This window comes from Aquila chrysaetos, chromosome 9 (assembly GCF_900496995.4).
Source record: "Aquila chrysaetos chrysaetos chromosome 9, bAquChr1.4, whole genome shotgun sequence".
Taxonomy (NCBI): domain Eukaryota; kingdom Metazoa; phylum Chordata; class Aves; order Accipitriformes; family Accipitridae; genus Aquila; species Aquila chrysaetos.
In genome coordinates this window covers 16421016-16537500 of record NC_044012.1, presented here as the reverse complement: position 1 = coordinate 16537500, position 116485 = coordinate 16421016, and the positions used below count along the sequence as shown (strand labels likewise).

Here is a 116485-nt window from a genome sequence, read left to right as displayed (position 1 = left end):
GTAAAAATGCCAAATGTAAAATCCTCACCTTGATGCTATTTTCTCTACAACCCCTGTGACAGCTCTGAAAACTATGCTACAAGAAAGTAGATTGCTCTTACATAGCACCTTGCAGCAAAACATTTACAATTGTTTCAACAACACTAATCAGCTGAGGCTTAAAATCCCACCCAATTTCTACCCAATTTGAGGTGCCCAGTTTAAGACAAAAAGAGATCTCAAGAGCTATGTAGGCTAAGTACTACATGGTTGTGGCAGTATGATCCAGAGCCACCAAAGCACTGATGTGTGTAAGAATAAGGGAAGAGTTGTACTAATTCAAGCCAAAGTCCATGCAGTCTGTGAGAGTGGTCAATAGCAGATGCCTAGGGAACAGCGTAAGGACAGAAAAATCATACAGTGATTCTTCAGTCTACTAATCTCCCAGCCTCCAGCAATCTGTAATTCAGGGACCTTATGAACGAGGTATGGGTGTCCTTCTGTTTAATTTTTATACTTTGTCATGACTCGCACAGCTAAAGTACAGTTTATTCTTACCTATTTTGTGAGGACAAGCTTAGCTCTTGTCAGGATTGAGCCACAAATATGTCACCAATGATCATATGGTCACATCAAAGCATGTGTCTCTCATCTGACAGGCCTGAAATAACATTTTCACAAGAACTGCACTGATTTGAGTCAAATGGCAGGCATGCACAGTAAAGATGACAGCAGAATTAGACTGGCTCTTGCTAGAGTTAATCTAATGGGCCAAATTAAAAACATTACTAAAGTCACCTGGCATTAACTATATTGTGGACTACAAAATGAGATATAATCCATTTAATGGGCACTTAATTTGGCTGCTGCTCTATGCTGGAGCCCTATACATGACATCTTTGCTACTACTGTTACTGAAGATTAAAGCTAACTCGATTATACATATCTGGGCTACAAAGGCACCACAATTTTGATGTGTTGATGTGGGCTAAATCTCACGTTCCTAAGCAATATAGGCATTCACAGGTGTAAATGTTTCATTGAGCAGTTCACAAAATTTTGGTTCATACAACCAGTCCACATTTTCCAGTCTCTTTAGACACTACATACTGTTTTACTGAACCTGTCCTACTTACTTGTTAAAGTAAGCAGAAACAGTGGTTGTATATACTTAGAAGTTTGAAAAATAGCTAAATATTCCCTCTATTAATGTCACCCTTGGTAGAGTCACTTTTAAGTCAAAATACATGGAACTTCAGAAAGCAGAAATGTATTTAGCATGTTAATGCACCAGATTTTTCAAATTCTCTCCCTCAATTAATAAAGCTGATACTGAAAATCTTTATACAATGCATGTTATTCTAACTTGTACTGCATACAATATATGTCACAAACAATAATGCAATTAAGTTTTACTTCTTTGTAGTGGCACTTAGGGACTATTTGGATTAAATATAAATTTCCTAATCACCACTTCAGTGAAAAGATTTAGCCACTGTTTTGACATGGTAGAGCATATCACAAAGTATCTTGATCCTCACTTACTAGATTTACAGAGCAATGTCTTGGGTAAGCAATCACAGATACACAGACATCTGTTATCTTTCTTATTCAGACAGCTCCAGAGGGAAATATTATTATACAGCAAGCTTTTCAAATGTAGAAAGAGAGTGAAGTATTCAGTTAATACTGATTTTCAGTCAGATGTCTAACTGCCCTTTGTAGCTTCAGAAATTCTCTCATACATATGGTATTTTACAAAACAATGAACCATCATCATCTGTGACACTGACCCATTCTGGCCAGTATCAAGAAAGATTACAGATACATGAGGGGGTTCAACAGTGTAATAAGGACACAGGTAAAAAAAGAAATAAGGGGATGACTGGGAATTTGCACTCAAAAGGAAAGAAATACAGGCCAAACTGACAAAGATTTTAAAGTAACGTGGAACGTAACTCAGATACAGCTTTTCACCCTTTTCTTTAAACAAAAACATTGTCTCACCCAATGAAATGGAAAGGCAACATACCTAGATCTCCCAAAGGCCGTATTTTTTCCAGGCGTGTTTTCCACAATAGTGAATTGATCAATACTTACCCCTGACAGTGAGAAATTGAAACTTGGAACCAAAGACAGTAACATTATTTCATGGAAGTAAATACGTCATTATTTATTTTTAGTACCACTATAGCAACCACACATTAGGATTTCAATAATCAAGGAGCTTCAATTTTCTGTACCTTTTTGTAACCTTTCCCCAAAACCTTACACCCTACAGACACATCTTTAATACCATCTCTGTAAACATACCCAACATTGCTTTAAACTGGTTAACTGAAAGCAGATAACCTACCAGTGCAAAGCACAGTACAAGTCAATCATGAAAATACTTAGCCTGAACCTCAGCAGGTGCTACAGCTTCCCCTAAGACCTGTGATGGAATTAATGCCCCAGGGCCAGCCAATTTGGACATAACCACACCACACTGAAGTCTCTACATATTAGTCATTATAATAACCAATGACAACTATATAACACTACTTTATGCCTTATCCTATTTCTGTAGTTTTTACAAGAGAGCTTTTAGCAGAATTCTAAAAACTGAAGGAGGAAAATTTCTAGATGCTTACAGGGCATACGTATATCCTAATCACAAAGAGCTTGGAAGAAATCATAAAGCTTACATCAGATTTACTTAGTCTCTTTTCTTTATGAAATAACAAGTTTGGTTGATGAAGGTGGGAGGTACAGACATAAAGCGCTTCAATTGCTGTAAGATCTTTGATTAATAACTGCTCTTAATTTCAATTAATAATTAGTAAGAAAAAAACAGGCAAACAGAAATGAATTAAAAACTGAATCATTATTAAGACAAGATGAATCTGTGGTCAGTGGCGTTTCATGTTTTTGAAGTGGCAAAGAATAAAATATATCAATACTGATAAAGTTTGCAGGTAATGATTGATGGAGAGCTGAATCATAGCAAGAACAGGTAATTTATATCCAATTAAAGAACAGATATAAAGAAAGCCAAATGTGAGATCATATATCTGTGAACAAATATAGGTGGTCATATTTATAGGATGAAGTATTCTAAAAAGCAGTAACTCTGAAAAGAACCTTAGGGTCGTAACAGGTAGCAGATAAATAACCTAGTAAGCATGGGCTCCCTGTGCCATGCTGTGGCTATAAGAGCTACTGAGACAGCTCTTCTGGTACATAAGCAAGGAATAATGGGGTAGGCTCATTTATTTTTTAGATCACTACTGGAATACAGATCTTGAAGACCACCTTTTTGAAATGATTAAATACTGACACACTTGCCTCTTTTTTTTTCCTCCAGAGCTTAGTGTCCTTCTTTTGAAGCAAGCAAATGAAAACTCCATATAAAAGAACAACAGTACTTACAAGAGAAATACATGTGATTACCTGCTTAAAAGCATTGTGGAATTCTGTCTTTTTGGCTATTTCTTAGAAACAAAGAAACAAACATGCTTTTACAAGTAAAATTAGTAAAGTGGATGTAGGATATGCTTCCTGTCAATAGGAGCAAAACAATTGAACCAACTTATTTTTCACATCTTCAGTGCAGAACAAAGAAGTGTAACAGTTTGCTGGGAGGTCACAGAACACCTGATATACTCATCTATATAGAATACTGTTGGCCAGAGTGATTACTACTATATACAGATCTAGAGGGTTCCCTGTTGTCAGGCAGATTGTTGTTGAGAATTTCAGGATGCTTAGAGTAGTTAATTAAAGAGAAGCGCTGGGAGCATTGCGAGGCTATAAATTCCTCCCTCATAGCTTATGGAGCTCAGTGCTGGAACTTTCCATATGTCTGTTTTTAACTGGCATAAACTTGTTTTGACCTTAATCAGCATTTTAGACCAACATCACACAGGGAGGAGAGAGAGAGAAAAGGGAGGGAGAAGTTATTAGTCAAAGAAGCTTGCTTTAAGACATATATAATGGGAAGATCAGCACTCTTGATTTATCCACTAGTATGGTAAAAGATTCAAAGAGAAGAAAACATGGCATTTTATAATCTAACTGTTCTACAAGAACATAAATTAATACACATTTTGAAATCAAACCAGCAAGCACTTGAAGAACAGGTTTGTTGTATCGGTAGGTATCAAATATCTTAAAACACATAAATTAACAAGTCTGTAGATTATTAAATGACAGTTGAGATGCCAGCTTTCCTTTTTTTATCATGGAAGATATTCCCAGGATCTGTGACATCTGTGGTGGCTAATCCCCCATAGAGAAACTGACATTAAAAGGAATTCACACTGTGGTAAAGCCATACACTATTACAATGTTAGCTATGGGTTTCCAAAGCTCTCCTGGATTCTATGCTGCAGAGCAGAACATGAGTGAAAAATGACAAGGTTGGTTTCCACATTTGCATTGCAAACAATAGCTTTATAAACTGTGACTTTGGAATACTTCACTGTGGTGAAATTTTTCAAGATCTTTCACAGGAAAAAAAAAGATTTCTATATGTCACTATTTTCATCTGGTGTCTGAATACCTTGCATCTTTCAAGAAATATTTCTTTTCAGTTGCTATCCACATCATTTTCAGCATATGAATTAAACTTGATTTTTTAAATTTGATAAAAATTGGAAGATATTACTGTGAAATATCACTAATGTCTCCAAACAAATTGTGTAGTTGATAAATTTATACATTATTCACAACAACTTTTGTTGAAAAGAGAAAAAATTACTAAGAACAAGGAATGACCAAGTCTACTTCCTGCACCACTTCATCCCAGGTAGTATGGTCTTGCTTCCATTCCAAAGTCATACTCTGCTGGTCTTCCATTCCTGACCTCATTCCCGTTCTTGCTTTCTCTCATAAAACCCTCCAATTTAACTACTTCTTTCATTACGTTTCTGATAATGACAGTATCATGATTTTTCTTTTTCTCTCTTGTGCTTTTGGGTTGCAAATCTTATATCGCTGCATTGCCTCATTCTGATTTCATCAGATCCTTGCTGCACTATAAGCCTTCCAGTACAAACTAGCTCGAAGGGTGATGCTTCCTTTTGGATAGAAGGTTCATGTCATTCAATGATTTCATCGTCATTCTCTCAGAAATACAACCTATATAATCAATGTAGTTCAAACTATTTTCCACTACCACAGCACCAAAGAGAAGAAACCCAGAAACTAGCAGATCACTTGATAAAAGACCACTGTTTCAAACTGCAACTTCATTTGTCGTTTCTTCACATCACCTGTAAACAGCTGCCTGCTTGTAAGTAGCTGAGGCAGCAGTTGTAAACAAGCAACTATATGGGATAGACACTATGAAGAAAACAGGCAAGTACTCCAGAACAAACTGTATCAGTAAAAACAGAACTGCTAAAGATCCCAACTGAATTTGCATTCAACATTTGCCTCCGCTAGAAAGATTTCAAGTAGGAAGCTATTTCTGCTCCATTACTTTTAGAATTAAAACTCATAAAAGGGACATGACCTTTAAACATCTGATACAACAAACTGTAGGGCTCAAGCTCATTTACAACCCAGGACTAAGTCTTTATAGTGGTATGGCAGTAACTCCAGACATAAAAACATCCAAAATACTTCATTTCTAAATCATTAATCATACTTTCCATTAGCCTTGAAACACAGCATTCTTTCATCCAAAATAGCATCCCCAAAGTAATACTACATACTTTTACTTTGCTGCTATTATGAGAATAGCAATTACTGACTATGCACATAGTTTCCACGTATTTAATCAAAATTACTCACTCTTTTAAAAAAGAGCATTTTATGCTTCTATTTAGCTTATATGATAGTAAAGATACAAATGAGAACTTTCTATAGCATAATATTTACCTCTTACATAATTTAAATCACCCATTATGTTTATCTGAATTGCAACACCATCCTATCATTATATACTCATATCTCACTAGACCTTCATTCTTTCCTTCAGTATGTCAAATAATCTTTCAATGACTGCTTCACCATGCACTGTATAATATCTAGGATAAAAGCATTATTAATTAGCACTGGGGAGAGAGAAAAAACTTCAACAAAAAGCCCAAAATAATTAAATAATTAAAATAGAGGTTCAAGTTACATCAGAAGAATCACATTTAAAAGAAGGCTGACATATGTCATTCTAAAAGAATATTAACAATGTAAATAAAACACTGACACAATGTTTTTTCCCCACAGAATCATCTAAGAAAGGAGACACTTAGTCATTGCATGGTAAACACTCTAACACCATCAGAATTATGGCTCAATCCTAGCAATCTCTTTTTTTCTGTATTCCCAGATACTATCTACTTCAACAATATTCTGTCCCATCACTCTGAACTCTTTAATCTGCATAAACACAAAATGAACATATTCAATGCTTCTCAGAAATACTACACCTGTTGAGCACCGTGACAGTCACAGTAGACCAGTGGTCCCTGAAAGCACCAGTCTTACTGCACATGAACACAACAGCAACCCGTGCAGCACTACAGGTTCTATCTACTCTTTATGTTTCATTTATTTTTAATCCAGGCACATGATAGATCACACAACTACAAATCTATGAATAAATGAAACTGTGAGATGGAAAATTTTCCTAAGTTTAAAAGCTTTAGCTTTCTATGGGGAGCTGATGTAAATCACATTTTCAGTCATTTAAAATATGATTAGGTAAAGGTACAGGAAAATATTCTGAGCTATAACATCACCAAAATGTAAAAATGTGTAGCTCCATTCTAGTTTGCACTTAGATAGCAAGATATTTTGGATAACGATCATCTTTCTGTAGGTAGCTATAACACCTAGCACAACGAAGCCTTGACATCTATAGCAACAAAGCAGCCGCCACAGTACACATCAGACAGATAACCTTTTAATGCATTATATTCTAATGTTAATAATTAAAAAAAAATTAGGTCTAAGGCTTTCAAAAACCATAAAAAAGCAGTAACAGTTATCACATGAGCATGAAATCCAATAAGCTGCTAATAATCAGTCTGATAATCACAAAGTATAAGAAACTGTTTCTTCTAGATGACGGTGGCAATGTCTTCTCTGTGTGATTAATATGGATATAGATCCACAAAGTAGATTCTACTGTTAGGCAAGTGTGTATCTGATTGTGGAACCAAGACAATGAAATATGGAACTTCAGTTCCACATAGAAGCAGTAGTTCCTATATTATCAAATCTGAAATCATGTCAGATATTCTTGCATTTATATCCAAATCCTAGTTCTATGCAGTATTGCTGGAGAATCAATGCTGACCTAATTGCTGAATAATATGCTCAAATGAGTCAAAAAGGAGGTACCACAACACTGACCTTCCAAGTGGTATAAGCCGTACACACAAAAGCCTTCTAGTTGTCTTCCCAAGGTCTTTAGGTGCATGAAATAGGCATGTATTCAAGCTCTTCAATGGTTTAATGGCTAAAATGTTATACTGAAGATCAGGCAGCTCCCTAGGAATGGGGTTTGACCTACTGGTAGTCTTCTAAACTGCCTTCAGACTAGCAGGTACAGTAGCCATGTGTCATTATGAGAGCAGCTTAATGACCATTTCTTCATTGCAACAGCTGAACAAGGCAGCCACCATTCCCAACACAGTGTCCGCAGTCCTAAAGTACTAGAAGTTGGGCCACGTGGACTGAGCTTTTCCTTCACATTTGAATGCTAAAATCAGCCTGAAGATTTTTGGCAGAGTCACATGCAACTATATAAAGGCAACTTGAAGCAGCCAGAGGCAAAAAAAAAAGTAGGCGGCAGGGAAGTCAAGGACACAGGAAGACAGGCATGGTAATACATCCCTGAGAGAAAGCCGGGAGAGAAAGCAAGAGAGCAAGTGCGCTTTCTAAAACAAAGGCCTAGGAACTACAAGCCAAGAAATTATTTGCTGTCATTTGATTCCAACCATGTTTAGATAAGCAGTACTATATGTATTGTCTGTGAATAAGGAACTGCTTTTATGTGTCTTTCCACATAAAAATTTCTTAAGAGAAACAACCTGTAAAACTAACCAACAAGTAATAAAGCTCTTATGCTATTAATATCCTGCATTTATGAAGTACCAGTTGTCATCAAGAATACTCTGTACCAGTCACTCCCAGAGAAACAGTCCCATCGTAAAACGTTCAGCAAGTGGTTGCGTGATTAGTAAAGGACAGTGAAACATAAATCTACATTTGGCTAAAAATAAATAGGGAAGAAATAATACGACCAAATTTGCTATGGACACCAGAAATTCCTACATCTGTGTTTTGGAAGATGTTCTTCCTAAGCACCCATGTAAATGGCCAACAAGCTACGTGTTCTAATATATTTAGATAATTTATTAAAGAGCAGTGTGATTCGTCATTGCACCTGCAGTAGGTGTAACACAATTCACACTGAGAGGTCATGTTAGCATTTTCCTTCAGGAAAATTGTTTTATCCAAAAGATATAATATGCTTACTCTAATAATTCAGATATTTTAGGGGCTACTCGCTAGCAGTGGAACTCTCTAGAAACGTCCCTTTCCATGCAAACACTGCCCAACCTTCCCTCCTGTGCCTTTACGTTACATTGAGCCCTAAACAATGGCCTCATCAGAAAAATCCTTGTTTGGTGGACATCCTTATATCCTCTGCACCATGCAGTGCTTGGAGTGTCTAGAACTGTTCTTGTAAACTGCAGTGTTATCTTGCATTTAGTTAAAGTGTGCGAGTCTTCTGTATTCTTAGGGAACCATATTCCCCTGGTCAAACAAACAAGATCCATCACTTCTAGTTACACTGACCAGCAGAGTTCTACATAACCAGTCCCCATGAATAAACATCCTTCTGACCAAAAGACAATTAGTGGGACTAACCTGAGAAGGAAGGCTGACCGTTATTCAAAAGTATTAACTAGAATCTGTGCTAAAATGAAAAAGGAACACAACAACCCAGAGATCCAATACAGTTGCCAACATTTTTCCCTTTCGTGTGTCCTCTAGAGGAGGAATCAAAACTGAACTGTAACCAGGAAACCAACACAATAGCATGAACTGAAGTTTCTTTCATCTAAAATGACCCAAAATGCCCTCCTGGAAAAAAAAAGGCAAAAAAAAAGCTTGCCTTCCCACACTACTGCTAAATCTCTGGGTTAAAAATCCATGCAAATCTAATGCAATGAAGAAATGTGATGAAAATGAAATTAATGTACTTTTGTACATTTGAGGATTTGGAAGAATCCCCCTTTCTTTTGAACATATAAAATTAAAAGATCCACAACACCCAGAAGGCTGTGAATAATTATTTTTACTAACAGGGCTGCCAGAAATTTTTAAATACTTACTAAGCACAAGATTCCAAGATTAAAAAAAATTAACTTTTAAGTTTTTTTCCCCAGATTCCTTTTCTCAACAGACTTCTCATAAAGAACTTATTTCAATTTTCCTCTCTATTAAAAATAAATTACATTAATAAAGCCAAAGAGGAGGCATTTCTACTCATCTAAATTCTGCAAGGAAGCATATTTATGCAGATGGATGTGGTACGAACAGTATGAACAGTAAGAATCATTCAGAAGTGTGGCTGCAGCGCTTCAGTTTTGGCCTTCCTTGTGAAGTAAACAATAAGCTTGATTGTGCTCCTCTGTTGACTTACTGATTGCATAGGTGTCACTCAATGGCATATTTTCACAACTGATACAAAATACATGTTCATCTTATTTCTTGTGAACTTTCAGTAGCTGAAGCTCTGCATCAGTCAGTGGCAAATGAAGGCTATGGAAAAGAACTCAGAATTATTTATAATGAAAGCCAACAGAGAGCTCAAATTCTTCTGTTGTTTGCACTGAAGCAATCCTAAAGTAACTTGATTTCTAGAACAAAATGGAGTTTTGGCTAAAATACTCCAGGAGTTGTGCTAACAAATAACTGTAAAGTAGTCTTTTTCCCCTTGTGGGATAAGCTAAATTCTTCCATGGAGGCAGCATTTAACTGTTTATGAACTATAGCATTCCTGAGAAGAAATAGTGGTCCTGTCTATTTTCTCTTCTCCCTTGCTGGTCAGCAAACATTACTACCAACTTCTGATCTCTAGAACATGTCAGTGTGGGCTGTGAAATCCCCAACTACCAAGCTTGACATGAGAATTCAAGTATTTTTAACCTTTGTAAAACCTGATCTCAGTTCTCTTACATGGTAGCCAAGATGGTGGTATTACAAAAACAGAAGCTCATCCTGGCTACAAAGTACCTTGAAACTTACATTCACAGAATAACCTTTCTTGGTATAAGGAAAATAACATAAAGCCCATGGTCAATGCACATTACAATCTGTTTCAAATACAAAGAGGCTTGAAATCTATTAACAGAGCCTGACCTTATTTCAAGGTGTGAAGACTCATGCATTTAACTGAAAAGGTTATTACTTAATTAGCTGCCTGTTGGCTAAGAGAAGTCATCACATTTACACCCTTGTTCCCCAATTTAGCTGAATTAGACAGGAGCACACCCAAGCCTGGTTAAGCCCTATGCTTTTTTGATTTGGTTATAAACATAAAGGCTCTGGATATCTTGCTGGTTTATACAGCAAAACATACAGAGCTTTGTCAGTGAATAGAATTAAAGCAAAAAATGTTGTCTGTAGTCAAGAATAGCCCATGCAACTCCTTCACTATAAAATGAAATGTACTTGAAGAACAATCAAGTCAACATTCACCTGTATAAACCAGGTGAAAATATTGGCACTGTCATCTGGATTTCAATTCCAAATTTACCTCAGAAAAACAACCACTCTGTTTTTTTAAATCGGTTTGTGAAGGTGTATAAATAAGCATCCTTGATAGAATGATACAGTTCTAATAAAAGTCTGAAATAGCCTGGGGAGACTGCTAAATATGTCGTTGTGCTAAAGAAGTGCTGTATTTTTGTGAAACGCTTTAACACTACAGTGATACTGACAGGACCACGAGAGCCTAAGGTAAATAAATATTGTCTCCCTTTTGAGAAAGCTGTTTGCTTCATGTTATCTTCATCCTTAATGAATGCTCAGACTGACTTAATGCAGCATGCTTTTTTTCACAAAATAATGCTTATTTCAATCACTTCAGTGGAATACACCATGACACCTCCAGGCAGGTACAAAGGTGTTCAGGCACCGTTGACTCAGGCATCAACAAGCAGCTGTAGAACATCTGCATGTTTGTTTTAAAGACCAGAGACATACTTAATCTTTACATATCCAAAGAACAGGATAAACCAAGAAATGGTGATTTATCTATCTAGCATTTTTTTCTGGAGCTCTCCTGAATACCGTATTTGCCTAAGTGGGAAACGGTGGTAAAAGCAGAAAATCATTTAAAACCAACTAGAACAAAGCTATTCTACTTCACATCTTTCAGTTTTTAGCAGACATTATCATTTCACAGAACAGGCTGTTACTTTTTGTTTATATTTAGTGTTATAAGTCTTTCAAGATCATGTACTGAACAACAATCTAGAATAAATTAATATACTCAGCAAGAGATGACAGAAAACAAAAATAGTGAAGAGGAAACATTGTGTAATACTAGTTATAAAATAATAAAGAGTTCATGGGATTTGAGGGAGAAAAATATCAGTGTAACTAAAGGTTTATGTGAGATTTGGGGTGAGACTGTACCTCTCCTTGAATTGTCTTTTCTTGACAGACCTGTAGCCCCACTATATAATGTGTGCTTAAGACAACCAATCTCTGTAATTAGAGATGCTCTATGCCACCCTGGCTCCCTATCCATGCTTGGCCTCTGTGCCTTAGCTCTGACCGTAAGTCCTCATTCCACCACTCCTTGACACAGTTGATTAAATATGGAGCATCTTAATGGACTACTGCATAAACACTAACTTCATTTTTATTGTATAGCATACAAAAATATGAATTAAAATACCTAAACAGTATTTACTTATGTAGGAAACATCATTAAATATTCCAGTACATGAAAACCATTAAGAATTCCACATAAGGAATCTCCAAAATTGCACAACAAAACTGTATACCCTCCTTTTTCCTCCTGCCCCAAGAAAATAACAGCAAATACCATAGCCAATGTTGCACGTACAATTCTACTTTTGAATTCTGAACCCTGACCCTTAAAGTCATGCTCAACTGCTATCTTGAGCTGGGGGTAGAGGACCTAAATTAAATATTATTAGTTTTGTCTGCACTCCTTCACTGTTTATCCCCAAAGCAGCATGCCAGTTTGTAGTTGACCATCAAGGGATGAGGTAGGAAGCTGTTAAAATAGAAGCTGTTGTAAATCTTAGGTGGAGTGGCTCCTACTGTTACTATGGTGATACAGCAAAATAAAGATGAGACTGCAACACAGACGAACAAAAAATTCTGCAGAGACTACAGGTTAATAGTGCCCAAATCATTTCTGTCTTCACTGCTGCCTTAGCTAGATGTACCAATACAGGACACATACACACAACTTCATTTTGGTACAGCTATTTATAGATACTTAATATCCCTTCAACTTTTGTCATCTATGTGTACTCACGCCAAGTACAAAGTTACTGGTTTCTGTTCCTTTTTGGCCATGAGGTTGGCTTAGCAATACACCTCTGGAAAATGTAGTTTCGGTTTTTACCATATTGCCTATTGCTGTACTAGCATTATTCCCTTCCCATGTTTTACATCATGAATTATGTCAGAATAATAATTAATCAAATCAAAACACAGAATTACAGTGTTTACCTGATGTGAACATGCTCTGAGAGTGAAATTAGACTTGCTAAAATACACATGCATAAAACTCTCATCATTTACATACATCATTTAGTATTCTTAAAAATATGCAAGTACATATTATGAATGAAGTGCAGTTCACCACAAAATAAAACAATGTTGGACCTGCTAAAAATTCACTATCCGACAAAAATTAGTTTTTACATGCTGTGGGAATACCACTTGTATCATTATTTAAGCCATAATGGATTTTTTGCTACTTTGTCTTATCCTTTCTCATCAAGCGTTGCTTGCTGATTTTCTCACAACTGTAACAGAACTTCACAATTTCCAATTATCTGGGAGTTTTTTCCCCTGTTTGCTCCATATACAAGCAGCTGCTTAGCTATGGTCCTTCTTCCTAAGCAATTTCTACTTAAAACCTTGCTATTTTCCTCCATTTCTTCCCTGGATAAAGTAAGTCTGTGAAACCAAATCATTTTAAGCATATTACATGTCAGGTTTCAGTCGTTGGTATGTAAACATGTATGTGTATTCTTAGGGTTGCTCAAATGAGTGGTAAATGTAGTCAGGTAGAAATGAGATCCTAGCACTTCCTAACAGCCACAATTAGACTGATAAGAATTTGATGATCTTGCAGCCTACTGACGAAAACACTCATTTAAATTATAGTCTCATTGATTTTTGTTCCTTCACCCTATTAAAAGCCAAGCATATAAATGGGGGGAAGGAACTGAAGTAATACAAATGATACAGAAACATCTTAAAATGGTATTAATCAGTACTTCAGTTAAATATCCCCCAAATGATCTTCTCATTCACAGTGGTTTTGATGTTAACATCTTTAATCATTATGCACATCCAGAATAGATTCTATGACATTTTGACTTCTGTGTGTTGTTAAAAACAGCAACAAGACAAAAAAAATAAAAAGTATTTTAGTAAGTATTATCATAAAATATTGATTTTAATTTAAACAGAAAAATAAGCAACCTGATTAGTAATCAAAACATTAAGGCTAATAAAAACACTGTAAACTTTCTTATTTTATCCTGCACTTCTTCCAAATAAAGTTTGTTTATAGCAATAAAAATAAGTATTAGAATGTGCTAGATAAGAACCTTTTAGGCTGATTAAATAAACCCGGTGCTATTTTACCTTAAAAAAAGCCATCAGACTTGCAAAGAAAATACTCATTAGTAATTTGAAAACCATGTTATGCTACACTTGCATTTAATAAGGTAACAATTTACATTTATGCAGTACCTTTTATCCCAAAGCAATTTACAACTTACAGCCAGAGATTATCACTTCATCTCCAGTGAAACTTGGCAACTGTGAAGTGTTGCTCTGTACTATAAAGCAAGAATTCTGGTAGGTAACAATAAATATAAGGTTTCAGTTGAATAAGTATGACTCTCATATTTATGCTTCCAATTAAATCAAACAAAAATATTAAATTATTTTTCTGCCCTTTTTATATAGCATCCACTTGCAAAATGAGAAACAGGTTCTATAAAAAACAGAAAAATATTTGCAACACCCCCTTATAGATTATCTGAAACAAACATTTCCAGCAATATTGCTGGTCCAGCAAGGACTCTGAAAGTGTCATCTAACGTATGGTTAAAACTTCTTCCTGAACTCTTTCTACGTGTATCTTTGGCAACAGTACTTAGGCGTAGCCTGAGATCAGGAGCTACATTTAGAATACCCCTAACATTCAGATATTTCAATAAAGACAAGGTTTAAGTGCTAAAAATAGCTACACCAAGCATTCAGAATATCACAAGTTAGGCTCTTTCCACTAAAATAATCATATTACCTTAAAACAAATATAAGTTGTATACTTCCATTTTCTGTTAATTTACTCTCTGGAATACACATTTTCAACTTACACTCTGCATCAACAAACATGAAAAATTGCTTTTTTTAAAAAAATGAAAAAACCCAAAAACCACTGAAGGCAAGAAGTTATATGACTCAATGTGCTATGGTTTTAGGGCAAAAATATTGGCTGGCTTGCTATAAGGTTAAACACAATCAGTTTTGGTTTTCCAAGAAAATTTGTCATGAGGGGTAACTATGACTGAAATTCATGCTTTTCTATATGGAAAAACAAAGGCATGTGAATGAAATGAAGGACAGAAAACTTAAAACACTGATGAAAAAGAAAACATCTTCTTGCCCAATCAGCCTGTGGAACCACCTGCCATAAGACGTGGTAAAAAACAAAACATGAGCTGAAAACTTCAGATAATATTGGATCATTCCTTCCTCAGCATGCAAGACAAAGTCCTTCAGAGAAATAAATGTTCAACATCAGTATGTAACATCAGGACATAACCATGCCACCACACATTTAAGTTGCCTAATGCAACTCTATGTAAACTTTCATAACCTGTTAAGATAATAAATTTTTAGAATTCGTTGTCTCCTTTGGAGACAAGAAGACCGCAAAAGGGAAAGAAGAGTTTACAAAAACCTACACAAAAAGTCCACTCCAATTCCACGATTAGAATCTGATTCTTTCCCTGGGGCCTACAGAGAGCTGTAATTCAGTTAACCTTCTACTAGAGGGGGAAACAAGGACATGACTGCAATAAGAGGCAGATCTCCTAAGAACCTGTTGGCAACAGAACCAGACCAGATCACTGATTTGATTGATTTCATTTCATAGGATACATAAAATTCCTATGACAAGTGGCCATATTGTTGTTTTCATGTTTTAAATTAATAGAAAGAATAAGTAAAGCACTAATTGATCATCTACTGTGAAAAGATTTGGAGAAATACTTAAAGCAGCAATGTGAATACCCTGTCAGAATAAATCATAAAGCATGCATTTCCATATATATCTCAGAGTGAATTCTTCATGCAGCCTGACAAGGCCATTTTGAATTGATCACATCCAGTTCTTCTCGGACACTCATGCATAAACACTTGGTACAACAACATTAATGAGCAATGACATAAGGAATTTAGGTCTAACCAAACAGACTCCATGTGAACAGTTACATGCTTAAATCCTTCAACTCCTTCCCCCACTCCCTTAAGCAAATGAGTTATTTTTTCCTTTAAAGGTGATAAAAAAAAATTGATCATATAGTTGTCACTTAGCACATTTTTTCAGCAAACTCTCTCAATAGAAGAGCAGCATAATAAAGAGAAGCATAATAAGAGTACAGCAGAGCCACTTTCCTCCCGAAGGATTGCATCCATCTCCCCTCTCATTGTACATCAGGCTAGTTATTCACGAAGACTTTGGAAGAACTAAAATCAGTGCAGAGTTCTAGAAAATCAGCCTAGCCAGACAAATCTCCGTTTTCATTTTATTTCATTTCCTTTCTGCAACTGTCAACTTTCTGATCGCAGCCAATCTCTTCTAAAGACTCTGTATTCTACTGAATGGGTTCAGAACAAAAAAAAAAATGCAGAAGCTTAAACAAAAAGCTCTTAGTAATTTTTAGGTAGTAGTAATTTCTAAGTAGTAATTTCTAAGAGATTCATAGCCTGCAACAGGTCCTAATATTTGGATATTGAATTTGTATTATTTTGGTTACATCTAATCAGCAATCTAAAGGGTCAAGTGACCTTACAGTACACTCTGTTTATGCTGTCCTCTTCCAAGCTTTCACTCAGAGAACAAAATTGTGGAGGATATCACAGGAGCTATAGAAGTATGCTACAAATTGTGCATTCCCCATCCACACTACATCTTTGGTCACCAGTACCACTTGGAAGTTTCAGGAGATCATATGTACAACATAAGGAGATCAATTATCTGCCACCTGGCTTGTTATGGGAAAGTTAAAAATATTTCAGGTCTAATTTATGTAAAAATCTGTGGAGTGCTGAAGGTATTCTGGGAGAACATGATCCAGGATGTCATCACCCACACCAACAAGCATGATAAGCAACACATCAGCCATCACTGATGTTGTCTGTCTTCTGAAGCCCAGGAGTATGCTCCATACTGATTTAAAGAGTAAGACCCTCCTTACAGCATTTCCAGTCAACATGTGAACTTCTCACTTCAACTATACATTCTGGCTTGACAGAGGAACATAATAATATGATTCAGATAAATTCACCTAAGCCAAGGTCCCAGAAGGTTAGTATCCACTTGGACACTACCCTGGTCACTCGCTCTTAAAATTAGCAAGTACGTACTACTTCTTTTAGTACCTAGATTTGGTACAATCATCAAGGTCTAGGCTAAATCATATCTATATAAATCATATAAGTTGTTCTTAAATTTTACTTCATTTGTAGGCTGTAGGCTAAAAAGCCAAACCAAACTCAAGCCAAATAAGAGTCAAAACATTTTTTTCCTTTATTTTAGAATTTAGAAGTTTTATTTTAAAACTTTATTTTTTCCTTCCTCAATCTGAAAATGAAACTTAACTGTTATTTTTATGTTTCTCTCAAACAGGAATGGAAACCTTTTCCCTTCGTTTTTTCTTTCCCCCAGAAAAGAAAATTCTGATTACCATTTCAGAATAATAGTTTAAAACCAACAATCCTTGGCAGGCCCCACTTAGCATGGAAAATGTTTACTTCTGCTAGAATTTGCAGAGCAGCATTATACTGATTCTTTTATCCTCACTTTTCTCCCTTGACATAAACACCAGTGCATACAGTATAAATTCTTGTCTCTGCACACACTGTTCTGCAGACCCTGTGGCATCCTGCTGAGCTCAAACATTTTGTACCTGCCTAGAAGAAGTTTGAACTAAAAGGCAATGGAAGACTGGACCTTTCATTCTTCTTATTGCATGGAGAAAACTAAATGGGCCCTACCAACCTGGTCTTCCACACATTACCCTTTCTTTTGGTATTCACTGCACAAGTGTGTTCCAGTATCACCACGCAAACTCACATGTATCTTTGGCAGGTGTATGCATTTGCAGGAGAGCATACTGGACTGTTGGCACCCATTACCCCTGCTTTCTTGCCATGGCTTGTGCAGTTCAAGCTATCTCCCAAAGCACTGCAATGCCACAGCTTCTTCCAAGCTTCTCAGTCATGTGTATAAAATACAAAGAGTTGAGAAGAAGCTGCTGCACCTGTTGTGAATGTGAGGGATGCCAGATTCTAGCAGATGAAAACCAAAGGTGTTACTAAAGTCACAGACGGGGGGGGCTGCAGATTTCATGTGACCCTCTCCATTTCTGAATTACAGATTTTTTACTGTGAACTGGTTCAAGATTTCTGAACCAACTAACATACCATTAATAGCTTGAACACAAACACCTCCAGTAAGAGCTGAGCTAAAACCAGAATTTATCCTACAAAATGTACTTGACTACTTGCTTGAAATTAAAGGTCTGTAATAAGTATCTCTTCACGGTAATGTCTTGTACTGTGTTTAATCAGATAATAAGCAAATAAAAATGGTCTATTATGTACATTTCCCTCACTTGAATGTGACAGATCCATTTTCCTTTGCATATTACACCACCAAGTGGCCTAATACTCTTATTTTTTTCTGTTCACAATGTTTCATCTACAGACACCACTACACAAAACAAAATAAAATTAAAAGCAGAATTGCTGGAGCATAATCTGAGAGATTCAGCTAGACACTTGTATTAAACTTTCTCCTATTATAGCTTACAAGTGCAAATTTAATAAAAAGTGTAAATTTTATTATTTGTTTCTCCTCTTACAGCAACTGAAAACTTACTAGGAAAACATTCATCACCTTTATTTGGGTGATACATGTGTCTAATGGAGCAGTCTGATGCATCTGCTATGAACACAGGCATTTTCAGATACTTCATTAAATTTAAAATATGACATAAGTAATTAAAATATATATTGCAGAAGAAAAATGTTTTAGGACTTCAAATAAAGTCTGCCCAATCAAGTGAATCAAGGAAATTCAGAACAGGCTTGCAATGTGTTAATGCAGGTATTTGAAATGAGCAGGACTACACACATGAGTGAGGGCAACAGGATCAGACTCAGAATCAATACTAAATATAATTTGGTTACACCTCCAAAAAAATACTAGGTTGCACCCAGCAGTTAAAACTAGAGCTCGAACTTTCCATCTTCATTTTCAATGCTCAATCTTACACTGCTACAAGATGGCATGGCTTTATCTGGAAATCTGATCCATATTAGGCAACATTTAGTTCACCATTTAGACAACGAGCTAGAATTTTTATGTTAAAATAAAGTATTCCTTAAGCTCTTTTACTGAGAGAATCTTATTAAGAGTTAAATACTTCTCCAAGCCTGAGGGAGACGCTTCTTTCAATACCATTATAGAAAATGCCAAGCAAAACTTTGTTGTTTCAAGCACTGTAGAAAGACAGTAGCCAGGTTGCATGCAGCAGTCACATAGATTTGAGCTAGACATGCACAGAAGTAGAGCTACTTCCCTGCCATGTGGCTACAAGCATACAGCAATCACAGAGGGAAGCTTCTGTCCCTTACTTGTTCCAGGAACTCCACTCAATGATAGCTGCTGCCCTAAACAGCTTAGAGTAAGCTTGAAGTGGAGGAATGTAGCTATTAAGCAAAGTAAACAACACAATGGGATGCAGATTTCAACTATACCCACTCATGTATAAAAGTGTGATTAGCGTTCAGAAAGGACTAGGTAAATGGAAAGAAGAGGGAGAGGGATTGAAGATAAAACAGGCAGGGCTGGAACAAGTCACCACAGAAGACAATACTCTGCATTGAAAAATGGCCTCTGCCAGTAACATCTCTGCTCCCTAAGGAAATTACCTGCTGCAACTGCTAAGGCAGGCTTCAGTTCCAACTTGTTCGCTGTTCATGCTTCTCCCCTTTTTTTGCTTCAAATCCTCCACTTGACTAGGGAGAAGCAGGGATGATGACAATAAATCCCATTTGTCCATCCATCTCCACTCGTGAAGGAAGCTATGTGGACCCAGCTGAATCCTGTTTAATTTTCCCAACCTGTGCAGCAATAGCAGCCAAGAACCAAGGTCATAAATGTTTAAATTTCATGCAATTTCATGCACATCTAGCAAAAATTTTGCTATTTTAGTTCAGAGGTGTGCAACAAGGTATTTCTTCAGGTGCATAAAATCACCTCAAAAGACAGTTACTAAAAAGAGGTGCCCACGGGATTTGGACAAGGTCACAGGAAAAATATTTACAAAACACAGACTTAAACAAATATATACACTTTATATCTATATATTAATATTGAGTATATATATTTATATATATAGTATTAATATGACTGCTTTATGGACAATAAGTTAATCATCCATAATCATGATGGAATTACAATCTTATTATAAAGTTTATTACAGTCTTAAGGATCTTGGGGTAGAAACAGATATTTGCCTATTACCATGAGTAAATGAATTAGGATTACTTTTCTTAGACAAAGTCCATTTCTTCACCACTAATAGTTTACGATGTGTTTCCAGATGGGACTTACCACCCCCACAATATGCAGCAATTCAGTGCTAAAGTAAAAAAGAAAAAATGCAGCATAATGATGAGACAGTCTATTCAAACTTAGGGAAAAACTTCATCTGCCACACTAGATTTTGTCAGGACATATGCACATGGAAAATGACAGTGTCCCTTTAATACTCACAGAATCAAGAAAATACTCATATTGAATCTTTCAGCTAATGAGTAACTGATTTAAAAGTCATATTGATAATAATACATGAACCAATAAAATGTTGACTACATTCTTTACTTCAGCCATGTGTGTTCAGATACTTTTAGAAAGGTGTGCTACTGTAAAATACTGTTTTTAAATAAATGTCTGTCACAAAAACTGTTTATCCCAATATTTCTGTGTGTCACAGACTACAAACCAAACCTGCTTATGAAAAAGTCCCAGTGATTTTAGCATCCCAAGCTTCTACATGCTTGTACGCTCATGGAAACCTTCTTCCAAAGATTTTAGCGCACTTGCCTCCTGTGCTTTGCAGTGGTCTCTGCATCTTTCTACTGTTACCAGAATCTACCTTTTCCTCCTGGACTACACTCGTGATTAAAGCAACAGGGTTTCACCAAGTTTTTTATATCTCTGTTAACACATTAAATTATATTGGTTATGCTATATACACACTGATCAAAGACAAACCCACAAATGACTGTGCTTCTTGCATCCTTCTTTGCTCAATGACCAATTTAAATAATTACATTATTTGATGTCTACTTAAATGAATATACACTAATATGATCTTACGCTAACCACAGGTCTCAATCCAAGTTCTTTAAGAGATGGAAGAAGGTACATGTGAAAATACTTGGACATCTATTTTCAAACATTTTCTCCATTACTCTTAGTGGCTAACAGTGATAGCAATGCGCATTATTGTCTCTCACTCTTAAAATGCTAGTTGCTATAGAAACTTGACACTGATTAAGATGAGGAACATGATCCTCAGAAAACATGCAGTGAACTGAAATTATTAATCGTGCACATTCAACCAACAAGAATGAGACCTTGCATTTCTAATACCAGACAGTGATAGAATTCTTCATAGGCTTACAAATGGCATTTTAGAAATTATGCCCAAACGGACTTTTTCTGAATAATATCATACATGGAAACTATGTGACCTCAAGGAGGTCTTTTACATGTCTTTACATGACAGTTACTGCCAGCTATTTGATTGCTAACAAAAAGTGTTTCAAAGAGCATAAGTAAGAGCTTTCAAAGTGACTATTCAGAAGCAACTGTTGACACAGAGGTTCTTATCCTAGCCCTGCTTTGGTTTTTTGTGTACATAAGCTGCAACAAATTTCCTTCTTACCCTGTGATGCAATTCTGAAATCCACCCAGCTGACATCTAAAATATCTCTGTTCACATTAGCAAAACACAAGCACACTTTACGCACCTCAACTTGCAGTCACAGTAAGAATTCTACCATTTTATTGCATTAGCAAAAATCATACAGCTTCAGCTGGCATGGAGATGTTACAAAGCTACATGTAGACCAAGTAACAATAAAAGCTGTTAACTTTCCTAGGTGACAACTTAATATTTTGAGGTCCAAAGTAATATTGTCTTTTTCATTGGAATTAATAGAAGCTTCTCTATTCGCATTCCCTCAGAGAGTGTATTTTGTTCAAAAAGCAAATCATGCAGGAAGGATAAATTTACTTCAAAAAGTTGCATATAAGAAGTGATAATCTTTATCATCAACTCCCAAAACGCAAGTTCTTCAAACCAAAAAAAAGTTTCTGTAAACTTTAGAAGAAATAGAAGACCTCTCATCTATTTAGTCCTGCTATAAGGCCACATTGCATATTGATTTGATAATATAAAAGAAACCTGTTGGTATGGAGTATTAACATCTAATAGCTTTCTTTTTAAAAATCTGATTTTGTTATCTGGAAAGCTGTGTATTAGAAACTGTATTATGTTGTTTCCATGATAATTCTTATACAGTTCCTTATATAGAAGCTTACTGTATAATACTTCTTACACAGAAATTTTCTATATAATACTTCTTACATAGTTTCCAGATAATTCTGCATACAGATGAAGAACATTATAATTAAATGATGATTCAGTAGACTCAGTATTAGCATATAGCATACATCATGCAAAAAATCTTAAAATAACTAGCAGTTATTTTACTCCACGTTAAAGCCTATTTATGCAATACTCCACAATTTCTACACAAACAGCAAATAATGAGATGACATGCAGAAAAGTTATACAAATTTTAACAGCAATAAAGAAACCTCAGGTACATTTTTATTTTCCAGCTTGAGTTCAAGACAGTTGAAAGAAAAGAAATTTGTACCCTCCAGTTATCTGACATATTGTAGAGGGTCTTGCTGTGTTTGTAATCAAAACACATGCTTCATGAAACAGATTTTAAAAACCCTATACAATAAACCTACCAATAACTGCCCTCAACCTTGTTCAAATTTGTCTATTTCAGTGCAAATACACACCAAGAAAGAAGGGGGAAAGAAAGAAAATGTTTGACATGAAATACCTTGTCTGTTAAAGATAGTTTGTTAGGAATAAAGTCCAGTCAGCAAAAATCCAATGGAAATCAAATCCCAATGTGTGATTTTAATTACAAGGCTAGGAGAACAAAAGTTTCTGTCACAGTCATCTACAGACTGTACAGCGGAGATAGTTACAAGTTTTCCTCTCGATTGTGATTTAAGTTAAAGAAAAAGGAAGAGGAGGAGAAAGAGTAAAAAGGAGAAAAGTATAGTACGATAAGATGAAATGCTCCACCCCTCAAGTGATGATGCAAAATTTCACACCTCAAAGTGAGGTTTATACTACAGTTACTTCAAATCCAAGTGAATATAAGAATGCTATAGAAGATACTACAATATATATACAATGTATTCTTGGTGTGTAGGGATTAAATGTTGGGATTGTCATATATAGAAGAAAATGATCCATGTTTTAAGCTTGTAAAAGCTTTGAAATTATTTTCCTAGCCACAGCAATTTAAAGCAGCAGAACAGCACATTCAGGAAGCATTAAAAAACCAGAATTTTTGAACGTGTAATGCATGCCAAGTTGGGTCCAAATCATAAAGTCTAGAATATGACTAACAGACGTCATAGAAGTATCAAACAGAAGTCAATAGAAGAATCCAAAGGTCTGAGAGTCACATTTCCAAGGAAATCACCAGACTGACTTAAACAGTGTAAAATGTTGATTATTTGAACGTGGGGGGTTTTTTTGACTTCCAAGTTTCTAGGGTTTGCCTACACCATATTTCCAAGTATTTTTCTATAATAATAGTATGCAAGAGATTTCATTTTAATTAAAGTTTAAAATTACAGGTAAGTAATGATTCCAGTAGAGGGGAATTTGGCAAAACATTAAACAGTGTGAGACTTGCCATAAATCTGAAAGAAACATTCAGCCTTCTGAAGTCTGTAGCTCTGTCTACACTGACAGTTCTTCTGCTATGGCACCAGGCACACACCATACCAGCAAAGTCTTAGCGATCTCAAGTCAGCTCCGAAAACCACCAGCTTTCACTTTTACTGGGCAAAAGTATACTTTGTAAATAATGTGATTTGTTGTTGAAAAATAACATCTTATTTGAAAATATGAAAAACCATTGCTAGGAAATAGGATGTCATAGTAAGACCTTTTTTTTATGGTGATATAACAAATTACTTTCTGAACATGTAAATGACAGTTGTTCCAAGTTGCATCCATCCTCTGTGTTAATTTGTAGGACGTTCAGGACTTCCATCTTTCCTCTTTGCAGAACTGAATTCCACTGAAATTGGAAGGACTGTCCCTGATCAGGGCTGAGAAGACATAATGTACTGGAAGAGGCAGGGATAAGATGCCTTTAGTTTTCCTCTGGCACTACAGGTACCAGCAGAGCCAGCTGAGTATGAAGGAACGCAGGCTTGTTTCTCAGGGAAGTGACAAGACCCAACAGCAATGCTTTTGAACATCGCTGAGAAATGCAGCATCTTCTCTTTCCAAGCTTGCCCAAGCAGAACAGTGCTTTTAAAGGCAGCACAAGTGTTTTTGAGGGGAAAGAAATACTGATCTTTTAATTGGAAAGGAGAGCTAGAGACAAGGACAGCAAACCTGATGTGTATTCTAGGCACGTGTGCATGCACCAACAGTTAAGAAGAAGTATCTTTCTCTGATCCAGGGGATGTTATTGAATGAGACACCTAGACAGGGTAGCTCTCAATATTGGCAATATCTCACATTACTTGTTTGTGTATAATTCTCTCAAATTTCCTTAAATTCAGGACAAGATTAGTCAGGAAATTTCAGAATAACAGTTGAACAAATGGTCTTGCCATATAACATTTAAAAGAAAAAAACTTAGAAAGTCTGCCAGTCCTCTTGTGGGAATAGAGGATGTAGCAACTTTTTTTTTTCATTCTATAAAACATGTCCTTTAAATATTTACTAGTCTTGTATTTTCTACATGTGGCCACATCCCAAGCAAAAGCCCTCTACCTCTCACTAAAGTATGCTTAACAACATTCACTGCGTATGTAATAAGAGTATTAAAGGATCCAGATGTGAATTAGAAAAACAACTGTGTCTATTATAGCTGAATTTCAAACTACTGGAGTAAGATCAAGGAGGAAAGTTGTGGTTTATTCCAGAGCACCACCCACACAATTCTCTGAGTAGGTTACCAAATGACAGTAAATCTAACCAGTAAAATGCAAAACAAAGCTGTCACATCTGATTAAATTCCCAGTGACTGAATGGACAACAAAGAAGAGATTTTCTCTAACTTCTCAAGCTTTCAAAATAAACCTTTTATCATAACTTTCTAATTAACAACTGTTATTTTCTTTGGCTATAAAATATCACATATGATTCAACAAACTAGAGGAATACTTACAGGACTATTGTATGGCAATAAAATTAAAGCTTCTCTTTTGAAATAGACACAGTTTGGTTTTGCACTCCAAACTTCAGAGAAGCGAAATTTCAAGACGCATTACAGAATAGGTGTTAGCAGAAAACAATACCTACACAGTGTTGTTGAAACGGCAATGACTGCGGTTTAAGCGATATCAGCAAATACACTATTAACTTTGAAAGACTATATAATGAGTGTTGTATTTAATTTTGAAAACCATTTGCTTGCTTTGGGAAGTACTGCCAGGCAAGGCAAATGTGTTAACTTCCACCATGTCTAGGAGGACCTAGTTTCTATCCAAGTTATTTTTAACCTGTAAGGGACAACACACATGTATTTTCCTTAAATTTATAACCTGATTATAAAGGATTTGCTTTCAAAACTGGCAAGCAAGTTTAGGCACTCAGTCTGCAAGGCTGAGCCTGTCCCTGCCCGTGCAGGACAGGCACAACTATCACTGCTTTTTGTCAGGGCACAGGACAGACCTGTCCCTTTGATGAGTAGAGACCTCAGCATACCTCTGCAAACTCTCTACTTTTCCTCAGGCGTATACAGCCTCTGCTCTTCTCACTGGTACAAATTTGGGCACAGGTTTGCAAACTTCGGGACTAGCAAGCCACTGCTAGTGGCCTTTATCCCGGACTGAGGGTCTGCGGCAAGCCGGAGTTCCGCCTGGCGCGGCAAGCAGCGGCCAGGTCACAGCCGGGAAGCGCGCAACCCTCGCAAGACCCTTTGTGTCTAGTCAGGTGCAAGGTAAACTACGCTTTCAGGAAAGCAGGCTTCCCCAGCACCCCTTTTGCTAGTGTCACGCTTGCCCCCTGGCTCTTACAGCCGTGGCAGGGGAGACTGCAGCACAGGCTACTGCGTACTTAGGCTGAATCCTGCCAAAGCCACCGAAACGCTGCGCTGCCCCAGAGACCCAAGGGTGGGGGACAAGAAGGGCAAGGCTGCAGGCACAGCCCGCCTCAGGCAGGGAGCAAGGGGCATCTCCAAGGGAGCAGGAGGGAGCTCACCGGCGGCTGCGGGAGGAGAGAGGGCCGCGGCGGGCTGTGAGGGGAGAGGGCGCGGGAGGCTGTGAGGGCTCTGGAGAGGCAACGGTGCCCGAAAAACGGGGCGGGGCGGGGCAGGGCCGGGCCGGGCCGGCCTGCCTGCCTGCCTGCACACCCCACCTCACATCCCCCCCCCCCGGGCTGAGCAGGGCCGGACGCGGCCGAGGGGGCTGCTCACAACAGAAAACCGCCTGACCTCCCTGCTCACCGCCGCAGCGCGGAGCGGAGCGGAGCAAAGCGCAGCTCCCACCACCGGGACGCAGCTGCCCCGGCCAAACCAACCGGCGGCCGCCTCTGCGCCTGCGCCGGCTGCAGCGCCGCTCGCCGTACCGGCGGCCGCCTCTGCGCCTGCGCCGGCTGCAGCGCCGCTCGCCGTACCTCCGGCCCGCCAGGGGGCGCCGCGCGGCCGCGCCCGTCCTCCCCCTCCTCCCGGGTGCGCGCGGCGCCGCTCGTCGTCGGGGCTGGTCTCCGCGACAACAGCGCGGCCTACTCGGGCGGGCCGCCGCCGCCGCCGCCGCCATGGGGAAGAAGCACAAGAAGCACAAGTCGGACAAGCACCCCTACGAGGGTGGGTGGGTGAGCGGGTGGGCAGGAAGGCCGCAAAGCGGGCTCGGGCTCGGGCTCTCGGCCCTCGCTGCCGCCCGCCCCGCCGCGGCCCGGCCGGGCCCACCCTCCGGGGCGGTTTGAAAACTTGCGGGTGAAGCTGAGGGCGTGTGGGGAAGGGGGGCGGGGAGAGCGGCCTTCGTGCCGCCGGAGGGCCGGGGCGGGGAGGCTGGGGCTCGGCGTCGGGGCTCGGCCCGGCCGCTCCGCTGCCGGCGGGGGGGAGAAGCAGAAGCGGCAGCAGCGGCAGCGGCCGGGTCCGGGCAGGAGGGGAGATCTGGCTCAGCCGGAGTCTGCGGAAGCAGGCCGGGGCGGCGGAGAGCTGCTGCGGCGTTGCTCGGGGCGACCATGAGAGCTTGTTTTCTGCGGTGCTCACGCGGCTTGCTTCTCTGCTCTTTTAAGAGTACGTAGAAAAGCCGCTGAAGCTGGTGCTGAAAGTTGGAGGAAGTGAAGTTGCTGAACTCTCCACGGGAAATGCAGGGCTCGATTCCAGCCTATACGAAGACAAATCTGAGCATGAAAAACACAAGGATAGGAAGAGGAAAAAGAGAAAGAAAGGGGAAAAACAAGTTCCTGGAGAAGAAAAGGAGAAAAGAAAGAGAAAAGTTAAGGTATGTATTCATGCTAGTGCACTTCAGCAAAAAAAAAAAGTGCTTCTGCTTTCTCTAGTGTTCACCTCAAAAGGTGAGCAGGTATGACTGTAACTTGTATCCTTAAACTGGAATACATTCAAACTCAGTATATTAGTTTTGCCGATTCCTTTTCTGCAGGTACTTTTATTAGAAAAAGGTGAGTGAAGTCATCTGAAATTTCTCATCTTTCAAAAAATATTGGCGAGTATAAGAGCACAGAAAACTTAAAGGGGGGGGGGGAATTCTGTCTCTAAATGAATCCATCTATGTAAAACAGAATGAAGACTTTACTTTAAAAAGAAAAAAAAGTATTTCCCTCTCAGGGTCCTTAACGTGGTAAGTAATTGTAATACATTTATTTGAAGCATTATGGGTACCTCTAATTTTAAATTTCCTATTTCTTACTAGTTTTTCCAAAACCTTCAAAAATCATCTTAGGGGCTTTGCTGGAGACAATGCTCTGTGCAGAAAATAGTGCAGAGTCATTCCTGTCATGCTGTAAGTGGCTGTCTGTCACATTTTTTAAAAAAATAATTCTGTGATACATTGCATTGTATAGCTGAATTACTTTATTGTCCAGCAGATGGAGACAATATACAAAGAATACAAGGTTTTAAAAGACTTACAATTTCTTTTTTTTTTTTTTTTAAACTGTGTGAGGTGGTTTTGAAAAATCCAGAGAGCATTATGTACAGTAATAATGCTGGTTTTGCAGGTTCTCTAAGTTTCTGTAACAATCTTTCTCTTTCTAGGAGGATAAAAAGAAACGAGATCGAGACCATGCAGATAGTGACGGAGAACAGGAAATGAAATGTCAGACCCCCGTCAGATTGGAATTGCCACCAGAGAAACCATTGACAAGTACTTTATCAAAACAGGAAGGTAGGGGAAGGAAAAAAAAAAAAAAAAAGAGAGAAATTTCTTTTGCTAGTTGCAGTTTTTTCTTTAATTGACTCACATTTTATTGTTCTTTGTTTCTATAGCAAGTGACTTGACATTTTTTTCCATCTCAGCGTTTTTCCCCCATCTCATATAAAAATTTGAAATTATGTACTGTATACTTCCTTTGCAGAGTGGTATCTGGTACTTATGTCAGAGTGAGCAGAATGTCAAGTAAGGCCAATGAGAAAAGTAGATCCCCTATATGTGTTGTGGGTTTTGCCACTGTATTCATTTATGATGAATTCTCAAGTTGCATCAGTTTTGTTTAGTTGGTTTCTAATATCTTGGAAGTTTAGTACCTCTTGCAGTCGGTTCTGTCTCACACCCTTTCTTCCCCCACTTCTTTTTGGTCTAGAGGTGGAGCAGACACCACTTCAGGAAGCTCTGAATCAACTCATGAGACAGCTGCAGAGGTAAATGTCTGTGCTACAGGCTTTCAGAGTTATGAAATGAAAATAACATACATTAAGGGAAGAGGCGTATAAAAAGCTGAGTGAAAATATTATTGCTAAATATATTGCTAACAGGACTGTTTTAGGAATTCAAGTACTAGTTTAAGAATGCATACTTATAACTTCTCCTCAGCTTAGGCTTCTTGTAAACACCTCCAGTTTCAAATTTAAAGTACTTTTAAAAAATTTTCAAAACCAGGACAATTTTCCAATAATGTGATGCTTTCTTTATAAGAACCTTTTTTCAGAGAGGCACAAGAGTTTGGAATAAACTTGCCAGAACTTCTTTTACCTTGAGTTCTCCTATTTTTAGCATTATTTACTATAAAAAGGAAGTATGCACTTGAAAACTTAAACCATGTTCTCTTACTGTCTTATTAACCAAATTTTTTATCTTTTGATGATAACAATCAGATTTGCAGAATTTGCAGTTCTTTCAAGTAGTCTGTGGTTTAAGATACTCTTTCTTGACCTTAAGAATATCTTTGTCTTGTACAAGAGTGGTTGAAACATCTTTTTCTTTACCTGCCTCACCAGATTAAGTTGAAACTTTGTTTGTGAGTTCTCTCTTAACCTTAAATTTTGGAGACCTTGGTGTCAGTTTCAAGAAATGTAACAGTCAACTATCAAAAAGTGTGTGTGTTTGTTTTGGCTACCTTTCCATGCACACAGAAAACAGCAGTCACTTTTGGTTTTGAATCCTGTCTCAGTTGGAAGCTATTGTGCAAGTGTTCCACGGGTTTTGCAGAATATCTGCACTCTGTGCTTCTGCAGTATGTGTAGCAAAATGCTTTTCACTGTTCTGTGGTAACTTGGCAACTGGGAGTAGAAATCCTTAAGTCATCAGTAAGCCTCAGGAAAAAGGCCTGAAATGCCAAGGGTTTCACCAGTGTGTGTAGTATCAGCACTGGTGTAGGAGGCCAGTCACTTGCTACAGAGTTTAGTGAAAAGCAAAAAAACAGTGGTTCTAGAGGAGAGATTCTTGCCAGCTTATCAAGTAAGACTGATCCTAAGGAGAAGATACCAACCAACTGTATTTGATTTTAATGCTATTAGAAGCACCCAGGAACATCAGTGTATGTCAGAGATCACTGAAAGTCTTAGGAAATTTTAACATTAAAAAAACTATTAAGATTATATAATCTGAAAATTAACATAATCATACATATACACATTCTATCACAAGTTTTAGCAACAAGCTTTCCCTTCTGTTAATTTCAGAGTAAGCAATGAATGACAAGTATACATTCTTATGACATTTGTTCCCTTTATTTTTCAATGACTCAATTATAATATAAAACCACTTTTCAAAAGGCCAAAACCTAAAAAAAAGAAGCTGCTTTTTTTTTTTTTTAATCTTCTTGGGAGCATAGGTAGTTATCAAAATGTAGAATTAAATTCTAAATTATGTTTGTAGCACTTTTTTGGTATGTGGGTTTGCATAGGGGATCTTTTCAACCTTCAAAAGTGAAAGATTATGCTGACACATGCCATTTCCAGCTTTATGTTTTTGATTCCTTTTCAGCTTAGTCCTTTCCTTTCTATTTAATTCCAAGCTCAATATGTTCTTTGTTATAAGTCAAAACATAAAAAACTGTCTTTTCGTTTCTTAACAGAAAGGATCCAAGTTCTTTCTTTTCATTTCCTGTGACTGACTTTATTGCCCCTGGCTATTCCATGATCATTAAAAACCCAATGGATTTTAGTACCATGAAAGAGAAGATCAAGAACAATGGGTACCAGTCCATAGAAGAATTAAAGGTAATTCTGTAAATTTAATTTTGACTAGAGCAATGTATTATGCTCAATTGACTTGAACTCTAGTATTTTATGAGAATATGAAGATGCCAAAAGAACCACGACTTCTGCCTGAAGAAATGTTTCTTGTTGAATTTTTGTGAGCGAGTAAGTTCTGGAAGTGAAAGAAAAAACACTTCTGGTTTGTAAATAATGCATCTCAAAGATGTGGATGGTTTCGGGTTTTATGCACGATTAAATAGAACCTGTCAGTTTGTCCTTTAGCATGTCATTTTAGATCTTTACTGAAGAATAAAAATGTTAGCATTTCTGTCAGACTGCTCTCTCTCCTTTTTTTTTTTTTTTTTTTTTTTTTTTTTTTTTTTTTAAGGTATTGCCTCTCAAGGAGTCTGGTGAATTTATTGGCTTTGCCTGTCTGTTACTACTTCGTCACTTGCCTCCTGTCACCTTTGTGCTAGCCAGGCTTATCTAGTCATGTAGATCCACAACTAGTGAAGGCAAGATGAGCTCAGTCCTGTTGGCAGCAACTGCTTAACCCTGTGCTGTAGTGTGTCTAGTGGATTCGAAGGCCTGTTTTGAAGGCCCCTAAAGCTTTCAAAAGGTGCAGGGGCTTGTTTTGTCTTGTTTTCTTCAGCAGAAATATTCTCTAGTTCTTTACTGGGCTAGATGAGGACCTGACAAGTGTAATTTGTGTGTAATTAACAGTTGAACTTAGGCAGATGTTAGTAAATAGTGTTGGTTGTATTTTCTTGCACATTCTTCTTTAGAGCTCCAAAACTTAAGAATATTCCCTGTTGTTTCAGCTGTTTCTGGTTAGTTTTTAATGTTAACTTTTTTGTCTTTGTAAATAGCTGAGAATGTGATAAAACATATCTACCTGTAGAGGTTCTGCAGTGAGTATAGAAGTGAAGTTTCTAGCTCAGTCATTCAAGAAATGAACTTCAAACAAGCATACATTTCTTTTCTTCATTGTAACAGAAATTTTGGCATATTCCTTATAATGATTTGACTTTGAATAGCAGCTTTTCTGTTTTTAAAGTTAGCTTCATTGTCTTTTTTAAGTTGCTTCCCTTTGTTTTAATGACTGCTGATTGGTCAGGGAAGTGGTAATTTTGGCTAAGAGGGCTTCCATTAAAACTTTAAAAACTACAAAGAATACTGAACACTTAAGAATACTTTCAGGATGTTTATTGGGGTGCTAGTTTTGAGACTTGAACCTAATTTACATACTTATTTCTGTTTAAATTTTTAATTAAATAGATTTCTTAAATTCATTAACTAAAAATGTTCTTTGAAGTTTTTTTTCCCTAAAGCTCAAGACACTGCATTTGCAACAAGGATTTTAATACAGTAAACTATAAAATTCTTTCATTCCAAAATTATTAATGTCTGTACAGGATAACTTCAAACTGATGTGTACTAACGCAATGATTTACAACAAACCAGACACCATTTACTACAAAGCTGCGAAAAAACTGCTGCACTCAGGGATGAAGATACTTAGCCAGGTAATAGAAAATACAAACCAAAATACTAAAAAATATGCTTCTTCCTTTTTGATTCCTCTTTCATTCCACTTTTCTTACAGGAATCTCATGAAAATTAATAAAAACTTGCTTAACGTTTGTCAAATGGTTGCATATTGCAATTTAAATAGTACATTGTTTTAAGGCTTATGCTTTAGTACTGCTACCAGATCAGTTATTGAAGAAGTATTTGCATTTAATATTTAATTTTCTAAGCTGCCATTATACTTGCTAGTTTACGAAAGAACTGAAATGAAATCATCCTCTGTGGGTAGGTTACAAAAAGATTAATTCAGTTAGCGAATAAAAGGATTCTGGTGTTTTTTAGGAGAGAATTCAGAGCCTGAAACAAAGTATAGAATTCATGGCTGACCTGCAGAAGACAAGGAAGCAGAAGGACAAGATGGAACTGCAGCAAACTGTGGAAGATGAAAATGGTCCTGGCAAAGACAAAGGAGAACCTGCGGATGGTGACACCAAAGCGTTCAAAACACCTAGCAAAGAACACAAAAAGTGAAGTATTGTCTCAGTAAGAGTTATAGGGTACACCCTTTAAATGCAACTGAAACAAGATTATTTTTAGGGACCAAAGAGTGGTTGTGGGTTTCTCTCTTCTGGTACTGCATATAGACTAAGAGTTCATCTCAAGGGAGCAACATTTATATAAAGAGTCCTCATATACCAAAAATAACTTAAGTTTAGAATATTTTATGATACCACCATTTTTTTTATGTAGGTAACCCTGTGCTGCTCATCAACTCCATTCCTTCAATTATTTTCTATTTTAGTGTCTATTTCACATAAGTAGTATTGTTTTGGAGAAAGCTTGCAAATGTGATCTTTTAAACATTTTGGTACAAATAACTATATAGCCTATGTCAAGTACTTTTTTTTTTTTTTTTTTTTTTTTGGCATAGTAGTTGTATTTGAAACATGTAAATGCATAGCTACAGAATGTATGCTTCCTGAAATATCTTTTAATATCTAGAAATACCCCTTTCAATGTTCTGAAATACTGGTGACTTTATTTTCACAGATTTGAAAATACAGATAGTAAAATTCAGAGTATCTAATATTTTATTTTACCAAAAATACCTTTGTTAGTTTTGTCGAAGTGATGACGTAAAATCTGGGAAAATGCTAAAGTAGGACATTAGTATGGCTGAAGTAAGCTAAACACAGAGACCTTTACAGTTGCTAACATAAAGAGCATTTGCTGATACAAATCTTTGTCACCTATTTTCGCCAGCTATATTAAATACAGTCATATTAAATGGCGCTTTTGTGTTAGTTGTTTTGTCTACTAAAACAGTTTGCATAGTTGGCAAAAACAGTTTCATCACTGTATCCTTTTGTGATGTTTAACCAATTGGTGTGTGTTAAAGCTAGTAACTAAGTTGTGTGGGTTTTATTCACAGGAAGGACAAAGATCTACTTGAAGACAAATTACGAAACAATAGCTTGGAAAGGGAACAAGAGCAGATTGATCGTATTGTTAGAGAGTCTGGTGGAAAGTTAACAAGACGACTTGCAAACAGCCAGGTAAATCCTTGTGGATTTGGTAACTCCTTTCACTTTTTCATAAACCAGGCTTACTTAGCATCTTAAGTCAGTTGAAACCCAAGGTATGCTTTTACTACAGTTTTCATAATTTTACACATGACTGATCATCTGTGCAACAGTGTATGGTTAAAAAAAAAAAGGTGTATCAGTTGAATGCCTGCTGAATTTCATCAGCAGAGCAAGTTCAGCTTAAATTTTCAGGAATTTTAGATAAAGTAGTAGAAAAGGATGAATATCAGGAACCTCAAGAAAATACGCCAACTCTGACCTGCAAAAAACCCTGTAGTTCTGAAACAGCCACACATCTGATCAAAGGTTATTAATGTCACTGGAGAAGGAACCTGGTTTGGTAATACTGGGTCCATTTAATTTTCTGCATGAATTACATATTTTATCTCTTAGCCTCTGCAGAAACATTAATATTTATATAATTTCTTAATTCCTTGTGCCTATACCATAATAAAGTTACCTAGTGAAAATAAAGAAGTTAGAGCAGCACTCACTTGTGACTGATCTTTCCAAATCCCTTTCCAATTCCTATGGAAAAGACAGTTTCACTTGTTGTTTTTATTAGTTTAAGGACCATGAATTTCAATTAATATGTAAATTAAAATAGTCTGATCTTATTTCAGTGTGAATTTGAAAGAAGAAAACCAGATGGTACAACGACTCTGGGCCTTCTTAATCCGGTTGACCTTACTGCGGGAGGTAAGTTGGCATGGTTCAGGTAACAACCCACTTCTACCTACCTGGTCTGCTGTTTATTTGCTGGGGCAGAGCAGCAAATGCTGGTGAAGAACTGAATGCTTCTTTACAGTCTGATAAAGATCTGAATTTAAAAAGCTGCAGCTGAGGGAGCACATAGATGGGGACCAGTTGTGCCTGTTGTTAGGAGCAGCTGGAATGAGCTCTCAGTAGCTGTTGCTTCTCCTTTTTTGTGTCAGCTGTTTGTGGGAGCTGCAAGATTGCCGTTGGAGAAGAGACTACCTGCCCTATGCTTGGGCACATTTAATTCTTGGACTCCTTTTAAGTCTGGTCCACGTACAGAGTGCAGTGTCTGCTGACCCAGAAGGTCACAGATGTTCCAGAATTGGCCACTGGGAACTGTCTGAGTCCCAGATCATTTTGTCATGTCAGTGCCATCTGTGTAGTGCCACTAGCTAAAAGAATGCAGGTGCTTGACTAACTAACTGCCAGCTCATTATGGAGCCAAACTGACTAGGTCTAGAAGAGACAGAAACCAAGCTGAAATCTTGAATTCCCCCTTCCCCTATTTGTGCAGTAGGAAACATCAGAAAGAATAAATAAAGTGTGGTCTTTCACGTTAAGAATTGGATCCTCTTTAATGGTGCAGCCTCTGTTAGGGGAGGACAGGAAGGAGGAGGACCGATAGTGAAAACATAACATTTAGGTTGAATCTTCTATACTTAATTACTATTACCACTTGGTCCGGATTCATGTTTAAGACTACACACAGTCTTTAGTGTGAAGCATTTGGAGAGGAAGACACACTTTGAGAGTTGTATCCTGTTTATTCTGAAGTTTCTGGCTACGTTAAATGAGTTTGGACATCTTCCTATCTCACTTAACTATGCCTTCATTATTTCTGTATTTTGATATATCCCGTTGTAGAACCAGGTTACTGCCCTGTAAAGCTGGGTATGACAGCAGGAAGACTTCAGTCGGGAGTTAATACGTTACAAGGGTTCAAAGAAGATAAAAGAAACAAGGTTACTCCAGGTAAGTGCTGATTTTTTTAAAAAATATAAATCCTCCTCCTTATATAAACAAAATATGTTGATCTCATTAACTAGCACACAAAGAGTTTGTAACTGTTTTTTTTTTTAATGATAAAGCACATTATTGTATGTATCTATCACACAACTAAACAACACATCACAAAGTCTAGCTTAATGTACACATACAGAAGGGGAGGCATATGTAATAAAATGTTCATCTATATTGAGAAGATGAACTATACCAGATGATAGGTAAAGGTTTTTGCTAGCTTTGAAACAGCATAGTGGGGAGCCTGAGAACCTGTTACTGGCACCGGACTGAATTTTCATATTGCATTAAGGCACACAGTATTGTTAATAAAACATTTGTAAATAAAAACGCACGGTATAGATGTTACTAAAAGATGTAACAGTGTGAACAGGTGGTATTCTGTGAAAGTTTGTTTTCGCCATAAGAAATATGTTCCTAAAAGTTTCTTTTGGGGGACTATTTTACAACCCCTTCTCATTTTTATCTGATACATGCATATCAGAGGTAATAATTAGTACTGTCATTACTCATTAGTGACATACTTGAATTACGGACCCTATAGTTCCTATGCTCCAACATATGATTCTACATTTGCCAACATAAGCAAAGAAGATTCTGACTTAATCTATTCAACGTATGGGGAAGACTCTAATCAAGGATCTTTCAGGTAATCAAACAAGTAGGATGCATATTACAGCTTTCATGTACAGGAGCAGTTATGGGCTATGTCTTTACTGTTGAATGATGTCACTACTTTCTTTATAGCCTACTGGGTTTTGTTTGTTTGTTTTATAAGAGGATTTGCCTGTAAAATGAAATTAGCCAAGATTGAAGGATTTTGATGTTACTGATACATAGGAACACAGTCTAAAATTTAAGTATATTTATGACTAACTCTGAAAGACTTGTGTTCAAAGCTAGAAAAATGTTGAGTGGTACAAATGTTTATACAGACTGGATTTTTTTAACGTTAATGAACTTAATTACTGCGTTGAGTGAGACACATCTTTGTTAATGTCAAATACTGAGCAAACTACTATAGTCATAGTGGGAGAGCTGAGTCCAGAGGTAGCAATTCCCAATTTAATTCTTAAATAGTGTGTACACTGCTTGATTTTTTTTTATTATTTACTACAGTAAAAATAATTAATTCTCATTGTTTTTATTATTCTTGTTTATAGAAACTTCAGAATTAAAGTCCTTTTGTTTTATGAGAATCTCAAAAATAGAATACGCAGTGGTATAAATTCATATGAAATGTGGGAATACTTAAGTACAGTGCAAATGTTAAGGGGCTGTGCAAGTTTGCTTTCAGTTCGATGCAGCTGCCTGAGGCAGTATACTTTTCCTAGTTTTTCAGTTTTTGTTAGGAGTCTGGGTTCCTCAGCTACAAAAGGCGTGGATGATTAAACTAAAGCAAGCCATTTAGATCAAATTCTGTGCTACTTTTTGTGTTTTCTATGCTGTACATATTAGTTTGACTTTAACTTTTTTCCATTGAATGTCTGGTTTGAAAGTAGTTACCTTAACTATCTTTTGATCTTTTAGTATTCATGACTTTTTGATGAAATCGCAAGATTATCCTTTCTTAATGGCTGATAGTTTGCTTGATGTTCTAACTAAAGGAGGACATTCTAGAGCTCTCAGAGAACTAGAAATGGTAAGAGTGGATTTGTGTACTGTCTGGTCTTTGGTTTTAGCACACCAGCTATAAAGCTAGAGAAAGATGCTGGTGCTCCTATTGATGGGCACCCTTTTAATTGGTAAAATTTGAAAGTGAACACTGATCTTTGTCTCCAGTGGATGGGTTTTCTGGAAAGGGATTATTCTGGCGTGAATAGTGAAACGTGAAAATTAACAAAATATTGTAGATAGAGACAGTGACACATTCTTTCTCTGTCTGCTCTCCCACTCCCATTAGCATTAGTTCCTGTTCTGTTTAAGTAAGAAAATATCAATAAGCAGTTGTTTAGAAATGAGGTGATCATGGACAGGTTTTCTTGTTGCCATGGGAAGTTTATCACGTTCCTAGCAGCCGCTGTTTAGTTCAGGGGAATTAGTAACTACTTTTTCCCTTTACTTGGTGCAGTGCTTTTAAACTCAAATATGTGCTATGTAAAAATACTAAAGAGCTACCCTTCAAATTCATAGGAGATATCAGTACCTGTATGTGCCAAACAACTGAAATTAGAGAGGCTGATTTGACGGTCTTAATTGACAATCCAATAATTAGTTGAGAATCTCCACAAGACAGTTCCTGTTAACTAAAAGTCTTGATCTGAGTTTCACATCAGTGTAAACTGTTGCAATAAACAGATCATAGCCTTTTACTAATGGGTCAAATATTAGCTAAATTAGTAGTAGAAATAGGTCGTGGATCAAAGATCAACCTTTAGCCCCAGTTCAGACCTTTGCTTAGCATTACTAGTTTAGCTCTTTTCTAGTACTCAATAATGACACTGACTTACAGGGTTCAACCACTACTGTTGCAAGTATTGAGAGAAATATGTTATGTATAGAAACAGAATACATTTCGGCCTCTAATAATCATCGTCCCTTTTCTTTCTGCCCCCCAGTAAATAACCTCTGATGTGACATCACTGGGGAAAAGCATGTGGACTTTGCAAAAAGCAATAAAATGTGTGCTGTAAAAATGTATTTTAGCAAACGTTAATATCTGAAGAAAGCCCTCTGAAAAATAGCTACTTTGTAACTTGCTCTACAGAGAAAGCTCATTATGACATTGTATATTTACCTCACTTTAAAAATACTGCATTTTGTAAGGTTTTACTTCGACCTTAAAGAAAAGATTCATTTTAATGTATTCTTTAAAAATCCTTTCTCTATTAAGCCATTGGAGGAAGCTGAAGGCCCATATGAAAGAAGCAATGCAATAAAAGACGTAAAGGTAAAATTTTTCTGTATCAACTAACTACTCTAACCACAGTTATAAAACTGCCTACAACTGTAAGGCCTATGCAGCTACACTGAGACTTTAACAAGCTGTAAATACACACTATGTGACTCATGACAGTGGCATGCTGTTTTGTAGGCATTTGGAGAGTAAGAATCTCCAAAAAGTTAAGTCTTAAATGAGGCTGTATGTCAAGAGAACTGGAAGAAAATGCTTATATATTTTTGTTTGCTATTGTTTAACTATGTGTTAGATCTTCTGGTTGGCAGCTACAGTTGTTTTATTCCTATATTAATCTGGTTTGGTTTAACAGGAACTTGTAATATAAGCATTAAATATCGCACGATACATAGCTATCTTTGAGAAGTTTCTCAAATACCTTGTGCCCCTATAGGTATACAATATATTTCTCAAATCATTCCACGCAAACTTTGTTCAGTTAGAAAAAGCATCGCACTAGTTCTAGGGAAAGGACTGCCCTCCTGAAGCCTTCATCTGCACCCAGTTCCCAGGTTGGTTTTGAATTTTGGCCTCAGATCTTAGATAAATTCTCTTTTAGGTGAGCTCAGGGAATTATTTTTTTTACTGGGATGCTGGTCTTAAGTTACTGTATCATTTGTGCACGCCCCCAGTGTTTTTGGCAGATGCCATTTTCTGTTTGAGTATGAAAAGGAATAGTAAACTGAGTAACTGTAGAACAGTAAAAGTTTCACAGGGGGTGTCTTTTCACCTTTCCCTCTATACGTTCACATTTTTGTGGAGCAGACTAATTTTAACTAACTTTGTGTTCTCATTTTCCCCAGACAATTTTGTTGCTTCAAGGCTGGTGTAAATATTATCTAAATTATTACTTGGTGCTTTATTTTATTTTTTTTAGATTATGGAAATTGATATTGGTGCTAGGCTGGACTCTACTAGTAATGACAGACTTACAGCACTAAAAGCAGTTACGAACTTTGGCATGCCTATAGAAGAGTTTGAGTCTGAGGGTGAGTTTTCTTGGTAATTGCACTTCTGGTATGTCTGTACCTGTTTCAATTTCTCAGTCCCTTTGCATAGTCAGCCATACCATATTTTATATCATAACGTAAGTAAATACACGCTCTTACTAGTTAGGACTTTTTGTTCTTCATTGAACAGAGGCTGAAATCTTCCAGAGGAAACTTGATGAAACAACAAAGCTTCTGAGAGAGCTCCAGGATGCTCAGAATGAACGACTAAGTACAAAACCACCCCCTAATATGATTTGTCTTCTGGGTCCATCTTACAGAGAGATGCACTTGGGTAAATACACTCTTTCTGATCACTCTTGCAGAATTGATCAAGTCCCAACTTGAATCAACTCCAAGAAAAACAGAAGTTTAACAGTTATAGTGCACAAGACATGCCCTGTTAGGCCTAGAAGATTCATTTACTTTTTTTTTTTTTTTTTAATGTAAAGCCAGATGAAAGTTTTGAACAGTAATTACAAGTATTTTGTCTTTATTAATAAATTTCCCTAGAACTGACTGGCAGCTTTCTCTATGCCATGGGGCAGATGACAGCCAAACACCTCTAACTCCATGATTCTTACAGTGTCTTTAAACAGGGGTTGCTTAAGTATTACCAAGTTCTTATTGTAAGGCTAGCTTTATTCCAGGTTTGATCTAGTTATCAGTCTATTGTATTATACCAATTAATACCAGTCATACATTCTTTAATTATTTGAGCAAAGCTTCTTGTCTCACAGGTCAGTTACATAGCCCACGTTAATGGCAGCCTTCTAAGATAGACTATGTGCAGAGGGTATCTGTTTTGCAAGTAAAACCAACTTATGCAATATCAACTACAGCATATGTGGTCTAAAATAACCACCTCAGTGTGAAAATTCCCCATTATTGGAGAAATATTACCAAGTTGGTATTATACTGAGTCTCAACCAGATCAAATATTACCTTTCTTAAAAAGTTTAAGTACTTACAGCTTCCTTCTGGAAGGAAAACCACATCTGTAGCAACAAGAACAGTCTCTCTAGTTTATATACAAAACTAAATGCTGAATCCTGAAAGCCAGGCATTACTAACACAGCTGCGATGTGGGTGCCAGCAGATCTCTCCCAGCTGCTGTATTAGTGTGACCCAAGCATCATTAGCATACTCTTTAATTTGCTGTGTTTCTTCATGGCAGCAAGCCTTGGTCAGCAGCTGTTTCATTCCTCCTGTTCTTCTTAACCATCTCTTTTATGGTTCCCCGTATATCTTGCATGATTGCACACAGTACAACAAAACTCTTCTGTTGCAGAAACATTATTTAATGCAGTTCCATTTGTACTTAAATCGCTAAACTGTACAGGGTGAAGGGCTCATTTCAGTGATTTCGTGTCTATATATAGCATATAAATATATCCACTTATCTTTTCTAGCTGAGAGAGTAACCAATAACCTGAAAGAACTTGCACAACAAGTGACTCCAGGGGATATTGTTAGTACATATGGAATCCGGAAAGCAATGGGAATTTCAGTTCCTTTACCTGATACAGAAGACAGCTGGGTAGATTTGACAGAGGGTGAGTATACAAAAATGTAGTGTGGTTTTGTTGTAGTTGAACAGATGCTACATCTGCAAATCATTAGACTGACTTGTGGTAGAACTTGCAGTAACTGAGTTCCAACTTTCAGTTCCTCTCCCCTTTCTAAAATTATGTTTCTAATGGAAAGTTGCTGTGTTTGGTCTCGGTCCAAAGTTAATCGTTTGGATGTATGGAACTTTGGTTCAACTACATAAAGTAGTTATTTTACCATTCATCTTACAGCATTGCCAAATTTTAAAGCTTGGCAATCCACTCAATTTTAGTTTTTCCATTTAGTGTAAAGTTACAAGAGTTAAAATTCCTCACTTGCTAAAACAAGGACATCATGCTTCCTTCTGCTCCCAGCTTTTGGCTGTGCACACCTTTTGCTTAACTTGGCCAGCTGTAGTGCTTTGTAAGTTGGCAGCATCAGTTCAACTCAACTCATCTAGCCAAAAGGAACTACTGTTTTTGCTGGATTAAGGAGTCAGGTCAGTGGAAAAATCTTTAGTTCCAGAACCACATCTCCCCCTTGCGGCACACAAACTGTAAAAGCATACCCAGAGTTTTGTGTTCATCCCCAATTTTTAAGGCAGGTAAGAATTTCCTTTCAAGAAACATAATTCACATAACAACTTTACTCAATCTGTGGTTTATAAAAAATTACAGTTAAGATGTTATTTATGAGAAGAGCAGGATTACTTCAGGAACTTACCTTTTCAAGGAAACTGCTCAAGAAATTTCAATTTCAAAATTACTGAGCAATTTCTTTTTCATAGCACTGTACAAGAGAGGCTGTGTAACAGAACCAACTGAAGCAATCTTTTCTTGGACTGTTACAGAACATACAGCTAACTCAGGACTATCTGCACAAATAGCAAATGATTTTAGGAGTATTCTATTACATATGCATTTCTTTCATTTGAAAGTTCTATATGCAAATTGATCTGGTATCCGTTGTAAACTTTCAGACTTTCAAGAACCTAGAAAGACTGTCACCATCCCTGAAAATGACTGTGGTCCAGTTACAGTCTGAAGCTCCAGTTAAGTTTACAGCTGTTTGTTTGATTCTATTTAAGAACCAGATAAACTTCCTTCAGGTGCATTCACTGAGCACTTGTATATTGTGTGTTAAACTACTTTTGTTTATTAAATTTTGGAACTGATGACATTTGAAATTGAATCGTTTGTATTGGAGTTACTTCTGCTATATAAATGCACTAAACTATTCTTTTTGCATTCCTTATTATTTTAAAGCAACTCTGCGGCATTTAAGTTTTCCTAGATTAAATGTCTGGAAAAGTCAAAGCGTAAGTGAAAATGTGCCTATATATGGTGCAGGGACTCAACCAAAAGTTTCTAAAAGCAATGTATGGACTCTGTATCTGAATCTGGTTGGGGCAAAAATCATTAGTGTCTGAACATGTGAGTTTCCCTTTTTAAAACTACTGTGCAACTCTTATGATCATGAGGAAGAGAAATAAACTTTTTAAATAAAACTGATGTAGCCTGATGAATTAACAAAAGATTAGCTTTGTGAGACTTTGACTGTGGATGAATCTCCTCTTTGACAAACACCTCCATCTGCTCATAGTATTCTGAAACTCGAGGGCCAGCTTAGAAACATACCACGATGATCAGGTGAGACTAACAAACCCACTTGCTGCCAGTAGGTAAAGCTTTCAGGCACAGCAGAGAATTCAAGCACTTTTGCAGTATTATATATGGAGCCAGTGACTTTTATACAAGTCAGCTTTTCCCTATGCTCGTCAGTTACTTCTGTGCAGTCATGCAGTGCTATACATAGGTTCTACCACAGGCATCCTTAAGGATTTTTAAATGTTGCTTCTTTTTACCCCATGGTTTCAGTATAACCTTGCACTCTCAGGAATGACATGCAGTGTTTCAGCTCCATCTGATGAGTAATTGCTCATGTGCGCAGTGGCATGGAATTGAAACAGAAGTAATTTTCAGGCAAAGCAGGATGGTAAATTCCACCTTCTACCCCCAGTCTTAGGGCCCACGTCATCCTTACACTCCTTCCTTCCTCCTCTCCAAAAACACCTGCAGAAGTGTTTGTTTAATTGTTTTTAAACTTTCATGATTCTTAAAATTCATTCCAAAAAGGGTGAACTGTTAACCTGAATTTTTGTGCAGGAGTTTCCATTGTCCCAGAGTAGTTCTTAATAAAGTCACCACTAGAGCTTTTTCACAGTTCTAGGTAATAGCAACTGAAATAATACTACTCCAGGGAATAAAATTTTCCAGTAATATTTAAGTCATTTTCATGCTATAAGAGAAGACAAGATGCACAACAACCATGCCAGCCAAATCATTATTGACTCACTCTATAGCATCTCATTTCCCATCACTTACCTTTCATATAGTGCAGTAGGAGGCTTCAGATGACAGGAAACTGAGTATTGAAATTATTCCTTAGCTGTTGAACACAAGTATGTCACTCTACGTATTTTCTGCTTAACACAAATTTTAAAAAAAATATAAATACCGAGTTTATGAGTAAACACAATCTCATTAACTCTATAGGGTATAAGAAATATATCTCCTTTTTATGGGAATCTTCATCAAAATAATTACAAAACCAAATAAGTTTCAGGAAGGTTTTTATTTAATGGTAAAAACAAAAGTTTGTTCTTTAAAATAGATTGCTAATTCAAGATGTTATTAGCTCTTTGAATTAGATACAGTGCCATTTTTTCAGTTTAAGAAAACAATAATGCTGTAAGGAGGATTTTTCTTACAAGGTTACTTCCTCAATTTTAAATTTCACAGTTCGCTTACAAAAGACTGCTGAAAACAATTATTTAAGTACAGTTGCTTCTTCAGTTTAATTTTTTCTGTGGTTGAATATAGCTCTCATATTGTACAGTTCCAGTTCTGATGAGAAATCAGAAAGTCAAGTCATCCTCAGATACAACCTATTTTCTATTACACACGGTTTCTAACTTCTGCAAGTATGCCTTGCACAGTACACTAACATTGAGTGAGAGTGTAAGCGCATAATGGCCTTTTAAAACTGCAACAAAAACCTACTTCTTCCAGTTTGAAAGCTACAGCTCTTTATACCACTTCTGTAAATGAGGTTAAGTTGAAGTTACACCCAAGCAAGTTACTAGCCTGACAGGCACTATAATGTAAACAAAAGCATTTAAAAAATGCTGTTACAGACAGCAAATTTTCTTTCTTGGATAACTTACATCTACATTCTACTAGGGCTGTGAACAGAAACACTTCAGAGCCAGCTCTATCTATAGGCATAATGCACTTTTCAAAATATATTCATAAGGCAAATAGTCACTTTACCTAATATATGACATCAAAGACTGCTGAAAAGAGCCTTTGACACATGCGTGGTCCTTATAAAACAATAAATAAATATCTCAAAACAAATGCTTGCTGAGCATCTGTTACTACAAATATACAACATACAAGAGTAGCAAAAGCTGTTTGAAAGTTTATTCAACTACAACACTGACCTTATACTGACAAGACACCAAGTATGAAAATTCCTTCTTTGGCAGAGTCCGTACGTGAACCAGACAACCTCAAACTAAGGTTTTCTAATGTCCTATTTTCTGTTGGAGACTTACTACAAACACAGTTTGGCCTACCAAATTGACAAAGGCTATAAGCACAATTTTTAATCCTCAGTTGGACAATATTTAGATCTGTTCCAGTCTTGAAACATAGTCACTTCATCTTCTAAAGAAATTACACAGTAATTAGAAAGCGGCAGTGATGCATAGGACTGCTTGTTAAACACTTTTCCAGCATGGTTTAGCACTAAACCCAGAAATATTAGTAAATGCTGCTTTGTTTGTAGAAGAGTAAGGCTTAACAAAACAGATGTTGAACTCATTAATCACTGTGCTGTTCAGTCAGACTACATGTGGTATATCGGGGGGAAGGGAAAATCCATCCTTAGTTAATACATGTAATTGGGCACAAGATGTTAGCCTTACAAAATATGATCATCTCCACCAACAGAAAACAGATTAAATTATTATAATAAGTAGAACAATGCTAATTTAGAAATTAGCAAAAGCCATTAAGAGCTTAAAAACTTTACAAACTAAACAAACTTAGAGCAAGTCCATTTCTGTGACCTTCTTACTAATGCTCTACATATACTTTCAGTATTGAGGCTCTGCTGAAACATTTCTGTTATGAATATGTTTTTCCATACGTCCTCCTGTAACCTTAAAAACCAATTTGTTTCATAAACTGCATTGCCTTTAAAAGGTATATAAACCAGCCAGTGGCTTGTCAAATTGAAGAAACAAGAATAGGAAAAAAAACCCCAAAACCCGCCTCAGACGCAGTTGTGTTTATATAGTATCTGCTACTATTTCTAATACTGTCTATTAGTTCTGTTCTTCAGTTTCCAAACAATTCAAACCAGATTATTTTTTCTTCCATAAGTGCCCTCAAGAATGCAGTCAGCGTGCAGAATTCCTGCCGGGTGTCAGCGATATAAGCTGTTATCAAAGCCTGTCTAACCAAGCATGCAGGATAAACTGCAGGTGCGCAGTGCTCCGCAAGATCAGGTATATTTTTTGAAATTTAAAGCCAGAATTTTAAAGACATTCTCTTACGTGACTGTATAAAATGTGCATGCAGATACTAAATACAGAGGCACAGAAATACGAAGGAGAACACGTAATATAATGTAAACACTCCAAACTAGGTGAAAGTTATTTCTGAACAGCTGTTGGTCACAAAAACATTTGTGCACTACAAGGTACTACTGTGGAGGAGGCAAAGATAATAAAGAAGTGATCCAATACTGTGCAATTAATTCTTTTTTTCCAGACGAGCTCAGCACAATTATCATATGATATATTTGAGTGTACTTGCGTTCCTCTTTCTGTTATTCAGCCATCTTCTGCTGCGAAGTCTGTTTAGCATTAAAAGCAGGATATGCAGTGCCCAGGGTATCATCTCACATGTCTGTGACAAACGCAATACAGTAAGCAGGTGTGCGTCAAAGAATGCAGCACTGGAATGTTTTAACATGGTAATGAGTTCTACAGTGCATCCACATATGTTGTTACTGGAGCTGTTAAGACTCCCACAGTGCAGGTAAGGAAAGGAACTCACTGAAAATGCTTCATGGCAATTCCAGGTAAATCCTCAAATTATTTCAGGAAAATGTAGTCTTTTTCAGACTGGTGGTTACATGTCTTGTAGGAACTTTTCAGAACTTCTTTCAAAAAAAAAAAAAAATCATTCTCTTATCTTGAGATGTAGAAGAAATAGGAATAGTATATATATGTTTTTAGAATAAAGTCCTTCACATAAGGAGGGAAATTCTGAGTCTTCACAGAAGGGAGGCAGTTGTAAGTCTATTTTGATTAACTTCATCGTAGCCTCAGTTCAGTCCCATGCCTTGGAATTTGGCTGTCTCGGTGCAAACAAAGTAAGTCCTCAGTTCTCCCTTGCCTTTGACATTAATGAGCCCCCTACATTCACATGAATATCCCAACTCCTGTAGTATTTTACTCGTTTCTTCTGTGACCTTTGTGTGAAAAGAATTAGAAACTCTTTTAATTCTTCTGATTATTCACATTTTTTTAAATTTCATAACCAATCAGAAATAATTTCTTAAGCCTTCCAAGGCTGCTATGTTTACCTGGATTTTCCCAAGTTCCCCCGTACTCTCCATCCGACTAGCAACATTAACAGTGTTGCCCCAAATATCATACTGAGGTTTCCGGGCACCAATCACACCAGCAATCACAGGGCCATGATTTATCCCTTAGTATAAACAAAAGCATGTGTCATTACTGAAGTAGAAAGTTATGATATCTACCTTCACTATTAGCCATAAGTCATGAGCTTCAGGGAAAAAAACCCCAAAACTTAACCCTGCAACACGTTCCTAGCAATCAGTATTACCATCATTCTATAAATATTAGTACTGAGGCTCAGGAGATTCTTCCTTTTGTCCTTTTAATATATAGAAATAAACATTCATATAATGACAACACTGTCTTTAGCCAAGGGTTAGTAACAGGGTACTTCCCTCTTCATCCGCACCTATAATTTTCTCCAAACTCATCCAGTTGCAGTCTTCGTATTGCTCCCTCCAGTGATTAGAAAAGCCCATCCGTGAAGGAGCTTGGCATATTTAAAAAGCTAGACTAGACAACACTACCTTCAGCTATTCAGCATTTTATAATCCAAATACAGCCCTTAGCAATTTACCTAACTCATCTTACCTCATTTTTAGTTTTTGTGGACCTGCAGAGTTCACATTCTTCACAAACTGAACTTACCAATACGTAAGCGGAAATTGTTAAAGGAATGTCGGTTGATGCCATCCAGTTTACTCATCAAGGCAATTCCATATTCCACCATAATTCCAATGTGAGCATGCTGTCTTTCCTTATCCTATGCAATTCACACCACATATTGATGATCAAATTGCAACATAGAAGGCTCTGTCAGGCTACTATTCCAAACCAGTACTATTAGTGAATAAAGTATATATTTATAAGGATAAGACTACTCATCCTTGTAGCTGTGCAGAATTGCATATTTCAACAAACGTTCCGAATGGATTTAAAAAAACACATTAAATTCAATTGGAATAGCTAGGAAGTGACAAAAATGATATGATTAAATTTTAAAACGAATTTGTCTGTCCTTTAGGATTCCAGATTTAATTTTACATGTTTTGTATATATTATATACATGCATCCTAATATCATACATGAACCTGCTATAGTGAAAGTAAGCCTGAGTACAGAAATTGGTTTTAATTCTTCTGGGTGACAAACAGTTTCAGATTCAGATCTAACGTGGCACTTGAGGATTCTCTTTTTGTGCCAGTTCTCAGGTATCACAAAAAGCTTACTGTCCAGTTCCGAGATTGGCAGCCATTCTTTGTCTTCCCTATTATTAGAGCTATTCTGTTATGCATCTATAAATGTTAAGCTACTGGAATCAAAGATTAAAGATGTAAAAGTATGCTGAGGTTACAGACTTAATACCTGCTTAGGAAAAATATGGAACTAGGAGATAAATAGTGATTTCAACAGGAGACAATACCTTTTTATCATCTTTTTCCACATTTCAGAAAGTCACTCTTGGTCATTTACTTTCTCTTTTATATCATCTTACATTCTGTTACTTTGAAATGCACCTACATACACACAAAATACTGAAGGCAGATTTCAGAGACGATGTACCTGGTTGTTCTCTTGGCCTGGCGTAACACTGAGACCAGCTGCTGCCATGTAAGTGCTTCCAATGGTTTTTATTTTCTCAACACCACTAAATTTAGGTTTCAACAACAGCTGTTTGAAGGGAAATAAAATAGAAACTTGAGACTTTAATACCATATTTCAGTGTCTACAATAAGCATTAAACATCTCTAGAAACACTATCAATCACATGAAGGTTAGGTAAGAAAGCACTGAGGATTAAGTTTCACAGTTTTGCTCTACCTGCTCGTAGGAGAAATAAAATGCAGAAGTACTGAGATAAAGTACTGAAATTCAGGACTTTCAAACCATACTACTAATCCATTAGATGATGTAATTGAAAAACCCCATCAGATGGGAATATATCTTTCAAGATTGCAAGGCTGAACTCAGAATATTAGTTCAGCATAACTGCCTCCCCCCCCCCCCCACCAAATGCTCACAGATCTAGTGAAACATTGTATTTTGCAGTAAATATCCATTTTTGCCAGAAGCTTAATTACCTCATCAAAATCAGCAATGATTTCATTTAACAGCCGCAAGCATTCCAGGCCTTCTTTATTGACATCACATTCAGTGTAAAACACCTTAAAATCTGGTACCGATGCAAACATGACACAGACACAGTCATAAGATTGATGGTACCAGTCCTACAGGAAAACAATATATTCACACATTGTCATCAGTCACCTTCCACCACAGGTATTCAAAACTAGGATTATTGTTTTTAACCAATAATCAAATTACAATTTTCCTCTGAAGTCAACTACATTACTTTACAGTGGGCATCTCTTATTTTATCAGAAACATTAATGAAGTTGATTTGCCTAAAGAAAAGCTGAGATATCTATGTATCTTAGAGATTCTCATCTGTTCTGAACAGTGCCAGTCTTATGGCACTTAACCATGGCTGTGAAATCAGCAATATTTATTCTGATGACATGCTGGCAGAGTAAGATGGATGTCTAAAAATAAAATTGATCGTTATCAATGAACTTCTCACTGAGGTTGTTACCAAGGAGGTACTATCTGTTCCTCCACTAACTTCTTTAAAAAGAAGCCTATCTTCTCTGGTAAAATATGGTCTTTGGAAAGCAGTAAATCCTTTTTAAATATTTACCAGCCTCAAACTGTGTCCTGAAGCTGAACTACCAGTTCTGAAAAGAGATTTCAGAGAGTGACACTAAAAGTTCACATTTTTTTGAGGCCATCCAGATAGCAGATTCTTGTGTTTACAATGGTCCTGGGTTACAAACAAGAGGCAAAGAGTGCAGAACCTTATAGCCTTCTGTGTGCTTGTTAGCATGAGGTTCTACATCACAGAAGTTCCGAATCACAGAAGTTCCAATTTACTGTCCTTCACATAGCAGAAATTAAACATACCTCATTTCGTTTTTCACCAATGAAATAGGCAGCAACGTGTGCTGGAAGTACATTTTCCAGCAAAAGCCTGTTAACGTTCTCCATGGTTTCAAACTGTTCATGTTCTTTTTTAAACTTATTCTTCCACAGACAATCCAGTCGACAGTAATAGTCAATCTGCAAAGGGACCAAATACGATAAATTAAATCAATATAATATCTCGCTGAAAAATATTAGTCAATTTATTCAAAAAGTGTAGTAGCAATAAAGTTTCTTCAAGGCCTTTTGAGCCTATATAGTTATGAAAAATGTGCTTTGAAAATGAAGGTCAGAAAAATATGAAACAGTCAGTATGAATGAATGCCATTTGGGTACCATCAGGTGTATTTACCAAAATGACATTTTAATAACATGGTGATTAGTTTTATCTTGAATTACTGCTTTGATTTAGGATGAATATTGACATATACATACAGATAGATGCAAATTGGAAGAATTTGAAAGTTCTGACTTCTGTAATGCAAACAGTATTGAAAAATATAAAAATGTTTCCACCCTTTCACAGTAAAAATTTTTGCATCATCTATAACTAACTGCAAGTAAGTACATTATCCACAACTAAGTACAAGAATATAAAAAAAAAAAAATCAAAGTATATACTAATTTAGTGCACAATTTCAATGAACAATACTTTTGCATTTGATTTAAACCAACTTCCTGCAAGTAAAAGAACTAACCTATTGCTTTTTAAACACATACCTGTTTTGCAAGTAAAACTAGGGTTATGTAAAACAGAACCAGATATAAATTAGTCATTATCCTTGGCTCTTTGGTGAAAAGTCTGAAAACAAGAAAACAATACAAAGTCATCTGTATCCTTTAAGAAAATCCACATGATTTAAGAGTTGGGGGAGGAATGGGAGGGGAGGGGAAGAAGAGCATAGCAGAAGAGGGTGTCTTTGTTCAGACATATACCACCAATGCCGTTGTTCATTTGTGCCAGTGGCTGTCTGATTATAGGTCTTATCCTAATAACAAGAAAGGATTATCATTCAGTTCAGTACATGAACTGCGTTTCACATAATAACAAAATGGGTGTTGAAACCTTGTTAAGTAGCTATTGTAGTGAGATGTTCAAGTAAACATGGCTTTCTTTTAAAAGAGACATCTTAATTTCTATTGCACTGAGTTGCAGCTTTCCTCCCCACACTGCCCCAACAAAAACACAGCCAACAAAATCTTGAAGTAGGAGAAGAAACTTTCTTACTTGTGGAAGGAAAGGTGATAACAAATAAAAACCTGAATTGCTAAAACAAAGACAGCCATTAAATCACACCTGTATATAGTTCCATACCAATCTGAGATGCCACTCATATTTCATAGTAAGATCACTCTGTCTTACCACATCTATTAATTTTCACAAATGCATCAAACTAAATTCTCATTGTATGAATAGCCTGGGATTAAGAGGCTAAATTAAGTGCTGGTTTAGGCTTTTTTAAGCTGTGCTGACAGCCTCTGCAAAATAAATTTATTCTAATCTTCAGCTATGAGACTATGCTGAGAATCTGAGAAACAGACTTACAAATGAACAGTAAAACCCTTCCATGTATGATTTCTCTAAAGTATTTTTATAGTTTCTTCAATTAAATCAGGTAAATTGCTGTTACTTTTCAAAATATGTGGAGTTAGTGAGGTAAGCAAAGAGTTCACTATCCTCTTGATTAGCAAGGTCTCGCAAACACAGCTTGAGCATCAGACTTTTAGCAAGGCTTTTCTTCATAGTTTAACAGAAGATCAACCTTATTATGACATTAATATTCTAACCCCTAGTCTTTAATGTAAGCGAAGCTTTCAGAGATCTCAGAAGCCATATTACAGAATTTTTCAGAAAACACAGTTTCTTTAAACAAAGAAAAAAAAAAAAAAAAAGAAAAAAAGGATGATATGGTCTAATATGATTTCCATGTCATTAACTTTGCAGAAAGGTTTGTAATGTCTGACTTACATGATTTTGATATTTTGATATTTCAGTAAGCATACAAAAACCTAACACCTCCTTTAATGAAACATTATTGTCAATTAAAAGAAACTTTACACTGCACCTGGTACTGTTGACATAGGAGCTCAAGTTTTTATGCTGAAGGGTATTAAAAATGATGAGGTATACAGTCACAGCAATGGACAGGAGGAGAACTTTGAGTTCAAAGCTCATTTGAAGAAATACTGAGCAAGCAATGAATCCCAGTATGCAGCAGTAAGCATAATACTGTAAAAGAAGAATTTGAAGAGCGGTTGCATTATTCAGGCTTTATGCATAAGAGACTTTCAAACCATAGCAAATGCTCTAAGTTCATGATCATTGTAATTTAAATAGAAGAAATTACAGCCACTTGCTAAATACACTTAAAACTTTATTTTTAATCGCACTAAAAGGCTGAACGTAATGCTTTTTTTAGTTTACTTTTTTGTTAAAGACAAAAAGATTTAAACAAAAAGCATCATACCAACATAAGCAGTGTCAGATAAAAACTGAAGAGTGTTGAGAATTTATCTTCTGAAGTCTATTATTTTAAGCAATTATTTATTTAAAGTTCAAGACTAACCTAAAGTAGGTTCATGGTCCAGTGAACAGGCTCTGAACCAGGAACTCCAGCATTCTGGTCCTGTTTTTGACAGTGGTCCCCCTTTGTAACCTTAAGTAGATACCATATTCCCATCTCCCTCACCTGTAACATGTAAAGACCATGACCTGTTCTCCAACCTTAGACACAGCTCCCTCATAAGAGCTTTGATGCTAATAAGCATTATCAAGCTAGGGCCATTATCCAACAGAATTACTGAAAAAAAAACTCTCCCAGAGGAATCACAGTTCAGGCATGGTGTCCAAGCTGCCTGTCAGCAGGCAGCTGGGAGCATTAAAGCTGTCAGGGCATACAAAGTGCATTATGCAGACAGGATTGCTCCCTGCAAGCACAGGTATAAGATGCTGAGCTAGCATACTTTAGTCTACAAACAACTCCAAAATTACCACAGCTTCTGCTCCTCAAGAGTTTATTCCTCTTTATGTACAAAGCACAGTTTTTCACCCATAATAGCACAGGCCTACCACAGATCTGGGAGATTCTTAGCTAAACAGTTAATGTTTCTGCTGAAGCGAATGAAACCAGAACAATTTATGGGGCAACTCAGGATCAGAGCCTGTATAGTAATGTATTATACCAACTCTGTCATCCTAAAGGCATTGAGTCTAACCTCAAAAAGGTAATGAACACTCACAGTTACAACCCTGAAGCCAAACCTCTGAAAAAGAAACCACCATGTAGAGAACACTGACACAGGTCAGTTGGCTATTTAAGCCCTTTCACTCTACCAAGATACTTTACTGGGACACTTGAAAGTACAGCTCTCATCTCTCAGACTTGAACATAATCATCATCGTATTCTACTGTTTTTTTCTCAAAGTTTTAGAACTAATTTTAAGTCTGAAATTTCAAAAAAAAATCCAAAGCCATACTTTATTCAGCACAGCAACAGTAGCTGAAACATCTTGCTTTCATGAAGAACTTTTCTGCTGTCAGATACCTAAAAAAGCCATGTTTCATACAGCAACAGAACCTACCAGTTGTCAGTAATGTATACAGTATTCAAAGATCTGGGTTTTAAAGTAACATGTATTCACTACTTACAGTTTCCTCAATGCAGGACTGAGTTGTGTTTCCAAAAGGCTGATTTAGAGACATGGAAGAGCAGAAAATTACCAGATGAGTACAATGTGCATTATATATGTGTAACTTATCATTTGTCGTAAGGACTTGAAAGAAAGAGTCCTCACACAACCTGCTGCGCGTTGTTCAAAAACATGTCCGTCACCTAAAGGGGCAGCCAGGTGACAAAAGGAGCATCCCAAACATTTGGATTATCTCAAAATGGAATGCTACTTTGGAATTAAAAGATAAAAATGAAACCCTCAGAAATAATCCTGTTGTGTCATTGGTAAGTGCTGAATCTATCCTTATAGAAATGCTAGAGAACACCTTTCAAAGGTGCTGTGTAACCAAAATAAGCCAAGACTTCAGCTTCATCCATGAGTACTCCAGACTTTTGAAAATCCCTAAAAGACGCACAGTAAAGCCATAGCTGATGATAGAAAATACCCCTAGAACTGCCTTGTGGCAGGAGTAAGTCTTTGTGTTCAATGATTTAAAAATTCTATCTTTATAAAAAGATGAGAAGTTAGCAAAATGCTGCCATCCATCTATATTATACACACCATCCAAGACTCATTTCATTTTAATCTTAGAAATTAAGACTGTACTCTACTCACATAGGTGGTAGCACACAGGTCATTTGATCCAGTAAAGTTTGCAGGTTTGTTCTTTTCAGTAGTCTGATTTATTAGGGGGAAAAAAAAACAAAAACAAACAACAACAAAAAACAACAAAACCACCACACAAACTTGTTAGCAGGCAGTCACTAATTTTAAGGTTTTTTTCTCCATATACTATACAATGAGACCTGATCTGGTTGCCCTTTCAGTGTTAGTGCAATATAAATGTTGAACTGTAATGATATCCCATATAGTTTTATTAAACATATATGCACACACAAGGGGCAAGAAGGTTAAAATTGCCAAGTATTTACTTACTGATTTTTTAATTCAGGGTAAAGTTTCACATTATGGCTATGCTAATCTAAGAGCTAACTGGCACAAACATGTGGTTCTGTCTCACCCCCCAGTTTCACAGCTGCTGTTCCTGGTTTTTTTTAGGCTGTCTCTGGTGGTGTTCACATGACACCACTGTGATTCAATTCAAGGACCCAAGCCAGCAGAAAAACAAACCTACAAAAGAAAATTAAGCATTTTCTGCAGTATAGCTTTCAGAATAAACTCCCCATGGGATCAGGAGGATATCACTTTTAGTAGCTAGCTATCAGATAGGTTTAATTGTTAACATGGTATGTCACGTAAAGCTTGTTTAAAAAAAAGACACAATAGAGTGGTCTTGAGCATGAGGTTACTGCAAAGGTTTGGTTTTTAAATGTATGTACCCCAGGTGCAATACGATACTCAAACTAAAGTTAAAAGACTGACTCCATCTGCATCTTAGTCTAGCAGTAACTACGCATAATGTCTTTGGTTTTAAAAAAGAGTGCCAAGCTGTACTCTTCCCTCTCTCATCTGCATTATTACTAGCTAGTGCAAATAGCACAGTAAACTGCTTAAAACTGCTACCCACTGCAGCCAAACATTTAAACCCACGTGAAAAAAAAAAAAAGGAAGACAATCTTAGCGATCATGGTCATAATCAATAGTAACTATAAATCTCATCTTGAAAGCACGAAAAGGTGATGTAAACTAGAACTCAAATCTATCATATGTACTTTTAGTTCTACAAACTGGGAGTTTTTACTTTTAATGCTTTTACATGGCATTGTGCATTATCTTTGTGTAAATCAACTCATGCTGTGAATCAGACATTGGAAAAAAGGAGCAAAAAGCAAGGTACATGATGAAAAGAATACAGAAAGTTACTTAAACTGTGGATGTTACAGTAAGTTCACAGAATAAAGATAATGCGATTACTTACCAAATTAAAAATGGCTATAATCAGCAAGGCACCTATAGTGATGACTGCTAAAGGAAGCCTAAGTAAAGGCATTGTTTCCACCTTTTCTGAGATAGCGCAAAGATGGTGCAGGAAAGGCCGCTGTTCTGAGCAGCACTTCTGTAAGCAAAATTAGTTTGTTTCAGTAACTTGGATAATATTTTGATACAAGGTAAGAAATATTTCTAAATATAAAATACTTTTTCTCTGCAGGAGAGTGTCAAGAGCCTTCACTGGAATCCTAATTTAGAACTCTGTATCTAGTCATTCAGATTAAATGCCCAACGCCTTTCCACAACTGAAAATGGAGCTAATGCTTCCTTATTTCAAAGAGGCCGGGTGCTAAAATATTCTGAATTTCTGCTTTAAAAATACAAAATTATGATCTAGTTGAAAGTTCCAGGGAAATATTACTAAAAATATAGTCATAATCTATGTTGTATTTTTTAATTTTGGAGCTATAATGTTATATTTGGAACTACATTTTCAGATTACTAAATTGAAACCAATGATAGTCTCTTTTCTTGCCATCCTAATATCCTCCATTTGTTGCTATAGCAAAAAACATCTAGTAAAGCATATACTTTTAATGATTACAAGCATTATTCAAGGATGCTATACCAAAACACTGCCGGTGTAAAACTCAAGTCTGATGCAGTTGCAGTCTTGGAATTGTCTTTTCCTTTTCTTTTCTCCATGTGTTTTTACATGTGTAGAAACCATACATGCATACATATACACACTCCCCTCCCCTCCGTAGACATATATATACACACACACATATACATAAAAATCCATCCACTCATAAACACCATACATACATAAAATCCATACATGCTATCTAACTGTACTTTTAAATGAATCATAAAATTTATCCCATGTACGGAGTGCAATTTATTTATTTTTTTCTTTCCCCTTTACACAACTTGAACCTGGGTCTATAAGAGACAGTTTCTTTCTGTGGCAGTTTTCCTGGGAGATCACCATCACCCCTCTGGAATAAGATGATGGTGGTATGTTCCCAAGAGAACTTCAGAATTCCCTCTCACCCTTGGTCTAGCACAACATAGATTTGATGAGTGCAAGAACTCTTTAGAATTCTTTCCTTCTCCCACCCCTGCCTCCAGATAGTTCTTGGACTGCAGAAGGATTTTTTTATTTTGTGTTGTTGAACTCTATGTCACTATGGCCTGTCTCTATGTCACTATATGTTTTTAAACAGTAATTGCATACATTTAATAATGCAACGAAAAAGGAACTACAAATGCAAAGTGTCCTAATTGATGTAATGATGAATTTGGAATTCTAACAACTATGAAATTGTTGCCAGTAAATTATTCATATGTTTGTAATTTTCATGGGACTTTATAAATTATTATGAAAACTAATCTTGCATTCAAACTTATTTTGATTTTAATATTGTTGCCAGTATAGAAAATATCAAGATTTACAACCAAAAAATTACTATTAAGGACAAACATAAGCATAAAAATAAATTTTAAAAACCCGCCCCACCCAGCAAGTGTTAATATCTTCCTCCTGCCTCGTACACATCTATTCTAGCATCCAAATGATTCTGAATTACAGTGAGAATTTTCAGACATGAAAATCTGTTTCAGGCAATGAAATCTCCTGGTAAGCTGAGATTCAAGGCTCCTGTAACTCCTATTGAAATTAATAAGTTAATTCATTACCCCAAAAGATAGACCAAGTTGCCGAATTACATCCATCCACTTTTGAAAACAGGAAACATTTTTTTAATAAACTTACCATACATTTCTCAGCAAAGCACACAAACAAAATAAGTACAATGATGACTGCAACAACGCCAAAGGAAATTCCTAGTTTTGCAGTTCTAAACAGAAGAGAAAGCATTAAACAAACCAGTGTTAAACAAAAAAATTTTTCAAACCACAATTCGGACTAATGCTTGCTAACAGTGTTTCTCTAAATTTAAATAGATTTTTTCTTCTAATAGCACTGAATAACCATAACATTGCACAGGTTATTGTTGCTCTGTTGCACAAATACTACTTTAAGATACTCTACTCCTCTCACTGACAGCCTGAACCACTACCCCATGCATAAACCACATGGAAACTGCACTGCAACAGCCACAAAAAACAAATATGCCATAAACTTCAGAATCATCAAACATCTGCTTTCTTGGAGGTATGAGAAGAAGCTGAAAGTTCTCTCCTTGTACCTCTACAGACAGAAGGATCACTGAGCACATTTTAACCAGCTAATCCCGTTTTTCTATTGCTCGCTCACTCAATGTGCTTACAGCCAACTATTCTTACAAAATAGTTTTTTCTCACATAACTGATCATCTCCCTGTGTGTACTAAGCAAACACAATATTAAAAAAATATTTCTATTTTATTTTCATATTAATATCTGGGGTCTTACACCAACAACATGAATACACTCCTTTATTAAGCAGTAAATTAGTCTGAAGAGGTGTGTGTTTCTTAAATGTAAACCCTCAGGAACTCCAAAAGACTTTAAAAAGTTTCATGCACATGAGTTTCACTTTAGCTATTGGTTAATTTGAATTACCAATTATTAAAATACTGGCACTTACTTTGGCATTATAAACATCTGTATCAGAAATATACAGAGGAACACAAAACTGGCACATGCGAAGTAACTCTTCAGTTTTAGGATAGGAATAGTGCGATACTGAAACACAGATTATAATAAAACTTAAGGATACTTACAGGTCTTTAAAAAACTGTATTACATTTTTGTGATTACATATATATGCAAATTTATACTGCACTGTTAAAAACATACATAGAACTAAGAGAGAACAAAAGAAAACCACCAAGTAAAATTCACTTGAACATCTATCAACAAAACCAGCCCAATCCAAAGGATAATTTCAAACCTAGAGGGAAATCCCCCAAGTATGTAAATCAGCACTTCACAGATGCATGTAATCAAAATCCTCATAAAAAAGGATATACGCAGAAGTAAACCTAAAATACATATGTACACACATGCCAGCAACTACATACAGTACACCACAGCACAGTAAATTAAAGAACAGTTATTCAAACAGAAAAAGTACACTGTACCTAACAACAACAGTATTATACTTGCAATGAAACAACCACAGAAAGCAGAGTATTTTCATTATGGATGCAAAAATACTTTTTTAAGTATCATTACTTTTGAGAGAAGTTCTTCGTATATTAAAGCTGCCAAACTCCTACTAACTCCCTTATGGCAAGAATTTAACCACAGATTAGAGATAATCTCCTGTAATCTACAAAATTAGCATTATTAAGGAAGAATGACCTACTCAAACGAATGAGATCTGCTTTTCATTAGTTACCAAAAACCTCTTCAGGTGTGCAGTCACCTCCAGAATCCAGTTTCAGAATGAACAGTTTCAAATACATTCTTATGCTGCTCTGAAGTATAAATCAAAGACCAAAAAGGATTATTTTGCTCTTACTAACCTCTTTTTCAAGACCAGGTTCTGCAAAGATCAGTGAAAATCCACAGAAGTCATCCGATTTGCCACACCATGGACTGCATTCAAAGAGACACGTTACAAAATGTACAGAACAGGCCAAGGAGAGTATGCAGAAGCATCGTTGTAGTTGAGACTCCACAGTATGCAGGGTGAGAGTGCCACCGTTTTACAGACATTTTACAGTTCTGCAAGGTCTTTATGTTTCATAGCATAACATATGAGCAGTTACATTTTTACTTAGCTGACAAGCCGATCGAGAACACTCTCACAGACAGCAGCGTCTGCCAGTTACATGCAAAATGTAACCCCAGACCTTCCCTGAGGTTTGCAAATAGGAAAGTATAATAGCAGACGTTAGAGACAGCCGACAGCCTCCAAAAACTTCCCCTAAATAGGATCAGGCCCCTGTTGGGAATAGCTGAGGTACAGTGGTAACAACCTTGCTATAACTTAAATGAGAGAAAGAGTTTTTCTTCTCGAATTCACTGTTTTACATTTGATAGGAATTTAAATATTGTATCTTAAATAAATTTTTAAAAATTCACAACATTGCCTGTGTGTGTCTGCTTTTAAATGCAAATATATTGCCAAATGCACCACCTTCTACTGATAGACCATTTACCTTCAGTGAAACAAACACTAAAGCAATTTTATTATTCCCCCCAAGACTGTGTTTTGACTTAATACATAGGCTTTGTTCGGGACTGCACCCCATTTCCTGACACTTCTTATTTTAATAAATGGAACACAAACATTAACTTCCTATCCTATCCTACATGACAATTCGGCTCATTACTTTGGACAGTCATAAGAAACAAAGCAATAATTTTGCTATTTCATAGTACTATACCACATTGAACAGCTAGACTAACCATTGGCTTCTTGCTAAAATAATACAGTAATACTCTCATTATTTTCAAATTAAAACCAAAAAGGAACTAAAGTAAGTAAAAAACAAAGACCGAAAAAAAAGGCAAGACAAAAATCCTAGTAACTTTCCATTTTTGGGAAGTAACTTTTATATCTAGACTTAAAATTGAGAATGCAGATTATACTCAAAGAAAAGATGAAGAAGAAAATAAAATACTGCATACTTAGTTGAACTGAGGCCCTCAATGGTTGACATCATTTCATCATAAATATCTTCCTCTATCCTTCCCTTCTGAGATGAATTTCTGAGAACGAAATGAAGTCCATGTCACAAATGCTATTGAGAAGCAATTAATGGCTACAGAGGACCATACTTTCTCGGTACACAAGTGGGGTAAGCTACCAGGGAAAAGGTAAACAAGAACGCTCCAAACTGATAAACACAAATATCCATAAGCACTTTACTAAGCATTTCTCTAGTTACTCAAATCATGCATTTTTCAAGACAATATTTGGATAAACTAACAATGTTTCACAAGTGAAAATCATCTTCTTAGTTAACTCGGTGGTACAGGTACCATATTGTAAGCATTTCTACATGTAGTGCCAATTTTTTATTACACTACAATGGCATACATTAATACTACTAACCAAAGACATATCTTGTAAAATATAATATATATTTACTTATAATATTATGTTAAACTGTATTTATTTTGTACTATAATATTTACAAACCAATCTAGCATCTATGAGTAAGAAAACTAAAAGCTGAGGTAGCACAAGCAGTTACAATATATATTGTATACAATATATGAGGTGTTTTGATTTGTGTTCCACTGCTCTTTAGGTCTCTTACTTCCCTACTCCCTTCCATCCTGCTACAGCCCATAAAACAGTATGCAACCTGAATGACTGAGAGGACTGGGGGGGCAAGCTCCTTTTAGAATCTGCTAACAATAACAAAACGTGAATTGAGAAGTCTTTTAAAAGCCAAAGATTTAGCTTAACCTTTCAAATGCAGGAATACCATACATACAGTGATTAATCAACCAAAAGATCACATGTTTACAGTACACTGAACTGCAAGAAGAGCACAGGATCATGTATTTTAAAAAAAGAAAGTACTTGACAAACCTATCAGAAGTTCTCTGGTGCCCAGTGGAACACAAAGGTATTTCCTAAATCATAGAAGGAATTAAGAAAAAGTTATACAATCAGTAAATGGCAAACAACTATTGAAAATAAACTTCAGGAAGCTGCCAAAAACATTTTTATTCACAAATAACAATCAAGAACCATTCTTAAATAGAAAAGCTTATCAAAATTAACCCTTTCCAGCAATGTTTTCTGCTTTAACAACTGAGTGTTTTCCAAACAAAAAAATTGTTAGAAAATAATGCAACAGATCTTCCCTCTTAGTTTTCTCCACACACTGAAATAACTAACATCAGCAGAGGCAAGTAGACTGGAAACTGCTTCCACAAACCTGAATGGACGGATACTTAATTTAAAATTTACTACAGCTATCCGTCCACAGAGAGTAGTACAGCCTTGCTGCATCTCCAGGAGCACAGCTAAAAACATGCACATCTCCTCCTTTCAGTTTTCAGGAAAGGCAGAGGGAAGGAAAAAAGAGTTTTCTTAAATTTTAAAATCTTAAAAATCTTAAGAATTCTTATTCTTAAAAATTCTTTACTGATAAAATCCTGTTGCAGGCAGAGCATGTGGAGGGACTGTTTATTTTCCATACATTTTAAGTAAGTGTTGAGTGTATCTGGAGTCTGGGATAAATTATCTTTTTTCCAAAGCCACATGTAGTGAGCAGGACCCCAAGATGGAAGAATGTCGGGGAAAAAAAAGATAGTTTCAAAGTTTTACTTTGAAGGTTTACTATGAGTATAGCATGCTAGATATTGGCAGAGTTTGAATACTGTTAAGTTCTGACAGAAATAATTGTTGACAGATACCTTCTTAGTTCTGTGTACACATTTAACACCAAGAGTAATAGCAGAAATTCAGCCACAAAAACCATGTCAGATTTCGAGTTTCACACCATAGGCATGAGGAGCAGTTTGCAATTGTAGGATGACAATCACTACTTCAAACCTCACCTTTCTTCGCCTTCCTTGTGAACTTGAAGAGTCACTGCTCACACTTTCCCTGTGGTTCAGGTGGGCAAAGGGCCTGGCTGCTCCCCAGGACTCTAAATAACGTGTCATCCGAACAGATGCTCGCATCTTCAGCCCATCATTAACTCTTGTTTTAGGGAGATGATTATTTGATACACATTGTTTGGACTAACAGAAAAAACACATTCATTTAGAAAACAGAAAATTATACAAATTACAAATACACAGAGCTTCATTTATTTGAGTAGTTTAGGACTATACAATCAAGCTATTTAGTAGGACTCTAAACACATATCAGCAATGTGTCAGCCAACCTCGATTCCTTTATTTAATTAATGTGACATAAAGCAAATCATGACATAATGAATTTGCTTCAGCTCCCTTTACAAGCCTTCGCTTGTAACACTGCAACATTCAAACTTCCTGGTTTATTTACAGTGATGCGAGAGATTGCAGAATGTTATGAATAGACACAATTTCCTTACAGTCAGCACAACAGCAGGGGAAAAAAGATTCCCAATTCCTGAGCTAGGGCGTATCAAAACAGTGGTTAGGAGAAGATCCCACAAATTACAGACTCGACATTAGATTATATCCCTACATCACAGGTGAAGAGTCAGGCAGTATATACAGGGTATACAGCAATACCCTTGTGGGTCTACAAGGAAGCTGAAACTACAGAATAAACCAATACATCAATGACTGGTTATTCTCTAACATTTCACAGCTATCTTCAGGTGAGCAGGGACCACTTTAATAGACTTAGATAGTCATTCTGAGAATAAGTGCTGTGTACATGTAGGGGGGGATTATGTATTTATGAATACATAAAACATGCAACAAAGATAAGATTGACTTCTTGCTAATTAAAAGTGGCTCTATACTGTTTCTTCCTGTAAAGATCCTGAAGGAAAGAAGTTTGTCATTTTCATTCTTTTTTCTCTTGCAATATTTCACTCATCAACCACAAGCTGATTCAAAATAGCAATACTCCAGGTGTTTGCAGTTACCAGGCTATAAAAGGGCAATCAACAGTTGCTAACATTACACCTTGAAAAGAAGGTGAATCTCACATTTAAGATAGTGAGGAAGAAGATGTCAGAAGCTATTTTACAGGGAATATTTTATCTGAAAGTGGCCACACAGTACAGGTATTCTTTCATTACTTCATCCCACCTTTTGACCCGGATTTGAGAGAGACACACTTCATGCAAATACATAGTCAAATACGTATTTTTTTACTGTAAGTGGACGACATATGAGGTTTCAGCATATCACTTATTACGTTCAAGCTAATAGACATGTCATAAAACAGTAGGACATGCTTTCAGATCTGAGGTCCCAAATCCAAGCTACTCAGATGACTCACACCATGCTTTAATTCTGTTCCTGAATTAAAAAGGTGTATGCACCACAAGCACCTAGGTACTTAAAATGTATGTCTATATTTGAATAAATATACATGTTTAAAAACATATACATACCCTTGGATCAACCACTAAGTAGGTTTTGATATTCATGGATTCGAGGTAAGGATCCCTCAGGTGTCCATTCCCTTCTTCTACTTCATAAGCTTTGCCTAGGTGATTTAATGTTGCTTCAGTGATGTGTACACGGCTGAGAAGGGGAGAAAGAACAAGAGACCCAAACACTTACAGAAAGGTCACATTAAGCATTTCATTTACATTTCAATGGCCACAGCTGACATTTCTGCTTTTCAGCCATCTTGTGCTTTGGCAGCCAAATGCAGAATCCTGCCAGTACTTAAAACCATATTTGCAATCCTTTACTGCAGTTCTTCATCGCACATCTTTCATAGCAAGTACGCTAAAAACCACTTCCCAGAATGAGATAGTATCAGTATAAAATTAAATTGACATAAGCAGAGACATATAAGAAACAAGAAGGAATGGGATCAAAGGAGGTCTGATGACAGACAAGACAGACTCACAGGCAGGTTGTTTCAGATGGCAAGAGCTGCAGGGAAAGCTCAGAAACATAACACAAGTGAGGATTGTCTTATGCTAGAAATGCATGAGGAGGGGAGGAGATGGTTACAAAGTCTGGAAAAAAAAGCTGGAAAAAGTTTTTGTCAGCTAGGAGGGTAATTCTGAAAATTGTCTTTTCTGATTGAAACAATCAGAAGAGAGCATAACACAGCAACACACTTCTAAGGGGAGCAGCTAGTATTTTTCTGTACCCATTCATAGTTTCCCTTAAATTTTATTTAGTTCAGTATCCCAAATCATGTATTTCTATATAAATTATGAGTAATATCTTTGCATAGAATTTCTCAACAGGAGACTTGAGTGTGTTCATAAAATGGCATTTCTTTTCTTATAGTCTACTTTATCATTGTTCATCTTCCCACAGCTTTTCTCACTTTTCTTTGGCATGGAGGGGTTAAACACCGTGCTGTCGGTCCTACAACCCGTCAGCACAGAGCTGGTAATAGAACATTTCCAGAATGGAAGCTGACAGTGTGCAGCACTCCTGCCTAACTACAGAGAGCAAGGGGATCACTATCCCATCCTCCTCTACTTTGTTATGCTGCACATAGGTTTGCCTGAAGATAATTTAGCCAAGACCTGGAGACCACTGTCTGTGGCTTCCCACAAGGAAATATAAAAAATTCCTCAATCCTTTTGGAGCCAAAAGGTAAGAGTTTTGGAATATAGAGGTTGCATGTTTTTAATTGTTTATTGGTAATTTTCTCAAAAAAAGTTTTTTTAATTGTTACCTTCATTATGCCATTTTGCAATTGAGGCGAACCTTCAAATCTGAAATTTTAAAGCTTGCTCTAAAGCATCATTTTCTCCCATAGGGACTGAGGCATACTGGGTGATGTCTGTATTAACTCAGCCTTAAAACAAGTCATATACTGCAGCAAGTTTTCTGTGTTTTTCCATTTATCTCAAAAGACAGTATATTTGTTCATCATCCACTACTTTCCGTTTTACCAAGCTTCCTCTCTCCTCTTCCCCAAATCAAACACTGCAGTAGTATATTTCAGATCTTACTGCAAACTTCTTTCTATTTAAATTACTGTGCTGATGATTTCTCAGCAGTTACTAATGCTTACTGGATTCCAGGATCAGCACATAACCAAAAGCTGCTACCGCTAAAGTGGCCTCTCAAAGGCAAGCTGTAACATGCATTATTGCATTTACCATGCTAGTACAGAATACCTAACATACTGCACTCAATTTCCTATGCTAACAGGCCTGAGAATAACATATTCTGATCTTTCAGGCATACACATATTACAGACAATTGGTCATAAATGCATTTTTTATTTTGGTTTTATGCTAGTCCTTTCTTCTTTACTAGTGTATTACATTGTTATGAATGCAAATAATTTTTAAAATCAGAAAGAAGATGAACAAGGATACTCTGTCAATGGAAATAAAATATTTATAAAGCTAGTTTTCCTGCATCCTTTCAAAAGTCTTTAGAATTCCTTCATTTACAGAAACCCAAAATATATATACTTCCTATTTTAAAAGAAAACCTCAAACTGCTCCTAACGACAAAACTTCTGCTTCCAAAGGAGCAGGACTAGCTCACATTGGAATGGGGAATCCCAGACACATTATTTTTCTGCAGAGCAGGAAACAAATACAACATCTGCATAATGAATAGAAACCCTTCCTCCCTGTGAGGCTCAGTCTTCCACAACTGGAAGGTTTCCTCTAGCTAGTTTTGAAACACATGATTAAGCGAGTGCTAGACATGTATAGATAGGAAGTATTAAGTGTAATGTTTCTGAATCAGCATGCCAATGTAAACCAGCTTTATTCTTTAACAGATTATCACACTTAAGCATGAAGAACGTAATGGAATAATCAAAGTTTTCAAGATTAGGCAATGGTCCTAAACGTGACTAAGAAAAGTACGTTTTCGTGCCACATTCAGAGCCATGTTGCTTGCTTTAGCAACAAAAGAAACTTTACAACTCTGTATTCTTGTTTAATCACACTGAGTCAACACACTAAAACACTCAACCTGGATGGTATTGCAACTGTTAACCAAGGTCCAATTAGTTTTCTTTCTGTTTCGGTCACCAACGCAAGAAAATAACTTGATATTCATATCTCCTTATCACTTTGCAGAAGTTAATTTTTTAAGTTACAAGCATATACTTAAAAGCTGTCTGAGGCACAGAGATAATAAGAAACCCTATAATGTCACTGGTTAGAATCACTTTCCAAAAGAAACCAATACTTTAATGCTTAAACATACTCCCACATGAATGCCATTCAATTAATAAGTACTAATTTGCACAGACTACCAAGAACCTACAAAATCATGGTCTCATTTGGGAATGGAAAAAGGGAAAATCTTAATATGGTCTTTTTTGGTGCAGACTACAAAAAAAGTTTCTTAGATGAATTCTTATCCCCAGGTTCAACTTAGAAAATAGGAAAAAAAGAGCATACTTTCCCAAATGAGGAAAATATAAAATGCCAGTGTTTTTAAAAAACATTTATATTTGTCCTTTTCAATGACCATCTTAAAAAAGGCAGCATGAATATCAACCTCAGATACAATCCTCTGCACTGCTGAGCAACATATGGCAAGTTACATCACTGTTGATGCCTCAGCTCTTCCACTCAGGACCACTCACTTTCCTTCCTGTTCTGCCCATGACAAATGCTACACAGAGACAATATGCAATAACCAACAGCTCCAAACTCTCCTTGCTTGGGTGCTCCTCATCAGGCTGCATTTTAATTTGAGTTATTTGTGGGTTGGGGGGGGGGGGCGGTAAATACAGAGCTAACATAAATCAAGTGGGACTGACCAATATATTAACAGAAACACTAGGTAAATATGCAGCTTTCCCTTGTTGACATAAGTAGCGTATTTATTCTTTAGCTAAACTTACAAATACAGTATCATCCCTGGGTGCAACATGAATTAACTAAGTCAACATAATGCATTGCTCAAGACGCACAAGTTTCTCCAATGAAGGGAAGGTCAAGAAGCAGTCACTTGCCTAAGAATAGAATTTTATAGTTCATTGAAAACAGAATCAGAAAACATTAACATTTTACACCTCTGGTAAGTACACATTTGTCCTATTGTCATCATCCCATTACGAGGATTTGTGTCATGGCACAGTTACAAATTCCAGAGTCATAAACCAGGGTTATGAAAACCATGATGACAGAATGAATCAGCACCAACAGGGAAGATCCTCACCCAGGTACGCCCGCGGACTCCATGCGGTTCGCTAAGGACACGTCGTGTGACCAGACGTCATACTGCCACTTCCGGAGGCCGATAACACCGCACAGCACATTCCCAGAATGAATACCAACCCTCATGTTGATATCCACTCCTGTGGCTTCTCTCACCTGCCTATAGAGGGAGGAAGGTATTAGAGCGTAAGTTACACTTTTGATTTTCTCTCCTCCTCCTGGAGATCTGGTAAGGCTTAGCCTCATTATACAGTTAGTGCAAAGACAAGAGACAAACTTAGGACATGATGCGTAACTACCCAACTACAGCTAATAAATACACTTTGAATGTTGACAAGAAAACTAAGAATGACTTTGTTCAATATCTTCATAGCCTCAATACATTAGAAAGTCTTCTGTGCTATACTTACTTTATTGCTTCACACATGTCCAGTCCCATTTTAACACAGTTCCTGGCATGAACCGGTAAGGACACAGGTAAGCCTGAGACACAGTAGTAACAGTCTCCCAGGATTTTTATTCTCATGCATTCATTCTCCTGTGAAATTATGGTAAACATATTTAACAGGAAAAAACGAACTGCAAGTAGGCTAATGACACCAAAACTAGGACTTGTCTATATCGTTTTGAGAAAGTCAGGCTTCATTGAATCCTTGTTTAAGCAGAGCTTATTTCTCTTTTCCCTCATCCAAATGCCTGGACATTGCTCACTGGAGGGTGACAGAAATGACCACTTCAAGCATTTCTGATATAAAATCATCTTACTAGTTTCTGACTTTATTCTTGGAACTGTGTGCAATTGAGAAACTAAATAAAAATAAAACTGTCATGGAGTTTACCATCTAAAGGATGAAATCTACTTATCTATCTTTTAATCTTCATCTTTATTAACACTTGAATTTTAGGCAGTTTGTTCACCTTTTCCTCAATTTTTGCATGGCAGCCTCATAAGGAACATTGCGCAGAATTTAGGGAGAAGTTAGGAATCAAGATGCCCAACCTGGTAGCTTTGCAGAAGCAAAATGGGTTTTTTTTGTTTGAAATATGACTAAAGAGGAAGCTGGCACACGCTACAGTTTGCTATCACTAATAAAAAAACCTGCAATGCTATCTGGCAGCAGAAAACTTTTTCCTAACTGTGCAACAGAGGATACTGCTGCCCATGACTGGCTGGAGAGAAGAAAGGGGAAGAGCAAAGAGCTCCTCACACAGTCTTCTGTTAAAACATTACTGAAGAATTTTAACTACAAAGGTTGCATGCAAACCAGGGCTCATTCTGAAAGGCTGTATATAGTTTGACTGATGAGTAGAGATGGCTTAATTTGGGCCAGCTGACACCTTCAGTTGCCCAACCCTTCCTGCTGTGGGAACAGCCCAGCAATTCTTCAATCATCTCCAAAATCAGCCCAAATCAGTGGCAATTTACCAAACTAAGCTGTTTTCCGTCATCAGTCAAAGCCTTAAGAGAACATCCATCATCCTCCACCATCTTAAGCCATCCAGTAGGTTCTGAGCATTGCAGCAAGCGACAAGCTTAGGTAGCCCTGCACTTCAGTTTCAGAGATCAGCAAGGGAAACTAGCCCGAGATTAGAGCTGTTAGACTTCAGTATCCAGCTCAGTGTCCAGGTTAGCCGTCGACTTTTATTAGGTAAATTGGAGCCTACAACATTTGACATTATGGAAAAGATGACTGAGAATACTCCCTGGCAGAACAAAAATAGCACAAAAAACAGGAATCTTTTCTTATGGCTCAACCACAGAGTTGCAAAAGACCTTGATTCATTAAATCCAGACATTTTTTAAATGCTGCAATTTGCAGACAGGAGTGAGAAATTAAAACATATCACTCAGAATCTGGAATCTTTTCTATTTTTCTATCTGAGGAACAGTTGCAAAAGACCTCAGCTTCTACTTTGGCATAAACAGCTCATGGCAACTAAGCTCACATGACTTATTCTCTGTGTCCTCAATAGCTGCTTCGCACCAATACAATTACAATACAGTTAGTATGACTCTCTTATTTGCCAGTTTAAAGTTTTAACAGCAACTGAATTCATATAAATACAAAGATTAGCAATGTCATTTAGTCAAAAATGTTAACTAGGATTTTAGCCAGGTTTTAATCAGTGATATATTTAAGAATTTGTTCAATGACATCCACAAAGGTTTAATTAAAGCAATTTCACTCCTCTGCTATATTAATAATTTTAGAGTTTTCCTACTTTTTCTGAAGAATTTTTAGAATTTCACAAAATCAAGATTTTCCAAGTCCATTAATTTTATAATCTGCATTCAGTACATCCAAATATAGTCAACTATGAAATCAAACCAACATCTGTAAACCATGGGAAGTTTTGATAGGTAGTCACTAATCTTGACTCATGCTTTACCAATGCTAGATTTCTAGAACCAGAATTTGGGTTGGTATTTGGTTTTTTGATGTCACATAGGATGCAACAAAATGCAGCATTTATTTTCCTAAAGCCACATTTGCCTCGTAATACTGACAGAAAAAAAATCAATGGAACATATATACAAGATTAGAGTCAGTTTCAGAGAGTAACAGAAATCATCACAAAGACACACAGAGTCAATCATGCAAACGTGTATATGATACAGTCCCTGTGATTGGAGAACTCAAAAACTGAGTTTGTGATTACAGTTAGAAAGAAATTAACCTCAAGCAGCACTTGGAAGTGGTAAGAACTACTGCCAGCCTGAAGAGTCAGTTGTGAGGGTATGTCTTAATAGGGACCATTTTAATCTGCTTCCCATTCTTCTACTTTTCTGTAAGTATCCATTACTAATTATTACTCCCGAGCTAAAGAACTGCTTGGACTGATGCAATATGACTGCATTTATGAATTTAAATATGTGCCTGAGAGTTCTCCATTTGTAGATCCAACAAACAATCCTAACTGAACACAGCAAAGCTCCTCAATAGAGCTTGTATACAGTACCTCTTACAGCCCTGTTACAATCATTTATTGCCATCAGACGATTCCCTGAATGATACAGATAAACCTCCAGACTCAAGAATTGGAATTACAGTAACAACTTGCTACTTTTTGCATTTTTGTTTTAAATTTTGTTTTAATGTGATTTTGCTAGTTAGCTTTAAAGCCAAAGCAGTCTTCCCTTCCTGACTTCACAAGAACTAACACCAACTGCCTTCTGTCTTGCGGAAAAGGCGACTTCTTTTTTCCAACAGTGGCCTTTATCCCTACTGCACAAGAAAGTGCAACACCTACCTTTGCAATCTGATCAAACTTTCCAAAAAGTTCATTCAGCATCACTACTAGTTCCTTAGGAGAGCAGTCACTGGCAAGGCGAGTAAATCCTACAATATCTGCATAAAGAATGCTAGACAAGAACAAAAGGAAAAAACAACATAATTGAAATATCAAGCTATGTCTATTCCACAGTCAGCTTGCATATTAAATGCATTCAATAGAAAGCATGTCTCTCTTTGGAAAACAACTCCAGAAAAAAGGATTCAAGTATCTCAACTGATTTAGAAGACAGCACATCTGCTCAAGACACATTATCTTCCCACAACAGGAAAGCAAGCTCACTTCAGCCTGAAAGTCTACCTCCAAATTTTAATTTCACTGGACCATGTACACTGTTAAGAATCAGCAGCTCATATTAATACAATTACTTCTAGAATTTCCACTTACCTAACATTTTGGTGTCTTTTTACATATAGACTGTGGAAGTTGTTGTCATGCATTTGCCTATTATCATTAGTTTCCTTTAGTCGCTCTATGATTGCTAGCTTCATTTCCATAGAGATATGAGCTGGCAGTATGGATAAAAGCAAATTTTCCTAAAAGGAGAGGGGAAAAAATTAATGATGCAAAATTCTTAACACAGTAAATTTGAAACTGCAGGATTTTAGTGACTGCAAGAAGGACTTAAAAAATAAAATGCCTTAATTCAAACAGCTTTTGAGTAATGCTTGTCAGGTTTTCCAGAAAAGACTTTTACATTTCTGTTCTCAAAATCACCAATTTTATAGTTAATTAAGGGTGTTGCATGTTTTTTTCTTTTGTTCCTTGTGCCTAGATGTGACATCTTTCTGTAACCATAAAACACACAAAAACTCAGTATTCAGTCCTACAGTTTCTGGATAAATGAAATCTTATTTTGTTGACCAATCTCAGTGTTATGTTAGCACCATCTGATAAAGTTTCTGGTAAAAGCTTATATTCTATAACGAACAATCTATGCAGTATTAAAAACCCTTGTGAATTCTCAAATGCTGGAAAAGCTACAACAGATACAAAACTGTCAATGACATGCTGCCATAGCTTAAGTGAACCAGGAACTGATGCCACTGAAGTAAAGTCTTTTGAACTGAGTGAGAATACAAACTCTTCAAAAACTAGTTACATTGTTTGATTATTCAGTGCACTGGTTTACATTGCCTTTGACTTAAAAGCCTGTTCTTCAAAGAAGACCCTGCTAAATTGCTGGGCAAAAGAGGAAGACAAAAAGGGAGTACTTTTAACCCAGGAAGGGCTCTCATGCCCCAGAGACAGAGTCACCACAGAAGAGGAAATGTTGCATGGAGCAGCTACAAGCAGGAACTTTTTCAGATGACATAGCCAGCAAGGTCAACACATTGTGTAACTGAGTAAAATGCTGTCCTTTTGGACCAGATCTTTGTCCCCTTTTCCTGAGCACCCGATGCAGCAGTATACTGATGGCAGTAAGCTTGCCAGGGTTACTTAACCAGTGCCTGCCACCAAAAAGAAATGCCTTGAGATCACAGTGGGAAGAGGGAGTCCTTGAACATCAAGTACTGGCCTACACTAGGTATAGTCAGCAGTTTAGTTTGAGACAGCCCCCAGAAATAGAAACACCTCCTTCCCCTCCTCTAGCATTCTAATGCTAGGAGAGTCAACCTTGGGGAACAATTTAAGCTGACAGCAACAGAGCCCCAGTGAATATAACAGGACCATTTGAAGCTGACACATTACACAGTTTTCAAGGAAGTGATGATGAACCCTAAACTGCATTTCTCACATTGTTTTCACAGAGAAAAAGTGGGTGGCAAAAAGGAGACTCAAAATTGTGTGACAAATTACAACACAGATGAAAAGAAAGCTGTCCATAGACTTAAGCACATCTACGCTTCAAACAAGCAACCATAAAAAAACCCAAACAAACATGCAAGTTACCACATTGCCCAAAGAACGAGAGCACACTGCCTGTGCAAGTTGATCAGGTGCTTCCCTGGCTGCTGTGTGGGGAAATTCTGCCAGGACTTTCATGCAGTTTTGTCACCTCATCTCACAAGATTACCATCAGAGGACAGATAGCACTAGCAGTGTGGCATTTTCCTCTTTTCAATTTGATCAAGTCAGTCACTTTTCAGCCCCTTTTATCTAATATCTGGTGGCCAGGAAACTTGGTACTCATGAGCCTTCTAGAACTGCTGTTCTTAACCCTACTTATACCAGGATAAAAGAGGAAAGGTGCCCTAGTTTCAGCTTTGATACTTCTTTACAATCCTTCCTCAGTAAGAAATTAATGTTCCTTGCTTATTCCTTAAACACCACTGGAGTTTATGGAAATAAATTATGTCATACTTAAATACTCTAATCTATTATATGATTTTTTTTCTCCCTTAGGCTCCAATTTTCTCCTTCTAGCAAAAGAAATATAGTTTGTGAGACAAGAAAATACAAGAACAAATAATACTTTGGAATTCAAAACAAAAAAAAAAAAAGCAACCAAAGGAAGCATGAAGCTAACTGCTGAAACTACCTTACAAGTATTTTTAAGGCATTTATGGCATGTTCTTTTAAGTTACCCTGGGCCAGTCCTGGTAACATTTTATACTAGGAAAAAAGTAACTAAAATAACTGACAATTACATTCCTGGTACAAATACTGTGATTTTCATATAGACAAGCCACAGAGAACAGCTTCCTCCCTTTAACTTCCTTCTTTTGTTACAAATGGCACAACTTTTATTTTTGACACTAGGTGGATATCACAAAGATTGGACCAAGCCTTTCAACATTCATTAGTCACCAACCTTATAAAATTATACAGACTTTAGAAAAGAAAACAAGCAACTCATAACATGAATTAGTTCACTCACTTGTTGCCTCTTTTCAATCTTCAGTTTCATTCGGACCTGAATGCACTTTAATGTGTATCTATACAAATCCCACGAAGCAACCTGCATTTGGCGTTTGTGAAATGCACCCATCAAGTTACCACAAAGAAAAATGACAGCATTGGCAAGTAGCTGCACAAGAAGAAAAATAATTACCTACTGCAGAACAGTCATTGAAACTTCACTAATACACATACTAGTCCCTTAAAAAGAATCAATCCCAGGTCACATTCAATTTTTCTCTTACCCTGACACACACCAAATCATAGTCCTGCAATTAGCCAGATGTACCTGGGAAATACAAGCTAACTTTCACGGTCACGGGCATTCCTGTATGAGCATACAGACTTACAATGAAACAGAGAATTCTGCTATATCATTTAACATTTATTTGCAGGCACCAGTGTTTGATTTAGGAAGAAACCAGTCAACAAACTCATGCATCAGCGTGCTATGTGAAGTCTGACACACACCTGCATCAAAAGAGCTGGAGTGCTCCTTTGAACACACCCTGTTAATAAGTGTTGGGAACCCTGAAAGTACCCAGTAGCACTCCCAGGCTCTGCTGACTCCCCAGGGCAGCAACAGCCCTTTTGATCCACCCTGTAGGCAGTGCCAGATGAAGTTAGTTAGACCCATCTGAAAGAGCACAGATTGGGAAGAATGATTGTGACAAAGTTTGTCATATTTTGAGTAACTTAGTTAAAAATTAAAATAATAATTATGCTTCTTCCACATAGGTCAGAAAACCAAATGCATTATAGATTAGAATAATTGCAATTTTATGAAAAGCACACAAAACACATTGGGCCCAAGCTCCAAATCCATTAATTTGAAACATCCATGTGGAATTTTGGAATTTATCTAAACAGGATAGTTATGCCAATATCAAATGTTAATATGACTACGGTATTTAATTACTTAACCAAGTAGTATTTCCTTACCTGGAATAGAATGGATTCCTTATTTTCCTGAGAAGTCATGCTTACCATGATGCTTAGAACAATAATATGGGAGAGAGCAGAAAGAACACTAATTATCACAGCACCTCTCATCCCAAAGGGTAGCATGGTATAAACCGTGAAGATTATGAATAGAAAGAATGGCACCTTTGGAAACAAAGAGAGAAAGAAAAAAAAAAACCAAAACACACATACATGTTATTAGGTGCCTGCCAAAAATCACTACAGAACAAGGAGGAAAGTAGCAGTATTCTTGCTCATTTTCAGGCTGAACTATTAAATATTGACGTTTCAAAAGCACAATTAAAACCATAAGGACAGTGGCAGTCCCAAAAAGCTTTGCAGGAGTTAGCAGCTATAGATTTATAGATAAGGCAGTTTAACATGACATATCACCTTTAAGTTTTTCAGTTGTCCTTGCCCTTCATCCTTAATTTATCCGTTACAGCTGAAAGTTCACTTTGTACATCACGTATCAGGAACAGTGTGTTGCAAGGATAGCAATATTGAATAGAATCAGATTTCTCACCTTCTCCAAGTTATTATTCTAATTTTAACATCACCTGATCACATGTGTATGTTTACTCCATATTTGATAAAAATGAAAAATCCAACCAATACTTTGTGGTGCTGACACAAGAGAATAATCATTATTGCCACTAACTACCTACATATATAGCTACACAGATTTTACAAAATACACAATGGTCCACTAAACTGCTAGGGATCAGAAGGAAGGTCTATAAAATTTAAATCCATATTTACAGATTTGTTATAGTGTTTAGCTCATATATATGGAAACTAACAACCCTGATCAGAGGAAAATATTGCAGTGTTCCTGGCTCAGCTCCATCTCATCATTGCAACTCAACTTGTGCCATTTCAGACATAAGCTTCCTTCAAGGAAGTCTCAAGGCCCAGTCTGCACTTAAATATTTTGCCAGAATACATAGCTTGGTTGGGACAGCAATAAACAAACAAACAAGCAAATAAAAGTTTTCATTCAACAAAAGTGATCTTTTCATGTTCATCTTTACTATTTTAGCTGGACTAAAAAAAAAATAGTATCTTCTTCTGCCATACATACAACCCCTGTCGCACAATGTTCTGAATGCTGTGTAATAGTTTTATAAGCATGGACAAGCAAAGGTTATACCTTCATTTAAATAGGTAGCTTTAATTAGGGATAAATCCATAACTTGAGACTAAAGTCTGAAATGGACCTATTTACTTCTACTTTCTAATCTAGGATCTCCTTATATTTTAGGCTTTAAATCAACAATAACGAATTATTACCACATGACAACACCACAAGACATTGGCTTGTAGCACTGAAAGCAGCAAAACCAAATTTTGCTTTGTTACATGTTTGTACTTACAGTTAAGAACAGTAAATTTTGTTTTTTCCTAAGGTAATAGCTTCTTCCTTAAGTTAAAAAATACTGAATAGCAACTGTAAATACACAGTGCTGGATCAAGGCCATAATACAAATCAGATTTTGGTTGTTTAACTGATAATTTATATCTTTCTTTATCTCAAATAAAGAGGGGAAGGGGAAGAGTCAGTAAAACAAGATAAAAAGTAATTTTTTTTTCATTAAAAACTCTTCTGTTTACATTATGAGAGCCTAGGAGGAGTTTCCTACAGATTATGATATTTTTGGCATCATGAAATCGCCCATCTTCTGATCAGATATACTAAGCAATGAACTTTAGCCACACCCAGCTATGCCAGGATGTGTCATTAATTCTTATTGTTCACCTCTCCCAGTGATTTGAAAACATGCTCCCTAGGGCACACCCAGCTCGAGAATCCTTTATACATTTCTTGAACACCACTTTGACCCATATAAATTAACAAAGCAAGTATTATTAATGAAAAATTCTCTCAAAGATGAATTAATAGTAATTAAGATTTAGCAAAAATCTTAACTAAAAATACAACTCAATTGCAACTTAAAGATGCAGTTGCTGCATGGATTTATGCAGTTATCCAATTTTCTCAGCTGAACTGTATTTTCACTATAATAAAGAATACAAACTAAAATTTACTGTAACAAACCAATAAAACCAATTTAGGAAAGTGAACCTAAATCTCAAGAAAAAAAATATTATGCCATTATAACATCCAGAAAAAATAAAGCACTCAAACACATTCATATATACTGATTACCAGTTCTATGTAAGTACTTGAATGAATAAGATATACGTACCTGTTCCCACAGTTGATAGTCATTTTCTTTTTCAAAAAGAGATACATATCCTATGATTAAGAAGCAAATCCAAATCATAACTCCAAATAACATTAGCCATCTCCGAAATAGGGATTCAATACATAAAAGTAAGTACATGACTGCAAATATGACAAGAGCAGCACATACTGCAATAATGAAGGCAAGATGATAATGTGCTTCCTGCAAAAGCAAAACATTGTGTTATATTTGGTCTAAATGTCGCCTTTAGAAAAAATGGAAAATGCATCTATACTGTCCTGGAAACAGCTTAGATATCTTTAAAATATGTTAACCTGAGTTCCTAAATAGTCTAGCTGTGGCAGCAATAACACTTTCTGATATTCACACATACAGAGATAATATAATAAATACTATCATAGATACCCAGTCTACCCCAGTTCCACCATTATTATTTCCCAAATCAGTGGTTTTGGTTTTGTCTTTTAAGTTAAGTTCTAACTATACTATATTGTACTATGCAGATGTACCCAAAGAAATGCATTCAAGGGGTTCAAGTTTTGCTAGAAAGGAGTGTAACAGCTCTTTTCCTAAGTTTTACAGGAGATGACTTGTAACATACAAATAGTGTTGCTACTTCTTTCCTTTTGTAAGAAATAAAAGCTAAAAGGGATACAAGTGCAACTGGTAAGATCAGATTTGTTGTTAAAGGGAGACTTAAAGACACTTCATCATGAAGCACAGTATTTGGAAAGCAGTGTTAGAAGGCAATGAAGAATTATAACAGCTTCCTTATTACCTTTTTACAACGTTATCTTTAAATCAACTCCCCTTTTTACTAGTTGTCAACTGGGCTGGCTTGAAGAACACCTCATTTCTTTACAGAAAAGCATATTATGCTACACAACAAAAAATTCTTTAAGCTGCATCTTTCTTATGCCTATAGGATCCCTGCTTTTTGCTAACTAATTATTGATTCAACGGATCACCCATTGTACTGAGAGATTCCTGTTGTGGTTTTATTAGGGAAAAAAAAAAAAGGCAATAGGAATTAATATCTACAAATCCTTTAAAAAAAAAAAAAAAAAAAATCACCTCAGGAATTCCTAACCAGTGAATCACTATATTATTTTACATTTCTTAGATGACTCTAAAAAGAAAATAGAGAGAAATGCAGGACATTTTAACTTACATTCTTGTTCCTTCCTTGGCCCCTTTATTACTTATTTACTATCATAGCTACCACTTAGCATAGATTATGATTTGTTCATAACATATAGGAAGGAAAGAACAATCCTTATAGTAACTGTGCCTATACCCGACAACACTGTCTCCTCTCTTCCCTGTCCCTTCAAAAACATACACAGCATTACATACACAGCATTACATACACGATTACTTGCTTTCTTTCAACATTGCAACTTTGCTACCATGTGGCTTAAAAAATTATTTATCCAGAAATGTTTTGTGTGCTGTTATAGTGATTCCTCATCATCTTTGAAAACATCAAACACAAAGAAAAAAGTATACTCACATCAGTGACAAAAAAAATTATAATTAGAGTAGTCCAGAAGATGATTGCAATGAAGAGCAGCAATAGCAGGAGTGGATGCTGCTGGCTTGTATAGCAGTACTTCTCATAGAGCGGGTCTGATATCCTGCAGTCATCATTTTCGTTGAAGAAGTATTTACCTTTAGCTGGCATTTTCTCCCAGGTTGGCTGCTATTTCTCTCAGTTCCCAGTGCACACAATAAGACACAGCTGAAGCTACTGCTTCAAAGAGAAGTTTTGTCTTTTCGCTGCTGCCTTTGCAATCTTTAGGTACACTGAGTAACCCACGTTCTCTGATTTTACTTCTCATGAGCATTGACTTCAGATTTCCAATGCAACCAAAAGCAAAAGAGTTAGCCTCCCCAAAACCATAGGCAATTCGTCACCAGCTCTATGCATGAATCTCTAGATCAACTTGTATTTGTGCAGATAAGAGTTTTTGGCGTGGTTTTTTTTTAATTATTATTTTGCAAGTAAGTCTCTAACTCCTTTCCATAAGCTTGAATCTCACTTCCTGGGATGAACTCTGCAGAGAGACAGTATTATTAAATTAATGTATTCAGTTAAGTGTACACAAGTGTTCCCCAAGGTAAAAAAAAGTACATTCCTTAAACTTCCTATCTGCATGCTCTAACCAGTGAGCAAAAGCTGTTTCTTGCTGGCAGGGTGGAAGCCCAACAGCCCTGTGCGTGGGCAATGCTGCCCAGCAGCTGCAGAGGCAGGGCTTAGGCAGCGCTTGCCAATGGCTGCTCTGTGCACACCACCTCCACCTTACTCTAGCAACTGAAACATTTTCACATGAAAAATGTACAAAATTTATTTTGTTTCCTCTTGACCAAATGACATTGTTTCCATGAACACGTTGTGTAACTGAATTCTAACAACTCTTTTGAAGTGATGTGCATGCCTCTGTGTGTGTATATATATATATATAATCTTTAATCACAATACACATTATTTGTATTTTTCAAAACATGCATCTTAATTTTTAAGAAATCCTTTTTTTTATTCCTTTCACACTTTAATTAAAAGGCATAGAAAATGAGAAAAGAATACAGCTGTCCAGGCCAAAATTCATTAAACTTTTTTTTTTTTTGAAAGAAAAGATGCTTAACATCTAGTTCTATGTATTTCATTCAACTCTAATAGTGTTTCCAAGGCAATAGGCGTGTTCTATTAACAATGAACATTAAGGAATTAACTGTATTGTTAATTGCTAATGACCAATGTTTTTCAAATAGATTCATGAATATAGTTCACTCAATGCCAAGAGATGTAAAACAAAAAAAGCAGGGGGATGGGATGGAGGGAAGCATGAAAAACAGGGTTTCAGAAGTCTTATTAAAACTTGATAACAGGACAACAGCTTCTTTGCCACTCGACTGCCATCACCATGGTGCCCCAGGCCGTTGCTCTGGGAAGAAAGAACCTGCTAAAATACTTGTAGAAAAGCCAAATCCTAGCCAGTTACTCTCAAAAGGCAAAATTCTTAACCACACACGTGTTTAGACTGCATTGACACTACAATCAGAAGTGGTGTTAAGGAAAATGTTTCAGAAACCATGATGAGTGATTAGCCTATGTAAATGGAGCCAAGCATACTACCCAATTATTAATGACCAAGCAGGCAAAACCAGATATACCAATACTGAGACTGGACAAAAAAGAGTGAAATTTTGCAGCAACATTAGTAACCACAACTTCTTGCCCAGAGTATATCACAAACTTGGATTAATCACAAAAAGAGAAAAGACCATATTGCATCACTTTTATTCCGTAACACCTGGAATAAACTCACATATGTATTAAAAACTGAAATAAAATTGAAAACATCTTTCAATACATATTTCCCATGTATAGTTAATGGTACACCTAATACCTCACCTGTACTAGTTACTACTAAGCTTTTCTTCCTAACAAAAGGCCTCCCATTTTTCACCTGAAAAAATTCTTCTGGTACTCATACCATCTGCACGTGTATAATAATGGTCTTGCAAAGGTGCGTGAATGCATCTTAGAAATTGCTGACACTTACACAAAATAAAGGAGATGCCAAGAAGAAATTGAAACATTCAAATCATGTCCTAATGCATTTTCCAAGTCATACAGGTGACTGCAGAATTACTTCACTTGAGCGCAGGCCAGTTTTTTCTGAAAAGGAAATTATCAGAAGGTGTGCACAGGGGCAAGTATTTTAGTCTGAATGCAACGACACACTATAGACAGTGGGAAGGTTACTACTGTGATGCACCAGAGAGGCAGACAAGTGACTAAACAGCCTGAAGAATTCCTTTACCATAGGGTGGGGGTGCAGGAACACATGCTGCCTGGTGAGATCCACTATACATAAGAGATTACAGGCTTGCTGTCCCAACTCCATCTAAAAGTGTATTTTCAGAATAAAAACAATGAAAAAGTTCTTTAATATACTTGCAGAAATATGATTTTGAGGGTAATTTTTATGATAATAAGTATTTTGAGAGGCAGCTTTATTTTTCCAGTTACCAGAACCACATCCATTTTCTAAAAATAACTATTAATTGCTAAGCAGTAATACATTTGCAATTATGATAATCCTGTCTTGGGCTACTTAATATTGAAATCCAAGAAAAATGACCTCACAGATAGCATTCTGTAATTTATTCTTCTGACTATGTCAATGAAAAAACAATACCAGGGACAGTGTCTATTCTACAGAACTATACTGTGTGGTTCAGTTATCTAATGTTCAGAAGATGAAAAAGATGTCATATTTAACCTTGAACTACCTCTGAATATTATTTAAGAGTTTTACAGGACACCAAGTTGAAGAGACATGTCTCTTCAATGGTTTAATCCATTTTAATAAAAAAGAGATTGCTACCTTATCGATTTGTTTATTCCTCCACTGATCTTTGTAGATATACATTACAAGTAATTATGAAAGACTCCTGGGTCATAGCATTTTCTTCTCAAAACTCTATTAGGTAAAGAAACCCCCAAACAGTACTTTATTGATTTACCAAGAATCTACAATACACTGCATAAATGTTACTTTGAGATGAATAATTCAACCCTGAACTAGTTACGATTTGTATCCCATGTCCCACTGCCACTACCACCTCCCTTTTTAAAAAGTACCACAGAGCAATTTGTGCTCCTTCAAGTTAAATATTTTTTAAATTGCAAATTACTTGCAACACACAAAATTAGCTATTTAAGAATCATGCAATTATGCATTAGTTGATGTCGTGGTTTAACTCCAGACAGCAACTAGCACCACATAGCTGCTCACTCACTCCTCTCTGCCCCACCATGGGATGGGGAGGAGAATTGAAAACAAGTAAAATTCATGGGTTGAGATAAGAACACTTTAATACTTGAAATAAAAATATATTAAAAAAACCCAAACCAATAATAATGAAGATAACAAAAAGAGAGTGAAATAAAACCCAAGAAAAGACAAATGATGTACAGTGCCATTGCTCACCACCCACTGACCAATGCCCAAGCAGCGATCTGCCCCTCCCGGCCAACTGCCCCCAGTTTATATCCTGAGCATGACGCCCTATGGTCTGGAATAGCCCTTTGGCTAGTTGGGGACAGCTGTCCTGCCCATGCTCCCTCCCGGCTTCTTGTGCACCTGCTTGCTGGCAGAGCATGGGAAACCAAAAAATTCTTAACTTGGGATAAGTGCTACTTAGCAACAACTAAAACATCAGTGTGTTACCAACATTACTCTCACACTAAATCCAAAACACGACACTACCAGCTACTAGGAAGAAAATTGACTCTATCCCAGCTGAAACCAGGATAGTTGAATAAACACATTTTTACATGTGACTACTGTAACGACCTGCCAATCATCAACTTACAATCGAAAACAGACAGACATACACACGCACACATATTAGTATAAGAATTGTATTTCAGCTCCAAAACCACTGCAAACCCTTCAGCAGCTTTTTGCCCCCCCCCCCCCCCCTTTTTTTTTTTTTTTAACATTACTGGCATTACCTCTTTCCATTAACATACAAGTCAATCTTTTATTTAAGAAACTTCAATAGACTTAGGTCAATGTCACCACTTTTTGCACCCTTCCCCCTTCTCTGATTTTTTTCCAGCAACATTCTGAAAATTTAGAAGACAGACTTGAGAAAGAGAAAAAGATTCTGTCTCACCAATGGCATCACAAAGTAGTAAAATCATCAATTTAACACACTCCTGTTTATGTATTTAAGGATCATGTGAGCACCGTGCACCACAGTATCACTTTTGCTTTTTTTGGTCCTTGTTTCTTGGAGATTTGCCATTCTGACACCACAAGAGAGGTGTAATCCTGAAACGGCAACAGGTCACAAAAAACCAAACAGCACTCCCAGAAGCACCAGTGGCAAACACACCAAGCCAAATGGGGATTGGATCTAGGCTGCTGCCATAAAACCATGGAGCTCTGATCATCAGTTTATTGGGAAAAAAGCCTCATTTCTTTAGAAGCCTTCACTGTGTTCTGAGGAGTTGGAAAGGAGAAGGAACAATCTGTCTACCAGATTAGTATATATAAGAAACAACCCCAGCAGTATGGGTTGGAAACTGCACTGCGAACTTACAGGAATGTCTACCAAACGAATGAATACAATTTAGTCAGATCTGTGTAAGCTCCACAGCCATCTGCATGCCAATTAATGTGAAAAACATTTGGTCAGTTAAAGAAATTTGCCCAATGAATAGGTAAGAACAAACACTGGACATGTGATAGGCGTAAAAAATTGGACAATAGGATTCCTTCCAGAACATGAATCGGAACAGCTACAGCCTTCCAAATCTACTCTGTTTCAGGCCACTAGGAACAAGGTTGCGTTCAGATTCAGCAACAGAAACTTACCTAGGTAAGTACTGGGCAAGACCTGGCGTACATGCACAGCCACCTTTTCCTTGCAAGCAAAAAAGACATTTCTATCTTCCACAAATATCGGTATTTCTGACTGCTCTATGCTTTCCTTCCCGTAGATGGGAATTTTCAAGCATCACTAAACAATCTCATCTTCTGCTGACAAAGCCATAGGATTTTGTTACAAAAAACGTGAAAGCAAACATTTCATTAGGCTACTAGGCTTGGATTGAAGCTCTTTTGTTCTCCTGGGCTAGTTAAAACTGTCCATGGTGCCTTGTGTCAATACACAATGTTTTCTTAAGAATTGGCCTGGACTCAACAGTTGGAGAATAGACATGACTGTACTACAGAGCCTATAGAGACCAAGTGTTTTAAAGAAAACTAAATGAAACGTGATATCATGGGCTACACTAACAAGTCATATTACAAAAGTCAGAGAAGCCTTTTTCTTTTGCAGTTTGCTTAAGATAAGTAGCTACAAAAAAGCAAGTCTCTTCACAAGGAAAACTAATCTGGGAACACGCATCACACAGACGAATCCTTTACTGAGGCAAAGCAGAAAGTTCAGGGCAGACGCAAATTAGCTGATGGGGTGAGAACACAATTCCTTGTGCCTCCAAAGCAGCAAGGACTTCCCTCGTTTCCTATCTCCAGCCTTGTCAGAAACAATATGCAATGCATCATCAGGTAACAGCCTTCCCCCCACGCATTTGCATTGTAGGCATATTTTCATTATATATTTTCATAATATGGCTAGTTACTAAACAGAGCATTCTTCCTCCCATCTTATTTTCTAAATAGGCTATTACTAGTTTCCAAGGTGCATCAGCACTGTATTTTCCATTCTAATAGCCAGCTGTCACCCAAATAATTTTGTTAGCACCTCAAACTTCATTCTTTGGTCAGGTGACCATCCGTAAAATAATGTAAATGTTTGTGAGATGGAGGTAATTTTTGCCTCCCAGAGATTCATTCAACCCTACCTGTGCATACGCCAACCAGCATAGATGAAGCAAGCACTGAACAGCCAGGAAAAATCAAGTCAATTTTTCCATCAACTTGAAATAGAATCACATCAAATTCTTACATTTTGTAAGCCCCTTGAAGCTTCTGGCTGCAAAGGTCTTACTTCTCTGAAACAATACTGAACAGGCAAATGCCATGAAGATCCAGACTGCTCAAGATGCTTCTCAAAATATATTGAGATTAAAAGTTTGGCTTGAGTCTTTGTCCTGGTAATAACTAAAGGGTCTTGCCCCTGAGCCTCAGCTCCTTTGACCAACAGTAGTTAGTGATCACTATCCAGCAGCTCTTTGTTTCAGTTCCAGCGACCTTTCCTGCTGTCTGGAGAACTGCATTGCCTCCAGAAAGTCCCTAGTCCCCACTGCCTGCTTGGAGCCAAAGGTAGGAGCTGCTTTTCCATGCGCATCCATCCCAAGTATCTCTTGATCACCCACTTTCCATTTAGAGCTCAAGTAGCAGATGCCCATCAGTTTTCCCCCACAACATGCAGGTGCATTTGTTTCAGGCACACTGTATTGGACCTTTTTTTTTCTTTCTTTCTTTCTTTTTTTAAAGCACTGGAGGTCACACATCAGCCCAAGGGTGTTGATGCATGGGGTAACTTCAGCACCTTCCTCCCCAGCAATTGTCTGCAAGGAGCAATGCAAGGGCAGATGGAGGAGGGAGAAACGGGAGAACACTGAAGGCACTGAAAGAGCAGAGCAGAAAGCCACCCATCACAGTGACTTTTCTCTCAAACTGTGGCAAAAAGAGCATTCTCCCCCCTGGCAATGCAAGGTGTAGCAACAGAAAGAATGATGTACTGCTACCTGATATAAAAATCTGACTGATAACAACAAAACAGTTCTTGGGATGGCCCTCCTTTATTCTCTGTATTTGCAGAGCATGAACAGTTTTCAGGTGCTAGCTCAGCCACAGGTTGGGGAGCAGGTCTGGTAAACCTGCACCCTCCTGCCCACTCTCACTCATGCAACAGGATGCGCAGATGGCCAGTGATCACGTCCTTTCTCACCTCTCTTGGGAGAATTATTCACAGCAGCTACTGACCAAGTTAATGTCTTTCTGAATGGGATCTGAGTATGGTGCAGTTCTGTTCTTCATTTCAAAACTACTGATGTATTCACAAACGCAATCACAGTAACTGCCTGCACAATTTTTAAAGTATATTTTCACTTAGGTGTTCATTTGCCAGGGACTCAAGTCTTGCTCACCGAAAGCTGTCTGTTTACTAAAAAGCAGTCTCTCCTATGAAATACTGAAATATTAAAACAAACCCTAATACCAAGAACCAAGTGATATACATTGCCTTATTCCTCTCAATAACTGCTGCACAAAAGCAGGCAGAACCAGTTTTTCCAACTTTAACTACTACAGCACCAAAGACAGAGGGTACAGGTTTGATTTCCATTCCATCTTTTGTTTCACACAAATGACAACAGTATTTCTGAAATTACTTTAGCAATTTTCATGACCAGAATGATCACTGACCATAATTACCCATTAGCAGATATTAAAAGGGAATCAGGAATCTATAAACATCAAGTAGAATAACTGAAGGAGATTAGTAGATGAATTATGAATCTCAGGCAAAAATAATCTCCAGTCTAGTGGACTCCACAATTAATTCAGTCTAGGAAATGAACATTAGCAATCCAAATGTACACCACAGGAAATACCATTCACATTAAAGACAACACTTCTTCCTTTAGACTTTGTTTTCAAATGCTAGCCTGCAGTCACCTTTGATTTTCTACTCATACAAAACTATTAAATGGAGAACAGATGCGTTTTTAATGATCTACCTGTTAGCAGTGGTAAATATTACTTGCACAGGTAGGTTTCTTTACAAAGGCAAATATTTTTTTATTTTTTTTTTACATTTTGAAGGTTTTCATGTGAAATTTCACCTTCCTTAATTATGTTTAATTTCTGAAGACCTCCTTCTGCAATACAGAAAAATCTTACTTATATTTACCTTCTATTTTCTTACAAAAAGTGAGCATACCTATTTCAACACATCATCACTCAAAACTATATTCACATAAAAAAGCCAAATCAATACGAAAAAATAGTCTTTCATGTGGAAAAAAATCAGGAAGCAGAAGAAATTCCACCACATGTCAGAACAATCAGGGTAAAATATGACACTGCATCACCTAGGCTGTGCCCTTGAACACTGAGAGCCACGGCAATGATAGTGCTAAATATACCACAAAGAAAGCATTGAAACTGAATTTTTTTTATTCACATTCTTATTTCAGTAGATTGCTGCTTCTCATGACATTTGTTCTACAATAGCCTTTAAAATAGGAATAACAAGTTGTGTAATTTGAAAACAGTTTTTCAGTCACTAGTAGAAATGGTAGATGTGAAATAACAGAGGCTGTGATTTGACAAACACCTGCGCCCAACAGCTGGCTTAGACCACCCAAAGGAAGAGGTCTCACCCACTCGGACCCCCTGTCCTGTGCCAGCTGCACAGCCTGCCTGCCCAGGCACCCAGCTCCTTCACCTGCTGGGCTCTCTTCAGAGCCTATTCACCAAATACAAGAACAGAAAGTTATTTTTGGCAGGTCACTGCTCTGTCAGGGTGGTGGAGTGCAACAGCTAGCAGAGAGAGAGATGAGCTCTGGAGCTGGCCCAGTGTTTGGAAAGGAAAGGCAAACCACAAGTAGGAAAGCAAGGGTAGCAGTGAGTTGTTAAATTGACTCATCACTTCTCATGGGTCCACAGCCTAAGAAAAAGAATACCAAGAATATCACTTCTGGAGTTGCGGGGTTTGCTGCTCCTTTTTAAATACCACTATTATTACAGGATGTGCTTTGAGGAAGGAGATTACAGTCACAGAAAGAAATCTCTACACTAGTGATCCAGGTAGGACAGAGAAATGGTTACAAGAGATGGCTCAGGAAACTAAAGATTTGTAATTTAAGACTAGCTCTCAAACTAAGTTAGTAAAAAAGAAAGAGGGATCCATATAACCAGATTGGTGCAACTGAATCACAAGGGTGGGTTTACTACTGTTCTAAGGTAGTTTATTGTGCAAACACATGATGGTTCAACGAACAAATCTATGAAGCCTTATAATTAACAGTGGGGTCTGGCTCAGTGGGGCGAGGAGAAGTAATACTGGTTTTCATAAGCAGCAAACTCCAGGGTGTAAAAAGGTATACCCCACCAGAAGGGAATTGAGCTGTGCTTTGCATCTTTCATAGTCCAAGGTGTGTGATTATTTCATGATTCCCAGACTCCCTGTCACATCTTACGGATAGATTTTCTGACTTTAGCTGGTTTAAAATTGAACTTACCACTACAAAATTCAATATACCACTTACACTTTTAGTTTTCAGTGATCTATTTAAGATTGAACAACACAGCCTCAGAAATCAGGATAGCTTTTCGTTGTGTAATTTCAGTTTAATTATAACAAAAGCAGAATGCTTGTGCATTTATTTATAGTAATAAATGCAGCAATATTAAGCTATATATACTGCAGAAAAAACACCCCTGATACACAGAATATTTAGCTTGAACACTGGCGAAAAATAGAGTTTTCAGCTGAGATAGGAATAGGGGTAGAGTGAATAAGCCTCAATAATCTCTACTAGAATACCCCTGATTTTTACAGAAATTAAAATCCCTAATATTTTCAGAAGTTTTTTTTTTAAGGGAAAAAAATGTATTACACTAGGTAATACTCAGCCTATATTGAAATTTGCAGTAAGAAAAAAGTCACTTCAAGAAAGGTATGTTTAAACTGTCAAGAGTTTTTTTCAGACATCATTTAGGATACAGAATTACAAGCATATAGCAAACAAAAGTGCTCAATCTGACAAACTTCCTAAGCTCAAAATAATTACTTAATTATATCTAGAATGAAATCTCTCCCATTTGTATAGCAATATTTTAAATATGCCTCAGCTTTTATATCTCACTAAAGCAATCAAGAAGCACAGACTGCTGATGTGACAGAGCCAGAGTACAAGGACGTAACTTGAGTCTTCTAACTATGGCTAGATATGTCAACAGATGTTCAAAAAGAAAAAAAAAAGAAAAAAAAAAATCACTGTGAACAGGAGTCTAATGGGCACCACATGTTACTTTTTTTCCCTGTCTCAGTTATTTAGGGAGAGTTCAAGATAGAAATGCATCTTTCCCACCTCTAGGGTAAATAGTGTATTTGCACAGAACAGGTGCAATCATAATATGGCAAGGGATAAGGGCCACGCTATGGGTGGGAAGAAGATAAAACCTGTACCAAGTAAGATAAGAAATCACTTGCTATTTAGGTTCAGTCCAACTAAAACCAGTAAAACAAAGAAGGAGGCTCAAAGATAAAAACAACTCTCTCCCCTATCTACAATACTTCCATGCTACTGAAGTGAGTAGAAATACATATGTGCAGCTGAAATTCAACTAACGCACTGATGTCAATGACTTGGTTTCTTCGGCTTTTTTTTTCCCCAGTCTCTAATTTTTCAGCTGAACTAACATTGACATGTACACTGCAAATGTGTCACTGAATAGTAGGTAATGGACCTTTAAGGCTGCTCAAAGCATAAATCAGCACTATAATCCTACTGTACTCTGTTATCAGTACAGAGTTCCATTACAGAACCAAGTATTTTTTTAAAGCAAATATGCCAAACATCATAACCAAAATGCAAGAGTAAACCATAATGTAAGAACGACATCACTTGTGTCTGCTGCCAAAGGCCAAAATGGTTGTTTCTATCTGAATTTCTGCTTACTCACTCAACAGTATCATCTGCATCATTCTTCAGAGTAGTAGTCTTCCTGAAGCAATTAGACCCACTGGCAATCTCACTTTGCAAATAAACCTCAGCCCAAGGCCAAGAGATGGACAATGGAAGGAACACGATTGTGCATCAGTACCTGGAGCAGTGTAGTGCAGGGTGATATTACAGTACAAATATTTTTGTTAAGTTATAAAATGCCCTTTAAGTTTAAGAAAGCAAAGCCCTCATCCTATTTATGAAACAAGGGGGAAAGGAAGGAGACAGATTAAATCCAATCCCCCCTTTACTTAACAACTAGTACTTCAAAAGCAAGTCTTATCAAGTATATGTTTTAAAAATCTTATTTCTACATACCATTTATTACAGGGGAATTTTAATGTTCCCCAAACTTCTTCACATGTCAACAATGCAACATTTGTTATACCACCACATCCGTACTTCACAGCCAAACAAACTAAAACTAAAACTAACACTTGCAATAAGGAAGTTCCCTCCCTTAGAGGTTAAGTATTAAAAACACCACCAAGGAGACATACCTACACTTCTATTAGAAGTGCTGTTTCTACAGTCACACCCTACCTCAGGACACAACAGCAGTCAAACAGAAAAAAATTTTTTAAAAGTTTTCCAAAATGTAACATTGGGTTTAGGAAAGGTCCTTTGCCGACTCATTCTGAAATAAAACAATGATAACGGGATGCAAACCTCTGGAGTCTTGTATTTTCAGTCCCACTTGATATCAACACACACTTCAAAATTGCTAGGAGTTGTATACATATTTTTCACTGATCCAGACAACATGCCACATGAGTGAAGCATTCATGAGTGCCTGGGTAAGCTCTCTTGGATCGCAAAAGAGCCAAGCCATGCAGAAGCAGTGAGAGCTTTCCACAGATAACCAACATGCCTCACAGGATTTTTTTTTTTTTCACTCTAAGTTTTGATTGTCTACTAAGATAATGGAATGTCTGCACACAGATCTAATCACTATCATTCTTCTCATTTAGTCTTATTTTTCATCTTACCATTTTCAAAGCTTTGCTTGACAGCCAGGCCTACCTACTGTTCCCAACTTCAACAGGCTACTGGAAACCTGCACCATGTAAAGTACTGACTCACCAAGGGAAAAGTGTATCTCACCTGGCAACAGCCAAAATGAAACAGACACTTTTAAATTAAATTATCCTTAGGCAGCTTTATCCTTTGGATTTGCTGATACTAAATCCAGTTAACTACTATTAAAACATTACTAATTAATACCAAAAACCTGAAATGATATGGTAGTCACAGCAAACCTTCAGGATATGGTAAAAGTCACTTTTTTAAAAAGCTATGCAGTTACTGCCTCAGAGTAACATGATGTCCACAGAAGAACTTTCTAAAATAGGAAAGTATGCAGCCACTACCCTAGTGAAGGTTATCACTGATCAGTATCTAACCAATCCGCAGGGCTGTGCGCAGCCATTGAGAAAGCACTTTTTACCTGGACTGTAATGCTGAGCTGTGCATAACAGATTACTCTGGGGTTTTATGGTCCTAAATCTTACTGAGATTACTGATAAAAAAACCCACATGCTTGTTGTTTGCTTACCATTGCAGGCCACAGGATTCATCAGCAAAAATCGTATTTCTCCACTCCACTATGGTTTGTTCAATCATTTTGAAATTCCTACAGTAGAGTGAGTGCAGCCCACTCAGGTATGATCCTTGACGATAAATCTTTTGACGTATCACACACACCAACCTGCACCAAGACAGAAAATCTCTACTCCAAGGACCACTGTAAGCATTAACAATGCTTCTATTTCTTCCCCTTGTAGTTCAAGGAAGAAAAAACTACTTATAATCTCCATCTCCACATATTATGAACATTTTATCCAGGCAATCAATAGAAGAAAAAGTACTTAACTATACTGTGGCAGGCTGCAGCATGAATGTAACTTGTTTGAAATACTTAATGATAGATGGAAGTGTCTGAGAAGGTGGCTGAAGACTGATGAGAGGTACCATTTTTATGCTAACTGATCCCAGTTCTTTTCAAGCAAGGCCTGTGTGACAGCAAAGGATACTCTGCTAGAAATAGAAGAATGTTTTACTAACTTTTACAGCATTCTTGATAATGAAAGCCCTAAGTTTTTCAGTAAGTTTTATTACACACAAGATCAAATATCAGCAATTAAAAAAAAAAAACCACACACACACAAAGAAGAAAAATTTGAATAAAACAATGCATAACTCAAAAGAGCATAAAATACTCTTTGGGATTTTGGATCACAGATCAATGAATATGACAACATGGCAGGAAAACCAGCTGAAAAAAACCCAAACATTCCCTCCCTGCACCTTGCAGCTCTGGATGAAGACTTATCTACTGCTAGTGTGGAAATGGAGAGATTCTGCCCACTAGGTTTGCTTGTCTTGGAGCACAAGAAGGGCAGACAGGCACTTTCCTAGGATGTCATGAATAGAAGATGGTATCTCCACGTAGGCAGATGATCAGAAGACATGGTCACATTATCATCCTTGAACTTAGTGCACCAGCTCTCCAGTAGGGGAATCCATATCATACATAACAGCTCTTGGCTTTGTCTTCCTCTCTTCCTACTTTATCATTTTCACATACATTATGGGAACAACTGTTCAGATGTGACAAAATGCCAAAGAAGTTCAATACCTCAGCTATGTACCAGGCACTGGCAGGAGGCATGGTTGCTCACTATTCATTGTTGGAATCCAGAACACACTCACCAGGGATAGGAACCAAGAAGGGGAATAAATGGTAATACAGCAGTGTTGAAACAATGACCCAGAAGAGAAGAGGCCCATAGAAGGAAATCGGAATTAAGATGTCAGTGGGAAACCTGATACAAGTTAAATAGCTCTTCTGGGAAGGGAATATATCAACATCTACTTCATTGTTCACCCCAGAGCTCCATTACTCGAGACCCACATTGGAAATCGAAAGGCAAGTGAAACCGCCAAATAATCTGGCACAAAATCAGAGTGGATGCAAAGTATTTCATTGCAAAACGAATTCAAATAAACCTATAGTAATTTTCTGTTAATTTTTTGCTAGGATATACAAATTACTTTAATCACCACTCAAAATAGGCACTCCATTCTGTTACAGTGTTTTAAATGTTTAGTTCATACCTAAGCCCTGGGACAGTTGTGACCAAATCCCATTACCCCTTGGCCAGGAGTTAGCTCCACCTAGCTAAGCCCAACTGGCAGCAGTATTTATAGAAGTTAGGTGGAAATTGGAGATGATTCTTAAGAAAAAGGACAGGATCCTGACAAAGTCTTCCGGCAGCCTTGGAGATAGATGAGAGGAAAAAGCAAGATGATATCTCAGAGTTCATCTGAAAAGGCAGATACAAATCTGCTGTGTCTGTGGCTGTGTAAAAGCAGGTAAAAGTAAGACTTTGTTTAACCTCTGTTACATGTTCAATCTGGAACGCCCAAATAAGCCGCTGCTTTACTTTCACCTTATTATGTATCCAGTCTTAAGGATGAGTCCCTGGTAATCAGCAGAGAGATGCCTCATGTGCCTTTGAAATGGACCAGTGCAATCTGGAGAGCAATACTAGGCAGCAGTTTACTGGTATTCATTTGGGAAAATGAGGAGGATACCCAACTGGTTAGGGTGTCCCAGAAATTTCATAATGCCTTTTAGAAAAATATATTATGACATTTTTCAAAAATCATCCCAGAAACAACACTCTTCAGAGATTTTAGAAGAGAAGCTAAAGGAGCTAGAATTGTTGTTTTCAATGTTTACGAAGGTGCTTAATCGTAGCAATTCATACTTGCAATGTACCTAGTTAGCTTTTAGAGAATTAATTTAAGGACTATGCCAAATTCACAAAGTTTCACTGATTTTTTTTTTTAATTATTTTTTAAAGATGTGCCTAAAACCATAACTTTCACCAGAGCCCCTGATAAACAGTTATATGCAAGATTCACTTTAGTTGCAGAGGGATCAAGCTGATGCTCTCCCCCAGAAGTGTTCTCAGGATCAGGTCCTGAGGACAGTATACTTCCTATCATACACAGACATTATAAACAAAGATAACAAGAGAAATACTTTAGATCAAAATGTAGGGGGTGGGGGGAACAAAAAAAGATTCTCTTTCTATTTGTAACTGAAGCTCCTCAGAGGCAGAGGGACCAGTCTGCTGATAAGCAGCAAGTTTCCGGAAGTAAAGTGATACGCAGACTAAGTGCTTTGAGCCATTTTTTGATCTGCAAGACAGACAAACCTCTCTGCATTCAACACTAACCACAGGTGCCTATTTCCCTAGCAACAGCTTGCAGACCATTTTCATTTTGACTGAAGAACATTTAACCAGTTACATTACGAGCACTGCACCTTGCTGCTATAACAGCAGTTGCTTTTCGCACCTACCAAATTGTTATTTGCGTAGTATTGAGCTGGTGGATCAATGTGGCACCTGCAGCAGATATGCTTTACTCTGTTTTTTTTTAAAAAGTATCTAAACTTTATCAAGCTAAAACTGATCAGAGGTGAAAAAAAAGCCTACAGAATTAAAAAAGGTTAAAAAAGGTCTTCCTTTTGCTCCTTAGTAATACGCCTGTCTACTACTATTTTCAAGACTTTTAATTTGTTTTAGGTTTGGAGTATTAGAGCACAGAGAGGAGAACATAATGATAGTTCTTGATTAATTTTAGGGAGACTTCATTAGCTTCAATAAACAACAGATTTCACAACAGAAACTCCAGAACAGAAGGATGGATTATTTTTGTATTATGAAATCCCAGATTTATTATACTTCACCAAATCTAACACTTGTTTAGAGCAAAGACTTGCACAATTGTTTAATTCTTCCCAGTTTTATTCAAGACATCTGTTCACTGATCATTCACCAGCATATTAAATAAACTGTGGAAATCCAGATTTCACTGTGGTTATGGAAATTATACGGAAGTTAACAAAACATCGGTTTTGTTTGACTCCCTTTTTCAAACGAGCAGCCCTCTTCACTTTTTTCTTTTGATGCAGATATGAGATATACTTTGTATTCTAACCAGTAGCTTCATTTTTTAAACATAAGTAGAAATTATTAATAACAGCTTTGACTACTATTTTCAAAAGTGTTCATTCACACTATCTTTACTCAGACTTTCCAACTGATTCAGTGGACACCTTCACAAACCTCTGAAAAGAAACACTGCAGTGCACCAAGGGTTTCTGGTTATCTACTTAGTTTATTTATTAACTTAAAAGTATAAAGTTGCCATGAGTCTCAAGAGTTTACCCTGCTAGCAGGCATAACAGCAACACTAATACTGCTAGAGCCCCAACTTGAATGCTCATCCTGAATATCCACAGCTGTAGAAATATCTTAATTTAGTTCAAATTAATCAAATTTACACTGAGAAGTGAAATATTTTACAGGAAAACTCCTGTACCATTTTTGAACAACTTCACTAATAAATACTCTGAACTGAAATACTGACATTCATTTGAAGTCTTTTTGGGCAAAATATAATGGCATAACATGTATCCAGTACAGGTTTGGAAGTATTTTATATCATATCTGTAAAAACCACATTTCATTACAATAATTTTAACTGAACAAAAGTATTTTAAAACAAAAAAAGTGATTTGTATTATTAAAATAGCATGCTGTACTTCAACTGTATATTAACAGGCAGATCCTTCAGACAATGTTTTATAACACTGTTGAAGTTATTTCCCCCCTCAACTACATATAGTCTATATTTAAGAACTCTCAATAATTTTCAGAAATGTTTAAAATATATTTCGTATTATTTTTTTTAATAAACAATCATTTATAAATCAAACTAAAACTATTACAAATAATAAGATGCTTCTTGCTACTTTACTTACTGCCTGGCTAACACTTACAGATCTTTTAAAAATCACTTGCATGTTATCCTAAATAATAGTATAAGGAAACATAAGTTGAACTGATGCTTAGCTTAAAGTTTACTTTATTCAGAAATGTCCAAGACAGTTTATTGTAGAAACAATCTAAATGCTCAGGAACAAAAAAAGAAAGTCAGAACAAAGCAAACAATATTAGATAAAACCGGCACTACTTCCTCTCCCATACTACCTTCAAAATTACATTTAAAACCACACAAAGAGTTGAGAGTGTATCGATTTCTCCCACAAAAGGGATTTTTAAATTCCTAAACTACAACATGAAGGAGCGTGCTGACTGTACATGTTACAACTTACTGAACAGCCTTCAGTTCCCTTCTTCATTTTACCTCTTGTTGCATATGAACTTGGCTACCACTGTCTTATAAACTCACATGAAATGAGATCCTACTCAGGATACACCTAGAGAACTGGATTTCTACACAAAGACTGGTTTCTGGTCTGTTTGGAGTAGTATTTAATTAATGCAGGAACTACTTCCTGAATGTGGGAAGTTTGAAGTAAGAACACACACATGCACTGCTAAGAAGGTCTCCCAACAGTTTCTGGTACAATCTTTCTTGGTCTCACAGGTCTAAAGGTTATGTAGCACTGCTGGAGTGGTTTCCAGTTTCAGTAATTAGGGTTTTTCTACCTGGTACAAGTAGTTAATTAAGAACTCAGGAAACAGTTGTTCATATTTAAACTGTTTCACATCTAAAATTGCAACTTTTTAAAATAAGCAAATGCAACAACAGAAACATCGTTACTACAAGGCTGTTTCAAAGAATACATGGTTTCCACTCTTGCAGCTGCAGCTCTCCAGCTTCAGTGGAGGCTATTTGGCAAAAACCTCTTTCTCTCAGCACATTCATACTACTATCTAGTTTACACATGCACTTTGACAGGGTTGATAGCAGTAGGGATTTACACCAAAACTAGCCTGAGTGAAGAGCACTATAGAGTTGAAACCCTATAGGATCAAGCAAAGGAGAGAGAAAATGTGCCAAACTAATAATGCAACAGTGGACTTCAACTATTCACCTATAAACAGATCAAATGGCATTATGAGATAAAAAAATTAAGTGACAGAAATTCAGAAATTACAGTCGAGGAATTAACCATTCAAAACTGAGAAAAAGCAATATCCTTTAATGAAAATGTAATTAAACTATACAACGTCCCTAAAATACCTGAGTTTATCTTTTGATGTTGAGGGAGGAAATAAGAAGTTTTTGTGAACACTATACCCCAACAAAATACAAACTAATAATGGACTTAAGCCATAGCCCCAAGATCTGATCTGCTGGTAGTTTCCTAAAAGATAACCCACGATTCAAAGATTCACATTCTGCACAGAAACACAAGGAGAAAACAAGCAGTTACACATAAGGAAAGTGCTCAACCAAAACCCATGCTATGAGAAGCACCTTGGGAGCAGATCTGGGAAGAGAACACGGGCTTGATAGTTCACTGGCCAAATCTTACCTGATAGATCAGGGAGCTACTGTAGAAGCAAAAACCACCCATTTAACTATTGTCACAGCCATTTCCCCACATTTCAAAATTCTGATTACTTTTAACTTTCACTGAAGTTGTTCGGCACAGTTTAAGAGCAGGCCTGAGATCCAAATATTGCCAAAAACCCAAGAACGTTATTTCATAACCACATCCTGTGGTTAAAGCATTATAAATTCCAGAGTTATTTTTCTCGACTGTAATCCCGTCTTTCCATCCGGTGCACATACAAATTCTCAAAACCTTCTGAAGCCCTTAGCCCCTGTATGAGAATGACGACCACTATGGTTAAAGTAAAGGACTCAAGAACCATTTTCTAGCTTTTGGCTCTACCACAGATTTCCTGCTGGCTGGCTCTGAGTGTGTGATATCCCTTTTTTCTCTCCCAAAGGAACTGACCTAATACCATCATCCACCCACAAAAGGTGCCAGCAAAATAAATGAATATTCACAAGACATTTTAGGAATACAGTAGTCCCAAGTTCATAAGACACAAATATTTTGGGACTATAACAATGCATTACAGTAAACATCTTCGTTGGCACTGAAATCTTTTGCCGGACTTTAATCTCATACTTCCAGAAATTGATATAAACCCTGGAGGAGAACGTTTGCTCAGCTGTGGCAGGAACCACAATGCTGGGCTTTAAATATCACATAAAATAATAATTAAGTTATTGTGTAATATTATTATATTAAGAAAATAAATATATAATTAAATAAGAATACATGATGTTAAGGATAGCAGAATGTCAGTCCTTCAACTCCCACGGACAGACACTGCGGTTACAAAAACAACACAGCATATCAGTGTTGTAAATTCAGTTACAGAAGGGGGAGTAATCTTTCATTTAACATCAGTTTTTTCAGTAGCAAATGAAATCAGCATCTCTGAGCAATGGCAAGACAGAACAGTGGATGAAATCATGAAGTTCCTTTCATTCCTTTCACACAGCTGTAACATGACCACTACTTTTTTACGTATGGTTCAAGCTGACACACGCATCATTACCATCACTTCCTTATTTCTAAAGTACAACTCACTGCTTAAGCAAACAAACCCTAATATAACAGGGGAAGGGCCTACATGTGAAGTGAGAAGTATCACTACCAGGGATGTATTCAAATACAAATATCTACTACAGCAAATGCATCTTTATTCATTAAACACCACCCTCCCTGCACACAGAGTTTAAATTAGTTTAATGAAGAGAAATCTAGAGAGGAAACTTCTGCTGCTCGTTTTAAAGAGCGAAACCCACAGGTATTGGCTACGGCTCTGCAACAGGGGCATCTCCAGCAATATTTGCTTGAGTTTCTCCTCCTCTTCCCCTCTTCCTCCCCACCACTCGCTCCTATCTTGTCACCACGCCACACCATTCTTTCGTTATGTGCATGTCGCTATTTCTAGGCCCGCATGCAGTCAGATCAGCTCAAAAATAACCATTTGTGTCTCCCAGCTTTCCTTTTTGTCTAGGAGGTAGACAGGGTCAGTGAATGTGGCCAGCGTAGCTTTGTGGCAGCACGGCCAGCACAGCTGAGAGTGGCCAGCTGTGGAACAGAGGCAGAACAAGGAGGTGACAGCAGGAAGGTCCTCCTTAACCTGAAAATGCTGCTGCAGCCATCAGGGGAAGGAACTGTACTCCCACAAGTGCCCTGAGACAAGGGACAGCCCGGAAAGATGCCAGGCAAGAGCCAGCAACAGAAAAGATCAACTTCTCAGGGGAAAACAGATCTCTCAATGCCTTTGCTAAACAAGTAGTCAGGGTGGTCTGTAATTCTCTATTTTAACACCTCACAAAACCTATTAACAGTTTAGTTACAAGCAGTCCATATTCTCTGGGAAATATTTAAGAATTTAAAGAAAAGGGACCGATAAATATATGCAAGCAGGAAAGACTCACCCCAGTCAGACTGGCTTACCCCATCTCTGAAAACTGGAGCTGTGAATGAGGACATCCAAGATGCTTTCCCTGACTAGGGAGAGGAATCATAATTGCATCATTTTTCTAGATGAGCAGTGTCAACAATTTAGGCTCTGAGTCAGTACTGAGCCAGTCAATGCCCTGTGGTGGTCCCTGGGGCACTGTGCTATTACAAGTGATGACTTTCACAACAGGCTGCCGAGCAGGATCCAAGCCGACTTACATTCATTAAAAGAGTGTGAGAGAGAGAGAGAGACAGAGAGAGAGAGAACTGCTGCTTTATTTTTTCAGTAAGAGCAAGAACATACCGCCAGTACTTTGGGCAACTGCCAGCAGCCAAATTACTGTTAGTGTCCAGAACACTCTCCACTTTTGTCTGGGGGCCTCCAAGATGAGTAAATAAAACTGCATGTACTCTTATTTCTATTAATTTTGCAGAAAGAAAAAAAAAACCAGAAAAAAAGGTCTGACCTGATAGAATCACCCTACAAACACTATTCACAGCTTTTGACTACTAGGTTTATGCTTCCACCACTAAATCACACTTGAAGGCTGTTGCCTAAAAAAAGCAGTAATTTCATGTGGCAGAAAAAAAAAAAAAAAGTGTTCTTCCAACTTACAACTGTTGCATAGCAAGATGTACACCAAAAGTATCTGTATTCAAGTGCAGGAAAGGGGGCAGCATTAATCAAAGGAGTTTCAAGATAAAAAGAACTATTTAAAAAGCTTAGCTCACTCTTTTAGTCAAAAGGGAGTTAAGCACACAAACTTAAAAAATATCAATCATTTTATGACCATTTTGCAGTTCATAGTACATGTCATATATCTTACACACCTTTCTGAGGCAAGTCAAAAAAACAAGTATTTTTGCATTTGATTACCAATTTAGAAAGATATATGAGTTCCCAATGAGAAAGAAAAGCCACATTTACACATATATAGTGTTTCTGAAGTAACATACTCCCCAAATATTTACAAATCCAAAAAACCACTAACACTTCTCTCAGACATTTCTGTTGGTTTTAAATTAAGTCATTTAACTGACTTTCACAAAGTTTCACTATGAAATACCATGATGCTTGAAAAAGAAAGTATCTCAAAGTTAAAAATTTAACAAATGAAGCAGAAACCACGGACATACAATATAATGCACACTATGACAAATCCGGTATTTATATCTATCACTAAGTCAGCCCACTACATCCAGGAGCTAACAGCCAAATGTTTCAGGGTAAGGAAAAACATAAGCCATATGCAACCCTTCAGTGACCTAAACCATGCATAAAACAGGCACATCTACATTTTTAGCTACTCTACGTATTACACACAGAGATAAAAATGCTGTAACATTTATTTAAATCATAAAACACTGGTTTACACCCAGACTTTTACTACTTTATCACCATGTTAAGCCTAGGCATGCAGACACTACAAGAAGTCAGAAATGAGGAAGGGAAAGGACAAAACGTAAGTGAAAATGTCTGGTATGTATTTTTGTTAAAAAATTCTACTCAACTCCTTAAAATGACTGTAAGCAGTTACTGTTTGATGATATATGTATTCAGGCACATATATGTTGGACTACACCAATAATTTAATCACTGTCTCTTTTTTAAGTATACATATAAGCACATACAAGCATGAAAAACAGATGAGAAAATAAAAGCAAACAGTCAAAACTTAAATTTCAAAACATTATAGTTGCTCCACAGTGTTTTTGCAAAAAGACACAACTGCTTGAATATGTTCAGTGACAAGCATAGAAAAAGACTACCTTTCACACAGACTCTCAGCTTTCAATGGAGTTTAAAACAAAGGGGTGTGCATGAGACATAACAGATTTGCAAGAAAGGTACTAACAGTTCAAGGGATGTTCCAAAAAAATCAGTGGGGTAAAAGAAAACAGTGTCCCTTCAGGAAACAAATTGTACCCTGTCAGTAGCAGATACCAAGCACAAATTAAGAAAGCATTAAGAAAAATTTTTTATGTTTAGACAGTAGCTAGGAACAATGAACATAGAAACTAACATTCACTGAACTCTCCACCCAAAACACTGATTTATGAAATCCTGAATTCTTAGACAGGTTGATGCACAAAAGAAGTAAAATAAAGTAAAATCAAAGCTGCAAATCAAGCACCCCAAGTACAAGAGATATTTTACATGTACTATGAATACTACATCTGCTTTATCGATGTCACAGCTGGAAATAAATCTGTACTGTGAACATAAAGCAAGGATTCAAGTCACCTGCAATAAACAAATACTAAGATTTACATAAAATTATATTCATGACAGCAAATATAATAATACATCAAATTTTTTAAGTGTTGCTTGATTATAAGTTTCCCCTAAATTTTCATCCCTTGGCTGAGATGAAGCCTGGAAGCTAGCATAAAAATGTGTTTAGAAACCTAACTTTTAAACAAAAAGCGATAAAAGTCATAACTGTGAGAAAAAACCCGCTGAATTAAGTACCGCTACATATGTGTGTAATTCTAATGTTTCTTCCTGCAGTTTATACTGTGAAGGCAGATTGCAACACTGAGGTGGGGCCCTCTCCACTCTCAAGGAATTCTGATCACAGCTGTGCACGATCTCCCCAGAGCCGATACAGACCAGACCAGAGATCTGATCCTCCCCGCTTACAGACTGGGAGCAGCACTTGGCCTGATGACCGCTCCTCCTCCGATCACTTCAGCGACTTTCCCAGTTTGCCCTTCTTTTATGACCCTACAGAAAAGATCAAGAGGAGTTCAGTCTAAGGAACAGGGACGATTCAGTGAATGACGCATCAAGGAACTCAGACAGCACGGTAAATCCAGGTCAAGAAATCGCAAATAAGAAAATGTATATTCTCATTCTGGCAGAAGTCAAACAAAAGAAAAGCCAGAAAGCTCATCAATAAAAGCAAACACTTGTGTCAGCACTCCTACTTTGGGTAGGCTGTACCAATAGTTCTTGTTCAGAAATTAGTCTCTTGCACAAACAAGCTAAAGTACGAAACTAAGGTAACTGCATCAATACAAAACCATATGGCATATTCCAGAAGCATAGCATATAATCTTAGCCATATATTCCTTCATTTGATGTGCTTGAAATCTAAACTTAATATTTCACTATAGGGAAATATATGTAAAAATATAAGTCATAGGCCCAAGGAAAGGGCTTAAAAGTTTGCTGAGTTCTCCATTAAGACAGGAAGGAAGTTAGAAGAATGATTTAGCCCACTGGCTCACAAGGTTAGAGCTTTATCAGTATATTAATGACAGCAGACATTTTTAGCGGACAAACACAAAGTTGTGTTTTAAACAAAGCTTTTAGCACTTGACTGCAGTGAAAAACTCAACCTAGGCCAAAAATAGATCAAAATTCATAAGGCAAGTGAAAGATGAGCCTTACAGTTTTGAAATGCCTTTTTTCTTTTTTTCTTTTTTTTTTTTTTTTTTAGCAACTCATAACCAAAAGCTATGTTTGGTAATATTGCAAGGAGGGTGCTCCCCCCCAGGTTATCACCTTGTAAAAAAAGGCTTTTTTTTAAACAGAGAAAGGGCAGGTGGGTAAAAATAATGGTTGTCTACCTTTCCATCCTGTTAGCTATATATCAACATAGAAAAGAATTAATAATAATGAATGGTTTATGGGAATACAGGCAAACATCCCAAGAAGCTTAGAACTACACAAAGCTACATCTTGGGATCATTCTAACACAGGTATTATTTCCAATCCAAAGGCATAAAATGCAGTTTGTGTTCTACAAACTGTCTGTCCAAATTATCAAATTATCCAGCTTTTAAAGATTATTTTTTTTATTAAAGGCTACCATGTTAAAGAAAACTAACTACCTAGTTACACAAATAAACTATTATTAGGTTGATTAAAACATGAGGATTAATAGCATGTAAAATCTCCCATAGTAACTACCAACATACAAACTCATAGTCTCCTGTAAAGGAAAATAGAATAACTTGTCTCACATTTTACCTTATGGAGGATAACATTACACACAGGTAGTGACTAAGGCATTTTAGCTTGCTCCCTCACAATGTTTTGTGCAGTCATCCTCTTAGGTTAGAATGCAGACCTGTTACGTGTTCATTTATTGTCTAAAAGCCAGAGTGGCCATAATTACGAAGTTGCTCCCCTGATGTAAGAATATATGTTTATGTTACAAGATATACACACAGCCTGACTGCATACACTTGTGGAGTGGGTGAGGAAACAACGCTATGATAAGCAGCTCTGCTCTGTAATCACAAATTCCTCATAACTATCACAGGAACCTACATACGTATTCTGAAGTTCAGCTGGACATTATTAATGCTCTTTAAATGTAACATTTTTTTGCTCAAGAAGGGGAACACAGTTAGGAAGGGCTGGTTGTATGGCATTGCACAGAGGGAGGAGTGGCACTCAGCCTCCGCTGCTGAACAAGACATCATTAAAGACCATCCACAATTACCTGGGCCGTTCCCTAGCAGAACAGGTGGTTAGTGCCTATAAAAACCAGTTTTTCAGGTCTGAACTCAAACTGTGTGGTAACCGTGCAACAGACCACCCAAGGGTTTGTGACTGACCAGAGGGTCACACAGCAGCAGAGGGAACAGCAAGAGAATCGAAGTCTGCTTGGATCCTTCTCACGGAGTAAAGAAAAGCCTGCACTGGGCGCATCAAGTACTGGAATGGGGACATGGGAACCCTGGAGAGCATCGACTAAATCCCAAAGAACACTGCAAAGAGGGGAGATTCAAGGGAACAGCATGCAGTTTAGTTTGTTTTGCACTGACCAGCAAGCTCCAGCATCACTTGGAAAAGTGCTTTAAAAAGCACTTCCCCCACAACTAGCTATGCATCTTTGTGACTGTCAGCTATCTCATGCCTCTAAGAGTTAAGTGTTCCTAGCAGGTGGGCTCCAGAGAAGTTTACTTCGAACAGATGCAGAGAGTCAGCAGTGATTTTAAGGTCCAGGGCAGTTGTTCCCAAGGTCCAGGCTCAGTGAGCAAGCCCAGAGAAGCAGCATCCATAAGCGCAAGGTGCTTAAAACCCTCCCATATGGGGTGGGCACAAATACAGCTAGCTGATGTCTTGCAGAGAAAGCACGAATCAGGGTGGTAACACCACTAACTAGCATACAAGAACAGAACTTACCAAAATTCAACCACGACACTGAAAAGAGGGACAGAGTAGTTCCCCACTCAGAGTCTGCATGCTTCCCCTGCCCACTGCTAGGCCACTGCTCTGAGAGCAGGGTTCAAGTCAGAGCAACTAAAAAATATTTCTGGACAGTTTGATCGCCAATGCGTTAGGTAGCTGCATGCAAAAATGCTCTTAAATCACACCAGGTTTCCAGAAGACATATGCTGCCTTCCCTCTTTTGGTATCTCCAGAGCCCCCATCTCAACATTATCATTAACCTAGACTGACTCTGGGTTGTAGCAAGTTTTACCCAGGTCCACTATAGTATTATTACACAATATAATTAGGTCTCCTCTACCAGCACCCTACAGTTATCCCATTTCTGTGAGGGCAGTGCCACAGTTAAAGAAATCCTTCCTCCTCCCCAACCCCTTTACTCTTTTCCCCACGTGAAAGTCCCTCTGTTTCTAGTGAGAATGTTTTTATAGCATGCAAGAACTGCAACATATCACCCCCTTTCCAACTACTCCAACTAAACACTATGTTATTCAGCATGCTGAAAGCTATGCTGAATACACTGCACTGGAGAAGTGTTACCTCATCCCTTGCCTTGGTTTAAATAAGAAAGCAAATTAACTGATTCACAGCTTTCCCATATTTTCTACAGCGAACACTCCTCAGACTTACCAGTAAGTAATCAGTTTGGTTGTTTTGGGTTTTTTTTTGGCAAGTGCTTCTTGAAACAATGGTTATCCATTTGTAAATGCACAAGCCCAAAGAATGATGCCTGGGATAATGATACACTGAACATGATGAGAAGCCATCCAGAAAGATAGAAAGAAACAAGCACAGCATCTCTTAGATTCTGTAGCCTCCAGAAATTACACTTTAGTTAGTTTTCTTTATTTATACATACACATGTATATGTATCTTTATATATACATATCTTTATATATACATAATTTTATCAGCAGCAGAGACAACTCCAAGAAAACCCTAACCATCACTGATTAAGGATATATATTTCAATGCAGTTCAAAATAAGTACAGCAGAATGAATTTCTAAATACAATAGCCTGCATAAATATAGGACAAAAATTAATTTAACATGTAAAACAAGTGCTTAATGCTACTCTAGTAAACCAGTTTAGCTACAACTACATCCAAATTCCCTACATAAACATGCTTGATAAACAGGTATGGAACACACAGCCAATATAAGTAAAAACAGCTCTTAATTCTTGCCTAAATCTGCTGAGAAACTTGAAAAAAAGAGTTTCCCCCTTTATTCTTCCAATATATTATTCATGAGTTGCAATTTAATCTTCTTTATCTAGCAACATTGTGAACTTATTGGTCTGCACCTGACTAGAAGTAATTAACACCCACATGCAGTTCTGCTCACACTGACAACCTGTGTCACTAAATCATGTTCTAAATCACTACAACTCTGCAAGTGAGCCCTGAATATACAAGTAATCAACACATCAGATTGCTGGGTAAAATAAAACCGCCTCTGTGGAATTTTGCCTATTGTGGCACTGTGAGAAGTGCATCAAATTGTTTTTTACAAAGTAACTATACTGGGTTTTTTTTTCCTATTTCTTTGAAAGCTAAACATGGTGTTTATACTATTATCAAATTAAATTCTCACTTTCTCAGAGCAACTCCTAGCTTTGACTACCTTCCAACAGCTGTAAATTTTGTATTATTATGTTACACGCAATAACACTGCACTTTCTTAACCAAATCACAGTATATGCCAACAGAACTGTCGCTATAGCGCTGCAAGGCATCTTCTGCCTTATTTGGAAAGTACAGCATCCTGAGGAAAAAGGTAGTGGGGGGCTTGTAACTGTTATCGTATTACCATCAGCAGACTAAAGATAAAAAGTAAAAACTACTAAACCAAAAACAGGATACTCCTCAGGAGCTTGCAAAAAACTATAGGTGATTTTTAAAAAGTACTTCAGTGAAATATTTTCACATTCATTTCCTGCTGTACAAGTAAAGCAGAGGAGCAGAGCTCTTTCTTATGAAGTACTGAAACTGGGCTAACAATTCAGTTGGCAATACCTCAAATCAAAACGCAGTCCAGGTCACTTTTCCAGCATGTCTGCAGAAGTATAACTTACTACTTGGACAACTAGGAGAACAGTTTTACAGTACAGGCACTGCCGAAGAGAAGGGAACCATCCCCGCCTGTCTCTCCAGAAGTTCAACAATATGTTCTTGCCACTTCCTCTAGCCTGGCTGTTCTGTTCCTACAGAGAGAAAAAAAAAACAAAACAAAACAAAACAAAACTTAAAAAAATGCTTATCCTAGTTAAAAAATAGCTTTTTGCCCATTTAGTTCCATGAATCAGCTCACCAGCAGGTCAGATGAGCACCAGTGCTGACTTCAGGGAGGGGTGGGAGCACAGGGGCAGAAAGCAAACAGCACTGCCCACTTTTAGTGACAGCTGCTTGTTGAGCCAGCTTAGCTACACCATAAAAATCACACCCTTCATTGCATTTACTCCTGCATTTATATTCAAAGTCATGTAAGAATATTTCTAGAAAAATAATCTTTTACACAGCTGTCATTAGTCATTTTTACATAACTAGTGAGCAGAAAGGAATTTAAAGTTCCCAGGACATTCCCAAAAGAAGCTGTGCCCTCCTGTACATACATACACAAGCCCTTGCTGAAAAAAAAAAAAATAAAAATTGCTAAATTCATGAACTGCATGGACACTTCACAACAGAGCAAAATTGTGCCCAAAAACCCCAAACCTCAATCAGCTCACAAGATTGTGAAGTGACTGGCGGATTATGTCAATTCTAGAGGAAGAAAAAAGATATGGGGGCTTAGAAGTCCACTGCCAGAGAGTTCACACCAGTGGAGAGACCTTCCAGGCTCTTCTCATGCCCAGCCAGGCTCCATCAGAGCTCCAGCCATACAGCTGTCTGGACAGTCAAACCAAGGGGGGACATTTCCCCCACCTGCCTGGTTCTGACCATTGCCGAGTGCGGAGACAGGGTGCACCTCAGGATCATACCTTTAGCCTATGAGATACGCCTGCTTGTTTCCCCCCCACTCCCGAGCAGAATTGCAGATGCTCCTCAGACCCAACACGAGGGAAAAGGCTCGCACACCCTGCAATGCCTACCGTCCCTTCTGATGGCAGACTGAAATAAATCAGGGCGATAACCTACAAGTTATAAATCTACAAAAGTATTCTTTGTCTCTATTTTTCTCTTTGTCGTCTCATAAGCTGCACAGGGTCTACATACACTAGTACATGTATTACGCGTAGAATAAGCAGGACAGTAAGAACTTGCACAATTAAAGTATCAGAACCGATTCATTGGCTCTATTCGTGACAAGAATTTTTAAAGCATTTTCACCTCAAAACCCAGTTCCTGATTAAAATGTTAGTAATAACTACATACATTTCTCATGTCTTCTGTCATTTATTTTAGTTTATTCCAATAAATGTGTATCTCACAAATACATAAATGTTTGTTTCCTTGCTGTTGAAATGACAGCCGTCTTCATGGCAGCAGGCTGAAACCAGCAGCAAAGGAGGAGCACAAGATCAGTCAAAGTGTCAGGAAGTGAGAAAGTTTTGATAGCCATGCCCCAGCTTCCTTTCAAATGAGGAAATTGAAACCAAAATTGTGTTCCACTACTGGAATTTATTTTTTTGATTTAGCCCTACAGAAGCTCAGTAGCAATAACAGAGAAAAAGATGTAGACACAAAGAAAAACCTGTACAAAGCTCATCCTCTCTCAGCTTGACCTGATCTGTTTTTTATTCCACAGCCTAAGTGTGAGTTTGTTTCAGCAAGTGGGTCCTGCCTGAAATACCGTAACAGATGGACTCAAGTTGAGCCAGGTGCTAAGAATATCTGGCATTTAAATGATCAGAAGTTTATTGCCCATTTCCATTAATTGCAGCTGACTTTGAATAAACCTCAGTGAGCTCAGTCTGCTTGAATCCACCTTTGATGGCTCCTTCCCAGCTGCACTCATTACCCAGCCCTTCCATGTGCTTTGTCATTCTATTGGCACCCTTGATTCCTCACCATTGTGGTTACTTGGATGGAAAACGGTATCTGAGTAAGAATTAGTCACTGCTAGATGGTTTGATCATCAACTAGTTCTTTAAAAGAACCCCCTAGTATGAATGTATTATATTTTATATAAATAAATAAAGCAGAAAACTATGTCACAAATTGGACATTAAATAAATAACGACTAAAACCCAAGCTATACTACAAATGAAGGGCACCTTACTGAAATATTTTATTCAACTTATTGAAGTGCTAACTAATCACTATTAGTCATAACAAAACTTCATAGAGTGAAAAGTAACAAATTAAAAACAAAGTTAGTCACATGTAAACTATTTCTACATTTATCTACCTATAAAACACTTACTATATTGTCTCCTTCCTTGAAATAAAGCATGGACTCTTAAGACCTTACAACTTAAATTGAAGTCCTTTTACAGTGTTTTCATATTGATTATATTACAAGAGTATGCTTGTGGCTTTATAACCACCCATTTACAAGGCAGCATTATAAAATAAAGAATTTATTGCTATACTTGCTGAGCATCTCAGGAAAACACATTCATTTTGTTGTGGGCTGAATGACAACTTGCATGTCAAACTACTTATTTCTGCATCACACAGAACAGAGGATGGTACAAAGCTCTATCACTGCTCTTTAGCAAACTGTGATGCAGGACACAGGAGAATGAGTCTGAAAATTACCTTGTTTAATTGTCTTTACCAGGAGGTCCTGCAAGCTACCTGAGCAGAGCAAACGTATATACTCTGCAGCAAACACAGACATATGCATAGCACTGGGGCACTTCAGGGAGAAGTTGCCAGAAACAGCCAGCTGTATTCAAAGACACTTGTCACCTTTCTCTGACTTAGGCCATTAGTTACATCCTTGGTAGTCTTTGTTACTTCTGTTTTTAACTAGAATGCGTTACTTAGTTTTAAGCCCAGAAACAGAAGTTAAACACACCCTGTTTGTTCCTTCTCTCTAATTACAGACCAGAAGCTAGTTTTAATGCTGAAATGAGGATTACAGAACAGCTGTTAAGGAGAGGAACATTTTGGCCATTAGCTGTGAAGGAAGCTCTTAGGAAAAGTGGTATGTGCAGCCCTGCATCACATGAGAGCCAGCTTTGACTGTTTCATGTTTAAAACACCAACAGACCTGAAGCCTCTGAACTGCAGGGCCTGTGCTGTGAAAATCAAAACAGCAACCTGGTTGCCACAAAATAAAAAGTTTATTTGATTTTTATAAAAATGCTACTGAGAACAGGCTACACAAAATGAGTAAGTATGAACGATACATTTTGACACAAACTCATGTCATAACCCCAAGCTACTGAGGTAAAGCAATGCCTTGATTAGGAAAGGAACAGCAGCCCCATCTTCTACTTAAGTTTTGCCGCTTATCTTTGAGTAACCTAGAGAAAATTATTTCACCTTTTACACCTTAATTTTACTAACTCTGAAGAGATAACACTCAGCAATAGCAACCTACATGTGATGTGCAGGAAATATTATTACAGCATATTTACACTATTGTATCTTATACTTATTAAGCAAAGAAAAACACTTCCAAAGGAAAGATCAAAGGTACTGCTTGCTCCTCTGCCTGCATATATGGACTACCCTGCTGCTTGGCACCACAAGACAGAGCCTGGATCCTACTTGAGGTGACTCAGGAAGATAGATAGGATGGTGTAAGAGGCAAAAGGCAAGCAACAGCAATAATTTTTTTTAAATGATTTGCAAGTCTCTGGAGATAACAATTATAATGATTTCTATTGTGAGATAAAACTGTTATAAAAGTCCTATTTTTTTTTAAAGGCAGCATTTTTTCCAGCAGAAAATGTGGTTTATTAAATAAGAGTATGAGGAAATCCCAGATCAATGTCTTTACTGTTTTCAAAATGTAAAATATAAAATATGTTTTTCAGCAAACAAGACTGACTATTCATGAAGTATACTGTAATGATCTAAGGAAGAAGTTGCACTTCCTTATTTTAATACAAGATGATCTAACTGCACAGGGGTTACAAACTATTTCACTCTGTAACATCCTGTCAGCTTAGCAAATAATCATCTTGAAACTTTGCAGATGCTAGTTTAATAGATTTTCTCCTGCATTTAAGAATTTGAATACTGACTGGACTCTAATTAGAGAAGAAAAGAGTGATCTTTGGCTCAGCCAGGTCCCAGTTTTCACCTGAATAACCTTTTTAGATCAACTAAGGTCTGTAACTCCACTTTAACAGTATGCCTAAATCTTTGGAACTGCTTGTGAACACAGATGCTTCTCACACAGAGCATCAAATCCAGCCCAAAAGAACAGCAGAAACAAGTGAGTAGCACAGACAGCAACCAACGCACGCTCACTCCTAGTGAATACAGATCCTCACACCTTGGTAAGTCAAAGCAGCACTGAAGCAGACAACTCATTGTAACCTAGAGGACAACATCAATTCCATTGGCTATGTGCTCTTACGCACCTCAGTTCCCAGGCTGATTTCTTATGACAATGAAACAATCTGATTTACACAAAAAAAAAAAAAAAATCTGTATAGAATAAGTCCCAAATGACACTTTCAATATAAAAGCCCTGCAGATGCTTAGTACAGTTTGACTATTACATTTTATTAATCCAAAACACCAAACAAATCCAGGTAGACTGGATCCTTTTCCAGAAAGATAAAATGTAGCTTAAAGACAAACCATGAAACTGAAGGAGCAATCACTGGGTGAAGTGTTTTAGCCTGTTTCACAGCCTTCATAATAAAACTAAAATCAGAATGAGTCATTTTGATAAATTCTGTAATGTTAAATCCAAGTCAAAGATGTAACCCAAGAATAAATCTAGGAATGCAATTTAGAGAGGGTCTGGTTTTTGGGGGGTTTTTTTGTGATTCCACAGGGGATATTGTCTTTTTTTTTAAATCTAAGAGCAACTGGCAATTACACAAACACCCACATTAACAGAAGACAATGATCATCTGTCTCTAGGCTAACACCTAAACTAATTAGCTCTCAACCAGCACCTGCTCTTTCACTTAGCACAAACCGTGAGAACATAAATATCCACATACATTAGGGAATGAAGTATCTTCCTTGTTTTAATGGTGTTGACATTAACTTCATTAAGAAAAAAATTAAGAAGTTTAATGGCTGCTTTACAAGAACCCCCAATGACCCTAATTGCTGCTAGTAATGGCTTCTGGAAGCATAAATAACATGCTATAATGGCCATTAGAAATCAGTATTGGCTTACCGTTTTCAGAGCAGTGTTCCACATACTCCTCATTTTCCGTTCTACACTTCTGGATAGGGGGAAACTGTCAACGTGTGGGTGACTTTGGCAAATACTGGTTTTAATATCAACCACTACAATGTTTTTTTTCAGATGTACTTAGTTCACTATACACACAAACACACCATGAGTACACTGTAACATGGGTCTTAACATAGATCTGCAACACACCCTTCTTCCACCTATAGGGCATCATATAAAAACTTCCCAATCAGGACTTCAACATTCGAAAGGTCGGGGTACCTAAACAAACACACACAACCCCCCAGTACACACACAACCACACCACCACACTGTTTGTTTATTTATCTATTTCTGACCTAGGCACAATCATTAAACCCTCCTAGAATATTTCTCTTTCTCTCCTGGAATCCTGCTTGCTCAAAAATAATATTTATGAAAAAAAAAGAAAAAGACACCACCACATTATTCTTATTTATCCTCAAAACATATAATAGCTATAGAATTTCTTTATGGTACTTTTCCTTTTTAGACATAAAGTTTAAAAGTTCACTTTTTTTTTTTTTAAAGCAGAGTTTCTTCTAAAGTTCATAGCTCCTTTTTTTTTTTTTTTTTTTTAAAAAAAAAAGACCCCTGCATCATGAATCTTAGCACAAAGCAGTAAGGTCACTAGTGCAGGTACAGTTACATCCTATTTCCCACTATAAAGAAATCTTCATATTGCAATGTCCAGCACAGGACACTTTATTTCATATAATAAATCACAGCCACCTCAGAATTCACTTTGCATGTCCAAAAATGCTTTCAAAGTGTCTTTGCCAGTCTTCAGCACTTCTGCTGACCACATTTTTACTGGTCATAAAAGAAGTCTCACGTTCAACAGACTTTAGTAGGGTCCTGGGTCACTGGTGACAATACGCCCCTGCTAGATGATACACTTTATCAGCCAGCGGCAAACATAAGACCCTAGCAATAATGGTCAAATGTTGTACTATACATATTAAAGCATTTTAGTCCCTTTATTAACACAGAACACTCACTTGTTATAGAAATGCCATAATGTGTCCTACCGAGATTAGAAGCGACTTACCTCTTCAGCAGTAAAAAAGACATGAACCAATCTTCTGCAGATATTTCAAGTTTCCCCTGGATATTTAAGTACCTCTTTCAGCAATTTAAAGCCCTATTGTGCCAAAAAGGTAGAAGCAAAAGAGGATCCAAAATACTCCGTCACAGAACAGTCAGCTTTTGGCTTTCGAGCGCGTTACTCCGCAAAAGACAAACCCAGCGAATAACTTCTCCATTCATCCGGCGTGCAGAAACACACGTAAATTATCAGGCCTCGCAGCTTACCAAATCCGCCTTTTCTAAGCAAAATAAACTTAGAGAAAGGTTTACGGGCCTGAAAATTTGTTCGCTGTTCGCAAGCGTATCGAGTGGCGTAATAAGGGGCAGTCAATAACCATTATACAAGGAAAACCTATCGACGCTTTTAATTTCGTGCTCCGCGGAGCGGGGCCGCGGGAGCCCGCGGGTGGCCGGCGGCCACCCGCGGGCTCCCGCGGCCCCGCTCCGCGGGAGCGGACTGCGACTCCCGCCACCCCCGGGGTGCCTCCCCTCCCCGTCCCGGTCTCTCACCTGCGGCCGGCGGAAGAGGAGAAGGCAGCGGCGGGGCAGCAGGTCAGGACTGGGACCGGGCGCTCCTCCTCCTCCGCCGCCGCCGCCTGAGGTGTCCCTGGGGCCCGGGGAGCCTCCCCGGCGCGGTGAGGGCGGGACGCGCGCGGCGGCGGCAGCGCCCCTCCTGCCCCCTGGCGGGTGGCGGGGCCGGCGGCGGCCCCTCAGAGGCGGCTGTGAGGGACGCGGGATTCCCGCCGCGCACCTAACGGTCGCCTCTCGTCAGGCGCCCGGGTGGGATGGCCTCAGCCTCGCCTCGGTCACTGGCCTTTAACACCCTCCCCGGCATGAGGGGGAGCCCCTCAGCTGGGCCCCCCCTCAGGTCGGAGGGCCTCCGGGCAAGGTCTGCAGCACCCCGTCCCTCGCAGCGTGTCGGGGCTTGGGGGGTGTCCGTGTCCCGTCCCGTCCCTCCCCCCTCCCCCCTCGATTCACATGCGGGGAGTGAAGAGCCATCGGCATCCACGCTGTACAGCTGTGGAAACAATCTTTTGCCCAGAACCCTAAAAAATACGAAGGTTTACAGGCAGCTTTTTAAAAACCGGCCACCGTGGGGGTGCTTTTGGCAGGACTCCGAACTTCCCCGCAGCCAGGCTGCAGCCCAGGGACGAGGGACCTGACCCTCGCAGGCCACCACTACGGCTATCCCACAGCACCAGTTTCCCATTCCTCCATTTACTTACTGCTTTAGTCCTCTCAGTATGTTTTGGGTGAGTTTCACTGGGCTGGCAATGATTTCTCAGTGTATCGAGCCTTGAACATCTGGCCACCAATTCAGACCGAGCCTGGCTCTACCACACATAAGTCCCATCCAAAGCTCATAGCAGCCAATGGAAAGAAATGCTGATTTCCGTGGATTTTTGGATTAAGTTTATCTGGGGAGGTGTTTAGTCACAGGTGATCGCACGCAGCCCGTGGTAGGCAGGCATGTGCCCGGCTACCCGCAGCTACAAACACGCGGTAGTCATCCACGGCAGTATCATTACTGAGATAATACATTAGTAACTAAATACAACAATTTTTATTTGTGTACTGCTAGCCAGCTGGTGTTTTCTACACTCTGTAGGCCCAAGCTACATGCCTGAATTGACCCTCTTGGAGAGAGCAACAGTTTAGCACACACATCACGAGCACAACAGCTTCATTTGACTTTCTAATTCCTGTTCGAATATTGGTGGGCAAATAGGAAAAGTTGTATTTTCTGAGACTGCCCAGCCTTTAGGATACTTATGGGCTGTTAGGACTGGGAATCTCGGAATGGAATTCAAATCCATTTTCAGCAATTTAGGACAAGTATAGAAGGAATGCAGCCGGAGAAGAAGTGGTTACATACCTGAGGCACAGGACTGGGCAGCAAGTGAGCTGGACTCTGTTCCTCTGATCCCTGCCCTGCAACACTTTTATGCGCAGTCTTGTGCAAGTTACTTAATCTTACCTAGGTCTTCTCATTCCTGTTTTGGACATCGTGTATCCGAAAAGCACTAGGAAATTATTGGAGCATTCAGATAGAAGCAGTGCATGGGACATTCAGACCATTTCTCAGGGGAAAGGAGAAAAAGGATCTTCCAGTAAGATGATTGTTAAAAAGAATTCCTTGTCTTCACTGAAAGTTGGATTAGATAACAAGATTTGAAAACTGCAGGAAATGGAAAATACATTGTTCTGCTGAGATCATAAATGGAGTCGTTTCAGAACAGATGGACTCCATTTATCACTTCATCAAAATTTTGTGGACCTTCCGAGTACACAGATTGCTTAACATCATTTCTGTATACCCACAAATATTTGCTATTCCAGAGTAAGATCTAAAATTCCTGCATGATTCAATGTGTCCGACATTGTAGGGTTTTTTTAATGGCAGCAGTTCCAAAACACTCTTAAGTGCTGTATATACACTGTTGTGCAGATTAAACTACTGCTAATTACTATAACACATTTTAGCAAAATGGATGTCAAAGGAAAAAAGCAAAATATGGAAATTAATATCCAGTTTTGGCTCCTGCATACGCTACGTACAGACTTCCCCTTTTCTTTTTCTGCTGCTAATTTTTCTCTCAAGTGCCATGCAGCTGAAGTACAGTCAGGGCTGATTTTCACAACGCAGATGCTACCACCCCTTACTGGAGAGCACCCGACATTGCTGGGAGCCCTGCTCAATGCGACTACCCAAGTGTAAGGTTCTGTCCTGGGTGAGAAAAAGTGATAGCACCTAACCTGTCATTTTAATGGCTTATCTTGTTGCAGCTACAGATTGATCTAAAATAAAATTCCTACGTGTATGTGATAGCTGCAAATGTTTGGTACTGTGAAAATGTAGCCCTTAATCAAAGGTCTATCTGAAATGTTGCTGTCCAAATTAGAATACAGCAGTCCCTAGGGTTCTATTTGCTTCTGTGAAAGTGTTCTTCATAGACAAGCAAGCATTATTATTTTCAAGTTCTTGCTTAGAAAAAAAGTCCAGCAGCTCTACAATGATATGTACATTTGAATGTATGAAACCAGAGTATTAAACACACAAATCTAATCTTTTTCCAAAGACTGAATTGGATAACTGTACCATAAATAATTTTAGAATTTTAGTTAAAATAAAATGCAACACATCAGCTGATAAAAATCTAATAAAATAAAATTCAACCTATTTTTCCATTTTCTGTTTAAATTATTTGTGAATACAGTGTTTATACTAAATCTACTTGCAGCGTCATTTACAAACTGAGTTATAGAGCATTACAGAAGTCTGTTTTGTACAATTCAGATGTGTGCTTGAATGTAAATTACCATAGTATCCAGTGCTATGAATCATTATGAAATAGGGAAAGATCACTATTTTTAAAAGAAGCAGAAATAGAAAAACATAGTAACCTTCAAGTATAATTCTCATGTGGGGGGTTACATTTTCCTCTTAGCAACTCATTGTGGGTTGAATCTGCCTTCAGTGTATGCGTGCTTGTAGCATTCACAGTAGTAAAGGGGATAAAAGCATTTTGTCCCAGCAAGTTACTTCTAAATAATTTTATTTGCAAAATGTTTCAACATTCAGATTTTCAGTGGCCCCCATAAATGAGTCAGTCAGGACTCAGGGGATGGTTGCTGACCAAATGAGTACGTGATGAAAGCAAATCAGAAATATAGTTAAAACCTCAGAAAATATTCTTTTAAAATCTCAGGAATAATTTGAAAATTAATATACATTAGAATATTTTGTGGGTTAGACATAATATAATCTTAAGTAGCACAATATGCCAAGTAGCACTTTTAAAATTAGCAGGTAGACTTTTAAATATATTCACGCTTTTTAAATGTTCCTTTGACATCCTACAATACCACAGCAGATAGTATTTAGGAAAGCATGCTTTACCATGCTGCCTTTTTGCAGTTTCTCAAATATCCAGAAACAGTGACCAAGGCAACTTCAACTTCTGCTTTTCTTCACAAGTTTTCTGATTCTGATTTGGAAAGCCAGGAGTAAAATGTTGCCTTTAGTGAACACTACAGTAGGAAGGATTTATTAGAACAATTCTTTTACCTTTGGATGAGATTTAGCATCTACTTACCAGTGTGCATATGCATACACACACACTACTCTCTTTGGCCACTGATCAATTTAGAGAATGAGACAAACAACTTGAGTAAATTATTTGCTATTTCCTGTAAATTTATGAGTTCAAAGATACCTAATAATAGAACAATCCCAAAGTGCTAGGCAGTACATGCTTAGGAAGGATGTAATGAGAAATTATTTTGAGCTGCTATACTGCTATCACCCTTATTTACAGGACAATATTGGAATCAATTGCTGAAGACTGTTAAGTTTATGCTATTAAATGCAGGAGTATCTTACCGCATCAGCCTGGCTAGAGAGAAGGTGGAGTTTCACTGCTGTTACGTAGGTTGCATTTCTAGGCCCTCAGATCAATTGAACAAACTTTTGGGAATCATTTGCTGCTTTTCTGTACATAAAGCAATAAATGCCATATATGTTTCTTTAGGGAAATGAAAAGCTATTCAGGTGTCTTGTCCTATTTGTTGTTTCTTTTAAAGTTGTCCAAGAGTCTAACTGATTTGGAATGACAATCATTTTTTCTAGCATTCCAGATTTTGTGAAAGTCAGTGGGACTTAACTGTACAACAGTAATTTCTCCAAAGAAAGCTTCAAGCCCAATGCAAACTCACAGCACTGTGAAACGATAGAATAAATTAGGAAAAGTACTAACAGTCCAAAAAAGTACGTGACTGAGGAGCTAATATGCTGTTTTCTATAGGAACTGAAGGACTCAGGAATTCAAGTCCCACTGCGTGCAGCTCCAGAGCCTGAGCTAGGAGGTTTTGTTTGACTTCTTGGATTACGAATCAGAAAAGTATCTCCATTGCCTCTCCTGCTCATGCTTAAAGTTCTTTCTCCAGAGCGAGAACATGCATTATGCCTTGAAAAATCAGTGCCTGGCTAATTGCTTAAGCCTTTTACCTGTACTTGCGGGTGTGATTTGGACTAAGGACTATAGATCAGGCTTGTTTTAAAATCTTCCTGTGTACTCAAGTTGACCTGTGTTAAAATGGAACATTTTAATTGAATTACTCTCAGCAATGCTGAGTGACAGAAGATCTGGTCTGTCACTTCCTAGGAAACTGTTAGGTGGTCTGAGGGGTCACTCTTTTCATTAATTGGTAAGTTATGCAAGGGAAGAAAATAAATGAAAGGAAGGCCATTTCTCTGTTAGATACCGTAACACTGCAGGTGGAGTTTATAACAAAATAGAAGATGTTATTGATTTAAAGAACACAGAAAAGAACAGATCATTTTATTTTCACAGTGAATGATGAA

At 37.4% G+C, this 116485-nt stretch overlaps 2 protein-coding genes across 9 annotated transcripts; one reads left to right on the top strand and one right to left on the bottom strand.

Moving 5' to 3' along the window:
* The first annotated feature begins 26509 nt into the window (after positions 1 to 26509).
* BRD7 (bromodomain containing 7) lies at positions 26510 to 45322 on the top strand. Of its 2 annotated transcripts, none has more exons than XM_030024427.2 (17): positions 26510 to 26658; positions 27093 to 27301; positions 28075 to 28204; positions 28620 to 28677; positions 30333 to 30477; positions 31872 to 31982; positions 32329 to 32513; positions 33419 to 33542; positions 34196 to 34271; positions 35196 to 35303; positions 35868 to 36000; positions 36882 to 36993; positions 38185 to 38241; positions 39125 to 39236; positions 39388 to 39531; positions 40649 to 40792; positions 45239 to 45322. In XM_030024427.2, exons 1-17 carry the CDS (start codon positions 26610 to 26612, stop codon positions 45313 to 45315), a joined length of 1974 nt encoding a protein of 657 aa, XP_029880287.1. In that variant the 5' UTR covers positions 26510 to 26609; the 3' UTR covers positions 45316 to 45322. The 2 variants fall into 2 exon arrangements, with proteins under 2 accessions (XP_029880287.1, XP_029880288.1); XM_030024428.2 differs by lacking the exon at positions 45239 to 45322 and adding an exon at positions 41767 to 42294 and having other exon boundaries at positions 26511 to 26658.
* On the bottom strand, positions 43403 to 111732 carry ADCY7 (adenylate cyclase 7). 7 transcript variants are annotated; one of them, XM_041125791.1, is made up of 29 exons: positions 111631 to 111718; positions 111083 to 111175; positions 104748 to 104935; positions 77509 to 78052; positions 75996 to 76196; positions 73765 to 73929; positions 72803 to 72952; positions 70369 to 70517; positions 69940 to 70051; positions 67098 to 67225; positions 66689 to 66847; positions 62968 to 63100; positions 61466 to 61651; positions 60489 to 60532; positions 59576 to 59656; positions 58465 to 58537; positions 57582 to 57679; positions 56766 to 56850; positions 54978 to 55115; positions 53714 to 53776; positions 53076 to 53114; positions 51492 to 51655; positions 50146 to 50227; positions 49408 to 49563; positions 48528 to 48674; positions 48010 to 48117; positions 47095 to 47209; positions 46449 to 46573; positions 43403 to 46334 (listed from the first exon to the last, which is right to left on the bottom strand). In XM_041125791.1, the coding sequence occupies exons 4-29, from the start codon at positions 77677 to 77679 to the stop codon at positions 46188 to 46190; spliced, it is 3219 nt and encodes a 1072-aa protein (XP_040981725.1). In that variant the 5' UTR covers positions 77680 to 78052; positions 104748 to 104935; positions 111083 to 111175; positions 111631 to 111718; the 3' UTR covers positions 43403 to 46187. The 7 variants fall into 7 exon arrangements, with proteins under 7 accessions (XP_040981725.1, XP_029880279.1, XP_029880281.1 ...); XM_030024419.1 differs by lacking the exon at positions 111083 to 111175 and having other exon boundaries at positions 111631 to 111732; XM_030024421.1 differs by lacking the exon at positions 111083 to 111175 and having other exon boundaries at positions 104807 to 104935; positions 111631 to 111732.
* Positions 111733 to 116485: the final 4753 nt, after the last annotated feature.

What these genes read in the sequence shown, in the direction of transcription:
- ADCY7 (XM_030024419.1), bottom strand. Translation starts at nt 77,679, where the DNA reads ATGCCAGCTAAAGGTAAATACTTCTTCAACGAAAATGATGACTGCAGG. An exon ending in CAGGCCAAGAGAACAACCAG is followed by an intron (nt 47,210 to 48,009) that starts GTACATCGTCTC and finishes TGAATTGCATAG; the next exon opens with GATAAGGAAAGACAGCATGC. An exon ending in CAATTTCCGCTTACGTATTG is followed by an intron (nt 46,574 to 47,094) that starts GTAAGTTCAGTT and finishes GTTTATACTAAG; the next exon opens with GGATAAATCATGGCCCTGTG.
- BRD7 (XM_030024427.2), top strand. Translation starts at nt 26,610, where the DNA reads ATGGGGAAGAAGCACAAGAAGCACAAGTCGGACAAGCACCCCTACGAG. An exon ending in CTCTCAGAGAACTAGAAATG is followed by an intron (nt 36,994 to 38,184) that starts GTAAGAGTGGAT and finishes TTCTCTATTAAG; the next exon opens with CCATTGGAGGAAGCTGAAGG. An exon ending in TTACAGAGAGATGCACTTGG is followed by an intron (nt 39,532 to 40,648) that starts GTAAATACACTC and finishes TATCTTTTCTAG; the next exon opens with CTGAGAGAGTAACCAATAAC.